The sequence below is a fragment of the Peromyscus eremicus genome, chromosome 5 (assembly GCF_949786415.1).
Source record: "Peromyscus eremicus chromosome 5, PerEre_H2_v1, whole genome shotgun sequence".
In the NCBI taxonomy this organism is placed as follows: Eukaryota; Metazoa; Chordata; class Mammalia; order Rodentia; family Cricetidae; genus Peromyscus; species Peromyscus eremicus.
The window spans coordinates 84,625,426-84,732,736 of record NC_081420.1 but is presented as its reverse complement, the minus strand read 5'-3'; the positions used below and the strand labels follow the sequence as shown (position 1 = coordinate 84,732,736).

The window sequence follows — 107,311 nt, the reverse complement described above, 5'->3', positions numbered from 1 at the left end:
ACATCAGGCAGCAGCTCACACTGTGACTCAGGTGGGCATTTAAAATCCTCTCTGCTCATTTGCTCCTGAACGTGTGTGGTGGGAGCATTTGGAACTTAGTAAATGGCATGCCCCCAGATCTGGGGGAAAAGCCAGTCTGAGAACTAACTGTTACGTTCAAGCGCAGAGAGGCCTCAGGGCTGGTGGGATCCTAGCTTGGCTGTCTGTATTAAAGACTCAAAAGAATGTGGCGTGTCCTTGATCTGAGGAGGGCAGCAGGGCACTTAGGACTTTTGTTGTACCTGTTTCTCGAAACCCCCAGAGACCAACAAGAAGCCAGTTTCCAAAGCCAGCACATAAGGGTCCTTTTATTCAGGTTCAACCTGGGCCACCGGTCCTTTTATTCAGGTTCAACCTGGGCCACCGCACGGCAGATGGAAGGAAATGTGGCGGTAGCCACGAGCCCAGGTGTAGAGAGTTTTTATAGGGAGAAACCACAGGCCAGGAATTGACAACTTGGGACTGGGTAGAAGGGATATGGGACAAGGCGATTTTCTGAAACTATTGGTCTTTGGGCGCGAAACCACATTTGAAATCATTGAGTTAGAAATTTGGCGGGGGAACAACCTGCTGAACATGATTATCTGGACTGCTCAGCAGGATTACCTAGATATCTCCAAGGGCCATAAACCACAGACAGGATGTCTGCAGGAGCATACTGCTCTGTATCTGTTCGAGTTGTCATGGCACATTCCTGAGGTCCTTCCCGGAACTGAGTACAGCAGGTGGTCTGAGATGGTGGCCCTTTCCCTAAGATGGAGACTGTAAAGTCAGGTCTAGACATTCACATTTTGACAATAGCCTAGGAATACTGTCTTGTTTTCTGGCCCGTGGATGAAGGGTCTATGGAGAAGGCCACTAGGAGTGCCAATATGCTGCCATAAGACATCTTTGCAGCTGACTCCGCCTTCACTAGCAAACTTCAAATCAGATTGGATGTTGAAAGAATACCCTTCCCAGCCTCGTTTCTCACATGTGGTCTAGTAGCAGTCTATTTTTTTCATTAATTGCCATATTGGTTGACCTCTGTGGGCTAACAAAACCAGAGACACTAGTATCCCCACTGGGATCACAAACACAACCTTCTCCTGTACTAGGGTGAGGGGATCTGTTGCCTATAACACATGTCAACAGTTGCTTTTTTTTTAAACTTTATTTCATGTGCATTGGTATGAAGGTATCAGATCCCCTGGAACTGGAATTACAGGCAGTTGTGAGCTGCCATGTGGGTGCTGGGAAATGAACCTGAGTCCTCTGGAAGAGCAGCAAGTGCTCTTAACTGCTGAGCCATCTGTCCAACCCCAGTTTCTAATATATACAGGAGGCCAGCTAGTATATAAAGTATGTATTATACTATCTAGTACATCCTTTCAGGCCTGACGATATATATGTTCATATACAGAACCTAAATGAATTTGAAAAATGATTTGTGTATGTGATGCTGCTGAGTAGTGAGCCTAGGAATTCACACAATGCTAGGCAGATAGATGCTGTATCACTGAGTTGTATTTTCAGATTATTTTTTGAGACAGGGATAGGGTCTCTCATCCAATCCAGTCTGGACTAGAACTCACTCTGTAGCCCAGTCAGCCTTGAACACACAGCAATCCTCTCTTGACTACTGGGATTACAGGTGTGTGACAACATACCCAGAGAAAAACAATTTTCCAAGTGGAAAAAAATATGTAAAAGGGCAAACAATCTGACAGAAATCTTACTTTAAAAAAATTACGTTAGGGGCTGGAGAGATGGCTCAGCAATTAAGAGCACTGACTGCTCTTCCAGAGGACCTGGGTTCAAGTCCCAGCACCCACATGGCAGCTCACAACTGTCTGTAACTCAAGATCTGACATCCTCACACAGTCATACATGCACCAAAACACCAATACAAATAAAAAATAAATTATATTTTAAAAAAATTATGTTAGAGCTGGGCGGTGGTGTCCCACGCCTTTAATCCCAGCACTCGGGAGGGAGGCAGAGCCAGGCGGATCTCTGTGAGTTTGAGGCCAGCCTGGGCTACAGAGTGAGTTCCAGGAGAAACCCTGTCTCAAAAAACAAAAAACAAAACAAAAATTATGTTAAAGACTTGCTACTGAAAGTCTTCTTTTGTTTTGAGATAGCCAGGCTATGCATCCTGTTCTGGCTTGGAACTCAGAATCTTCTGGCCTCAGCCTACAGAGTGGTCAGATTACAGGATTACAGGCATATGCTACCATGTCCAAACACCAACTACAGCATTGACGTAAGTATAGTGCCCACATGGGCCCAGGCTCTGGGCACTTAGAGGCCCGAACATTCACTTTCCTAATCTATATAAACCTTCCACCAAGGATTAGAGACCAATGGTGTTCTGAGTTCCATTACACAGTTCAAGAGCTGAGTCAGCCTCACAGAACCTCCGGGGCTAGAGTTGGCCTCCAGTGGCCAGCGCATTAATTCCTTCCCAGCGGTCTCCCAAACCAGGAAGACAAATGTGGAGTAGAAAGGAAGAACAGGAAAGCATCTCTTTATTTCCTTGTGCACTATGTACACCCTTTCTGTACAAGGCTTCTGTCTTGTCCTTGACTAGTGATGGGAAAAGGTTGGCCTCAGGAATGACTGGGTTCCCAGAGAGCCAGTTTTCCGAGAATGTACCCAACCACTATCAAAAAGCACTGTTCTTTTGCAGTAGTCTCCTTGAAGAGCAGAAAGCGTTGCTGATGTGCTGGAATTGGTCTCACTTAAATGGGAGATAGGAAAGGGAAGCATTTTCTTCTAGCTGATCAGAACCAGAGTCCTCTGCAGGTTTAGCCAGGGATGGTACTTAAAGCAACTTTGTGGGGTTGTGTCTGCACCTAACGCTGAAAAGGGACCGAAACCTCCGCGAATGAGCAGATCCGGAGTGGCGACCCTCCAGTGAATGCTTAGGTGATGTTCCCAGTGTTGGCAAAGTCCAGAACAAACCGGAAGTACGTTGTGCGCCTGCGCTAAGGGGCGGTTTACGCCTGCGCGCTGGAAGTGGGTGGCGGGGCGGCACCGGCTTCGGCATGGCGGAGGTGGACCTAGAGTCAGATCAGATTCGACTGAAGTGTATCCGTAAGGAAGGTTTCTTCACTGTGCCTCCAGAACACAGGGTGCGACGGGGTGCCACGTGGGCGGCGCTGTGGCTGGGCCAGACGCAAGCGCTCTGGGGCTCTCATTGTCGCGTTAAAGTTTGAGGTTCCGGCATCAGAGGGATGTCAGTCCGAGTTTGCTGCGGCGTGTACAGAAATCCGCAGCCAAGCGGCTGTGGGCGCGGGGCACTCGGGGCACGCGGGTGGGATCCGACCCAGTGCGAACTCGGGTGAGGCGGCGGGGTGGGGCGTGGAGTTTTTGCGGGTGAGAAGAATGGGACGTTCCCGGTGGCACCTACAGCTGGAAGTTCTCACCTTGCTGACCGATCTGCTTTACCCACATTCTTGTATTGTCCCTTTTGTGTGATGGGGAAGGTGAACCTTAGGGGCGCTGATTTGTGCTCAAGTAGACAGTTGGTGGAAAGGGGGTTGCAGCAGCCCACATATGCTTATGTTATAAGTCACACTTCTTGTTTATGGTTTGTAAGGCCAAGGCACGTTAACCTCAGTTTACTAACTGGGAGCTTCGGAGCACTGCTGGAAGCTGAGGTAGCAAAATCCGCTCTTAAAGGGGGAGCATATGCACAGTAGTGTACAATAGTTGGCTCCTCAAGACAAAATGTCAAGTATGCGTGCTGGCCTGTACTTGTAACCCCAGTATTCAGGAGGCTGAGTCAGGATGATCACCCCAAGTTGGAGGGCAGCTTGGGCTACAGAGTGAGACCCCAAAAACAAGCAAAGATAAAAAAAATGGAGATTTTGGAGAAAAGAAGTATAGTCTGTAAGAGATATGTAGAAGAGTTGACATTTGTTTTGGACCAGGAAATGTAGCCAGGATTTGAACAGATGTGACAAGGAATGGCTTGCCAAATTCAGGTGGCAGCACAGAGTCATGGTGAAGGGAAATGCAGAGTAAACAAGAAGTCTAAAGGGAGAGGAGTGTGAGAAGCTACATTGAAGAGTGGATCATGGGGGCTGGAGAGATGGCTCAGAGGTTAAGAGTACTGGCTGTTCTTCCAGAGGTCCTGAGTTCAATTCCCAGCAACCACATGGTGGCTCACAACCATCTATAATTAAATCTGATGCCCTCTCCTGGTGTGCAGGCATACACTGTATACATAGTGTATATATACAGAGTATACATAGTATATATACTGTATACATAGTAAATAAATAGATCTTTAAAAAAAAAAGTGGATCATTAAAAGCATCAGGAATTAACAAAACCCAGGGAAGCCAGGCTGGGTGGTGATGGCGCATGCCTTTAATCCCAGCACTTGGGAGGCTGAAGCAAGCGGATCTCTGTGAGTTTGAGGCCAGCCTGGTCTACAGAGGGAGTTCCAGGACAGCCAGGACTACACAGAGAAACAGAAACCCTGTCTCAAAAAAACCAAGGCGGGGGGGGGGGGGGGAGGGAGAGAAGAGACAGACAGACAAGCAAAGCCAGTTGGGAACTGGCATAATAGAATCCTAACATTGCTGAGGTCCCTCTATATCCAAGAAGTGCTTATTTAATCCACCTACAAAGGCACTGCACTGAAGATGTATTAGGTTACAGAGTCCCCAGTAAGACCCCAGAATACTGTGGCTCAAGCAATCTCTGACCCCTAAAATTCTAGAGGCTACCAGTTCTGTTCTGTTGCTCCACCTGACCTTCATCTTCATCCCAGCCTGCAAAAGGAAGTGGACCTGCTAGCTTCCATTGATCTGGAAGTCCCTTCTCAGATCTCATAAATGATATCCCCGGATAGGTTTCCTCACAAGTAAGAAGTTGTGACTGCATGTTAGAGGCAGGATCCTTCTCCACAGAGGTGTTTGTATACATGCCCATTTGTTACTAGACAGCAGACATCTGGAACACCGAATTGGAGGGAGTAATTAGGTCTCTTTCAATACTTCAGAGTGGTTCCAGTGTCTTTCTTCCCCTCTGCTCATCAGGAAATTCCAAGTACGTAGTTGCTTTTCTGTTTGGTGAGCAAGATGTAAGCAAGCTTCTTAGTGCCAGATGTGGGTAAGATCCGTCATCACTTGTGCTGTTAGCTTCCGTATCCCCACACTGGCTACTCTTTGTCTTTCAGCTTGGAAGATGCCGGAGCGTTAAGGAGTTTGAGAAGCTGAACCGAATTGGCGAGGGCACTTATGGCATTGTGTGTGAGTGGTCAAGGCAGGAGTCTTGTAGCTACAGCTGTGTGGGAATGGAAGGCTCATACTCTGTACTCCAGGCTAACACTTGCTCCCAAACTTTTAATTCCTGGTGTGATTTCCACAAAATTTACACCATGACTGGATAAGCGTAAGCGTCAGGTTGCTGATGTCAGCAATCCAAATACGTAACTGTGGAGTGGAGATAAGTGATCAATAAAATGTACCACTTCTAAAGGCCCCTTGCAGCTCGTGGGTGTTGTGAGTCATTTTGCCAAGTATTTGGAAGTTTCATAAGTAAACAAAATGTTTTATAAGCCTTTATCCTATAAAATAAGTCCGTGTCCGACCCCCACTCCCCTACCCCCCGAGATAGAGTACTTTTCTTGCTATTAGAGTGTAGCACAAGTGTACACAAAGCAGTGGGCGCGTGTGAAGAGAATACTCAAGGAGAGCTCCTTACCACGTGAAATGCTGCTGGCCAGGTTTCCGCTCAGCACGGAACTGGAAGCTCCCAGCCCAGCTCCAGTGAGGATCCCCAAGCTCAAATCTTGAAAATGAAGGAAGGACTGAGTGCTGCTGGGTATTAGGTTGTCAGAGAGGAAAAACCCAAGAAACTCATAAAAGAGGCTCTGTGTGGCAAGATGGGGCTGTGACAGTATGAGGTGGACTCCATTACATCTGTGCTTCTGTTTCAGATCGGGCCCGGGATACCCAGACAGATGAAATTGTTGCCCTGAAGAAGGTGCGGATGGACAAAGAAAAAGATGGTGAGCTGGGAACAGGGTGCCGGACCACCCTGCTGGGGGCATCAAAGCAGGAGGGTAGAAAAGCACAAGCTACCTCAGTTTCTCAGGACTGCTCCTGAGGGTGTGTGTGTGGTGGTTAAGGGGCTAACCCAGCCTGTCACTGCAGCCAGAGCTTAAGCTCCCTGGGCCCTGCCAGACTTTCCCTACCTTGGCTAACTGTGAAACTGTACACTCTCTCCAAACCCTTTTGCCCCTATCCTCTGGCGAGTTCACCGTCACTCTCCACACACACCAGTACCCCGCCCACTCACCTGGCATCCCTAATGAGTGCTGAAGTAAGAGCGGTGTTGGTATCCCTCATTTCCCCGATGAGGGGACAGTGTTTATGGGGTCCCAGGTGTAGTGGAGTAGAGTTCATTGACCCCTTTGGTTACAGGCATTCCCATCAGCAGCCTGCGTGAGATCACATTGCTCTTGCGTCTCCGCCATCCAAACATTGTGGAGCTGAAGGAGGTGGTTGTGGGCAACCACTTGGAGAGGTGTGTGGTTTCCTGAGGCTATCCTACTCAAAAGGGCCCCTCTCCCGGGGTTAACCTTTCTACGGCAGGCACAGACCTCTTTACCTACTAGGGAGAAAATAGAAGGTGGCCTGTGTTTTCTCTTTTTTCCTTCTAGCATCTTCCTGGTGATGGGTTACTGTGAACAAGATCTGGCCAGCCTATTGGAAAATATGCCAACACCCTTCTCTGAGGCCCAGGTGTGTCAGGGAGGTGCTTCACCTGGTTGGTGGGCAGCTGTATTGAACGTGATGGCTGGAAATGGATGGTGTTACCCACAGCCTTTTTCTAGGGCCTTAATGAGTTGAATTATTACCTGTGGGGTACTGTGGGAGCTTGGGGACCCTGACCTGGGAGTTGGGAGTTGGCCCCAGGTCTTCTCAGTCCATGTATCAGGCTACTGGAAAGAAAGGGACTGGAAAAATGGCTCAGAGGGTAAAGTGCATGTGTGCATACAAGTATGAGTATCAAAGACTACTGGGGTCCAGCCCCTAATAGCCTTTTTCCCAGGGTCCATGGAAGAATCTAACAAGCAGCTAAGGCATCTAATCTTAAGGATATCAAATGAATCTACGTACACGAAGCTCTTTAGTCCATTCACTTTATTCTGAGTCAGTTCTCTCTACACAGCTTCTTTTCTGTTCTCATACTTAGCTCCTTCTTGCCTGATTCTCTCTACATTTTTCTGCTGTTTTCTCTTAGCTCTATCTTACTTCTCCCATCTTAGTCCCCCCAGTCTCTGAGGTTTCCAGTTATAGACCCATACAATCAGCAAGTCTCTGGCCAAAGCAAGGTCACAAGGCTGGAATTTTTTCAGGGTCATAAAGGCAGATAAGAGTTTTTCATCAGGCAGTGACTGTCAGGGTTTCTATTACAACCCAAAAGGGGAGTGATTGGTACAGGAGAGTTTAAGCTTAATTTGCACAAGAAACAAAGCTTTGTACTTAACATCCACCTGGCTTTGGTAGTTGTCACAGTAAGATATTTACCTTATTTCATGAGACTAGCAGGTGGTCTGGATGCTTATCTACCTGCAGTCTGTCCTTGGATGTTTGAGAATATCTCATATAAAATCCTTTTGTCCAGAGATGACCCTGGCCAGATATTTGCTAATGGAGATAATTACAGAAAGGCACACAGTTGGAGGATGTTATCCAAATACCCCAACAGTATAGGGGAAATTGGGCCCAATGAATGATCAACCACATTGTTAGAAGTTCTTAGAAAAGAATCAAATGGGAAAGCTACAGTAGTACACAAGAGATTCACTGCTGGAAACAGCTAATATTCAAAAGCCAGTATCACCAATGCTCCTTGAGTTTTGGCTTTATCCTCTGGAAGAGTTCTTAACTCTTCCAGGTAATAGCTTTTACCATTGCCAGCTGAATTCCTACTTCATATTTCTGTGGCTCACAGCACGTAAGGACCAGAGTTCAGCTCCCTAACACCCATATAAATGTTAGGTGAGTTTGGTAGCTTGACCCTAGTCCCTGTATAAGGGAGGTAGTAGAGACAGGATTTCTAGGCAAGCTGGCTAGCTAGACCAGCTAAGTTTGGCCAGCCCTGGGTTCAAATGAGAGATGCTGCCTCAATATATAAGGTAGAAAGCAATTGATGAAGACACTTGATGTCAGCCTCTTATCTTCACACACATGCACACACACCCACACATATATTGTGCACCCACATATATATAAAGATGTGTACCACATGCTCATATATACAATAAATAAATAAGTCCATTGCAGTACTGTCTTAGCTATGCAGGACGTGGCAACAGCCACGCTCCGGCGGCTGCTGGTGACTGCCGGGCAGTGTGTCAAAGCTCTCCAGCCTATGCTTCTGAACCTCTTCCTAGGTTAAATGCATCATGCTACAGGTGCTTCGTGGCCTTCAGTACCTGCACAGGAACTTCATCATCCACAGGTGGGCAGGAACAACCAGGAGGAAGATGTGTTGGGGGTGTCTGAGGAGTGGGAGGGAGAGGGCCAGGAATAGTTTTGGCTTCCTACAGTGCCTCATTCTGAATATCTTCAGGAGAGGAGCCAACACCCAATAGAAATTCTCTTGACTGCTCCCAGGCAAGGATCTTGGATCAAACAAGCCTGAGCAGCCCTCATATTTCTGGGAAATAGAAGGTGGGTGGGTAGATGAGAGAACAGCACCCAGAAGCCTTCAGTAGAGAGAGCGCGCGTGCGCCTACCTACAGTGAGTTAGCCAGGAGCTGGCTGGCAGTAGAGAGGCCTGTGAGCCCATTTGTTTGGCTGTTGTGCTGGGGCTGCTGGAACAGCACATGGAGGAGAAGAAGCAGAGAAGAAGAAGCAGGCTTGCAGACCTGGCCTCTACTTCTTGCTCAGTTACCGAGATTGCTGACTTTCTAGCAGCCGGTTCCATACTACTGCCTGCCCTCTTGATTTTAGAAGACCTCAGTTAAATGCCAGGAGAGTGTTGGACTGTGGTGACAGCCTGGCTGCCCTTTGGAACTTAGAAAACCAATGCTTTCTTTCTGACCCAGGGATCTGAAGGTGTCCAACTTGCTCATGACAGATAAGGGCTGTGTAAAGACAGGTGGGTGCTGGGTGCTGACCCACATATGTGGGGGTGGGTTGCTTTGAGCATGCCCTTAGGGGTAGGGGATGTCAGTGTAGCCTCGAAAGCCAGAGAGATGGCATGTCTGTCTTCCAGGCCCCAGGCCATATTAGTCCAGCTCTTTCCAGCTAGCAGCTTGTCTGTTCTCATTGAGGATATTTTCTCTCCACTCTCTACTTCTACAGCGGATTTTGGCCTGGCTCGGGCCTATGGTGTTCCAGTAAAGCCAATGACTCCCAAGGTTGTTACCCTCTGGTGAGTTCCTTAGAATTGTGGTGGCCCATAGGAATGGGTAGCCTTTCACAGGACCTTTGCATTTGAGACAGATGCTGCAAAAAGGCCTGAGACATGGTTAATCCCAGCACTGGGGAGGCAGAGGCAGGCAGATCTCTGAGTTCGAGGTCAGCCTGGTCTACAGAGTGAGTTCCAGGACAGCCTGGGTTACAAAGAGAAACCCTGTCTTCAAAAACAAAAACAACAAAAAACCCAAAGAAAGAAATGCTGTCCTGCACTGGAATAGGTATGAACAGCCTCGCTGTCTCAGGAAGGGAAGGGTAGCTTTCTGTGTTGTTTTTAGGGCAGAATGAGGCTGTGGCAAAGGGCAGGACATTGATATCCCTCACATTCTCATCTGGATCCTTATATGGCCTTAGCTGCAAGTCTTTGTTTGTTTGTTTTTGTTTTTGTTTTCGAGACAGAGTTTCTTTGTGTAACAGTCTTGACTATCCTGGAACTCCCTTTGTAGACCAGAGTGGCCTCGAACTCACAGAGATCCGCCTGCCTCTGCCTCCTGAGTGCTGGGATTAAAGGCGTGCATCACTGCCGCTTGGCCAGCTGCATGTCTTTCAACCTCCCCCTGAAAGCAAGCTAATGATTCCCTTGGTTCCCGTAATTTAGACATGGGGGCTCTCTCAGGCTTAGGGTAGAGAGTACCCCAGGCTGTGAGTACTGACCCTGTTTCTCAGGCCACTGGGGATCCTGAGGGAGCTCAGGCTGAAGAAGAGGAGCTGACCAGAGGTAAATTGGGGCCTTTTTCTACAGGTACCGAGCCCCAGAGTTGCTGCTTGGAACTACTACCCAGACTACCAGCATTGACATGTGGTAGGAGTGGTTTCTGCTCCTGGGGCCTCAAGTGACCTGGCCCTGGAGGTCAGCCCTGGGACAGGGGGAGCAGGATTGGTGCTGTGGTGGTGAGCCTACCTTGGAACCTAAGGGGAAGCGTGAGAACATAGCTAGAATACTCCCTGGCCTCTGGCGCTGAGGCTCTCCCAAGGCAGCATTTGCAGACCTGGTGGGAGAGCCTCATGGCCACTTGCCTACTTCTTCATGAGTACGTTGACATGGGGCTAAGCAGAGATTGGCTGCTTCTGCAGGGCTGTTGGCTGCATCCTGGCAGAGCTGCTGGCCCATAAACCCCTTCTCCCTGGCACTTCCGAGATCCACCAGATCGACTTGATTGTACAGCTGCTGGGGACACCGAGTGAGAATATCTGGCCGGTGGGTATTATGGACCACCCTCAATCCCCGTCTGTGCCTGGTGGCCCTGTAGCACTAGCCCCTGTCTCCTACAGGGGTTTTCCAAGCTGCCGCTGGCTGGCCAGTACAGCTTGAGGAAGCAGCCCTACAACAATCTCAAGCACAAGTTCCCGTGGCTCTCAGAGGCTGGACTTCGTCTGCTCAATTTTCTCTTCATGTATGACCCTAAGAAAAGGTACAGACCCTTCCTACAGGCAGCTCCATGGGCCGTTCCCCTTAGGAGGAGAGGGCCCTGACTTCAGGGTGGAAGGACAACCTTAAACCCAGATCCTTCATTTACTTTTTGTGGTGTGGAGTATGGGAAACTCTGGCCTTGTACATGCTAGGCAATCACTCCAGCACGGAGCCATTTCAATTCAACAAACCTCTTTTTTTGGTTTTTCGAGACAAGGTTTCTCTGTGTAGCTTTGGAGCCTTTCCTAGAACTCGCTCTGTAGCCCAGGCTGGCCTCGAACTCACAAAGATCCGCCTGCCTCTGCCTCCCGAGTGCTGGGATTAAAGGCATGTGCCGCTGCCACCACCACCCGGCCAAACCTTTTATAGATGGTTTCTCACAACATAGACTGCAGATGCCTTCCCATAAGTGCCAGGTGTCCGTTCTGAGCTGTCTGTCAGTTCCTAGGCCTCCAGCCCCCATTTGTTGGAGGTTGAATTGGGCTGTTGAGCCTGGCTGTGCTTTGAGTGAAATGGGCCTCTTTGAAGCCAAAGGTCACTGTCATTCTCTAGGGCAACTGCGGGGGACTGTCTGGAGAGCTCCTACTTCAAAGAGAAGCCCCTACGTGAGTTCTGCAGATCTCCTTGGGTTCTCCTCTCTGGGGGCTTGACAGAAAGCCCTGTTTGTCCATATTGGGTGGGTTCCCAATGCAGGTTTGTGTGGGTGGAATGTGGGCAGACTCCACCGGGGAGAAGAAAGGGAGCAGATGAGGGTCAGGGCTAGCTGAAGTGAGGAGTCCCATCTAGACCTGGAGCATGCCCCACCAGGAACCCCTTCTCTGAGCCAGCACTGAAGCTCTCCTTCTCCTGCAGCCTGCGAACCGGAACTTATGCCCACCTTCCCCCACCACCGCAATAAGCGTGCTGCCCCAGCTGCCACTGAGGGGCAGAGCAAACGATGCAAGCCCTGATGGTGGGTCCAGCCCATCCCTACACATCCTCATGGAGCAGTCGGCAGACTGGGAGGGCCCTCCAGGCCAAGATGCCTTTGGCCCCTCCAGCTAACATCTTCAGATGACTCCTCCCCGCTACCCTCTGTGCCCAGATACAAGTAGATTATGGACAGGGGTGTTGCCGAGTGGGGACACACAGCTTAGACCGGACTGTTGTAGCGCCATCTGGTGGGCGGCTACTCGTGGCAGCCTTGTCTGTCAGTGAAGCTGTGCTTCTGGTGAGGCAGGGCTAGTGCTGAGAGGCCTTTAGGTCCACATCAGTGGAGTGCTGGAACTGGAGCTAGGCATTAGCCTGGAGTGAGCAGGCCCAGGGGAGTGTGCTGTTCCTGCTTGGTCACTAGGAGCTGCCCGGGACAGACAGGCTATAGTGACCCTGGGCAGGGATGGTGGGCTTCAGGTGGGAGGGAGGCAGTAAGTGTTGGTTGGGGCCATGATAGGATGCTTTTAAGACTGTCAGAATGAGAGCCCTTGGTGGATGTGGCTGGCACTGATACCCACAGAAAGAATTGGTGGGCCCCTTTTCCAGGGTGGAGAGATAAAAAGCCTTTCCAATAGACAGTTTCACAATCCTTTAATGTTCTCTGGGGTTTTGATCCATGCAACATGGACAGTGTCTTCCGAGGGGCTGGGAGTGAGGATGGGAACAGGCATGGCCGAGGGGGTGCCGGGAGAGGGAGTGTTGAAGGTCAGCAATGGCTGTACCTGGGCCTCCATGTGGTTGATGAAAACCCAGGCCTTCATTATCACTGGCCTGTGGGTTACTGGTTTAGGGACCCCAGTGAGGGGCCCTGGGCTACCCCAAGGGAAAAGAGGGTGTAACTTGGATCTTCCTGGTTATCTGTGCCTCCAAGGACTTACATGGGGCAGTGAGCTGCTTTTTGGCAGTAGCCCAAGGGGTGGCCTGTGTATGCTCACCCCCTCTTTGGCTGGTAGGCAGCTGGTTGTTGAGAACCATTTCTTCTGGATTTGGGGGTAACAGATCCTCTCACTGCCTGTTTTTGGCAGGGTTCCTTACCAACAGCAGGGGTTAGCAAGGTGCTCCACAGTTAAGTGAGCTGGGCCCTGTCAGACCCTCTCACATGGTCCAAATCTAACCCAGGTGTCTGCAGGCCCTTGAGCAAGCGCCTGGGTGAAGATTTCTCAACACACGGAGAGGGGGACATATCCTGAACCACAGACTGCAGGGAGCGGGTAGGGAGGTTCAGACAGTTCACAGAGTGGGGTCCTTCCTGGAGTGAGTTTGGGTACTGTAACATGGACAACCTGGACTTCCTTACCCAACACATCTGGGCGTAAAGATAGGGACATGAGGGAAGGATCTTGTTGATTCATCACAGGTTCTGCTCTAGACAGGACTGAGACATGGGGTGTCAGTGAGGAGGGCCAGAGGCCCCGGGCAAGAGCACTCCATGAAGGCTCTACCCTCTTCCAACTGCAGGTACTGGACTCCCCTGGGGACTAGGAGGGCCAGGGCAGCCAGTGGCCTAGGCCCTTTCCCAAAAGAAGCACCATGGAAACTATCTCCCCAGACTCTTGTCTTGGGGGTCCATCTGGGCCTAGGGATGGGCTCCAGGACTGTCATAGATTAGGGTATCCACCTGTGCCCGTTGCAGCCACAGGCGTCTCTGGTTGTCACCAAGAAGTATGCGCAATGAATGACTTGGGCGGCAGGCTGATAGGGCAGTGCAGTGGGTAGCATGTAACTGGTGGCAGGTGTCACAGCAGAGGGTGGGCAGGTTACCAGGGCTCAAGCAGCTGTGTGCCTGGTAGCCCAGAGGCTCAACAACAGGCCCATAGCCTGAGGCTGGTGTTCCTTCTGCCTGCCTGTGACGGGGGCTGGCCTGCCCAGAGCTCCCGGGACCTTCAGGGGTAGCTAAGTCCCCTGACCGACTCAGCTCACGGCGCAGAGAGAGGAAGGAGAAAGCACAGGGTTCTGGCTCCAGCTCCTCTTCCAGAGCCCCATATGGTGGGCTGCTGGCCCGATGGAGATCATCAGCTGGGGGTTCCCAGGGCTGGCCCCCAGAGCCCCAGAGTTTGGCACTCTGCTCCCAGAGTGGTGGCCTATATGCCAGTTCCACAGGGGGTGAGTCCAGCCCTGGAGAGGGCTCACCGTACAGACTGGCCTCTGAGCTCTCATCCTCCTGCAGGTCCTGATACAGGTCCACGGGGGCCCCATAAGCAGCAGGTGTGCCCCGGGGGGGCAGGGGTGGTGGCTCCTCATCCTGGGCCAGTCTCTGCTGCAGCCAGGCCACACAGGAGGCAACATCCCCGCTAGCCCGGCGTGCTCGGAGCAGCTCCTCAGCTGGTAGCACACTTGTGCCCAGCTGGGTCAGCACCTCGCTTAGGATCTCACACTCCAGCCGAAGAGCAAAGCAGCCCAGGGCCACCTGAACCAGCTGGCAGGCAGGGGGTGGGGTGGTCACCATTAGGCGGTGGTTGTCCCTGCGCACGTAGCCCATCTTCTGGAAGCTTCTAGTCAGGAGCTCCTCCGAGAGTACGCCCTTCAACACATGCACATAGCCCCCTGAGAAGGTCTGCAAGGAAGGGGCCTGGTCAGGGATGCTCCTCCGTGGAGGTTCCCGGGTGCAGCCTATGTGGACTCAGGATTGCCATGACCTTGGTCCGCTTCTGAAGTTTGTGTTCACCCCAGAGATTGTTTTCATCTGTCTGGAGTGAGCCTGGGTCTTTTTCCCCCTAGAGGAGAACCTAAAGCCTTGTCTATGCTAAGCAAGCATTGTACCACTGAGCCATATCCCCTAGCCCTTTAGGTCCCCACCCCCCACCCCAAGATGGGGTTTCTCTGTGTAGCCCTGACTGTCCTGGAACTTGTTCTGTAGACCAGGCTGGGCTGGAACTCGGAGATTCGCCTGCCTCTGCCTCCCAGGTGCTAGGATTAACGGCCTGTGCCATCACTGCCAGGCTCTTTAGGTCTTTTATTTTGAAACAGCTTGACCCTAAACTCATCGTTCTGCCTCAGCCGACAGGAATATTCCACTGCACCCGGTTGTCGGGTAGCCTCTTAAAGTCTATTCTGCTCTTTGTTTCTGTCACCTCCTCCCCCGTGAATCCTGGAGATCTATAACTATCAGACCAGGCGTTTTGGTTTCACTGCCCCTTGCTGTGGAGTATTCCAGAGTCTAATGTGCAGCTGCGTGAGAGGACCACACTAACAGATGGGAATGTGCTTTCTAGATCAAAGCTACATGTGGAGTCAAAGCTTCGGGGTAATTTTGAGTCTTTCCCAAATGGGAAAGAAAGTCTACAGCTCTAGGCATCCTCGGGGCACTTCCCCGCATAGAACCTTTAGGAAGAGGTCATGGACAATAGACACTGGCCACAGCACCCTTCTTAGGGCTTTGTACCTTGACTGATCTCATGGCCTCTTAGGAGGAAAGGGCGTAAAGGGAGTAGGTAAGTTATCTAAAACCCACAACTAGGAGACTACCCGCACAAGCTCCATCCCGACACTATCCCAGAACTAGCCTATTTCAAGACCGAGCCTGTCTGCCTTTGTCCTCTGGGGCTGGTGGGCGGGCCTCTAGCCTGAAAGGATGAATGAAAGTTCCAGGATCTCAGGTGTCCCCATGGAGCAGCCGGCTAGTGGGTTGGGGAGAGAAAGGGGTGTGGAGGGGGAGACGCTGCCATGACAACCAGTGGAGGTTTACCTCGCCCACGTGCACACTGACGTCATTGCCTTCCCACTCAAAATTAGCTCAGAGCGGCCCTGCCCCCCCTTGGTGGTCCGTCAGCTGACCGAAGGACCAGGCCAGGCCTGGACCTAGCCACCCAACCTAGACCCAGGCAGGAACAAGGTCTGTGCTCCAGTCCCCGGCCTGCTGTTTTCTTCCTAGTCTTAGTGGCCTCCTTTTACAGATGGGACCAGTCCACATCCTGGGGGAGTTAGGATGACCATAGGACATCAAGTACCTCCCTCACCCTCCCTCCCACGTCTATCCTAGGATTCCCATAGCAACTAGGGCAGTGAGACTACTTTGAGGATAGCAATGTAAGTTTTAGGTGAATGACTTAGGCATGCAGCCCAACACGCCCACGACCCTTAAAACACGGAACTCTTTCCCCACAAGAGGACCGGCAGCCCCCAACAGCCTGGACAAGGAAGGGAGTGGAGGAACATCACCAAACCATACCTTGATGGTGGTGAACTCCTTTCTCCAGGGCAGCAGGTACAGGTGCACAGCGGCCAGCTCCAGGAGTTCGAAGGCGCGGGCTAGATCGTGTAGGGCAGGCGCCAGGTCAGCACGGCCCCACAGGCCGTCAGTGAACAGCGCCAGCGCGTCGTCCTGTAGCGCCCCGTGCAGGTCAAAGTCCTCCACCAGAATCTGCCAGAGCACCGCGCGCAGCGAGGGGTCGCCGCAGACGCCCGCGCGGCCCCGCCGCAGCTCGCGCTCCAGGCACAGGCGATAGTCCTCTGACAGCGAGCTGCTGCCCATCCTGACCGAGCGCGGGACGAGGTGTCAAACTAGAGACCATGTCGCCTCAGCTGTGCGACTCCCGAGCCCGCACCCAGCAACCCAGGGCCCCCTCCAACCTAGAAACAGAGACCTTGCCAGCTTAGCGAGTCTCGGGATCTAAGGTCCCCTTCAGCCAGGAGATGTGGACGCCGACAGCTGGGTGACCAGGGTATCTATAGCTTCCCCTCCCCAGGAGACCTCCAAACCCGCTTGCTGAGCGCCCTCGTATCAACAGCACCCTCCTCCAGCAGATACCCGCTCCCGCCAGCTGAGCCTCTGGCAACCAGCGCCCCTTTCCCACTGACCGACCATACTGTAGACCCCGCGGGCGGCGGTGCTACCTGCTAGTCCCCAGCGGTCCCAGAGAGCTGCGCTTGGGCCTGGGTCTAGCCTCTCGCTTCCGCAGAGAGTCAAGCCCGCCCCTTGGCCTTGGACGTGACGTCGGGGGGCGAGGCTGGAATCGGGTGCCACCCTTTCAGCTAAGTGGGAGGGTGGCGGTGTGGGCGTGGCCTGGCCCAGGCAGAGGGTGGCCCGCCTTGAGGTCCTCTGAAATTCAGTAGTCAAGTCCCCAGTCTTTCGACTAGTCTAAGGTCGTTAATCACCTAGTTCGGGGCCAGAGAGTGGGCGTGCACAGCGGGTGTGTAATACAGGTCACTGAGACGTAACTAGTGAAATCTCACTGGGTTGAGGAGCAGGCTGGACTCCGGCTCCTCCAGCCAACCCGCAGGATAGCCAAATACCGGCAAGGCGGGGCCCAACTTGGCTGGGGGATCATGGACCAAAGGAGCTCAAATATATGTATTTAAGTGCAATTTAGAACGGGTGGGGGTGGAGGATTACTCAGTGGGTAAGAGCAACTTACATGGCAGCTCACAACCGTCTGCAACTCCCAACACCCACTTCTGGCCTGTGCACCTGGCACACATTTGATGTACGTATACAAACAGGCAAAACGTTCATAAACATAAATAGCAAAACAACAAAACAGGGCTGGCCTCGGAGTCTGCTGCTGCAGACTTCCTTTCCCAGTCCCTGAGAAAGTCGGTTAGGGGGTATTTGAAGTAGGATGAAGGTGTTCACCCGCTAGGACAAGGTGCTTCCTTAAGTGTGTGACCTACAGGTCTTCAAAACTACCCTGGATTGTGAATTCACCTGGCCTGTAAGACTTCAGGGGAACTGTCCTCTGACTTGCTGTGGTTTCTTGTGCTTCACTCAGGCACCGTCTCCCTAATCCTAAGACCTAAGCTTCGTGCAAACAATGTCTTTTGTTAGATCCCTTCCTGGACAGGCTGTACCCCTCATTTCTCCAGGTCACCAAACCTAGGCCAAGTTTGATGAAATAGACACCCAGCATAGGGAAGGTGTCTGCTTTCTTGTAGAATTCCTCAGATTTGCAGGACTTAAAATAGTGAAACTAAGTAGGCAGTTCTCTTCAGGCATCCTGCTGGCTATCAATGAGCTTTTTGCTGTGAGCCCACACCAGTCCAAAGGGGACATTGGTTGACTTTTGAGGTTGCTTCAACTCATGGTGACATTGTTTAAAACTTCCTTGGCCAAAGCATAAAGTTTCCATGCCTGTCTTGTCTCAAGACACTCCTGGATCCCAGTGCTGTATAATGAGGGAGCTAACATCAAAATGAAGAGGCTTGGGGCCTTCGGCTGGGTTCAGAGGTAGAGCAATTGCCCAGTATGTGCAAGGCCCTATGTTCAGCCTCTAACATTGAAAAAAAAAAACAAAAAACAAACAGAAACTCTGTTATAATGGTGAGGCCTTGTAGTGGGCTAATGTTTTGTTTTGTTTTGTTTACCATTTGTAACTAAGAGGTTAGTCTGGATTAGAATGATGAGTCTGGATGAGCCTTAAACATGGAGCCAAAGATGGGATATAGCTCCAAAGCCAAGGAATTGTGAAAGCCTCTAGGAGCTGGCGGAGGCAGGAAGGATCCTCCACTAGTGTGTTTATGGGAAGTGCAGCCCTGACGATTTTAGATTTGTGGCCTTCAGAGTTGTAAAGGTCCATTTCTGTTGTTTTAAGACACCCCCCCCATTTTGTGGTGGTTTGTTAGAGCAGTTATAGAAACTCATACAAGTCTTATGTAGTTCTGACAGCTTTAGCTGAGGTCCCTGTTAACCATCAGCACTGATTTAAGACAGATCTTCCGACAGACTCAGCCTCTTATCATCAATTCCAACCTGGAAATTGCCATAGCTGATGACAGGAGGTGGGTAGAGACAAGCTCTCCTCATGGACCTGATCTAAATTGGAAGGTGCATGAACAATATAAACGGCCTGTGCATTTGAGCCAGTAAGTTAGGGTAATTTGTTCTGCTTCTGTTACTACTTACCGTTCTTGCTCTCCCAGGGTGGGCAATATGTCATTGCATGTCCTTGGTGCTCTGCACATCCTCTGTGGACCTTGGTTTTACCGAGGCAGATTTGCAAGATCAAGGCCATTCATACTTATCCTGCCTAGGCCTGTAAACTGGCTTCCACTAGGTTCATCCACAGCTGTGTCCTCCTTACGCCATCACGTGCAGCACTGGCCAGTCTCCTGAGGTTTTCCTCAATCCAGTGCATGGAGCTGTTACTGCTTTGACTTTCATCTCTTGATTGTGGTTGTGATTTTTAACTTCTTTTAAACTCCTTAGTATTTTTTCCCTCTTTAAAGAGTTTTGCTGTGTAGCTCAGCTGGCCTAGAGCTTGAGAGCCTTTGGAATTATAGGTATGAGCCACCTACTAGGTCTGGTTATTGGTAAGTACCTGAGCTTACTTACTGGGCCAAGGTCACCTGATGTGGCCACAAGGAACTAAATCTGGCTGGTTGGGAGGGCCATAGCAAACTGAGGCTGTGACAATTTTAGTTTAGTTTAGTTAGAGCAATCAGACTTTTTATACCTTTATCGGAGACAATATAACGGCAATTGCCAGGATCAATACAGGTGTAGTTGCCAGGATACAATGAAGTTTCCAAGCTATACAGGGTACGCAAGATTAATGTCTCAGACCAATTGTTCTGTCAAGCTTCCATCCTTCCTTGACTGCTAAGGGAACATACAGCGATACAAACACAAAACGACCTGAACACTTCACTGCCTGGGTGGGTGCTTCAGTCTCCCAGGAACTGGAAGGCACCTTGTGTCCCAGGAGCCATGGACTCTCACCTGAAAAAAACCTATGACAAATGCCTCTCAAGGTAGCTAGGCTAAGCCAGCTCCATGGTTCCCTGCAATTCCTGCTTTTTTATTTTTTAAATTTAGGGTATGCAAGTCAATTTTTAAAGCAGACATGAAGTAGCAAATAAATTTTAAGGCAGTATAGCTAGCAAAAAGCTTCCCAGCAACATTCCTATGGACCATAGTTTGGAAGTCCAATTAGAGACAGAAAAATAATAACCAAAAATCTTTTCCAGGTTTTGTGCAGCAATGGAAGAGGGTAATTTATCTACGTTTGAATGTTGAATGGTTAATAATTCATCATACAAGGTGTGAACATCAATACTTAAATTACCATATGACTGTCTCTGCTTGGGGAACAACATGATTAGCAGTGTGTGTGTGGGGCGCCCAAATCTCAGAGTCATTGACATAAACAGGCATGTTAGTCTCTTCCCAGTTAACAAAGTGAAGCACAGGAGGATCCAGTAGGTACATACGCCCAATGTGTCTCAGCAGTAACAGATGTAGTCAACAGAGGCAGCATAGCAAGGAACAGCAATTCTGCAGTCACACCCTTCCCCTAAGATGTCACCAAGTCTCCTCCCTCAGTCACTGATCTCTTCATCTGAGTCACTGTTGGTAGGCAGCCTCGGTTCTTCACTGCTTGACAATTCTGTCGCCCTGTCCTTTTCTTCAGGTGTAGCCTCTGCAGATGCTTTGGAACCTCTTCGTCCACCTTCCATAGGTCGAGTCTTTCGGGTATCCACAGGAGGCATCTCTCTATCAACCATCAGGCGATTGGCTGCCTGCAAAAAAACCAAAAAAAACAAATCTGTGTAGCCCTGGCTGTCCTGGAACTCACTCTGTAGCCCAGGCTGGCCTCAGATTCACAGAGGTCTGCCTGTCCCTGTCTCCTGAGTGCTGGGATCAAAGGTGTGCACCACCACCACCCCGTGAGAAACAAAATCTTGATATGGCTTTTCAGACCCCTGTCCAATTTTAGAAAGTTCCTCTGTCTTTTTTTCCCAGAATCTGGTAACTTATGCATTGATTTGTCCATAAGCCTCAGGGGGATATGTGATCTGTTATTGAGCATCACTATACATGCGTTCTCCTGTTAACATTTTAAAAGTTATGGGCACATTATTTTGTTGATTTCTAATAGCTTGGTCCTGACATCTTTCTGAACAGTCAGTCTTCCACTGTAAATATTCACTCTCAGTAAGACAAGCCTTTGCTAAGATCCTCCAGTCAGAGGGAAGAAAAGCTTCCCCAGAAATAGACTCAAGGAGAGACGGTGGGGAAGGAGCCGTTCATACTGAGCACAAGCCTGCTTAAGATCTTAAGAGCCTTAAATGAAATGGGTATATCATTTCTATATTAGGTTATTGGGATTGAGCGTTTCACTCACCTGTGAAAGAGAAAATCCTCCCATGTCTTTTCCCATCTCTTTGGCTAATACGAAGTCTCTTGGCTGGGAGACCTTGACTCAAAAGGAGTTAATTCTCTTATGGGGGTAAGAAGCCTTCCCAACAACCTCAGAAGGAAACGAGGCAAAGCAGCGGGGAAAGGTTCCATGCTATCAGAAGTGCACTTGATGGCCAGGTTTTAGGAGCAGAGGAAACCGGAGCTGTAGGTGGGGGAGCAAAATCAGCACAAGGAGGAGGAAACCCTCAACCTCTTTGCAGAGAGAGACATTAGATAATCTGTCTTTCTGTTTGTTTTCTCCCGAGACAGGGTTTCTCAGTGGAACAGCCCTGACTGTCCTGGAACTCTCTCTGTAGACCAGGCTGGGATTAAAGGCATGCGTCACCACCACCACCCAGCTAGATAATATATCTTTAGGTTCTAATTTTTCTTCTATTGCCATATTAGTTCTGCTTTTTTCTGATCACTTTCATTATTAATTTTAACTATTATGTTTATCTATTACTGATTTTATTTCTTTCCAAAGCTGAAAAGCATTACTAGAAATTTTTTCTGGTCTTCTTGCATCTAATCCTCCCTAAATTGCTCTTCCTAATGGGGACCAAGTTCTGGGATCCAGAGTTCCCTCTTCAGGGAAAGAAGCTGAAGTTACTAATGAACTCCAGGAATTTCATCAACTAATCATGTCCCACTTTAACTCTTCCCACTAGCAACCAGGTGTGCAGAACTTCTGCAAACCAACGCTGCTCCATGGACCCTTCCTGTCCATCTTCTTACCTCCAATGCATGCTTCTGCCCTTTTATACCTCTGTGCACACTATTCCCACAAGTCCCTTGCCTTTAATTTTTTTCCTTTTTTAAAAAACTTTTTTTATTTTTCTTAAATCCCCATATTTCAGGTCCCTGTTCCTGGTGCCACATGGAGGCACCTGCACTTACAGGTATTATTATTTTTTCCTTTATATATAGCCCAATAGTAGTTGTTACTGTTTTTGCAGTTAGTTTGGGCTATTTCTTGTTAGAATTTTCAGGAGCAGAATTGCCATTCACCCCTGCTCTATGGAGGAACAATGGCTTAGAAATGCTGAAGGACTAACCCAAAGATACACCTTGTTTTTCCTTCAGCCAACACAACACAAGCTCTATCGAGAGCTGGGCCTCTTTCTAAGCTGGTAGTCTACAAGGACAAATCCATGTTTAGTCAAATAATGAAGCCCAATGGTAGGAAGTGTGAGGAATTCAAGGTGTTCCAGTCAGACACCTCCCACACACTGCTGATGCAAGAAAAGAGGTTGGACTTCAAGGTCCAGCTATGGAGCCCAACACCATGCCAAGGAAATCAAAATGGTGGGAAATGTATGACAATTTTTGTTCCAGTTCAACTGGAATCTTTCCAGAAAATCCAGGCCAGCTGGTGTGTGAGCTAGAGGGAAAACTCAGTGGGAAGCTTCATTGCTGAGAGAACTCAGCCTAAACCAACCTGAGAGAGCTGTGCCTAGAATAAGCAAATGCCTCAGAAGGCACAAGGTGATCCTGGAAGACTTGTCTTCCCAGTGACATTGTGGGCAGCAGAAACTGGATGACAACTGGCTCATTAAGGTCATGTGGGAGGCTGGGGCTGTGGATTAGTTGTGAGCGGGCTTGCCTAGCACATACAAAGCCCTGGCTTCCACTTACATTACATAAAACCCACATGGTAGCAAAGCCCTGAAGTCTCATCAATTGGGAGGCAGAGGCAGGAGAATGAGAAATTTAAGGTTGTCCATGCTATAAAGCAAGCTAGAGGCTATCCTAGGATACATGAGACTCTGTCTTAAAAACAAAACAAAAAAAAAGGTTTGTTTGTACAAAGACTATCAGAACAATAGAAAATTGGCTGAAATGTTTTCTGATTTGTCTGTAAGAAATTTAAGGGCAGCCAGGCAGTGGTGGCGCACACCTTTGATCCCAGCGCTCAGGAGGCAGAGGCGGGTGGATCTCTGTGAGTTTGAGGCCAGCCTGGTCTACAGAATGAGTTGCAGGACAGGCTCCAAAGCTACACAGAGAAACCCTGTCTCAAAAAAAAAAAATCAAAAAAATAAAAAAAGAAAGAAATTTAAGAGCAAAATGAATTTTGAATTCTGAGTTTCGGTTGTAAACAAAAATGACTCATAACACACACACACACACAAACTGTCACCTGAACACAAATCTGCCTCCCCTTAGTGCCATGGTCGGCTGAACAGCACTGTCTAGTTCTCCCAGGGTTGTGCTGTGATACAGTCTGATGTGATCCCAGCCCAACAGGTACGCTCAGCACCAGGACGTACTTAACACAACCCATTGTCCAGACTGGTCCCTGTTAAAGCCAAGGCCTGTGGCAGGTACATTAACACAAGGCTCCATAGTTCCCTGGCACTCATGTCCAAGGTCTATATACTTCACAGGAGCATGGGCCTCTAGGAGATTGCAGTGCCAAGAACCCAAGTCAGCCACGACACAAGGTTTTGTTTGTTTGAACCTTTATTTTTATGCGTATGGGTGTTCTGTCTGCGTGTAGGAAGTGCTGATGGGGGCCAAAAGAGGGCATCTGATCCCCTAAAAACTGGAGTTACAGATGGTTGTGAACTGCCATGTGGGTGCTGGGAATTGAAACCTGGTCCTTGGCAAGAGCAAGTGCTCTTAACTGCTGAGTACCTCCCCAGCCTAGCTGAGACAAGTTTGTGGCTCACTAGCAGCTGGACATGGGGTTGAAATCTCCAGTGTGAGACAGTGAAAGCTGGCACCAGCCTGTCCATTCCTGATGCTGGTGGGAAGAAACTGCTATGGCCCATTCCTACTCCAGAGGTTTCTTTCATAGGTCAAGTGCCCCAGGAACTGGGTTGCCCTGCCCAGGCCAACCTGGGCCCACCATCTGCTTCTGGTGTCATGGTCCCAGGTTTCTATTCACCATTTGCAGACTAGACTCTGGAATCAGCCCACCAGGCTCAAAGAGGCATGTTATCTATTTCTTTGTGGGGTCAAAAAAGTCATTACCTGCAGGTTTAGAACACAAGTGTTCGATAAATGCCCAATAATTTACATACAGCCTTACCCCAAGAATCTCCAACAGTCCCACTACCACTTCTGGTGGTCTGGGACTGGAATGCCACCTACCTCCTTACAGCAACCCCAGTTGCCATGGATATTTCCTTTCCTGGGTGGGGCAGCTTGACTCCCTGGAAGATGCTGCCTGTGCTTGGATGCTCTTAGGGCCCCACAGGGCATCACTATATGTCCCTACATGTGGAAGTATAACCACTGCAGGGCATTCCTATGTGTTTGAGTAGGATAAAGATTCCTGAGACACCTTCAGGAGACTGTTCTAGGCTCAGAACTACAGTAGTGACTTAATCCTAGCCTCCTAATGATACTCTGCAGACCTTTGCTCTCCTAGAGTGATGTCCACACTTTCCTTGATGCGAAGAGCCCTAGGAAGACCCTTCTGTGCAGAGGGTCTGGGGGTGGGCTGTGGCCCCTCATTACCCTGTCATCTGTGATATCTGGGAGACTGGCAGAGAAAGGGTGTCTGTGTTGCCTGAGTTCTGCCTGCCCAGTGGGTCAATGAGCAAGTCACATGGACTTAGATGGAGTCACTTCTTTTATTTTAGGCTGAGTTGGTGGAAACTTGGGGGCATATAACAGTCAGGGCACTGACCCTTGGACTCTGAAACTGGAGAGGCTGTACAGCTGTATGTGTTGGCCAGTGTCCTGAATGTTCACTGTCCCCAACCACGGTAACTCCAGAGCTGGATGTCCTGGACCTCGGTAGGAGAGAGGCTCATATCCCAGGCATGGGCAGCAAAATGATACCTGGGTCAGCAAAAGCGAGCAAGGCAGTTGCTGCCTGATAAATAAGCAACACAGCTTTACACTACCTACACCCAGTCCTCTGGGGTAAGGGTAAAGCTCTTGTTATGGACTAACAAGACTGGCTCACACAAACTTTGGCTGTCTCAGGAGATTGGAGGGGTACAAAACCAGACTGCCATGGCAAGGCTCCCAGGAGCCATTTCTGTGTTGATGCCCCAGCAGGGCTGTGTAGTGTCCATGAGAACAGGCCAGGGCCATCCAGGTTTACCGGAGACCCATCAGTGTTGCAGGCTCCCCAAGGAACAGAAGCTACAGATTTCTCCTATTCCGTCTGAGAGGCAGGCCCAGGACAAAAACAGGCCTGACTCAGCCAGCCATGTCCTGCTGAAGAAGAGGCACTACCCTAGGCCTCCAGGACAGATGTGTGGTTAGGAAGGTGGGCGAGAGCTACAGAGTGCCACCACAGCAGGCTGGCGCCAAACCAGATATACAGTACAGTGTGGAGGTCCTGTGGCTCCTTTGGTCTGTGAGGTCCAGCCACCACTACTTGTCCAGCCGTCCCTGGGACAGAAGTTCCACATAGCTCAGGGCACTCTGCAGTGATGTCAGGCAGTACCCTTCTTCTCCAATTAAATACCTATGTGCAAGTGGGAAAAGAGAGGTGTCACCTGGAGGCGACAGATGTACAGCCTAGTCCTCTGGAAGGCAACATATTCCCTGCTTGCTTGGACAATGATGTGGCTACAGCTAAGGTTAGGGAGCTGGGTTGGAAGAGGCATTTCCCCCATGTCAGTCCTGGCCCTGTTATGCCCTGCAGTGCTCTTCCCCAGGCAGATGCTGCTCAGGGGATACCCTTTACCTCTGGTCTAGGGTCTTCTGAAGGCTATGGAGCATGCTAACCTGAGTGCCTTGTGCACAGGTGGATCTCAGAGAGCTGTCCAAAGGTGATGGTGGGGTTACAGGCCTCCCTCGCAGCTCCCACAGCCTATCACAGCCACTGCTTTAGGTCTGGGGGGGAGGTTCCCTTGTCCCTCTTGCCACAGTTGCTCTGTTTCCAGCTCTTCCCACACCTGGGGAAGCCCTTGCCCACTCTGGGGAGTGCATGTCAGTCTCCTAATCACCTACTAGCCTGGGGCTCCTTCCTACCCTTCATGAATGAATTCCTCCAGGGCTGCACACTCTGACACCAGTTGGGGGAGGCCACTCCTCAGCACCACGAAGGACAGGATGGGCAGCAGGTCATCAGCACCACTGCTGGGCAAAGGCAAAGCGGTCAGTGGGCCTAGGGCCACAAGGGACATTGGCTTTCTGGAGCCATCTTGACTACAATTCCTGTACTCCCACCCCCAAACAGCACAGGAGACCTCCTGGCCATGTTAAAATTGGGCCCAAATAGCAATACCAAAGACAGGATACACCACAGCCTCTTCTGAGTTTCTAGTTGGCTGTGGTCTCACACACTTTTGGGAACTTAGGAGCACATGGCTGAGACTGGAAGACAATCATCTCTGCAGCAGGCCCTTTGGGCCCACCCCAGGAGAGGTCTAGGCACACTAGTTAGGGTACACATGAAGAGCTTCTTAGAAGAGCATGGGGACCAAGAAGCAAGGAGGCAGCTGGAACCCGAGGCTATGGCTTGGGTCTGACCGTTTTCCCATGGGCCAGGGAGGCTCCACACACCAGCTGTACCTGCTCAGTGTCCTGCCACCTACAGGGACATGGCTGCCCCCTTTTGGGGGTGGCTTGGGTCGAAGCTGTGATTTGCAAACATTTAGCCTGGGAACTCTTTTATAAAATGGGTAAAGAGGGCAGGGGAGGCATGCTCTGTGATGAGGATGAAATAGCAACCCAATCTTAGAGTGAGTGAGAAGTTTCTGCCCCTCTCTCCCTTGGGTTGAGCTCCTCGTGGGTGACCTCGTACTTGATTCTGACATTTACTTGGGGGACTCGAGGTGCAGGCCAGGGTAACAGCCCCCTGGTCTGCAATGACTGGTGTCAAAGCTGATCCTGGTCCCTTGGGACAAGGTGGCAGGGTCAGAGTTCATGCAAGAGCTGTGGGGGACATTGACTCACGGTCAGAGGATGCAGTTACAGCTGAGTTGAGGAGAGTTGGAGGTAAGCTCAAGCATCCCAGAGCCCAAGGCTGTGTGGCTTGGGTGGGAAGAACCTGCCCCATCTTGGATGTGCAGGGAGCCCCAGTGCTCCATCAGTACAGGAAAGGGGCCTCGCTTTGGAAGTGCTCCTTTCCTGCTTCTAGGTATGCACCCGGGGTCCAAGCAGGCCTTTCTCAAAGAGCAGTTCTTGGTCTTACCAGGTTAACCAGGACCCAGGATCCCAAGGAGCCCTCAGCCTAGTCAGAGGGTACTGCAACAACAGCTCGTCCAGAGGGACGGGAGCACATGGCTGAGGGGTGGGAGCCCTTCTCCCTGCCCTGTCTCAGTCCAGGGTCTCGGTAGGAATGAGCTGTTCTCTGCAGTGATGTAATCTGGGGCTGCTAAGTGAAGCAGGGCCACCAGGGTCCTCTTTGGCCAGGCACAGGGCAGGAACGTATACTAGGATACCTCCAGGTAGTATCCTCATTCTGGACTCACATGGCGGCAGCAGGCGGCTGGGATCCAGCCTCAGGCCTGGCCTCGTGGGCACGGCAGTAGTCTTCTGCACAGATGCAGATGACCCGAAGGGTTCGCACTGTGGTACAGAAAAACGACTTCAGTGGAGTGTGAGGTGCTGGTGAAAGGGGAGGCCTGGTGTCAGGGAGACCATGCTGTTTCCTATACCAGGGGGTCTCCTGGTATTGCCCACTCTCTCCTGATAATGCAGGACGGGAGAAAACTGAAAGGCACTGCCCCATATTTGCCCAGTGACAGGCCTGTAGGCTAGCAGGGAAGGCACATCCTCATCTCCCACCTCTCAAACCTCTGGGCCCCTCACACCCCCACACCTATGCACTCCAGCTTCTTCTGGGGGCAGCTCTCCAAGACCAGCAGCCCCAGTTCCTGGGCCGCAGTGCAGTAGGGGTAGGTGGAGGCTTGAGCCTCAGGGACACGTGGAAGGAGCTTGGCAGGGATGCCAAGGGCTGTAGGGGGTGCATTCCTGTACAGCTCCATGCTCCTGCTCACAGCAGCCTCCTGGGTACGGTGCACACTCCTAAAGCAGAGAGGCCAGGCTCAGCCACCATAGAGACACTGTTCCAGAGACAAGCAGAGTTGTGGCTGGGGATCTCTGGAGCTCAGTCCTATGAGAACTGCTCAGGTATTTGAGCAAACAGCCCGACCCTCCCTAACTAGGGAGGTGGGCACAGCCACCTACAAACTTTTAATACCCGAGGATAGCCTTAGGATCAGACAATCCACTGGGAGACTGGGGACGGTGAGCTAGGCTGGAGGCAGTACCTGTAAAGGGCTAGCAGCAGGGGCCACAGCGGGGAGAAGAACGGCTCCTCAATGCAAGCCAGACAGCGGTCTTTGGAGGTGGCTGTATTCAGGCTTTCGAAGGCCAAAAGAGTCAGCGAGAGCAGTCTATCTGCCAGAAGCAGAGGTGGGGATGTCGAAATGTGCTGTTACCTGCCCCCGCCTCTCTAGAAGCCCTAAGTTCAGAGTCAAGGGGCCCTGTTCCCCAGATCGAGCTTCTGTGCAAATGAACTACAGGGAGCATCTAGGCCTGGGGGTAGGGGTGTTGTTCTACTTAGTTATTTTACTTGTTCAACCTCCCACACCTATCCCTTGCCTATCCTGTGTCACATGACCTGGGGCCAGGTCTTAGCTCTTCTTCGCTGGGGCTGACCTGGTCATGCACTGCTCCCATGTAGCCAAAGGGCCTGCTGAAGAGAGGGGACAATGGCCCTTTTCTGAAAAAGTCTGGCTCTTAAGTCTACAGAAACCCCAGGAACTTTAGAATAGTAAGGTCCCAGGCTGTTGAACCTTAGTCACTGATTCACAGAATGTCTAAAAGCCTTGGGGTAGGCACAGCCAGACCACCCTATGATCAAAGGCTGTGCCAGGCACCACATCCCTGACCCCAGCTTCACCCGGGGACTGGAATGGGCTAGGGCCTGCTCTGCTGGCCTTAAATGCTTGCTCCTATGGGTGGAGTGGACAAAGGTCTTTGCTGTCCAGGGCAGTAGGTTGCACTTGAGGGTTGGCAGATACAACTGGTGCAGCTCCTGGGTTGGTGCCCAGCAGGCTCACCGATGGCATTGTGAATGTCCTTCACTGTGCTCTTCAGACATTCCAGCGAGGGCTCCCTCTTTGCTCCTGGGGTCTGTGGCTCAGACAGAGCCACAAACTGTTCCAGGTCCTCAAAGGAGCTGTCCTTGTCTGGCAAGTGGGATGAAGCCTCGACCAGGGGTGAGGAAGGCCCTGCCAGGCTGCTGTCTGCCTCTCTGTCCAGGGGGCCTGAGTGAAGTGTGGGAATAGAAGGTGTGGAAGGAGGTCCATCCAGAGATCGTGGGGCTGCACTGGGTTCTGAAGGGGAGAGCATGCAGTAGAGGCTCTGGGAGGATCGGAGTCGCCGGCTCCCAGGAGCCAGGAGGCCATTGGCTTCTGGGGGCAGGGAGCAGCAGCCTGGTGCAGGCACAGCACTGATGGCAGCCCGGCTCACAACAGGGTACAGAGCACTGTAGACTGCACACTGCAGCTTCTTCAGGAGCTGGGAGATCGGGTGATCGGGGAGGCTGCAAGCAGAAGAGCAGGCAAGATGCATTTGGGCCCTGAAGAGTCTCCCCAGGTGGGCACTTGCTATACCCACCCATTTTTCTCATCTCCAGCAAACGGTGAGCACCACAGCAGCCACCCTAAGGCCAGGCAGGGCCTCAATCTACTTTTTACCCTTAAGCTTAGAAATGTGAGTTCAATTTCTATTAACTGACCTCAGTCACCTGGGCCTTATGCCCTCATCTGTGATATTACTTGTACAAAAATTACCACGCTATGAACAATTTCACAGAGATAACTTCTCTGCCATTTCCCATTAGAGAATATCATAATTAAAGTGTGACCTATCCAATCTAGAGAAGCTAATGGGAGCCAATGAAAACCTATCAGCACAAAAGGCCCTTCTGCAGGAGCTCCTTCCCCCACAGGTCTCTGTAGCCTAGCCTTTGTAATTAATCTCCTTTCTTTCTCACTCCTTCCCCATCATCTAGCAAGGAGAACCCCAGGCTGGGGGATGGGCTCTATGAATACCTGAGCAAGTGGGAGACCAGGCTGGTCACTACTGACAGGTCCCCTGGGCTCCGCTTCAGCTTGGCTCTCCAGTGCTTTGGCCAGTCCTGCAGGACAGAGGACCTTGGAGGAAAGCACAGTCGGATCTCCACAATGGGATGCCCTGCAAGGACTGTGTGAGGTTGCCCTTGGGTGTGGGAAGGAACCAAGTCCTCTGGGCCCATGTGACCCCCATTCTGCTACTCCCCTGAGTGGACCAGTAGTACTCACATGGTCTTGCTCATACTCCAGGATGGCAGCATAGAGGGCCCGCTGCTCCCGCTCCTCTGGGGTCAGAGCAACTTGACTGCAGAACCTCCTGAGAAGGAAGACAAGCTGGGAACAGGGACAGACCTATGGGCTCAGGAAGCCTTTTCCAGGCCTCCCAGCATGCCTATGAGACAGGGAAGAGACGCACCTGTTGGCGGCCTCCTGAAGGCGCAGGCGGCGCTCCTCCATCTTCCTCTGGAGCTGGGGTAACAGAGTCAAGGGGCCAGAAGTGTCTGACCTGAGAGGACATGCACCCTTGCCCCATGCCTCATCTGCTCCATACTCCTCTAATACCATTGATGTCCCAAGAGTCTAGGTAAGCAAGGCTGTTTCTGCCCTCTAGAGATGAGTCTGGTACTGAACAAGGTCAGGAGAACAGCCATTAGTTCAGGAAGGGGCTGTTCCCAGGAAGACAGACGAGCCTAAGGAGAGCCTCGGGAACCGTGTAAGGGTTAATCTCCGCTTCACTGCTGGGAAGGCTTACAGTCCCACACTTACCTGGCACCTGGTCCCTTCTCCCTATTCTGCCCCTTCTCCACCCCCAGCTCAAGACCTCACTCTCGTCACTCCCTAAGGATGCCGTCTCTTCTCTTGCTTTGGCGATCACCAGATTCTCCATCATCTGCCGCTGTAGAGACAGCGTCTAAGGAAAGAAGGAAGAAGTAAGGCCCAATTCCCCAATGCCCTGTTCCTTCCCTGACCAGTCCAGTTCCTCTCTGGGCCTTGCTCACCAGTGATGTCTTCTGCATGGCCTGGCTGGGGTCCAGACGAGCCATCCGGGCCTCATATGTGGCCCTCAGCTTCTGGTTCTGTAAGGAGGCCTTCTCCAGTGGTGTTAGCTCTCTAAAAATAGGGACAAGCTGCTGTCCATGCACAGGAAGTCCAGGAATGTTCTAGTGACCTGAGCAACCATCCTTACACCCCTCTTGACCTCGTTATAAGACCAAGATGAAAGAAGATGGCAATGAAGCAGGAAGAAATGTAGAAGAGTGGGGGAGGGCAAGCTAGAGGTCTGTTGCCAAAACATGGGTGTTAGTAATGCTAGAACTCGGGGCTTATCAAGAGAAGCAGGAACTCCTGGAAGTTACTACAGGGTTCCAAACAGTAAGATTCATTTGCAACCCACTAAAGGGAGAGATATGTCTATTTAGTAAAAAAAAAAAACAAACAAAAAAAAAACAAAAAACAAAAAACTGCACCGTGCCATACACCTCCCTGCTTTCATTCAGAGTTAGCAGACAAAAGGGTATGGAGAAGCCTGAGGAGGACAGACTCCGTCCTGAAGTTGATGTCTGTATCCGCCCCAGTGCTGAAGCTGCACACACAGACAGGTGGGGCCTGAGGAACCTGGCGGGTAAAGGTACCTTTGGGATATATGATAAGAAGGGCCTGATTCATCCACGTTGGGTTCACTGAGTTTCCTACATCTGTGTCTTGGTATTTTTTCATTAGTGTGGAAAATTCTCTGCTGTTATATATCTTCAAACAATGCCCCCTCCCAATATCATTCTTCTCTTTCTAGAACTTAAAAAAACATGCTACGCCTTCTGTCTTTCCTATTTTATGTCTTGTTTCTGTGACGTCTGAATTTTAGCTTTGCCTATTTTTTTCTCTTTCCATCTGTGTCTCTACTCTGTTATTATAAACCTGTACACATTTATTTATTTATTTGTTTGTTTTGGATTTTAGAGACAGGGTTTTTCTGTGTAGTCCTGGCTGTTCTGGAACTTGCTCTGTAGGTCAGGCTGTCCTAGAACACATAGAGATCCACATGCCTCTGCCTCTCAAGTGCTGGGATTAAAGGCATGCACCACCATGCCTGGCCTCCCTAACTAGTTTTAAAAAACAAATTTCAGCATTGTATTTTGATTTAATTTCTACTTTATTTTATATTTGCTGGCTCTGACTTTAGAGTTTCTTGTTCAGGTGTTTTCAAACTTAGTTTTGTAAATACTAAACAAAGCTCCGTGTTGTTTGACCTGTGCCTGATAACTACCTGAAATCTTCACTGGTCTGTTCTGTAACCATTACCTCATCATTTCTATTTCTATATGGGTATCTTTGTTTGCCACTAACTTCTTGAAGGATGAAGGTACTTTCTTCCTAACAGAATTTGCATCTGCTTCTGTCAGGCAAGGGGTGTGTCTACTCTGGGAGCCACTTTAATTAACTACCCAAAGGAAGCTCACTTTTGCTCAGCCTCCAACAACATCCACAGCTTAGCACACCTCCCATCTTGTCCATCTTACTTCTTAGAGTTTTGTGATTCCACCACCTGCAGCTTCTGGAAGATCTCAGGAGGCAGGAAAGGGGAGAGTTTCCCTCCTTCGTCCGAACACACTCGGCGGTGACGGCTGGTGGGCAAGGGGATGGGAGGAGCCACAGGTACAGCGGGCTTCAGGCATATTTTCCCTGCAAGCCACGGAGAGCACCCTGGTCAGCAGGCTAGGGATCATCCCACAAAGCAGGTACCAAGAGCCCCCTTCTTGGGGTACCCACCAAGTTTGGTAGCTGTAGACTGGGCCCGTTCCAGACACTGTTCAGCCAGCTTCAGCATCTTTGAGGTCTCAGGGGGTACAGTTTCCCCAGCTTCTAGGGAAGGAACATTTGGGGCTGTTTACAGTCCTTCCACCACGACTCACATTCTTACTAAGAACAAGGAACTGTAAGTCAGGCCAGCTTACCCTTTTTCATTTCACCATGGCTCAAAACAATGTACACACATGACGGGCAGCCAAGCATCCCACTGACTCTTGCCATGCAGCCCCCCTGGCTACTGCACAGAGACACGGGCACTACCGACTCTCCGGGCCCGCCACCTCCTCGCTGCCTGCACCACGGACTTGCCCTTGCAAGCGTTGCAGCGAGCACTTCCCCCCTTCCACCCCTGACCACACACAGCTGTCTGTGCTGCTTTCTTCTCTCCATGGGCCTGCTTTATCAGTAGACACATCTTCTCCTTGTACTTTGCCAAGTCCACCCAGCTCCTGGACCCACTCTCCTGTTCCCCTTACAGCAAACGCCTCATAAACTCCATCTTCTCTTCATTCCACCTCCATTTTAGCATCCAAATTCCCCTACATTGTCCTTGCCCAGCCCTACTTTTCCAAAGATGGCAAGTCATTCAAATTTTTTTTATCCTCTAGGATATTACTTCCCATAGCAAGGTTCCTCCTGCTAGTCCTGACACCTCGTCAGGACTCAGCTGAGCTTACTTGCTCCTCATTAGCTCTCCCTAACTATGTTCCTATGTCCAGATAGTTGCTTGTATCTCAGACTTTATATGTTTACAGTGGAATTCTCTAATTTTTTTAAAATTCGAGACAGGGTCTCATGTAGCCCAGGCTGGCCTCAAACTCACTATGTAGCTGAGGATGATCTTGAACATTTTTATTCGAGACAGAGTTTCTCTATGTAGCTTTGGAGCCTGTCCTGGAACTCAAAATTCGAGACAGAGATCTGCCTGCCTCTGTCTCCCGAGTACTGGGATTAAACGCATGCAACACCACCGCCTGGCGATCTTGAACTTTTGATTCTCCTAAATGCTAAGATTTCAGACTTGTGCTATCACATTAGTTTATGCAATGCCAGGGACCAAATCCGGGGCTTTATGTATGCTAGGAAAGCACTCTCTACCAACTGAACTACATCCCTAGCCCCACAGTGGAGTTCAGTTTCTCTCCTTACACATAGAGTTGTCCATCATCTGCTTGTAACATCCTCTGATGCTAGCAACTCACCATTAACGCTAGCAAGTCTGCTTGGTTTCTGCTTCAAGATACATCCAAGGCCTTTGCTCCTCCCAATGCTGGGTGGAGCTTTGGCAGGTTCCCCAAATTCCTTTCCAATTCCACCCAAGATGTACAGAGCACAGCTATAACTACTTCCTCCTCTCGGCCTTTAAATATCCTTCTGCTGGCAATGCCTCACATTGTGCAGCTCCCTCTTCACCGCCTTGAGGCAGCGTCTTGATCCGATCTGTGATCTATCCCCTAGCCCATAATGCTGCCCTTCAACGCCACCATGTTACATTATGACATTCTATACTAATGCTTTGGGGACCATCAAATTTGGGGTCCACAAATTTGCCATCCTGAGAGAAGAAGCAAGTCTGAAGGCATACCTGTAGTGTGTTCCACATCTTCCAGTAACGCCTGGGAGATGTAGTGAATGCTCCTCAGGTATTCCATGTATGCCTCCTGTATGCAGGGAAGAGAATGGCAGGGGTCAGGCCAGTAGATGGAAGTGCCTACATCATGCCTGCCAAGTGGATGTGGAAAACACAGGATCAACAGTGTCGGCTCATTTTTGAGAGACTTCTAGACTTCAGTGATGGTCCATCTAGGACAGGGGCTATCCTCACTGTCTAGACTTGAAGGAAAAAGTGTTTGTCTCTGAGAACAAAATCAGGCAATTTCTTCCCACTTTGCACCAGGGAGTTCCTAGCTGGACACATCCCTCCTTTCACTGCCTTACTCTCCAGCAAGTGAAGGAGCTGCACTTCAGTCAGGAGGCTTGGTAAGGCAGCCTCAGCAGTGACACCATTTTCCACTCTGTATAGCAGAGTCCCCTTCCTGTGCAACTCAAAGATCAGCAGTCTTTCCATGTCTTACGAAAAATACTTCCTGAAAGTTTAAGGAGAGAATAAGGGCTCATCTCTCAATCTCACTTCCTGGCTCAGAGTAGAGCATCTCGTTACAGGTTTCAACTGTGTGACCCCTCTGCCCTGAGCTCTGTGACAGCTCAGGACAGAATGCACTCTGGTATGTATGTGTTTTGTTTTATCTATTGTCAAATTACCCGACTTTAATTAACACTTCAGAGATTAGGATAGAATGGATTTCAGGTAGGATTTTCATCTTGTGAGGAGAACCTGATGTCCTAGAAAACCAACTCGAGGAACTGGACAAATACTGATTCTTCCTCTCTAAGGGTAGCTCAGGGTGGCCTGGCCGGCTCTTCCACCTAGTTGCCATCCTTTTAATTAGCATTCATCCTTAGTGACAGGCCACACCCCTTCTGTGCCGGTGTTTCTTTACAAATGACCTTTGAAGGCAAGTGCAAACAGCAGCATCATGAATGAGCCGACAGCCAGTCTTTTCTGGATCAAGTCTGCACAGTGTCTGTCAAGAATACAGACACAGACACAGACACAGACACAGACACAAACACACACACGTCTGTCATCTACATCTTGGAGGGCTGCTTCACAGGTCCTGTGCAAACAGAACCACGGCTCTATTTGCTCTATTTCACCGACTCATTGAACAGATAAACCAGAGACCAGGTGCTGGTTGAGCTGTCCGAGGTCCCCGCAGAGCGCCCACAGCCGCCCGGCCGAGAGCCTCCGGGCGGGGTCCCAGAGCTGTCGCGCGCGTCGGAAGCGCGGATCCCCTCACACGCCCGCCCTCGCCCACCACGGGCCAGGTGCCTCCCGGACCTGCTGCCGCGCCCCTCCCAGCCTCACCCGGGGCCGGTTGCCGGTGTCTAGCTCGATGGCCCTGTTGGCCAGTTTCATGGCGCTTTGCAGTGGCTTCGCCGCGCCGTCCCCGGCCGCAGCGGCCATGGCGCCGGGCGGGGGAGGCCGCGGCGACAGGGGCGGGGCCGGCGCCTCCGAACCGGAACGTGGAGTGTGCAGCAGAGGGAGCTGCGGGAAGCGCACACTGCCGGAAGGGACCCAGACACACTTCCGCCTGCCCCGCCCCGCCGCGCAGATCTAGGTTTAGAGATTAGAAGGGGCCGGGTGGGTCTTGTCAGCTATCCGGAGCGTACTTGCTCCGAGTCTCGACGAGAAGACTGGTGGGAAGAACCTCGTTGTGCGGTTTTCTGTTAAGTGCCACAGCTCGTGCCTCAGTCCGGGGTAGTTTACCCTCCCAGCTGCCCCTCCTTCATGGGCCTGTCGAGAGTTCTGAGCGACCCTAGGAACTCTGGGCTCTCGACACAACAGCGGCCACTGTCGCTCCCGGGCCGCTCCTCACTTCGCTCCACCCCTCGCTTCGGCGCTCTCAGATCGCGGTGAAGCGAGCGGAGCCGAGGAGCCGGGCGGAGTGCAGCCGAACCGTACTGAGTAAGAGGAGTCAAGTCCAGTCAAGCAGAACCCGGTGGGCCGAGCCACACCGAAGAGCACAGAGCAGGGATCAGGCGGCCGCCACCATGAAGCGGGACCGGCTCGGCCGCTTCCTGTCGCCTGGGACGGCTCGGCAGCGCGGGAGTTCGGGCGGCAGCTGTGGAAGCGGTCGCACTCGGGGCCGCCCTTCTCGCACCCGCGGAGCGAGCGCTGACGGGGCGGCGGCGCCACTCAGCTGGGGCTCGACGCGCACTTGCGCGGACACAGGCGAGGACGGTACAGACGAGGCAGGTGGGTTCCGGGCGTCCTCTGGCCCTGATGGGAGCCTAGCGATTCTGAGAGCAAACCAAGCCTTCTAGTTCCGGAGGGCCTGGGTTCTCTCACTTCAACTGCAGTGACTTTTGGCCAGACAGCGGATCTTTTCCTGCCCTGTGTCGCTGCTGTTTAGTACTTAAGATTTGAAGTCACACAGGTGTGATTTTCAGGTCAGTTCTTCGTGCTATGTACTCTTAGGGTAATTGCTTAACTTCTCTGAATCCCAGTTTCTTGTTGGTTAAAACAGACCCACAACCTGCGATAGAACTAAGCTCCCTGTCTGGCTGAGAGTTCGTATATATGCAGCAGCGGTTAGGGCAACAGCATCAGTGTGCATCACATTTGTGTAGTGCTCTTCAACCATTCGAGAGTGACTTTTCTGTGCATGCTGTCCTTAGTCCTAGGGGCAGGCAATGAGGTGGTGGCATTGTCCATATTCTGCAGACAGGACGCCTATGGAAGGACAGTCAGTTTCTTGCGGCACAGCTGGGGCACATTTTCAGGATCAGGGTGTGTGAGCAAAAGTTACGTTTCATCTTCACTGGAGGCACCTGGGGTTCGTTGAAAGGAGCTGGGCACAGTGGCATATGCCTGGCATCCCAGCCCTTAAAAGGCTGAGGGAGAGGATTATGAGCCTTAGCCTGGGCTACACAGTGAGACCTCAGCTCAAAAAAAAATTTGAAAGATTTCTTGACAGTATCCCTTCAAAAGTTGAATGTTCAGTGAGGAAGGCCAGCTCCTGAGCCCTGCTGTTAGTGTGTTTGGGAAGCCCAGGGAGGGCATTGCTCTGCTTTAGGTGCCGGGAGGCTAGTGGGAGGTGTGGTCCTCACGTTGGGAGTTCCTTACTTACTGTGACGTTTGCTTCTTTGCTCAGGAGCAGGCCGAACTTTTGCCATGGGGCACTGTCGCCTCTGCCATGGGAAGTTTTCCTCACGGAGCCTCCGCAGTATCTCTGACAGAGTGCCTGGGGAGACCTCAGAGAGACTGTCCCCAGGGGAGCGTGTCTTCATTAGGGACTTCCAGCGTCTGCTGGGTGTTGCTGTGCACCAGGACCCAGCCCTGCCTCCGTTTGTCTGCAAGAACTGCTACACCCAATTCTATCAGTGCCACAGCCTCCTCAGGTCCTTCTTACAGAGAGTCAATGTCTCCCCAGCTGGCCAGCGGAAGCCTTGTGCAAAGTAGGCCCTTGTTGGATTTCTTGGGACATTCAGGGGTCATCACCATGTGTCCTGGGTGTTGATTTAGGGCAGTGACTTGTGGGGGGGACAAAAGCCAGTATAAGCCTCTCATGGTGCTACAGTGAGGTGCTGTGGTGGCAAGGTTTGCAGAGGTTTGAGGGTGAAGAGCTATCAATAGAAGAGAGGGGACAGGGCTGCTAGTGGAGGGTTCCTGGGGAGGTTTGTGACCTTGGAAGGCTCCTAAACTGTGGCCACACTGATGCTTTGCAGGGTTGGTGTTCAGTCTCCCACAGTGGCCGAGGAGGGAACATGTATGGGTGAGTGCTGTTCATGGCAGGGTGGGCATTCCAGGTTGGGCCTAGTGTTGGCCACCATGAGACTGACATCTCTGTTGATTCTCCTCAGCTGATCTGATCACCTCAAGCCCTCGGTGTCTGCACAGCTTGGTGGGCTGGGTACATGAACATGCAGCCAACTGTGGGTCTCTGCCCAGCCTTCAGAGGACACTGTCCTCTGAGTACTGTGGCATCATCCAGGCTGTGTGGGGCTGCGACCGGGGCCATGACTTCACCATGGACACAGACTCCAGCTGCAGAGCTCTCTTTTTGGACAGTGCATTAGCAGTGAAATGGGCATGGGGCAAGGAGATATCACCACGGCTGGCCCAGAACTCAGAGTTAAACCCCACTGGAGCTGCCTCTCAGCTCTGCCAGACCAGAGAAACCCAAGTTGGATCTGAGACCAAGACACTACCCAATGTGGATGTGGCCCTGTTGCACTCACATGGAGACTCTGTGGGACCTGGGATAGGCCCCTATACTCAGCCAAACCTGGCTCCCAGTGAGGCCCCAGGTAAGCAGTACCTGTGGCTTATGCTAGAACAGGATTCAGTATCCTGTCCAAGGTTGTCTTCCGCAGAAAGTGGGTGTCTGTACTGTTTGGGAGTAGGCCAGGGTATAGCAGAAGAAGCTGGTAGGAGAAGATGGGAGTCCAGCCTCAGTGCTTTCCCGTAGGAACTGTGGCTGTTTCAGTACTTAAGAATAGGATGGTCCTACCAGCCTGTCTTGACTTCTTGTTCCTTCACAAGCAGGCCTCTGATTCAACAGTTTCTGTAATGACACGCTCATCTGGCATCCGGTCTTCCTCTAAGCCTGTCCTTAGACCACAGGGTACTGGTTGTTCTTGTAGGCTGAGGGGACTGAGGGGGAGAGAAGAATGGGGTTATTGTCTGCAGGACATGGAGGCAGACAATGAGGCTGCTACTTTACCATAGTGTGGGCCAGTGTGGTAGCCTCTTCTGTTGACTGGCCCCTCTGTGGGGCTTGGACCCCACCCACACGTGCTGTGGGTTGGGTGCAGCTATTCCTAGGCATCGTGTTGGGAGAGTTGGAGCCAGCTTCCTGCCTGCCTCTTGCCTTCATATATTGGTTTTTATGTCCACTTTCGGGTGCTTAGCTGGTTCCCACCTACAAATCCACATTGGGGCTCTTTGAAAACGCAGGAAAGAGGATTGCCGAGCATAGTGGCACACACCTTTAATCCCAGCGCTTGGGAAGGCACAGGCAAGCAGATTTCTGTGAGTTTGAGGCCCGCCAGGTCTACATAGAGTTCCAGGACAGAGCCAAGGCTACATAGAGAGACCCTGTCTCAAAAAAGCCAGGAGGGTTGAAGAGATGGCTTAGCAGTTAAGAGCACTTGTTGCTCTTGCAAAAGACCTGGGTTCAATTCCCAGCACCAACATAACTCCAGTTCCAGGGGTCTGAGGCCCTCTTCTGGCCTCTGCTGGCACCAGGCATATACACAGGCAAAACAGTCTTATACATTAAAAAAAAAAAAAAAAATGCAGGTACCCCTGTGGTTCAGCTAGAAACAAAACAGAGATGAACTCCAAGCAAGGCCCTAGGAGGACGTCACAGACATCTTAGAATGTGATCTTAGAATGTTTGGCTTTATAAGGTGTATGTACACCTCTTTTGATAACAGTAGCCTTTAAACTGTCATAAACTCTCCAGAGTGGGCTTATTTTCACCTAGAACAATAACCTGAATCCGAGAAGGGTCGGCTTGCTGATATGGAGCCTCCTGTTCCTTTGGACAGAGACTGGCATAGTGAGTGTGGGGGTGAGAATGGAGGAAACTGAGGGCACAGGCCTTCTGGCCCTCATAAGGAAGGCTGTGTCCTTAGACAGGGACAGTGCCTCCTTACAGGTGAGGCCCCCTTCTGTGCTCAGTGGTAGTAACCAGAGCCTGTTCTTTGTTTCCCAGGGCAACTGGGTGAGAAGCAGGTTCCATCTTCAACCTCGGATGATCGGGTAAAAGACGAGTTCAGTGACCTTTCTGAGGGGTGAGAGAAGAGTGGGTTTAAAAAGCCTAAAATTTCTCCTTCAGAAATAGACTCAGCCTCCCTAGAGCGGCTACCCTTGGCTGGCATGTTTGCCTGCCCTCCTCAGAGGTGGGGAGGAGAGGAGTGGCCCGGGGAGTTCTGAGGCCTCTGGCTCCTGACTTGGCTTTCTGGTCCCAGAGGCACCCAGATGAAGAGTACTGCAGGGAAACAAAGTTCCTATTCTAACCCAAGGCGTTCTGGAATTGCCTCCTTTAAGTTGCTCCAGGGTTGGTCCTTTCCGGTTACCTGTCTGCTGCTGCTTTAAAGGCCTTAGCTTGTGCCAGCTCCAGGTGTCACTAGAACAGAGGATGCTAGATTCAGGCCCTTTGGATAGTGATGTTGAGACTTGGAGTCGAAGCCCTGTGTAGGGTGAGGAGAGGATGGGCCTCCCTAGGAAGAGGCATACCAGGGTCTGTTAGCTCTGGGCTGAGATCCACTCAGTTGGTGTTTACCTCTTCTGTCCTGCTCCGTGGCTTAGACTGGGGTGCAGATGCACCATCATCCAAATATGGAGGGGCAAACTAAATTTTGGTTCAACTCTTGTGAGGACCAGGTGTATCTCTGGGCTGTTAGACTGCCTGTAGCCTCAGGCCTAACCCCATCCAGATAGCTGGTGGCCTGTGGAGAACACCGTGGGCTGGTTGGTCTGCCTGTTTGCTGCTCAACACAGGCCAGTGATTCATGGTTTAGGGTGAAGGTCATAACCATTTGTTGTTCTTGTTGTGAACTTTGAAATGGCTAACAGCTTGCCTGTGTTCACAGTTGATGGGTGAAACAGTTCCTTTCTGAATCTGCCTTTAAGTCTTCACACTCGCAGGCTGTAAATAAATAAGCTGTTTTAGAGTTTGGGGTGCTGGTATTAGCAAAGAGTGGCTTACAGGGAGGGAGGATTGCTAGCTTGTTTGGTTGGAGGGAGTCCGGCTCGTCCTTCCTGTCAGGACATAGACTAGAGTTGGGGATTTTAGATTTCTTAAGACATGTTCAGAAGCAAAGCCTGGGCTATGGGGGCTGTAGCACCTAAAGACAGGAGGTCATGTTGGGTTGTTGTTCACCCGGGTCAGTGCTTTGCTGACAGCTCTCTCACTTTCCTAGAGACTTCCTGAGTGAAGATGAGAATGAGAAGAAGCAAAACCCACAGTCCTCGGATGAGTCCTTTGAGCCTTACCCAGAAAAGAAGTAAGAATATAGCCCTGTCTAAGCATATGACGTCTAGAGTGATGTTGTACAGGTTAGCCTGGGTGCAAATGGGAGTCATGAGTGTTTAAAAATGGGATATGGAGGCCCATACTGGCCTCAGTCCTTTCCTTTGGCCCCATCTCCCAAGTCCAGTGAACATGGCAGCTCCTTTTTTTCTTTTTATTACACTTAATATATTTATTCGTGTGTGTGTGTGTGTGTGTGTGTGTGTGTGTGTGTGTGTGTGTGTGCGCGCACGCGCGTTGCACATGGGGAAGTCCAAGGACCACTTCCACTGGTTCTAGGTATCAAACTCAGGTCGTTAGGCTCTGTGGCAGGTGCCTTTCATCTGTGGAGCCAGCTCATGGCTTCTAAATGAACCAGGAGGTCTGTTTGAAAGGCCAGGTGAGCAACTGAATATGATAGGATTCCCCTTGACCTTTGGCCACTTTTTTTGGTGGGTTGGGGACCTGGTGTATCACAAATGTGTATCACAAGGCAGCAGGTAGCCCTGTTGGTAAGACACAGCCCCACTGTAGGGAGTACCTTAGTGGTTCTTTTTTTTTTTTTTTTTGGTTTTTCGAGACAGGGTTTCTCTGTGCAGCTTTGCGCCTTTTCCTGGAACTCACTCGGTAGCCCAGGCTGGCCTCGAACTCACAGAGATCCACCTGGCTCTGCCTCCCGAGTGCTGGGATTAAAGGCGTGCGCCACCACCGCCCGGCACCTTAGTGGTTCTTTTCCAGTCCTGTTCCTAGTGTGTCCCTTAGCATCTTGCTGGCCCTGCTCTAACTGTTCCTTTTGATCCAGGATCAGGCCTCTTCTCAAGTCCAGGAACTTAGCCTTGTGACCATTTTCAAGTCAGCCCTTGGCTCTGATTTCTTTGTCTATTCTTTGTTAAGCCTCTTGTGTGGCTTTCCCCTTTCTTTCTCCAAGCAAACATAGGATTCTAACAAGGAGAGACAGAGCTAGTTTTTACATAGGTCTCTTTCTTCTTAGCCCTGTGCCAAGAAAACCCGCACACCCAATAACTAGTTAGTGACTGCCTCATTGTCACAGTGCTCTGAGAATTTCACAGTTCAGAGTGGAAATCCTAAGAGCAGCTCTGGGCGCCACACTATCAGCTAAGAACACCCTACAAAAAGACTGAGAATTTCTTGGTTTCTTTTTCTTTTCTTTCTTTTTTTTAATGTAAGTTCTAATATTCCTTATGGGAAGAGAAAGAGAAACAAAAGGAGAGCAGAGATCAGAATGGGGAGATCGGAATCAGAATACACTACCAAGCCACATGGCCTCAGCAAGCCTCACAGGACAGAGAGCTGCCTGGGGACCAACAGGGAATAGCCCCAGGAAAGCACGGCCAGAGTGCAGGCTCTGCTGCCACCGGAAGCCCTGTTCTCTTTCCATTGACCTCCACCTCCAGCCACTTTTGTAGGTAGTTCGGAGGGTTAGTGGGTTTCATTTTCAGAAGATGGGGCAAGTGGTTGTTCTGCTGAGCCCCTGCTGCTGAGATGTGAACAGCGTGCTCTACTGTGTACTTGTCTCACTAAGACTTGAAGTGAAGATAATATGCTTTGGGTGGGACACATGAGATACATTTGAAGACACCTTTAGTAAAATGAACTATTTTAGTGAGAACTGTACTTTGCCTGAACGCTTCTTTGTTTTCAGACATTATAGTGAGGCACAGCTGAGGATTTTTTTTTTTCCTCCAAAACAGGGTTTCTTTTTTTTTCTTTTTTGGTGAAAGGGTTTCTCTGTATAACCTGGACCAGGCTGGCCTTGAACTCACTGAAATCTGCCTATCCCTGCCTCCCAAGTGCTGGGATTAAAGGCATGCGCTACCACTGCCTGGCCGAGGCAGGGTTTCTCTGTATAGTCCCAACTATCCTGGAACTTGCAGTGTAGACCAGGATAGCCTCGAACTCAGAGATTCACCTGCCTCTGGGAATAAATACATGTACTACTTCTGCCTGGCTTCAGCTGGGGGTTTTAAAAATAGTTTTTATGTGTATATGTGTGTGCCTGAGTATGTGTACCAAGTGCATGCAGAGCCCTTGGAGGTCAGAAGAGGGCATCAGATCTCCTGGAACTGGAATTATAGATAGTAGTGAGCTGCCACGTAGGTAGGTACTAGGAACTAAACCTGGGTCCTTTACAAGAGCATCAAGTACTCAGCAACCTCTAAACCATCTCTCCAGCCCCACAGCTGAGGACTTTTGAAAACAGGGCATCAAGAAACCCTTGGTCTCTGTGCCTACTCACATATTCGCCTCTTCAGCCTTTTCTTTTAGCCTGGAGTTCTGGCTGGCTGGGTAATCATCCTGAGTGAGTAACAGCTTCAGGAATGGACTGGTCAGAACACTGTGATTCAAAGCAGAGAGCACCTCAGCTTAAGCAGGGCAGTCAGATAGGATTGGAAGTATTTACCTATGGCACATATGGTACAGACTCTAAACACAAATAGTCTAGTGTGCAAGGGACTCACTGACTGAAAAGGCTATCTCACTCAGCCAGGAGATAGGTGTGGAGGGGACATTGGACAGTTATCAGACAGGGAGAGGCAGAATAGCCTATATGTTGCAGGCTAGTGATTTTTTATTTTATTTTATTTTTTTGGTGTTTGAGATCCTATCATACTATATATAGCTCCGGCTGATCTAGAATTCCCTATGTAACTCAAGCAGGACTTGAAATTCTGATCCTTTCTACCCCAGCTTCCTGAGAGCTATGGTGTGTGCCACCATAGGGGGGCCTGCCCCCACTTTTTCCCCCAGGGTACTCTTGAGCAGGGAGAAATGAGGAATATGTAGATAGAAGTATAGAGTAGAGACAGTTAGAAACATAGGATAGCCTCAGGAGAGTCTGGGTCAAAACCCACCAGCTCCTTTTGTCTCTACTAAAGGGCTTTTAAAGGAATGCCAAGGGGTGGAGCAAAAGACCTCTCCCCAGCACAGCCAAGTGCAGACCATCCCAAACACCTGGTGACCATACACATGGTCAAGCCATCCCTAATGCAGCCCTGCTATGTAAAGCAAGCTCAGCTCTAACTAGGAAACCTTTGTGGGCCCCCACATCTGTGTAGCTGACAGTGACCTTGAACCTGACCCCCCAGGTGCTAAGGTGGAGTCTGTGTAGCCCTGGCTGGCCCATAACTTTTTGTGTAGATCAGGATGGCCTAAAACTCAGAGCCATCTGCCTTTGTTTTCTGAGTGTTGAGATTAAAGTGTGTACCATTATGCCTGGCCTTAATTTTTAAAAATTAACCATTTGTTTTAATTATTTTTTTAAAGGTTTATTTAGTTTTATGTATGTGGGTGTTTTGCATGCATGAGTATCTGTATGCCACGTGAATGCAGTGCCCTAAGAGATCCAAAGAGGGTGTTGGATCCCTGGAACTGGACTTACTGATAGTTGTTAGGTGCCATGTGGGTACTGGGAATTGAACCTGGGTCCTTTGCAAGAGCAACAGCAAGTATCTTAACCACCGAGCCATCTTTAGTATCAGGACAGCTTAGACTACATGAGATCCTGCCACAAGCCCCAACAAAAACCTTGTTTGGTTTGTCACTGTCTCCAAAAGTTCTATGTTGAATTTTAGTTGGGTCTTTCTATTTCTGCTTCCCAAAAAAATGTCACTTGCATTTTTATTTATTTATTTATTTTTTGTCATCCTGGAAATTGAACCCAGGGCCTTGCATATGCTCAGTAAACAATGAGCTGTACTTCCCAGCCTTCTGTTTTTATTTTTTATTTTTTTTTTTAGTTTTTGAGATAGGGTCTTGCTTTTTTGTTGGTTTGTTTTTCAAAACAAGGTTTCTCTGTGTAATATCCCAGGCTGTCCTGGAACTCAGTCTGTAGATCTGCCTGCCTCTGCCTCCTGAGTTCTGGGATTAAAGGTGTGTGCTTCTTTGCTTAGGCAGGTTTGAACTTGTAATCGTCCTGCCTCATCCTCCCATACTGGAATTATGAGCATGTGTTACCACAACCAGCTTCCATTCTAATTTTGACAGAGATTTCAGTGAATCTGTAGATTGCTTGGGTGGACTGTATTGGAATTGTTTGGCCATTGTATTATAGTTCTGTAAAGGAACAGATGAATATATACTAAAAGGAGATAGATTAGATTGGCTTACATGATACAGTCTGAGTAGTCTAACAATGGCTGTCTTATACTGGAGAGGCCGAGAACTGAGCAGTTGCCCAGTCCTAACCTGGTGTTGAAGGCCTGGAGGATTCCTGGATAGCCACTAGTCTTCAGTTCATGTTGGAAGCCTGAAGAAGCTGGGTTCTGGTATCAGCAAAGGAATGCAGCAGCAACAGTAGACTAGATGAACTTGCTACCTACATTTAGGGTGGGTGTTCCCACTTCAGATAACCCCATCTGGAAAATCCCTCACAGATGTGCCCAAGGGTTTACTTTTTTTTTTTTTCCAGAGCTGAGGACCGAACCCAGGGCCTTGCGCTTGCTAGGCAAGCGCTCTACCACTGAGCTAAATCCCCAACCCCAGGGTTTACTTTTTGATTTCAGATCTAAGCAGGCTGACAGCCAAGCACCCCCCTCAAACCCCCCCCCCCCCCCCCTGCACCCTGAGACAGGGTTCCTGTGTAGCCCTAGCTGGCCTGGAACTTGCACTGTAGACCAGGTTGGCCTCTGCCTCCTGAGTGCTGGGATTAAAGGTGTGTGCCACCACCGCTGGACAGTCAGCCATCTTTTATTATTAGGAGTGTATAGGAGAGGGAGAGGGAGAGAAAGCATCTTGATTATGTATCTCCGGCTGGCCTTGAGCTCATGATTCTTTTGTTTCTATCTCCTGGGATGCTGTGATTATAGGTAAGTGACACCACATCCCATATATATTAGTTCTTTTTGTTTTGTTTTTCTTTTTGGTTTCTTGAAACAGGGTTTCTCTGTGTAGCCCCAGCTGTCCTGGAACTCACTCTGTAGACCAGGCTGGCACTCAAATTAGTTCTTATCCATAAACACAAAATTGTCTTTCCAGTTACTGTCTATAAGAGTTATATGGGGTTGGGGATTTAGCTCAGTGGTAGAATGCTTGCCCTGGGTTCGGTCCTCAGCTATCAAGTCTGTAATTCTAATTCCAGAGGATCTGACACCCTCTTCTGGCCTCCACAGGCAATGTAGAGCATAGACGTACATGCATGTAAAATACCCATACATATAAAATAAAAATAAATCTAAAAAATACATTTGAGGGTGGATGAAATCTAGGACCTTGTGCAAACTGGACAGCTGCTTTACAGTTGAGCTACACTTCCCACTCAGAAATTGGTGAGTTTTTTAATGGTGGCTTGTTTTGAGAAGAGGTCTTGGTGTGTTGTCTGGGCTATAATCCAGTTTGCGGCTCAAGCCATGCTTATGTCATCCCTGAGCAGCTGGGATGTCGGGTATGCACCATCATGCTGGCCTTTTAGCTTCTGTTGGTTTGTTTTTTGGGACAGCGTTTCTCTGTGTAGCCCTGGCTTCCTGGAACTCACTCTGTAGACCTGGCTGGCCTGGAACCCACAGAGATCTGCCTGCCTCTGCCTCCTGAGTGCTGAGATTAAAGGTGTATGCCACCACCACCTGGCCTATCCTTTTTGATGCTATTGAACATGAATTGTTTTCTTACTTTTCTTTTTGAACTACTTGTTGTTAGTGTATGAAATATAACTACATTTGGGACTAAAGATAGGCCCCAGGCTGCTGGTTGCCTGACAGAATCTCAAATCCAGTGGTCGGGAATGCTGAACCCCTTTCTAACATTTGATCATCTGGTAACATGACTGACACTTAGAATTCTCTACCATTTTCCATATCTCGATTTGGGTTCTTAGCACACAACTTGAATTCTGAAACTGCATTATGTGATAGTATGTGTGCTCCATGCTACCATCTGTTCTGCACGCCCTCCCAAGGGTTGTCCCGACTGGTGACTAATGGTAGATGAGACCTTGAAGAAAACGACATGCAGGAAGAGACAAGAATCATTTGCAGACAGAGATAAACATGACTAGATTGTTTTCTTTACCCCTTCTAGGGTCTCTGGTAAGAAGAGCGAAAGCAAAGAAGCCAAGAAGGCTGAAGAGCCCAAAGTCAGGAAGAAGCCTGGGCCCAAGCCTGGCTGGAAGAAAAAGCTCCGATGTGAGAGGTAAGCAGGCTGCAGTGTGGGGCATTTGCATATTGGGTCAGCATCTCCATGTGTGCTTTGCCTTACAGGGAGGAGCTGCCCACCATCTATAAGTGTCCTTACCAGGGCTGCACAGCTGTATACCGTGGGGCTGATGGCATGAAGGTAAGGAATGGGCATCACCTTCAGTAAGGGTTGCTTTCAGGTCTGGGTTGTGCTTGACTGAGTTGTCCTGGGTGTTAGCATGAACCTGCTGAAGCAACAGGTATTTGTGTAAAGCCAAGTACAAACTTCTCAAGGGCTCATAGGATCCTGGTGGATGTGGAGTCAGCCCCTTGCTCTAGAACCAGTGGTACAGGGTAGGAAGTAGTTGTCTCTTTCCAGTAGTCAGTTGTTTCGTGCTGAGACCACTACACAGCATCTCCTGGGAGGCAGGATGTGCCCAGATTAAACACCAGGGTCTCTTATCCCTTCTTCCTCTAGAAGCACATTAAGGAGCACCATGAGGAGGTCCGGGAGAGGCCCTGCCCACATCCTGGCTGCAACAAGGTATTCATGATCGACCGATACCTGCAGCGACATGTGAAGCTCATCCACACAGGTATCTGCCTCAGGCTGTGCCTTGTGAGCTCTGGTTTGGCTGTCAGTGGATCTCAGGTGCACAGAGGGACACACATCCCCTAGAAGCAGGTAGTGCCCAAGTGGCTCACAAAGCTTGATATCAGCTACTTCTATGTCACATGGGTATTCTGAATCGTCTGTTGCATTCCTGAGGGAGGCAATTTTTTTCCCCCCTGCAAGGTTTGAGCAACTTCTCAGAATTGATAGCATAGAAACTCTGGTACTTCTGTGAACTCACCACCTTTAAAAATTAACACTAGAGGGCTGAAGAGATGGCTCAGTTGTTAAGTGCACTGGCTGCCCTTCCAGATAGACCTGGGTTCAATTCCTAACAACCACATGGCAGATCACCTGTCTGTAACACAGTTCCAGGGAATCTGACATGCTCACACCAATGTACATAAAATAAAAACTAAGTAAATTAAAAAAAATTAACACTAGAGTACCAGGTGGTGGTGGTGCATGCCTTTAATCCCAGCACTCAGGAGGCAGAGGCAGGCAGATCTCTGGGATTGAGGGCAGCCTGTTCTACAAAGTGAGTTTCAGGACAGCCAGGGCTACATAGAGAAACCCCGTCTCAAAAAAACCCAAACCAAACCACAAAAACTAGAGCTGACTGGAGTTTATCTCCTTAGGACCCACATGGTGGAAGAACTGACTCTTGCAGCCTGCCTTCTGACCTCTGTACACCTGCTACGGCATGTGCACACCACCCCAAATTTTAAAATGTAGAAAAAACTAACTTATTCGGGTAGATTTGTTACATTTTTCTGAGGTTTACTAATGACAGATCTTTTTATATCAGCATTTGTGCATTTTATTGTTGGGTTATATATTTAGTTTTATGATGAAACCCAGCTGTATGTCCACTTTCTAATCTCTACTACTTGGTAAGCATTTGGGCATGTGTCTCCTGGTAGAATAACTTCCTTTGTTCTAGATCTTCAAGCTCTCTAGCTAGGCACTAGTGGACACAGGAGCAGCTTTCTAAAGAGGTGAAACACTATAGACTCATATAGTTCAGCTTACAAGTCACAGGTAGTTTATGGCTGTGTAGGCAGCATGGGTGGGAACAAGTAGAACTAGCACATAGTATCGTTATGTTGAAAAAAGGAAAAAAAGTACTTGTGCACACGGCATACACGTGGAGGTCAGAAGACAGTTTGTAGAAATAGGTTCTCTCCTACCATGTGGGATCTGGGATTGAATTCAGGTCATCAGTCTTGGTGGCAAGAGACTTTACCTGCTGAGCCTTCTCAATGGTCCTTGGTTTTTTTGTTTGTTTGTTTGTGAGTTTCATGTAGTTCAGGCTGGCCTCACATTTGATATACAGCAGAGGATGATCTTGTTGAGCACTGAGATTGTGATGTACATGTGATGTGGCTAAGTTTCCAAGTGTATTGAACCATTTTACTTCCACCAGTGATCTTATCTCCATTGTTTAGATCTCTACTTTGGAATGACTTCTAGAGAGTACTTTCTCTAGAGGTCTGTGCCCCCAAAGGCCATTTCTTTTATTTTGGAAAAGGAGCTTTCAGGCTGGACATGGTAGTGCACATATTTCTTTATGAATCCTCTATGTGGGCCACCAGGGCTACATAGTGAAATGATCTCTCTAAAACAAACAAGCCTGGCAGTGGTGGTGCACACCTATAATCCCAACACTTGGGAGGCAGAGTCAGGTGGATCTTTGTGAGTTCAAGGCCAACCTGGTCTACAGAACAAGTTTCAGGACAGCCAAGGCTACACAGAGAAACCCTGTCTTGAAAAACCAAAAAAACAAACAAGCTTCAAATGCACACAATTTCTGTGGCAAAAACCTAGCCATATAACAGTGCTTTAAGGAATTTATAAATCTTTATTAACAAACTGCTTGGTATTAGAAACATTTATTAGTGAAGTTCTTTGTATCAGAATTATCTTTCATTTTAAATAATAATGGGTTCTCAAAGATCCTTGCTTGGGCACATCCTTGTGTTATATAAAGCAGTAATAACTGTCACCCATCTTGGAGCAGATTTGAGATTGGTGCTCACAATCCCTCTGGTCTTGCAGAGGTACGCAATTACATCTGTGATGAATGTGGGCAGACCTTCAAGCAGCGGAAGCACCTTCTTGTCCACCAGATGCGTCACTCAGGAGCCAAGCCACTGCAGTAAGTGTGGGCTGGGCACTTCCTATGACTGGGACAAGGCACAGCTTACTTCACCTGCCTCTGCCCCCCAGGTGTGAGGTCTGTGGGTTCCAGTGCAGGCAACGAGCATCCCTCAAGTACCACATGACCAAACACAAAGCAGAGACTGAGCTGGACTTCGCCTGTGACCAGTGCGGCCGGCGGTTTGAAAAGGCCCACAATCTCAACGTGCATATGTCCATGGTACATCCTCTGACTCAGACCCAGGACAAAGCCCTGCCTTTGGAAGCAGAGCCCCCACCTGGGCCCCTGAGCCTCTCTGGGACCATGGAGGGTCAAGCTGTGAAGCCTGAGCCTACCTGAGAACTGCAGGTGGAACACTGGGCATGTTGAGCCGATTGAACTCAGCAGGTGTGATGTGAGGTTTAAAGACATTCATGTTCCTCACTGCCCTACTGGCATAGTTCTGCCTGCTCTGTGAACCCCATGCTGCACTCCACCTCACATATCCAGCAGCCTTATGTTGGAGGGCGCCTCTCTCAGGGTGAGGGAGGTGGGCTTGGTGTGTACTTCAACCTGCTGTGGTTCCAGCAGTTTATTTTCCTATGGACAGTGAGCAATTTAAAGCCAGACACAAATTATGAATAATTAATTTTTTTCCTAACTAGAGCAATCAAGGAGATTTGTAATCTACTTTCTAGTGTAACAAGAGCTCCATGTTATGCTTGCAATAAATTATTCACAAAGGTGCCGGCCGGCTGGTGCACTGAGGTGGGTATGGTCAGAACAGATGAGGCTCCTGGTAGAGATCAAAGCTGGGGCCAGCCTGCTGCCTTTGCAGGAGGACGTTGCTCATCTCAGGGTCATAGTCTCCTCGACCAGCCAGCAGCTACGAGAAAAATACACTGCTTAGTGCCCACAGCCTCTCAGGAGAGCCGAGTAAGTTGTGTGCAGATCAAGAACTAGTGGACACTTGAGTTGTGCTGCCAGTCTGATGGGTGGGTGGGTGTGTGTGTGCGCGCGTGTGCACAATACCATCTCAAGTGTCACGGGCTATGACTTCTCGTTGTACCTAAGTTGTGAAGTCAGCCCGAGGATCTCTCTGGGTTTGTTACCTCTGTCATGTTGGAGAGGCTCTGTTTTGGGCACTGAGGTATTAGCTGCAGCAGAAAAATACGTGCTTCCGTTATCAGTTGTACAGGGCTACCCTAGAACAGAAACAGGAAGTCGTGGGTCAGGCACACTGAACTGGTACTAGCATATCTCGCCGGCTGTTCTAAGGAATGGTTGCCTCACAGGCTGAGGGGAGCTTACCTGGAGCAAGGAGTGGCCTTGGAACTTTAAGCTTTTGCTGGCCTGAGGTAACACAGCCCTGGTTTCCCCATCGACAAAGAGCTGCATCATCTTGAGGTACATGTCAACAGCCACATACAGGAAAGTCTCTTCCTTGATGATGGCATCTTTACTGAAGTAGGAGAGGAGACTGCAGGTGAAGACAAAATGGTAAAGGATGTGATGATCCTGAGAGGTAAGTAGCAGTCAGCACAGAAACTACACACTTTACTTGTGGAACAAACTGACAAGCAACTTTTCCCACCTGGTGGGAGGCCTGGGGAAACAAATGCCTTTTCCTTTTTGACCTTGCCGGGCACCACAAGGCTGGGCTTACTCACCACTGACTAGCAGGTAGTTACCTGTAGAAAGCAAGTGGTAGCAGCTTGGTGTACTGATCTGGGGCCAAGTGGAGGAGGTGCCCCAGCTCGGCATCTGCAAAATCGAGGCATTCAATCAGTTCTCTAGGTTCTTGAACCCTTGTCGGTGCTGTGGGATGACTCCAAGATGTCATGTGCTCTGGGAGGGGTTTCTGACTAGCTGTGGTCACATCCAGGGGCTTGTGGTCTACACTGAGGACATCTGTTAAGAGCTGCTAGGAAAGAGGGTCCCTTTTCCCTTGGTCTGGGAAAATGGGGGTGATATGCTTACACGGGAGAACAGAGACTAGGGGTTGAACAAGTACCCCCTCCCACTGCTCCCTACAGTGTGCCTCTGGGTAGACCATTCCAAACCAGCAACATTGTGGACCTTTGAGTGTCCCAGTCGACTCTCCTGTTGCTTTAAATGGGTACATCCTGAATTAGTACCCAAATGAAGTAAGGTTTAACTCAGTAAGTTAAACCCATACAAGTTGACCCCAAGGCTTGCTTGTAACTGCGTGAAAGTTGTTCTGAAGAATGTCGTGGTTCTCATCCATCTACCTCTGTCTCATCGTGGGTAGAGGCAGCTTTCTCACACTACTCCAGGGACACATGGCTTCTCACCTGTCTCTGTTAACTGGAAGAGCACCAGCCAGGAAACCTTCCTTCTTTCCAAGCACATGAGGACCTCGGCACAGATGTCCATGGCTTTCAGATACTCAGCTGTGTCCTGTGGTCCACAGGAGAACCCTCAGAAGAGCTGAGTAGGGGAGAGCTAACCTTTGTGCAGGGTGGACAGGAGCCACTGTGTTCATGTGGATTCGGGGTTCAACCCTCACCATGAATGAGGCAGGTTTTTTTTTTAAACTCTCTCCAAGGTCTGAAACTTGTGACACAACCTTAATAAAGGCGCTGCCTTGGGCTTTCTAGATGGATATGTCCACACATACCACATGGCTGCACTAAGCTCTGGAGCAAGACAGCAAGAGGAAGCCCAAACTAGAAACAGCCCGACACCCAGAGATCTGAACTGAAGGCTGCGTGGACCTGCAGCCTACCTTGTGAGCACGTCTACCCAGCCCAGGGTTGGGGAAAGTGCCTCCTCGGCGAAAAGTCTGACTTACCTGTTGGGTCAGGTAGGACGAGAGTAGGCTCATCAGGGAGAAGAAGAGGAGGGAGAGGAGTAGCTAGGGGGGAAACAGTTACCACATGAAAGTCACACACTGCCCCTCTAGGCTGAGGGAGCCCGCGGCTGCAGCTCAAGGTCTGTAAGTGGATCTCAGGAGGGGAAAATTCTAATGCACTGTTTTTGTAGAGACAGGGTCTCACTGTAGTCCAGGGTGGCCTCAAATTCATTCCAACAGTCTTCCTGTCTCAGTCTTCCAAGTATGGTTGCTAGTATGAACCTCCATTCCAGGCTTTCTATCATTTAGGAGCTTATGTCGGAATAGATTATGGCTTATAGGGCCATTTAAAACAATTTTTATAACATTTTATTTTGTTGGTGCATGTATGCATGCAGAGGTCAGAGGACAACCTATGGGAGTCAGTTCTCTCCTACTATATGGCTCTGAAGCCACTAACATTACTTCTAATAATTCAAAAGCAATAGAAAAATGGGCTTGGAAGAATCCTTCTAGGGTTTTTATATTATAATGAAACATTTGGCTCTACAATTGATCTGGATTAGTTATGAGGGCATAACATTATGAGCCAGGAGAACTTCTGCGTTTAGGAGTGATGGGGTCTACAACATGGCCTACTTCCCAGCTTCCTCCTCAGATGCTGGTTCCTGTTTTCTCTGAATCCCCAAGAAATCTTGGCCTACACATGCCCTTAGTTCCCTTGGAGGTCGTGTGAGTTCTGATTAGAGGGCACTAGGTAGTTAGAGCTCTCTCTCTCTAGGGCCCAATGCCGAAGTCCTGACTGTCCCTCCACTGAGAAGTTGGAACGGTTCCTCCTTGTACCTGTGCAGAGCATAGCTACAGCCAGTCATCTTTAAGTTCCCCGCAGCACAAAAGTCACAGTTATGGCCACAGAAATGTGGGAGGTGCAGACGCTGGCTGGTGGCTGTAGTGCAGCAAAAACAAGCCCAACCAAAACACTTGCAAAAGAAATGTAAAGCACTTTACCAGTAAACTTGAGAGGCCGACTGGAAAACTTAGCTAGTTTTACTCTGAAATAGCAACAACTCCCCCTTTAATGTTTTTCTTGGGGAAGGAAAGCCATGGCATGCCTCACTAAAGAAATGACCGAAAACTCGATCTCACCTCCTTTCTCTCGCCGTCTAGCCTGTTCAGATGGGTCTTGACATTTCCCCTGCTACCTTCTCTAGTTGCAAAGTGCAGTGCAGCAGCTGAGATCCAGGCCGGGCTGGGCGCCGGGGGAGCTGAGTCAGACAGGAAACTGACACACACACACACACAGAAACATCACCTATCTGTCATGCCCCTGGCCACCGAACAGCTTTATGTCCAGCAAAGGGCCCCAGAGTCACTACAAATGAAGCTGTGTCAACCTTTTGTCTACTCAGAGAGGACCTAGGAGGTTGGGGCCAGCGTTGTACATAAGGCAGATGATAGAGCATTCTGAGGGGTACCGTCTTAGTCCTGTCCACCTCACAATGAGATACTGGGGCCTGAGAGCTTTGAAGGAAGAGGCCATAGTACCACTGAGCTCTCGGTATTTCTTGGTTGTCCGTGTGGGCCTGTGACTGGGCTAGCCCAATCAAGTCTAACTTTATTACTAATGTGATACCTTAGTTTCTCTGTCAGGGTAAGTGTGGCAGATGCACTAATGCCATATAGTGTAGGAGTCAAAGGAGTAATGTGATGTCTAGAGTTAGGGTTGGTAGCAAGGCCTGCATTGTTTGCTGAGCAGGTTTTGGAGTACTCCTGACAGGGGAGGACACAGGCAGCATGGATTCAAAACTAGCTACCAGAAGGAAGTCGAGAAAGATTAATGTCTTGCTGAAGCCCTCTAAGAACTCCCTAGATGCCACGGGAACTTGGTCCTCATGAAGGCAGGCCAGTCAGGACTGCTAGAAATCTGACAGGGCTCTTGGGTGAGGGAAGCCCTGAGAATCTGCTCCCTGCCCCGTCCTGTTCCCCAATGCTGCCTGCTGTGGGCCTCTGGGGCACCTGAACAGCTAAATAAACATAAGAACAGAGTCCAGGGCCAGGATGTAGGAGAGCTGAGCTGGAATGAGACCTGAGGAAAGCAGTCTTCATGAACACCTGAGCAGCTTCCACTCAGAGGCAGTACCCCAGTCCTCAGGATGGCCATGACACAGCCTAGTCCCAGGAGCAGCTGGGCTCCCGCTTGACACGGCTTCAACTTACTTGCTAGCGAACTCGCGGGCCTCCTGTAGCCTCTGTAGCTCTCGAGGAAGTGTGCTCTGATGACATTTCCACCGACTACACAGCACTGGCTCTAGGCTTGACCACCAGAACTATGGGAAGTGAAAGATCACCAAAAAACAGATTAAGGAAGTTGTCTTCGGACTGTTATGAGAGATGCTGTCAACATCCAGACACTTAATAGCTGACTAGCTAGGAACTCCGGAGAGCTCCACACAGCTCATGTTGTACTGCTGTGTAACTTCTATCTTTTTGGTTTTTTTTTGAGACAGGGATTCTCTGTGTAGCCCTGGCTGCCCTGGAACTCACTATGTAGACCAGGCTGGCCTGGAACTCACGGAGATTCACCTGCCTCTGCCTCCCAAGTGCTGGGATTAAAGGCGTGGGCCATCATACCCAGTTCATGAGGCATTCTTATTCTCAGGGACAAGGCTTGAAGGGAGAGGACTGTATGAGGAAATACCCTGTAACGTTGGAATTGAGCTGGTTGACTCCTCAGATGTGCCATGCTGAGAGCTACTGTAAACTCCACTCAATGAGCTACAAACTGAAACGAAGCTGGCCATCGCGTGACCTGCCCATCTTCCCTCTGGTTAGAATAATGAACCAGATGGAGGCACCAGGGTACCTGGGACACCAATCATTAACATCTGCAGATGGCGGCTGTGCTTTGGTGCACAGCAGCCAACACGGAGCCTCCAGTGTGTGGTAGTTGGTACAGGACTTCGTGAGAGGAGGAATAGTGGGTGGTGACAGCATGAAGAACCGACAATGTCTCCTCCTAGGAGCCCGTGTGCTCCACCCATTTTCTAGTATTGAGATTTTTCTATTCATTTTACATACCAACCACAGATTCCCCTCTCCTCCTGCTACCCTTATTTTTTAAATATATTTTTATATTACGAATGTTTGGCCTGCATGTATGTATATGTATCATATATGGGCACAATCTTTGTTCCTGTAGAGGTCAGAAGGATCCTTGATATATGAATGGTGAGCTACCATGTGGATGCTGGGAATTCAGCCTGAGTCCTCTGGAAGAGCAAACAATGCTTTTAACTGCTGAGTCATTGCTCCAGCCCCTCTAGCTACTTTCTTTCTCCTTAAACATCTTGGGAATCCTAACAACCTGGGAGGGACATTGAACAGTGAATCCCAACTCTTGGAAAAATATCAAGACAAGGGTCTGTGAGGTGTCTCAATTGGAAAAGGAGCTTCTTGCCAATGATGACCTGAGTGATTCAATCCTAGGGTCTCATACTGTGGGAAGAAAGAACTGACTCCCACAGGTTGCTCTCTGACCACTGTGCATGCATACACATACAGAGAGATTGGTGTGGGGGAAGGAGATAAATAAATGTAATTTTAAAAATCCAGCATGCCAGACCTACCAGTGCTGAGGTCAAAATCATGGGACATTTGGTCTGGCACTCTGTTAGGATCAGGTTGGCCACCAATGCTGGGTCTTGACTTCGAAAACACACATTAAGGAGTCCCTGTAGCAAGAATACACTGAAGCTCAGCAGTTTGCCAACGCAGGTGCCCATGGGAACCCTGGCCCTGAGGGGCACTACCTAGACAACCAAAGAGAGTTACAAAAGGGGCACTGGATTACCCTGAAGAAGTGGATGGTGATGTCACAGGTCAGGACACTGCCATGGCAACAGAAGTTTCTCTGTAAAACAGTTCAAAGTCAGCATAAAACCAACACAGAGAGGAGAAAGGCCAGCCCAGAGCACTTGCACATACCAGCTCAGAGTTGACCAGGCTAAAGAACTCCTCACAGTTGGGGGAGACAGGTTGTCTGGCCTGGGGACTGCCCATAAGAACAGATGGAGGCAGGCGGAGCAGAAGCCTTGGGAAGAAGGGGGTGCATCATGGTGAAGACAGTGAAGACATACAGACAACACACAGGCTGCCCTTTCCCTGGCTGCCCTTTCCCTGGCTCAAACTTGGTTGCACAGTACTTTCCAGATGGAGCGATGCTACTTGAACCACAGCCCTGGCTTCCTTATGTGTTCTACACACAAAGCTGTCTTTGTCCCCAGCTTTTAATTCCCACTTAGTCACTGCAGATACCCCAAATATGCTTCAAAAAATATAAATAAATAAAATTTCAACAACCATGTAGATGGATGCACCACTGTCTAAGGGAGCAATCCTTAACTGGAGGATTCTATTATGAAAAAATGCACTTTAAAAAAAAAATGTGTTCTTAAAACAACCAAGTGTTCTTTCTAGCACATCCTTCAGCAGAGGGACTCTTGAGTCTGAGTAGAAAGACTTGAATCCAAAGCATCTTTTGCACTGTCACACCTGTTCCTATGGGAGCCACCAGGATGCTCAAACCTTTCTAAGGTTGCGGCAGACATCATACAAGCCATTAGTAGTGGAAGCTAAAGGCAGACACTGGCACGTGAGAGACACGGTGATGTCTGTTACCGTTTGCTCAGGAGCAGCTCTCGCTGTCTCCGAAGGCTAGTAGCCATGCTGTCCCCGCTTGCCAAAGCTTGGAGTCGGCTTTTGAACACCCGGAAGAGAATGTGAGTCTGAGAAGTTGGACAGCCATAGGAGACAGAAGAGCCTTGATCCAGCTCCAGGTCCACAGCCATCTCCTGGAAAAGAGCAGACCCGGACACACGTCCACCCTCTATCTCTGAGCTGTCCCCAAACATGAACCAGGGCAGGAAAGTTCTCAGGGCTCACTGTGGACCTCAGTTGGGGACCCTGAGAGATGAGCTTCGAGGGTTGTCTCCACAGGGATGGGGAGTGAGGAGGGGCAAGAACACAGGCTTTCCCATGGGAAAACCATTTTTAGCCAGATCTGGCAGCTCAACTACTGGGAAACTAAGCCAGAGGATTGCACATTCAGGGCCTGCCTGGGGGAGACCACTTGCCTGGGGTGTACACAGGCTCTGGGTTCAAGCCCCCAACACCAGAGAAACAAAACAATTTTTTATCTTTTTTTTTTTTTTCCAGAGCTGAGGACTGAACCCAGGGTCTTGCGCTTGCTAGGCAAGTGCTCTACCACTGAGCTAAATCCCCAACCCCACAAAACAATTTTTAAATTGCAAAAATAAGAGTGCAAGGAATCCCGATCACACTTCACAGAGTCACCCGTGGCTGCCCTCTGCCTTGTCATTACTCCGCTGTGCAGACAGGCAGACACACATGCAGGAATGAGCTGAAGGTGAATTTTTGTGCCCCCCTCCCCAGGCCTTTGTATGCATTCTTTAAGGCTGGAGTCAGTCTCTCATGGTCCATCACCACCCCCACTAGCATAGCACAGCTATACTTCTGTCTGCCCCCAGTGCAGAGTCTAGGCTGGTGTCAGGCCAACGTTTTGCTGTCACAGCTCCTGAGACCCCTGTATTTAATTGCCACATTTCTGAATTCAGGCCCTTGAAGAATGGTTTGGATCTGAAATGTCCTCTAAAGGCCAGGTGTTGAAAGCATGACACTCCCCTGCCCCCAAAGCACAGTGTTCAGGAGTGAGTGGCTCATGAGGGCTCTGACCCATCTACTGTTGGAGACATACCTAAATGGCCTACTAGGAAGTGCTTGGATATGTAAGAGGTAGGGCCTGGTTAGAGGAACCTACTGAAGAATCTACTGTGTCCCCAGTCGCTTGCTCGCTGCTTCTTGGATGCTAGGAGATAAACAGCTTTGGTGTACCACACTCTCCCTGATGAGATGTGCTGACCACAGGCCCATGGCAATGAGGGCAAGGGATTGAAATCAGGAGGCAAAACTTTGCTCCTTTTTCTCAGTTATCATGCCATAGTGACAGAAGACAGCTCCCAAGGGCAGTCAGCCATGGAGGACTTGGAAATAGGCTACCTTAGAAGATATGAACTGAGAGACACATTGTGTGGAGCATTCTCCCATTCATTCTGGGACACCATGAAAACTCCACGTGCTCTTTCCCTCCACTAAAGAAGCAGTAATGAAGCAGCAGAAGGGTGTGCAGCAACAGCAGCTTTGCTGTCTAAGTTTGTGTGTTCCAAAGCCTGCCGACAGTTTTGACATCGCAGCGGTGTGTCTGGGTTTTGTGATGCTCACCCGTGGAATAGATTCAGGACACTGTTGCTCTAGGTCTTAGTCATGGTGTGGATAATGCAAGTTTCCCCTCTGTCCTGTTGAGTTAGTCACCATTATGCAAACTGGTCATAAATACCTCAGCCAAGAGCAGGCTTGCTACTACAAACACACAGAGTCCTGTTGTCTTCTAACTCACCTGTAGCCTCAAAAGAATATCCTCATTTCCCGTGCGGCCACCAAGAACCAAATCAGAGTCCTGTGAGTGGTTATAACTCCTTGAACTGAAAATAAAACAAAAGCCTGCTCAGTACCGCCTGACGGTACCTCCTGTGGTGCTCATCCCTCGCCTGCCTCCCCAGCGGAGCGTCTGCACATAACTGACAACGTGAAACAATCAACAAAAACTCAACAACACCAAAGTAACAGCCGTCAAAAACAGCAAGAATAAAGAATGGCAGGCACATGATGTCATTCCAGCACTCAAGAGGCAGAGACAGGAGGACCACTGCAAGTGTGATGCCAGTTTGGTTGACACAGCAAGTTCCAGGCTATCCAGGGCTAAATTATAAGAGCTTATCTAAAGAAAGGGGAGGGGTGTCTGGAGAGACAGTTCGGTGGTTAAGAACGTTTGTTGAGCAGTCATACGGACCGAAGTTTGGATCCTAGCACCCATGTAACATGCTGGAAGTCGTGCAAACAGCTCCAAGGGACTAACCCCTCTTCTGGCTTCTGCATTTGCGTGTGCGCGCACACACACATTCCTAACTTTTTAAAAATTTTTATTACTATTTAATTAATTAATTTTACATCCTGACTTCAGTTTCCCCTCCCTCCTTTCCTCTCCTTCCGTTCCCCCCCACCTCCACCTCCCATCGCCCCCATCCCAATCTACTCCTCCTCTGTTTTTTTTAAGGGAAGAAAAATAGACCAAAACCAGGTGTAATTTATATTAGGAGGTTTAACATCCAAAAAATAATTTATACACTTAATAATGGCACAAAAACAAAAACATATGATCACATCAATAGATACAGAAAAGGTATTTGACAAAATTTATACCCTATAATGAAAAGAATGAGTCAATAATCTAGAAACAAAATGGCATTTCCTCAACTTGACACAGGACATCTGTGAGAAACCTAAAGCTAATGTCACACTCAACACTGAAAGACTAAAAGCTTTTCCCTTAAGATCAGAAATAAGAATTGGGCAGTGTTGGTACACACCTTTAATCTCGGCACTCAGGAGGAAGAAGTAGGCGGAGCTCTGTGAGTTTGAAGCCAGCCTGGTCTACAGAGCGAGTTCCAGGACAGTCAGGACTGTTACAGAGAGACCATTTCTTGAAAAACCAAGAGATCAGAAATAAGACAAAGATGTCCTCTTTACCACCTCTCTTTAACTGCATTCCACATACTAGCTAGAACAACTGAGTAAGAAAAGAAATACGAGGCTTCTAAACTAGACGGGGAAAGGTGAATGATGTGCATTCACAAATGGTATGACTTCACACACAGTAAAGCCTGAATAACTCACTCAAAAAGAACCTCTGCAGATGCCGGGCAGTGGTGGCACACGCCTTTAATCCCAGCACTGGGGAGGCAGAGGCAGGTGAATCTCTGTGAGTTTGAGGCCAGCCTGGTTTACAGAGTGAGTTCCAGGACAACCAGGGCTACACTGAGAGACCCTGTCTTGAAAAACAAAAATAAAAGAAGCTCTGCAGCAAATAACTGAGTTTGCTGAATCAATGTACAGAACTCAGTTGTATTTCTATACATTATCCATGAATAACTTAAAAAAAATAAAAAGGCAATAATTCTACTTTTAGTCACATTGAAAAGAACAAAATACCATGGCAGGTGGAGTTTTGGGAGTTCGATGTCAGCCTGGACTACAATATCAAGATCCAGGCCAAACAGAGCTACTTAGTGAGACCCTGTCTCAAGACAAACAAACAAAAACAAATTACTTAGTAATAAATTTAACAAATATAAAACTTGTACCATGAAAATCTAAAATACTGTTAAAAGAAGTTAAAACCTGGGGCTGGAGAGATGACTCAGAGGTTAAGAGCACTGACTGTTCTTCCAGAGGTCCTGAGTTCGATTCCCAGCAACCACATGGTGGCTCACAACCATCTGTAATGAGATCTGGTGCCCTCTTCTGGCCAGCAGTCATACATGCTGTATACGTAATAAATAAATAAATAAATAAATAAATAAATAAATAAATAAATAAATAAATAAATCTTTAAAAAAAATGCAAGTGCATGTGGTAGCACACACTTTAAAAAAAAAAAAGTTAAAACCTAAATAAAAGAAATGCCATCCTATGACCATCGACAGGAAAACTTAAGTACTTGTAAGATGGCATTATTACCCAAAGTGGTAGAGAGATCCAATGGAGTTCCTATCAGGATCCCAGATGGTTTTGTAAAAACCAAAATATTGATGCTAAAGTTCAAATGAAATCACAAAGGACCCAGAATGGCCCAAGCAATCTTTAAAAAGAGCAATGTTGGAAGACTCACACTTCCAAATTTCAAGACTCCAGTTCAGAACAACCCACTGAGACAGCAGACAGAAGCAGGGGCCAGAAATAAACTCTTGGGTGAGTGGCCAGCTGACCTGTGACAAGGACATCAAGGACATCCCATGGGGAAAGTACAGTCTCTTCAACAAAGACATGCCAAAGAAAGGCAGCCCCACCTCTCACATGAAGTAAGTGAAAACCGAAGTATAAGAGCTAAGAGTGAAACAAACGACTCAGACGTCACCAAGTTCACTTTTGAGGATCAGTGAACATTATCAAGGGGGTGAAAAGGATTCAGGGATCAGGAGAAAATACGCATAAGTCATCTATGTGCTAAGCCGCTAGGGTATATAAAGAACTCCTACAACTCAGTAAGACAGCCCAACTTAGAAGGAATTGGGTGTGTACTCAGAGGCAGGGCACTTTTCTAGCCTGTGTGGGGCCCTGGGTTTGAACTCTAGTGGCACAAAAGATAGGGTGGAGGGATGGGCAGGAAAAGGAGTCTAGTAGATATTTCTCTAAATGATCCATGATCATGTAAAAAAAAAACCTCAAATGAAAGCCACAGTTAAACAGCACTCATACCCCTAGAACGGCTGTTACCAAAGTCAGAAGTAACAGTGTTCGTGATGGTGCAGGACACCTCAAATCCTCTCTACTGCAGGTAGATGTAAAACGGCAGAACCAGTTTGTGAAAACATTTTGAAAGAAAGAAAAGAAGTATTGCTGGGCCGTGGTGGCGCACGCCTTTAATCCCAGCACTCGGGAGGCAGAGCCAGGCAGATCTCTGTGAGTTCGAGGCCAGCCTGGGCTACCAAGTGAGTTCCAGGAAAGGTGCAAAGCTACACAGAGAAACCCTGTCTTGAAAAACCAAAAAAAAAAAAAAAAAAAAAAAAAAAAAGAAAAGAAAGAAAGAAAGAAAAAGAAAAAGAAAAGAAAAAAACTATTATTATCCCTCAAGTCCACTCCAAGAAATACAGTAACTTAGGGCTCTACAAAAACCTGTACACAGGGGTTGGGGATTTAGCTCAGTGGGAGAGCTAGGCAAGTGCAAGGCCCTGGGTTCGGTCCTCAGCTCCAGGAAAAAAAAAAAAGCCTGTACACAAATGTTCGTAGCAATGTTATTCACAATAGCCAAACAACAGAAACAACCCAATGTCCAACAATGGAAGAACGGATTAAAAAGATGATATATACTGTTCAATGGCATTATTCAGCCATAAAGAAATGAAATACTATTACATGGATGAACCTTGCCAACGTTTGCTCAGTGAAATAAGCCAGGAACAGAAGACCACACGTGATTCTGTTTGGGTTTTTTTTTTTTTTTCTTTTTCTTTTGGTTTTTCGAGACAGGGTTTCTCTGTGTAGCTTTGCACCTTTCCTGGAACTCACTCTGTAGTCCAGGCTGGCCTAGAACTCACAGAGATCCGCCTGGCTCTGCCTCCCGAGTGCTGGGATTAAAGGCGTGCGCCACCACCGCCCAACATGATTCTGTTTCTTAACCCCGACCCTAACCAGGGGCTGGAGAGTGTAAGCAGCACACTCACTGGCGCGGGCCTGCGACAACGTCTGCCCACCGCGGAGTGGATCTCAAGAACGGAAGGGGACACTGAGATCAAGTCCACTTTCACTCTGCTGTGCCGCCACTACAACTATCACCCCAACCCTCAGGAAGCTGAGGCAGGAGGATTGAGTTCTAGGTCAGCTGGGCTACTGAGTGAGACCCTGTCTCAAAACAAAGAACTTCCTATAGTGATGTCGCACTGACACACGAACACATGCAGAAGAGGACATATTGTGAATTCATATGATGTGCTGTCGCACTGACATGTGAACACACACAGAAGAGGACACACTGTGAACCTGTATGATGTGCTGTCGCACTGACGTGTGAACACACGCAGAAGAGGACACACTGTGAGCTTATACGAGTTGTACTGGTCTGTGCTGTTACTAGCACAGAGCAGGAGGTTTGAGTACTATGTGGCTGACCTTTGGTAGAAGTCCATCAGCTCACTGACAAGGACTGTGCACGCTGCTTCCAGGTCTCCATCACAGCCTCCCAAAGCAGACGGTGCTGGGAAGAAGTGCTCATAGATGGCCCACTGGTGGAAGTCATGTCTGCAACAGTTGAACACCGAGGTCAGTTCTGAGGAAGACTTTATAACCAGGGGTCCAAGGGTCCTTAACATCCTGAAGTGGTCTCCATAAGAGGAACATAGGACAGGGCATGTGGCACACACCTTTATTCCCACCACTTGGGATTGTAATTCCAGCAGAGGCAGGAGGATTGCTAAATTTGAGGCCAGCCTGGTCTACAAATCGAGTTCCAGGATAGCTAAGGCTGCTATACAAAGAAACTCTATCTCAAAAAAAAAAAAAAAAAGAGGAACACCCAGTTCCAGTGACTGGGCAAAGTGGCAGCTAGCATCAGCAGCCTGAGAATTCAGAGTGGAGTGAGGCTTCATTGTCTACAAGAAAAGGGACCAGTGCCGTGAGAAAAGCCACTGTCAGGGGCAATCCTGTGACCAAAGCCCAGGCAGTGTTAATCCTGCAGGGTGACGGCTGACTACCTCAGTGAACCCAGTCAATGGAGCAGGCGGCCACGCCGATGTGGACTGAGTTATCCGGTGGTCAGCACCACATACACCCCAATAGGGAAATAGCTGAGAATCCAGACTGTGGATTACAGGTCAGTGGTCAAGGAGAGCCGTACCATCTATGCTGTAGGGAAGGGTCTCAAGGATGTGGTGACTGTGGTCCACTAAGTGGAAACAGCCAAATACAAGTGAGATATCCCACACCACAAAGAGTGGGTGAGGGAGACGGAGGGCAGCACTCTGCCCATGAGGGCTGAGATCTGCACAGAATCTATTCAAGTATCAGGTGTGCAATTACAGCAGGAAGGGTGGCTGGGAGTGACTTGTCAGTGGGGTTTTTGCTGTGCGTGTGAAAGGCCTGCAAAAGGGGGCGGGGGAGAATCCCTAAAACACGCCTAAATACCATCTGAAGGTACCAGTGGCCCAAGGGGTTAAAAAGTGAGGTTGTAGCCGGGCGGTGGTGGCGCACGCCTTTAATCCCAGCACTCGGGAGACAGAGCCAGGCGGATCTCTGTGAGTTCGAGGCCAGCCTGGGCTACCAAGTGAGTTCCAGGAGAGGCACAAAGCTACACAGAGAAACCCTGTCTCGAAAAAGCAAAAAAAAAAAAAGCAAAAAAAAAAAAAAAAAAAAAAAAAAAAGTGAGGTTGTAGAGGCTGGTGCGATGGCTCAGCTGTTAAGAGCACTGGCTGCTCTCGCAAAGGATCCAGGTTCACTTCCCAGCACTGACATGGCAGCTAACATCTGCCTGTAACTTCAGTTCCGAGGGATCTGCCACCTTCTGGCCTGGCCTCTGTAGGTACCAGACACACACATGGCACATCCATAAGCATACATAAGTTATTTTTTTTAAAGCGAGGTTATAATGAGGCCTCAAACAAACAAAACCCATCAAGATGTACCCGGTTTCTGGGGCCCATCAAGGCCCTTCTGGGAGCCGGCTCTCCATGCACCCTATTGCCTCACAGCAAGTAGCCTGATCTACTGTCCCAGTGTGGCCACTGGCTCTTCCAGGGCCTGTCTTGTAGCCTCAGACCATTCATCGTGTCTACCTGTGCTTTTACCAAAGTGCACCGAATACACATTCTTTCTCAACTTGGGCTCTGGTGTGTAGGGTGCCTTATAGGTAGGTGTGTCTCAGTTACTTTGTAACCCCAGCTTCTGGGACATTCTAGAAGTGTCTGGCACGCGGTGGAAACCCAGTGTTTTTTCAATAAAGAAATGAATGACTGAAGTGCTCAGACATGACCCAGTTAACCTGAACGTAAGATGGCTGTATGAAACAGACTGTGACGATGTTTTAGGGGCCAGCTCCCCTGAGCGCTTACCTGTCTGTATCTGAGAGAACATCAGCTTCAGGTTGAATTTCCAATTCTAGCTGTACCCAATCTCTGTAAGTTAACTGAGGGATGGAGACATTCAGGGTAGGGCGGATGAAACACAAAACTCACACGGCTTATAAGCATTTGTCATTTTATCTGAAAAACAGAGATCTGTGCTCTGCTGTAATGAAATGGAGAACTGATGCATTATGGAAACATATTGTGTACAGGCTCTGAATATGAAATTAAAACTAGTGAACCAGTCCAGTTTTGCTTGTTTGTTTGAGGCAGGGTCTTACTCTGTACCTAGGGCAGGCCTTGAACTTACTATGGATGGCCACAAATCTGTGGTCATCTTCTTGCTTCAATTCCTCTCTGAGTTTGAGGTCAGCCTGGGCTACAGAGTGAGTTCCAGAACAGTCAGGGCTACAATGAGACCCTGCCTAAAACAAACAAACAAACAAACAACCCCCCCTAACCCTTGATGTACAATCTGCTTCAAATATTCCTGGCATCTTTTTTTCTTCCCCGAGACAGGGTTTCTCTGTATTCCAGGCATCTTATATCTCGTTTTTTCTTATGGAAATTCTTAGAGTGCTCTCCACATACCATTGTGCCCTAATCAAAAATCTCACTTTGTGTAAAAAACCCACATGACAGACCATCCCTCCACACAGTCCCACCTGGACAAAGTTCAAGGCAGACAGATACGATGTAACCAGGAAGCAAAACTGCAGATGTCCGAAGACATGACAGGGCTCTGAAGAGCTGATGAGCTCCTGGCTGCTGCTCCACCTTTCCTCACACCGCTCACAGCACCACACCCACCCTTATATAGCCAAACCACAAAGACGTGATAAAACGATTTTCCCCAAACTAGACAAACACGTTAGGAAATAAAGGACATGGTCTGTTTGTGCAAATCGTGCCAGGTTCCAGTTGATGGGCATAAGCTAGAGGCATGGAGACACCAAGGCCCCATGATAGGGCTGCTGTGAAGAGTGATTGCGGGGAGAAACCGAGCCCAGCAAGGTCTTCTGGAGTGTCCCTTCACAGTGACCACAGTGAAAGTTTCAATTCAACCAAGTATTGCTCTGGCCTCTCAGGAGACACAGAACCCTCTTACACCCAGGTTTCTTCCACCCCCCTCCAACCCCAACACACACACACACACACACACACACACACACACACACACACACACACACACAGAAGCAGCCAGGACATGTGACATGGTGGAAAACATGGAGACTTACATAAAACTCCTTTTCCTTCAGCAGCTCTTGGAAGCTGCTCCATCTCCACAGAGAGAGTGCAGCACTCTGCCAGTCTGCAGAAGGAAGGTACAAGGGTCTCCAGGAGACGGAAGCTGTGTGTTCTGGAGGACAAGGTGCTCTGGCCTCTGAGAACACCCTTAACATAATAAACTGAAACTGAAAGTGATAAGTTCACAGTGAGACAGGGGAACAGTCACAGACACACCCAGAGAACCCACCAGAAGATCTGTCTGTCACCCTCTAGGGGACCCAAACCAGCCCTGACATACACAGCATTTCAGTGAGCAGGGGAGGAGGCAAGGAGGAAGAGGGGAGGAGGCAAGGCACTTCTCCTTGGGGTCTTCCTAAAACCTGGCCTTTCTGGTGAAATTTGGGGTGGGTGTTTTGAGAGGCCTGTAACTCCAGCTCAAGAAGTTCTGAAGCCCTCTTCTGGCCTAACCTGTACTCCCTGCCCTCATACAATTAAAAAAAAAACAAATGAAGAAAAAACTTTCACAAATCCTCCTGCTTCAGCATCTCAAAGATGTTTTCTCTTTTATTCCTAATGTGAAGCCTACAGTCAAAATCCAATGGTTATACACAAGAGGCGCCCATCAGAATTCTAGGAGTCTGAAGTAATAACTTGGTGGTAGGGCACTTGCTTAGTACATGTGAGACCCGAAGTTTGATCTCAGAACTTAAAAAAACAAAACAAAAACAAAAACCAAAACCGAACCAACCAGCCAAACAAACCAACCTCCCAAAACCAAACCATACAGAAGGATAACTGTGGTTTAAGGGGGAAGAGTATTTTTTTTTAATGACTTCTTAACTTTTAACTTACCTGTGTTATAAACATCAGTATCTATTCAAAGGAGTAGCATATACTTAACAACTGACATCTTAGCCCCAACTTAATCTGAGAAAGAGATACAGCAGCAGTATTCAGCATGAAAAACTCCCCAAGCAGACAGCCAGGTTGTCCCAGAGACAGCCTGATGTATCGTGCACCCATAAACTGAGGTAAACACAAGAAAGCTGCAGAACCCAGAGACCTTCAGGTCAAAAAGCAGGAATCTGAAACACATACCCTTTTGATCAGGCCTGGAGATAAACAGCTGTGCAAGGCAGCCAGGGGCTGTGCAGAGAACTTGCATAAACAGTAAGAAATTGCTGCTGTACAGAATCTGCAATGAGGGAAAAGTAAACTGAATTTACCCAACCGTCTTCGGTGTATTCTGAACTAGATGATTTAAAGAACTGTTGGACCACCTTGGTTTCAGGCTCAGTGTCTCCTGAGAGGGAGATGCTGCCTCCAAAAGCTCACATCCACACTGAAGGCAGGGAATGACAGGCACACAACAGCATGTGTGAGCAAAGGCACACTCACTGGATAGGTGTGAAGAGCCATACCAAGACACAAAAGGAACGAAGCATACACTGCCCTGCTCTTGGGTCATTCGGTGGAGGGCACAGACAGGAAGGCTGGTACAGGCACCTCTAGCTCAGTGAGCATCACTTGTGTTCTTTTGTGAGAGTCTCAAGAACTCACACGCTCCACGTCTTGGGAGAACACAGTATCTGTGAGCACAGCTCAGCCTCATGTGCCTTTGGCCACTAGGAGACATGACTGGTCACAACACTGTGTGCAGAAGCAAAAGATGACATGGAACCGAGAATAGAGGCCTTTGTCCCAACGCCTGACCTTGGGAAAAGGACTTTCTTGGGGGATCAGACAATTATAGAATATTGCAGTTTTCTATATGGCTTAGTTTATACAAATAGCTAAAGCTTAAAAGTGAGCAAAGATGAGGCTAGACAAATATCACTGTGAACCTGAGTAGACCTTAGGAATTTATTAATTTGTTTTGAAATTAATTAATTTCATTTTATTTTATGTGCATTAATGTCTTGCCTGCATGCATATCCGTGTGAGGGTGTCAGATCCCCCGGAACTGGAGTTACAGATAGCTGTGAGCTGCCATGTGGCTGCTGGGAATTGAACCTAGGTCCTCTGTTAGGGCAGCCAGTGTTCTTAACCACTGAGCCATCTCTGCAGCCCTGGAATTTATAGATCTTGATTATCAAATATACCTCATTTATCAAGCATATGTTACTTATCTAAATTTTCTAGCAGCTTGGTGTTAACTTATGTGGGAGTAGGCACTTATCAAGATATAATGGTTCCACAGTGGCGGGGATTTTTTCCCAAAGAATTATTTTGTTTAGCGAGGCTGCCATTTTATACATTTCCATCCTTCACAGCACACACAAAATTTCCCAAAACAGCCAAACAACCTCCACCATAGGACAGCAAGGATGTCCTTTGCCAAGGATGTTTATAGTAGTGGGGTTTTTTGTTTGGTTTGGTTTTTCGAGACAGGGTTTCTCTGTGTAGCTGTGCGCCTTTCCTGGGACTCACTTGGTAGCCCAGGCTGGCCTCGAACTCACAGAGATCCTCCTGGCTCTGCCTCCCGAGTGCTGGGATTACAGGCGTGCGCCACCACCGCCCGGCCACAGCAGTGTTAATGTCAGTGACAACTTTCAACTTCATCGGCTCCCTAAGGCACGAACAAACGTAAACACCTATTAAATAAATAAAAACCTAAAATATTAAGGGATGACTCTTGGGCGACTCATTTTCTGCACCGCTCTCTCTAATTTGGTACCAGGAATTGAACCCAGGGCCTTATTCAAGCTGAGCACAGATGCTATCACTGACCATGTATGCCCCATCCCTGGGCTCGCTCTCTCTTTATTTTTTTTAATTTTTGGTGATTTCATTTTTCTTTTATGTGTATAAATGTTTTGCCTGCATAGATGGCTGTGCACCAGGCATGCGCAGTGCCCATAGAGGCCAGACGAGGGAGTCAGAGTCTCTAGAACTGGAGCTAGAAATGGTGAGCTGCCATGTGGGTGCTGGAATAGAACCTGGATCCTCTGGAAGAGCAGCCAGTGTTTTTAACCACTGAGCCGTCTCTCCAGCCACATGGTCTCTCAATTTTATTTGCTGAGTATTTCTCACTTTTCAAGAGGGGGAAATACTGCTGAGGAACTCAGGAATGACTTACTTCATGCAGAAGAGCAGAGATTCCCTTGTGCGGAAGGTCAGGAGGCTGTTCAAAAACTCAGGAACACAAAGGCTGCCGGTGGAGGCAAGAACACCAGGATCCACCTCTGGAAGTATGGACTTGGACTCGCCCAGATGGACGGCAAGGGCAGCCAACCCCAGCACATGAGGGGCGCTCAGGCTTGGGCCCTGAAATAAGGACAGAGTTAACGATAGTCTGTTCCCTAGCTAGAAGACTCGAAAATCACTGAAAAGTGGAAGGTGGCATCAGTGGAGGCTCACAGCAGCTGGAGAAGTGACCTGCAGGATGCAGGAACCTACCTGGTGATGGAGCAGCTGGCAGAGCCGAGTGAGCACTGCAGGGAAAAGCATGTGTCCACAAAGGGTCCTCACAAAAAGGACAGCCCAGGGGCTCTGCCTGCAAAGACAGAACAAGTCACTGGCTGGTCGTAGCCCTGTCCACTCCTTCCACGACCAGTCTAGGCACAAGAGCCTATACAAGGCTTCCAAACGGTGGCCTTTATGTAACACAGACTATCAGTCTTCAATGCGGTCCCTACCCGACAAAACAGCCTAGTCATCCACTCTTGGAACAGAGCTTCCCCTGCTTGGTCTCAGCACCCTAGGAAAGATGGAAATCACCCTTACCTCTCCGGGGGCACAAAACTAGAGGCTGCCATTTGGTTCTGACAGAAGGCTGTGAGCAGGAGATCCACAACCTGGGAAGAGAGACATCACTGTGAGGCTTTGGCCTCCTACATCTGGGAGTGACCTGTACCAAAAGAACCAGAGTAAAGGCTGCACTTAATTTTTTATTTATTTTATGCATGCAGCGGCCAGAGGGCAACTCTCAGGAGTCAGTTCTCTGCTACCACCTCACAGGAAGTGGGGAGCAAATTCAAGCTGTCAGGTTTGCATTTGGAAAGGAAGCTGCAATGCAACTTAGCACCAAGTCCCTGGACTGCACCAGGATACTCGTTACCACACAGGCAGAAACTTGAAGGTGCCCAGTGGGAAGACAGGTAAACCTTGATTTGTCAAAGGTAAAAGAGTAAATATGAGCTTTGGGGTTAAAACCAGCCTTCGGGGGCTGGAGAGATGGCTCAGCGGTTAAGAGCACTGGCTGTTCTTTCAGAGGTCCTGAGTTCAATTCCCAGCAGATCTGGTGCCCTCTTCTGGCATGCAGGCAGAACACTGTATACATAATAAATAAATCTTAAAAAAAAAAAAACAAAAACAAAAAAACCCACAAAAAAAAGCCCAGCCTTCGCCACATAGGCTTCTTTAAAATGCAAAAACAAGCTGGTGGAACACACCTGTAACCCCGACACTTGGGACGTGGAGACAGGAAGAGCAGGAATTCAGGTCCAGCCTCAGCTACACAGTAAGAGTAAGGCCAGCTGGGCTACAGGAGACCCTGTCTCAAAAAAACTTCTAAAAAGGTAAGAACACCTTTAGCCACAAACAGGCAAGGGAGGCTGGCCACCTGTGGCGTGGCCAGTGCCTGCATGCTCAACATCTGACCTTTTACATAACCTAAGAAGGGTCATAGCTGAGTCCTAAGGCCTCACAGACATACCTCCTGGTCCTGTGTCCGGAGTGTGGGAGTAAGGATGCTGAGCTGGATCTTTGCTCTCCGGAGGCTGCCATCATCGTTACTGTGACCCAAAACAGCATTTAGTCTTTCAGAAACCACAGCCACCTGAGCAGATATAACTGCAAACGGAGAAGTCAGATACGTTCAGAGCAAGCCTGGGAAGGAGCAACATGAAGAAGTGCTGGCAGGGCCTTGTAGGATACTAAGTAGCACTGGCCACGCTGTTACACCCCAGCGTGGAGCCGCCTCTGAATGGAGGGAAGGGGGGCCACCCTGCAGCAGCCACAGCCCCTCTAAGGGGAGACTCCTCTATCTGTCTAAGCACAAAGCCCGGTTAACCGAAGGTACCCGGCGCCACTGCAAAGGCCTCAGTAACTCACTAGAGCATGCAAACCTCTGTGGCTTTGTCAGAGCTGACCTGGCACCCATTGGTCTTTCGCTTAAGCCCTGGAACTCTTCCTAATGTTCCACAAATGCTACATTCTGAGCTGGATGTAGTGGTGAAGGCCGACAAATCCCAGCACTTGGGAGGCTGAAGCAGGAAGAACATTTGAGCTCTGAGATTAAGGTCAGCCTGAGCAAGGGAGCGGAGCCCATATGCACATGCACACACAAAGCCACACACAGCACCACGCTTTACACAAGCAGCCTAGGCAGTTGTGCTTTGACATCTGTATACCTGGCCCGAGGAATTGTGTCAAGGATCCACAGCCTCAGCAAAGCTGTGGCAATGCACAAGTTGGTGAACGCCTCCCTGTGAGGCTAAGCTTGGCTTCTATAAACATCAATCCACAGTAAAGTAAAATCTATTATGCATAAAAATAGATTTTGGGTCTGGATGTGGGTCGTCACACAATAAAGGATTCATGTGCATGTGAGTGATGGTGCCTGGAATCCAGAAGAGAATGTTGGATCACCTGAAGCTGGAGTTACAGGTAAGTTACCTGATATGGATGCTGGGAACCAAAGCCAGATCCTCTGCTTAACTGCTGAGCCACCTGTCCAGCTCCAACTCAAAAGTCTGTGCTTTGTTGTTTGTTTGATTTGTTATGTTTTGTTTGTTTGTTTTGTTTTGAGGAAGGGTTTCTCTGTGTAACCCTGACTGTCCTGGAACTCGCTCTGTAGCCCAGGCTGGCCTCGAACTCACAGAGATCTGCCTGGTTCTGCCTCCTGAGTGCTGGGATTAAAGTTGTGCGCCACCACTGCCCAGTCGTTTTTTTGTTTTTAACAACAGAAACTAGACGAGCACATCCAGTCAAAACTGTGGTGAATTTACTTTAAATTGTACATTCACTAAAATAAAACCCTGGAAGCAGTGCCAGTCAGTTACTGAGGTCATGGACCGCTGCACAAGTCAGAGCTTCGAAGTCCCACAGACAGATGCTCTGAACTCAGTGCTTCATAAATGCTCAGAAGCAGAAACAAAAAGGAGGGAGAAGCCCAAGGCGCTTGATGTTGGATCTACTTGGACAGTCAATAAGAACCTGTGCTCACGGACTTCAGTCTCCTTCCTCTCCAGCATCCGTCCTATCAGGACACAAGAAAGACAACCCCCTCCTGTCTAGGGAGTGTGACAGTAAGTGAGGCTATCCCCATCATTCCGACTCTTCACTTAGTCTAGTCTGTGGGCACGATCATCCGGCAAATGCTGAGCTACAGGCATGACAGGCCAGCCTCTGCCACTATGGCTACATGCATGCACACAGCACAAACACTCTCCCACACACAGCCCCATCCCCCTTTCTTACCATCATATTGGGTGGGGTCTGTCATTAAAGCTCTGAGCTCTTCAAGTGCTGCTGTGAGCAGTCCCAGGGGCTGTTCAGCACAGTCGGGCTCAGTCCTTTTTCCTGGGGTGGCATCTGAACCGGGGAAGGACATTTTAAAAATCAGGTCAAATGGTAATAACACTCACTGGGATTCTCTATTATAAATAGAAAAACCTCATATACTTGGGAAATGCTGATGTGTACTGCTTTTGTGTGGATAGCACTCAGTTTCTGGGAGCTTTTCTCTTTGACTCTGGATATTACATATAATATCAAAAGTAAAAATATTGAGACTGGAGACCGTCTAATATCAAAAGTAAAAAAATTGAGACTCCATAGCAGAACATGTGTCTGTAATGTACTAGGTTTAATTCCTAGCAACATATTTTTTGTTGTTGTTGTTGTTGTTTTTGTTTTGTTTTATCATTTTTGGTTTTTGGAGACAAGGTTTCTTTGTGTAACCACCTTGGCTGTCCTGGAACTTGTTTTGTAGACTAGGCTGGCCTCAAACTCAGAGATCCACCTGCCTCTGCCTCCTGAGTGCTGGGATTAAAGGTGTGCACCACCACTGCCCAGCACAACATATATTTTTTTAATATGTGCATTGGTGTTCTGCCTGTATGCACGTCTGTGTGAGGGTGTCAGATCCTGTAGTTACAGACAGTTGTGAGCTGCCATGTGGGTGCTGGGAATTGAACTCATGACCTCTGAAAGAGCAGTCAGTGCTCTTAACCACTGAGACATGTCTCCAACATACATTTAAAAAAAAAAAAAAGTTTATAAACAAGTTTAAGCAAAGAAAAGAGGAAGCCTGAAGAGATAGCTGAAGGGTTAAGAGCACCACCTACTCTTCCAGAGAACCCAGATTTAAGTCCCAGCAACCATGCTGTGGCTCACAACCATCTGTAACAAATATCACATTTTCTTTCATATGCAGCATCTAGATTTAAAAAAAAAATGCACGAAAGTAAAAAGAAGGATATTTGGGGGGTTGGGGACTTAGCTCAGTGGTAGAGCTCTTGCCTATAGCAAGGCCCTGGGTTAGGCCCTCAGCTCTAGAAAAAAAAAAAAAGACTATTTGGGAAGAGGAAGGGGACCAATGGGAGATGGGTGGACATGAGAGTAACTAGTGTGATATGTGACCGAAGTACATAATATATGTATGAGAAAGTCATAATGAAATCCAGCATTTTGTATAATTGATATAGATTAATTAAAAAATGTAAACAGAGCACTTGTGATGTGACTGAGTTATTCAGTTGGTAGATTCCTGCCCAACATGCACAAAGCCCTGGGTCCAATACCAGCACTACACATAGAACTGGGCATGGCTGCACATGCCTGTAATCCCAGCACTTGGGAGGTGGAGGCGGGAGGTTCAAAGGTTCAAGGTCCTTCTCAGCTACACAGAGAGTTCAAGGCTAGCCAAGGATATGAGACCCTGTTTAAGTAAATCAATAACTAATGGAAAACTCAAAGACAAAACGAGCGACTCCGTCTGATGCCCCCTCTTACTGTCGTCACGCTGGCCGTCAGAGGCACACGGCCTTGAAGAATGGGGTGGAGAGAACATGCTAGCCACACACTGCAGGGACGGCGGCTCACTGACCAGCTTCCCAGAGCCAACAAGATCTATCGCTGTTCTCAGACATGCAAAGATCCCCAGCACAGGGTTGGACAGATGGCTCAATGGTTAAGAGCTCCAGCTGCTGGGTTTGATTCCTAGAACCCACACGGTGGCTCACAACTGTCCGCAACTCCAGTTCCAGGAGATCTAACCCCTCTTCTGGCCTCTGCAGACACCAGGCAAACACATGATGTACAAACATACACACAGGCAAGAACACCCACACACATAAAATAAAACTAAAAAACAAAACAAAAAACCCCTGCAACCTGCTACAAACCAAATTGTCCAGTTAGAAAATAATTATACCTGACTGCAGCACTATGCTGTGGGCCTTGAGCTACGTGTGAAGACACCAAATACAGAGGTGGGCTTCTACCTCACGCTTCCCAGGAGGTGGGAAGGCGGCTGACTGTCAAGGCCGCCACGACAACAACCATGAGCTGCTAACACACTGTTTGGTCCCCAGGTGCCGTGGTCAGGCAGTCACGGCCTCCTGAAGCCGGCTGACCACTGAGGATGCCGATGCGGGTGCTGGTGACAGACACATGACGGAAATGGAAAGCACAGGGACAGAAGGTGACCAAGAGCCTTACCTTCGGGCTGCTTCTCCTTAGCAGTGGCACAGGCTTGGCGGTAGGCACCGTATAAGGACGAGGGAATCTTATCTGCTCTAGATAAAAAGCAAGCAGTGCCCACGTCACCCATGACAGTGTTCAGGTTTCTGATTCCAAGGCCATTACACCAGTGTATATTGTATTGTTCTGTGTTTTATCTCTTTTTTTTCAGTGCTGGGGATTAAACCCACTAGGCAAACACTTTACCATAGAGCTACACCTCTAGCCATTTATTAGTTTTACAAGAAAACAAATCCCATTTATGATTTTAAAAGTATATATATAGAGAGAGATTTCAGTGGTACCTACGATTTTTATAACATATCATGTATTAGTAATAAATATTGAGTGCTAATTTTAAAAGATCACTAGACTATTCAGGTGACACCCAGCAGTCTGTGGGATCCATCTCCAGATTGCCTCTCTTGTGATGATTCTGGCCTGTCGGCTGGGTTTTTGCTTTGGAGCAAAGGCTTCAGTCTGAATTTTGCCAATTTCAGATGGTCGGGTCTGAGGTAGCCTCACGGCACTATGAGGATATTTGTGCTGAACTCTCCCGAGTCCATTTCCAGGGCCATTCCAGAGCCGTGTGTTATACAGAGGGCAGTCCGGGTAGGTGTGACAGCCCTGCCCATGCCACCAGGTGGCTGTTGCCAATGCCACTGCAAACACATGGACAGCCCCAGTTCCTATCAGCACCTCCACCTCACTATGAGAAATACCGTCAGTGAATTCGGCTCAGACAGGACTAGGAGTGCAGCTCAGTGGGAGAGTCGCCCGGTGTGTGCAGGGCCCTGGGTTCGACTCCCAGCACCACAAGAAAAGAATTTAAAACAACTAGATGAAATAAATTTTTTCGGTTGTTTTGTTTTGATCAGAAAATGTCTCACTGTGTAGCTCTGGTTGACCTGGAACCTGTTATTTAGACCCAGCTGTCCTTAAACTCAGAAGAGAACGGTCAGCCACTACTACCAAGGATTGGATGCACCTCCAGGCCCAGCTTAAAGTAAAAGTTACATGGAAACCTAAAAATGAAAAGATGGAAGGAAGGAAGGATGGATGGAAGGAAGGAAGGAAGGAAGGAAAGAAGGGAGGGAGGGAGGGAGGGAGGGAGGGAGGGAGGGAGGGAGGGAGAAAAGGCATAAAGCAGCTGACGAACAGTCGTTTACAAAACGGAGTCCATAGCCAAGTCCATGACTGCAAATGTCAGCAGACAAACGTTTTTATAACACATTCTGCCAAACCTTCAACAGAGCAGAATCTTTGATTCAACAAATAGTTCCAGCAAACAGAAAGAAGTTACCCAGTTCATTTTACAAGATGCTAAAAGCTGCCAAGATACATAAGTGAGAACCACAGACATAGGCATAAAGCCCACTCTGTGTATAACGACATTAAATACAGTTCAAGCCAGACATGGTGGTACATGCCTGTAATCCCAGTTCTTAGGAGGCAGATGGAGGGAGGTTAGCCTGGGTAAGACCTGTATCAAAATAATACATAAACCAAGTATAGTAGTGCATACCTGTAATCTCAGCACTTGGGAGGGGGAAGCAGGAGAATTGGGAGTCCAGGGTCAACCTGAGCTCTAACAAGGTCAAGTGCGGGCTACATGAGGCTGTTTCAAACAGCAGCAGACGTGGCTTGAGGGCTTCATTAAAAACATAGAACTTGATACATTTGCATGTTATCTTTCCACAGAGCTCATGCTAATCTTTTCCGTAACATTCCAACTTTAGTATACGGCCAACTGAAGTAAATAATCATGGATACTATGTAAGTGTTTTAAAGTGATCTGGATACTAGGTAAGTGTTTTAAAGCGATCTCCACTTTTCTATGTATTTGAAATTTTTTCCATTATTTAAACATGTTATTTGACAATTTCACACATGTACATAATGTATACTGAATGCTCTCAACCCCCAGCTCTCCATCTCCCTATTATCCTGTCTACAAATCCCTTTCTCCTGTTGGGTCTCTTTGTATAGTTTTATGACCCGCTGAGTTTAACCAGTGATGTCATGGATTTGGAGCACTCTCTCAGAGCTTTGTGGGCTCAGCAGAGGGTGCACAGCTGGAGACAATGTTTATCCATCTTCCAGAAACCATCAAGAACCAGTAGTTCAGCAGTAAGAAATACACTCCATGCCCCCTCCCTCTCTGACTAATTGTTGACAGGGCCTGTTTTGTCTTATGTGGGCTGCTGCAGGTAACCACACTTGTTAGTTCCTGACTGCTATGGTTAGACAGAGTATAAGCGATGGCACTTCACAGCCCTTTACCTTATTTTCTGGCTTTTACCTAGTCTAAGGCTCAGGAAACATTGTAGAAGAAAGGGAAGCAAGCATATGGAATATCTTATATAAAAAATAAAGGCCAGGCTGGGCAGTGGTGGCACACGCCTTTAATCAGAGGCAGGTGAATCTCTGAGTTCAAGGTCACCCTGGTCTACAGAATGAGTTCCAGGACAGCCAGGGCTATATAAACACTGCCCTGAAAAATAAATAAATAAATAAATAAATAAATAGATAAATAAATGACTAAATAAATAAATAAAGGCCAGTGTGATGGCACATGCTTTAAGTTCCAGGACAGCCAGGGCTATACAGAGAAACCCTGCCCCGAAAATAAATAAATAAATGAATAAATAAATAAATAAATAGGCCAGTGTGATGGCACATGCTTTAATCCCAGCACATAAAAGACAGAGACAGGAGTAGGTCTGAGTTCCAGAGCCACTTGGTGATACCCTATTTCAAATAAATAAATAAAAAGATGATAATACATAAATAAAGAATCTCAGCGATAATTTTTTTGGTTTGTTTGGGGTTTTTTGTTGTTGTTGTTTTTTAAGACAAGGCTTCTCTGTGTAGACCTGGCTGTCCTGGAACTTGCTCTGTAGACCAGGCCAGCCTCAAATGCAGAGATCCACCTGCCTCTACCTGAGTGCTTAGATCAAAGGCATGCGCCACCACTACCGCTCACCTGGAGCCAATATCTTATGAATAAAACACACGTGTGGTAAATTTCTCTACAAAAGAACTCAAACTCTTTGCCCTATTAAAACCCATTGGAAAAAAAAATAAAACAAGGAAAACCCACTGGCCACAGAGCAGCCTCTGGCAAGCTCCTGCTTACCTCCTCAGGGTCTCTATAAAGGTCACCCGGGAGTCAGGAACCTCTGGGAGCTGTGAAAAGAGCAAGCATGTGAGCAGCAGGCAGGGAACGTGTCTCCCAGAGGTGTGGGTAGAAGATGAGCGTGCACTCACCACTCTCGGTGTGAGCAGGGCAGGGAGGAAGTGTGACAGGTAGTAGGACCTCCTGAATATGCTGTAGTACAGAAAGACAGACACACTATGATGAACGCGGGAGAAAGGCTTCTTCCACCAACTCCCTCCCAGCCTAGAAGGGCGGTTCTCGGTCCAGCCTTTCATTTTTGTTCTCTTTCATTTCATTTCTAAGACAGAGTCTGATGCAGCCCCAGTTGGTCTCAAACTCACTATGTGGCAAAATCCCGAACTCCTGCTCTGCCTGCCTCTGTCTCCCAGGCACTGAGACACAGGTGGGTGCACCAGGCCTGGCTAGCCTCTAATAGCGATCATGTGGTTTGTTTTGTTTTGTTTTGTTTAGGCAACATCTCACTGTGTATCCCTGACTGGCCTGAAACTTGTTATGTAGCCCAGGCTGGCCTGAAACTCACAGAGATCTGCTCACCTATGTCTCCAAAGTACTGGGATTAAGGTGTGAACTACCATGCCTGGGCTTGACCGTGTTTTTAAGTCTTTTTTTCCCTCACTGTTTTAGGATGAGTCTTACAAAGACTCCCTGCGTTATCAACAAGCCTATGGTCCATGATATCTGGACCATGTTTACTCTCCTGAGGACTGGCCATGGAACCCATGTTAATCTAAGGCTATGAGGGTTGCAATGAGGCCACCATGAGCTTTCTGCTTGGAAGCGATCTCAAAACCCCATGAGTTGGGCTCAGCTGGGCTAGACAATGAAACTGTCTCAAAGCAAAACAAAAATGACAAAAAAAAGTAGACACCACAGACCCTCCCTCACTCTATGCCACCTCAAGACCTCACCTTGGGCACAGCATCCACACTGGCTCCTGGCTCCCATGATAGAAAGAGACCTCCGTCCCCATGTGACTTTGGGATCACAGTGGGACAGACTTCAGAGCCCCAGCATACCAATGGCAGCACGGCCATGTCTGGATGGGCTGTAGCCAGCAGATGCTCTACAGCAGCCTCTTCCTACCTGGCCTCCATGACAGCCATCGGGACTTTCCCTGTTTGTTCAAACACCACGACGGCCTTCTCGACATCCTGGATCGCTTGGCTCTTAGGCTAGCTCGGCACAGGGAGGGAGAGAGAAAGAAGGAAGACTTGAAAGCGAGTAAGCAAGCCTAGAAACCTGGCAGCCACCTGCTGCTCCTTGTTGCCCTGAGTTTCTGGACATGTGAGAGGTGAGATGGGCCCTGTACAACCTGGGAGAGTCACAAATCCCCCAGGTCCTGCTTTCTGGACTCACGTGGGCCCTAGGTCAGCTCAGCTCCAAAGGCCAGTGCCTTCTCCTAACTGCTCTGCCGGCGGTGAGACGTTTCTCCACCTCTCCTCCCGGCCTCCACCTCTCCTCCCGGCCTCCACCTCTCCTCTCGGCCTCCACCTCTCCTCTCGGCCGCTCTTCCAGGTGACTCAGAATAGAGACTGAGCTTTGAGATTTCAAAACGATCAGGAAATGTCAGAGCTAGGAGTGGTGGCAAATGTCTGTGATCCAAGTGCACAGGAGGCTGAAGAGTGTACAGACAGCCTGAGCTACATGAGCCGTCACAAAGAAAATAGGGATGGGAGAAACAGAGAGAGGCAAATGTCTCCGGGATAACGCCTGCCATGCAAGCCTGGGAAACCTGAATTAGAGCCCCTGGGCCCTCACGAAGGAGAAAACACTCCACAGGTTGCCCTCTGACCTCCACACATACTCTGCATACCTCATCTCTGTGAGTTCAAGGCCAGCCTGGTCTACAGAGTGAGATCCAGGACAGGCACCAAAGCTACACAGAGAAACTCTGTCTCGGAAAAAAAAAAAAAAAAATCAAAAAATAAAATAAAATAAAAATGGGCCAGCAAGATGGTCCAGTAGGTAAAGGTGCTTGCCACAAAGCTGCCAACTGAAGTTCAATCTTTGGGACCTACAAGGTGAAAAGAGAGAGCTAATTCCCTCAAGTTATCCTCTACTGCACATGTACCACACCATGTGCATGTGCACACACAAACAAGTATAGTAAAAATTAGATAAATTAAAATTAATGAAAAAACACGTAAACTAAAACATCCTAAGGAGAGTCCACTGTGGCACTGACCTGTCTTTGAACATGGCCACTCTGCTCAGCGAGTGTTGTCATACAAAGACTCCAAGGGACAGTACAGGGAAATCACTTTCAGGAAAACAGGTGACCTAGCTTCACTGGAGATGAACTAAGCAGAGGTTTCTGAGAGCCAAATTACTCACGTCAAAAGACAAGCAACCCAAGACTGTGGTCGACCAAAAGCAGTGCTCATCACTGTTGTGGAATGTTATTTTAACTGGGCAAAGATATGTTAAATGTGTTCATGCTGTGGAATATTGCTTTAGCTGTGCAAAGGTGTGTTACATTTGTTTACGCTGCATTTGTTTAACGATGCAAAGACGGGTTGCATTTGTTTCCCCTTGCCTGCCTAAGGCACCTGCTGACCTAATGAAGAGCTGAACGGCCAATAGCTGGGCTGACAAAGAACAGGTGGGGCTGGTGGGCGGAGAGAATAAACAGGAGGAGAAATCTAGGCTCGAAAGGAATGAGAGAGATGGGAAAGAGAGAAGAGGATGAGGGAGGTGCCCGAGGCCAGACACGCAGCCTCCAGCAGACATGAAGAGCAGGGTAAGTAAGATACACAGAGGGAAAGAAAAGTAAAAAGTTCCAAGTCAAAAGAAAGATAAAGAGAAACAAGTTAATTTAAGTTAAAAGAGCTAGTCAGAAATGAGCCTAAGTTAGGCCGAGCATTCAAAACTAGTAAGTCTCTGGGTCATGATTTGGAAGCTGGTTGGTGGCCTAAAAGAAAAAGCCTGATACACATTACCTCAGCAATGTCCCCAGAGGAGGACAAGTTCTCATAGAGTCCCATATTCTCCAGAGAAACCTTCAGAGGGGAAAAACAAGCATGTGAATACAGACAGCGACAGGAAATGGTTACTGCCAGGCAGGGCTAGAGCAGTGGCCTGACTTGCCTTGAGGTCCGCAAGCCTTGTCTTGGCCAACGAGATGTAGTCTGTGAGGAGGGAGTGGTACTTGCTTGGGACCAGTGGGGGGTGGAAAATATGAACCTACAAGAAAACACAGTACAGCAGTGTTAGCCACAGGATACCACGGCACTCTTCACTGGGACATTAGTAGCCCACGGCAGTGAGGACAGTGACTATAAGAGATGGCCACCAGCAGGCATGAGACACGTAACTTTTGAACAAAAGTTGAGCGTGGTGATGATGCACACCTGTGATCCCAGCACTCAGGAAGCAGTAGCAAAGATCAGGACAAGTTCAAGGCTAGCCTGGTCTACCTAGCAGGTTCCAGGCTAGCTAGAGGTGTACAGTGATACTCTGTCTCAAACAGACCCACAAGAGAAGGCTGCCCTTCCTTCCAGGGAGAAAATTAAGAAAAATGTACTGTGGCTGGTTCTCTGAGTAGGAAGGAAGCCAAGGGTAGGAAGCAGCAGCTCCACACCACCGGCTCTGGAGACTTCATTGTCTGGAGACACAAGACCCAGCACCTGCACAGCCTGTCAGGGTCCAGACTGAGTCCAGGTCTGTGATTAGAGGACCTGCTTCAGATTTGTGGCTGAATTTACAGAAAACTGCCCATGGGTGCCAGGTTTAAGGAACAGTGAGTCCAGGGAGAGCCAGATTGCCGTGCTCCACAGTAAATGCAAGTTCCAAGGGCAGGAAGGAAGAAACTTGTCAAAGAACAGGAAACATCCGTAGAATTTGCCTGCGGGTCTGCACAAACGACCTCACGTTCCTCATGTCTCCAAGTGTGAGTTAGAGTCAGAGAGTGAAAGGAAAGGCTCTCAGTGTCCAGCCTTCTCACTTCTCAGGGCTGGAGGCTGAGACACTCGGAGAAGCTCAGGACAGGATACTTCAACAGCTGGTGTGTGTGTCACAGAGCAATTATCTATCCTGCACCTGCCAGTCTTAAAGCTTGACCACAAACAACAGTGCATAAAAAAGACAGGGGTCCAGGCTTGGGGCAAGCGGACAGGTTCAGTTCTAGTTCCCCGTGCTGACTGGAGTCTGTTATTCCTTTGCTCACATATCCCCGTTCAGTTTGGAATGTAAATCAAACTTTCTAATAAAAACAGCATGAGAGCCTCAGGGCCCCAGCCCCAAAGTAAGTGGGGGGATGGGGCTAGCTGATAAAAGGAAAAATCATACTGCCAAGCCTTCCTTCCTTCCTTCCTTCCTCCTTTGAGACAGTGTTTCACTGTTCCTCAAGAAGGATTTGAACTCCTGGGGGCCTGTAGTCTCATGCCCAGGCTCTTGAGTAGCTAAGACTGTGCTCAGCTTCAGACGTTTTGGGAGTTTCAGACAGGGTCTTGCTGTGCGGCCCTGACTGGCTTGGCTTAGAACTTACAACCCTCCTGCCTTAGCCTCCCAAATGCTGGGACCACCGGACTGTGCCACTACCTGCCTTCAAGACTTGTTTGTCTTCTTGTTTTGAGACAGACAAAGCAGTCCTGGCTGTCCCAGAACCTCCGTTGAGCAGACCTCCCTCAAACTTACAGTGACCCTACTTCTGCCTCCCAAATGCTGGGATTAGAGTGTACCACACCACAACTTGTTACAAATATTCCATCAGTAGACTTACATAAAGCCTTTTTTAAAAAACAAAACAAAAAATCTGGAAGAAATGATCATGATAAGTTTGGAGATATCTCTGTCTAGTTTTTGTCTTGTTCTGTTTTTAAGTAAACTTAGTATGTATGGGTGTTTTGTCTGCATGTATGTTAGCCCATCATGTGTATGTCTGGTGCCTGCACAAGCCAGAACACAGCATTAGATCCCCTAAGAACTGGAGTTACAGCCAGTTGTGAGCAGCTATGTGGGTGCTAGGAATTGAACCCAGGTCCTCTGGAAGGACAGTGAGTGTTCTTAACTGCGAGCCAGCTCTCCAGCACCCAGAAATTTGAATATCATAAAACCATATCATTTTACTAAAGCAAAAAATAGACCCTCCTACACCCACTTCCTCCATTGTATCTTTCTAGACCCGACCTGGACCGGCTCGTACTTCTGAGAGCCTATGTGGAGGCACTTTATCGCACACTGACAGAATACATTCTCTTCTCCTGAGGAGGATGTGTGGGTGCTTCCTGCACACCTGAACTGTCTGTCAAAGGGCAGAGACCAGTCCTGGCTCAGTGTGATCTTCCATATAGGACACCATGAGCAGACAGCCTCAGGATGCGGCTGTTGGCTCCTTACCTGCATGTACCGAGCGGGTTCCCAGGGCACCAGGTCAGACAGGAACTTGAAGAGGAAGACCAGTGTCTTCTTGCTGCAGCTGTGGTAGCCAAGGGAGCTCCCAAAGGACTCCTGCAGAGAGAGATCACATCGGGTACTGCTCAGAAGTACCCACTTTATGGGCCGTGCTGTCTAACAAGAGCTCGGTAGCCATGGTCTGCCCCAACCGAAAACTGCTGCTGAAAAAAAGAAAAAGTAATTTTGGTTCAGAGACTTAAATATGTGATAGATGGACCAGTTTATTAAAGGAGAAGCTACAACTGCTGTGAAAATAGTATCTCTGGACAGAATGTGGTGGCTCGGACCTGTGATTCCAGAACTCTGGAGGCTGAGACAGGAGGAATGCTACCAGGATACACGGCAGGCCAGACAGGACTAAGAACGAGGCCCCGTCTCAAGACGACAACCGACAAGAACAAAAAAGAGGCGTAGATATAGCTCAGCTGGTAGAGCGTTTGTCTAGCATGCATAGTGCCCCGAGTTCAATTCCCAGCAACCCTTTAAAAACCAGGTAAGGCAGTGCAAGCCTGTACTCCAGCACTCTGGAGGTGGAGGCAGGTGGATCAAGGATGAAGTTTATCTTCAACAATGAGTTTGAGGCCAGCCTGGGTTACATGAGACCCTGTCTCAAAAACAGTAACAAAACAAGCAAAGTAAAACAACAAAAATACTAAGAATGGGTCCCTGTGACTATCAGGAACACAACCTGTCCACCTGGCTAAGGCTCTTAACATCAGCTGAGACTCTCTTGAACACATTTTTTGTCTCCAAACTCACCAAAATCGGAAATGACATTACACACTGGGCAGCCAAGGAAAAAGGCTCAAAGTGCTGCCTCCTGACCCCAACCAGACATTATATATTTTATTGTGGAAGAATGCATCTTGTCAAGATCAGCCAATTCTTTTGCATGTTAGTCTGCAGATACTAAGCACCATTCAGCCAGGCGGTGGCGGTGGCGGTGGCGGTGGCGGTGGCGGTGGCGCACGCCTTTAATCCTGGCACTTGGGAAGCAGAGGCAGGCAGACCTCTGAGTGCGAGGCCAGCCTGGTCTACAGAGTGAGTTCCAGGGCAGCCAGGACTACACAGAGAAACCCTGTCTCGAAAAACAACAACAAAACTAAACAGCATTCAACAAGAAAGGAAATTGTTAATAATGCCATGCTAGTTTCTGAGTACAAGAAAGGGAACTCAGAGACATAAACTGTCTGCAAATGCAAGGAGAGCAGCTCAACACCCCTGGATCCAGACTCTGACACAGCTGAGTCTATTCAGGGGCTGCTCATAACCACCCAACTCCCACCTGTATTTTCTAACTGCTAGACTAGCTAAATGGAGCCAAAGGGACACACATTCAGGCCGGGGGTCACAGAAGTCACTGACATCCTGGGACAAAGGTAGTTCTTTTCTGGGGCTAAAGAGATGGATCAGCTGTTGAGAGCACTGGCTTCTCTTGCAGATGACCTGGGTTCAGTTCCCAGCATCCTCATGGTGGCTCATAATTACCTGTAACTCCAGTTCTAGGGGATCCAATGACTTCTTCTGGCCTCTGTGGGCTCCTGGGAGCATGTGTACACATAAAACTCATGCAGACACACACACACACACACACACACACACACACACACAAATAAATACCTTTAAAAGAAATCACAGTATTTCACAATGCAGAGATATACATGCAAGCAAAACACCCATATACATAATAAAATTATTTTTTTAAAAACTAAATAAAATTACATTTAACTATAAAGGATGACATGGTACAATGACACTGTCAGCAACCATATACACACACATTAATAGGGTTTTGTTGTTTTTTTTGTTTTGTTGTGTGTGTATATGTGGGTGACAAGGTCTCACTCCTGGCTAACCTGGAATTCACTATGTGGTCTCAAACTCAGAGATCCACCTACCTCTGTCATCTGGGTGCTGGGATTAAAGGTATATGCCATCACACCCTGGCTTACATTAATTCTTTTGTTGCTTTATTTTTTTAAAGATTTATTTATTTATTTATTTTATGTATGTGGGTGCTTGGCCTGCGTGCATGTCTACACACCAGAATGGCATCAGATCCCACTACAGATTATGAGCCACTCTGTGGGTGCTGGACTTGAATTCAGGGTCTCTGGAGGCGCCCTCAGCATTCTTAATGACTGAGCCATTTCTCCAGCCCCACATTAACAGTTTTAAAAAATATATGGATTAAGAGCCAAGCAACATAGTTGACTCCAATTTAGAAAACAACAGACTAGGACAGGTGAGATGGCCCCCTGGGTAAGGGCACTTGTACACAGGCCTGACAACCTGAGTTCAAGTCTCAGATCACACAATGTGGCAGGAAAGTGTTGGAACTGAGTCCAAGAATGGATTCGTGTGAGAATTCTGAGCGCTTATGAGAAAACTCCAAGAAAACAAGATGAGAGCCCTGTGATCTGTTTCTTCAAAAAACATGGAATTGTTCTTGGAATGTGCTCTCATGCCCCTCCCAGGTGTAGCAGATACGGGCGAGTTGACTTTAAATTATTCATTATGACTGGCTATTGTTATTTGCTTATATACCTCGATGGAAAAACATGTTTTTGCCCTGTCCATGTTTTGCGGCTTGTCCTTGTGATTATGTACAGCTTGAACTCATGAGAACTTTACTCAGAAGACTCTTCTTAACCCTCAGGGTATAAATTGTCTGATGCTCTGAATAAAGTTGGCTATTGCATAAGACTTTACTCCAACTCATTTTTAGGCTCCACTCTCTTAGGTCTAACTGCCTCAAGAGTGGTAAACAGACTCCAGAGAGCTGTTCTCTGACTTCCACATGCCTACCATTTACGTGCATATATATGCATACACAGACAGACACATATAACACACACACACCACAAATTAAATATATTAAAACTGGAATTCAAATACTAAACCTACAAATATCGTCAACTAAAATGCAACCAGCCATACAGGTAAGTTGGGTCCATTTTAAATTATATCTCCTCCTTAATGAACCAGTGAAATAGTTCAGTTTGATGATCTGAGTTCAACCCCTGGATCCCGCATGGCAGGAGAAAACTGAATCCCATGAGCTGTCCTTTGGCTACCACACGTATGCTATGCCGTATGTGTACCCATTGGCCCAAAATAAATAAAACTGAAGTGAAAATAAGTAAGTTATTTTTCCTTTTCTGTTTTCTTTTTCTTTTATTTTGAGACAGGGTCTCACTATATATCCCTAGCTGGCCTGGAACTCACTATATAGACCATACTGGTCTTGAACTTAAGAGATCTACCTGCCTCTGCCTCCTGAGTGCTGGGATTAAAGGCGTGCGCCACCATGCCTGGCTTATAAATTATATCTTTAAAAGATATTTTGTTCATAGGTGCCATCTTCTACTTTGAGACAGTCTCTCTTGCTGTTCACTATTGCATATGCTGGGCAAGCTATCCTGTGAGCATCTGGGGATCTCCCATCTCACTGTAAAGGTGCTGCACTAGAGATGCATGCTACTGTTTCTGACTTTAGGTAGGTTCTGGGGATTTGAACTCAGGGTCCTCATGTTTGCATAGCAGGTGTTTTACCCACTGAGCAATCTCCCCAGCCCTAAATTATATCACTTTTTAAAATTTATTTATTATGTATATAGTGTTCTGCCTGCATGTATGCCTGCACACCAGAAGAGGGCACCAGATCTTATTACAGATGGTTGTGAACCACCATGTGGTTGCCGGGAATTGAACTCAGGCCCTCTGGAAGAGCAGCTAGTGCTCTTAACCTCTGAGCCATCTCTCCAGTCCCCTCTCCTCATTTTACCTTTTAAAATCAGCTTTATCAAGATATAATTTAGGGGGCTGAAGGGATGGCTCAGAGGTTAAGAGCACTGGCTGCTCCTCTAGAGGATCCAGGTTCGATTCTCAGAACCCACATGGCAGCTCACAACCAGCTATAACTCCAGTTCTGAATCCTTGTTGCCTCGTGGGTACCAAGCACACATAGGTACATCGACATACATGCAACCAAACACTCAAACACATAAAGAAATGAAATGAAAATGGAATCAAAAGGTTAAAAGGAGGGCTGAGGAGATGGCTCAGCAGTTAGGGGCATTTGCCACTCCTCCAGAGGACCTGAGTTGGGTTCCCAGCACCCACACCAGGTGGTTTACAGCCACCTGGAACTCCAGCCCCAGGAATCTGATGCCCTCTGACCTCCTTGACAAGCCTGTTGACCAGAGTTTGATCCCCAGAAGCCATAGTGGAAAGAGAGAAGTGGCATAATAAAAGCTGTCTTCTGACCTCCATGCATACACACACCATGGCAAAGGTCGCCCCCCCCACCCCCCCCCACAAAAAAAAGGTACATGCCTTTAATCCCAGCACTCAGGAGGCAGATAGAGGCAGATCTCTGAGAGTCTGATCTACATAGTGAGCTCCAGGCCAGTCAAAGCTAAAAAGAGAGACCCTGTCTCAAAATAATAATTAATGTTCTTATCTATTAATAAATAATAGTTAAACAAATGGTTAATTTAGGGCTGGCAAGATGTCTCAGCGGCTGTTTGCTGTGCAAACTTGACAACCTGAGTTGGAACCCATGGTGGAAAGCATCTGCACACACACACACACACACACACACACACACACACACTCACACACACTAACACCATACATACATACACACACCATACACACACACACATGCACACCATCCTAGCCTAAACCTGTACTCATACCAGCTGGCTAAGGATCTCCCTCCAGACTTTACCTTGGGAACACAGACTCAGCAGGCCTGGGATGACCCAAGATCTGTACTTTCCAAGTCCTCCCGAGGTAAGTCTGATGGCCCTCGGGCCCAGGAGCACTGTACAGACAAAACATGGGGACGCAGCCGAAACAAGAGGGAGGAGTGGGGGTCATGTAAGGAGGAGTGGGGGTCATGTAAGGAGGAGTGGGGGTCATGTAAGGAGGAGTGGGGGTCATGTAAGGAGGTCGCACACGTCTCAGAACTTTCAGGGAAAAAGAGGCACAGTACATTTGACACAGAGAAGCAGCCATTGCTTCTACCCTTGCAGATCAGTTTCCCATCCTAGGAAATTTCAGAAAAGGAGACTCCACCCAAGGACACAGAGGTGATCCCCCAAGGACACGGAGGTGATCCCCCAAGGACACGGAGGTGATCTCCCAAGGACACAGAGGTGATCCCCCAAGGACACAGAGGTGATCCCCCAAGGACACGGAGCCTCTGGGCTGTGAGCAGAGCACAGTAGAAGGCTTTTAGAAGTACATGTGAGGATCTGTCTTGGCCACGCTTGCCAAACCGACCCCCTTCACCACAGAGAACACAGCACAGGGTGCCCACAGTTCCTCCCCACGGCCCTCTGGACGATCAGTCTGTCATAACCTGCTTCCCCAGTAACTCACCTTGAACCAGTCTGCATAGGATGGGAACACAAAGGGGCCTTCCAGAGTGGCCTGGCGCACAATCAGGAATGCAGTGACCATGCTGTCTAGGTGGTAGCTCTCAAAGGCACGGGCCATCAGACAGGCCACCCAGTCTGTGAGATTATGACATAGTCAGAAGCCAGGTGAGGGCAGCCCAGCTCACTCACAAAATTGAGCTTTGCTGGTGACTGAGTATCTGAGCTGGGAGGATGCACACACCCAAACACAAGCTTCAGATGGCAACAGTCACCACATGCTGGATACAAACTGACCAAGACTCACAGAAGTAGCACTAACATCAATAGACAGACAGACAGGTTTCTATGAAGTTCTAAGTGAGTGAAGGGCATCACTAATGTGCTCAGCCTCTGTTGTTTGGGATTCAACTGATATCAGCATGCAAATCACACACACACACACACACACACACACACACACACACACACACACGTGCTCAAAGTCTCATGGGGTGCCCATGAACACATACCTTTAACCAGGTGCTGTGCCTCAGGAAAGCAGACGACCAGTGTAGACAAAGAGGACAGCACATGTTGCCAGTTCACCTCCTGTGTCTCCAGGACTTCCTGCAAACGGCCAACTGACTCCTCTGGACCTAGTGTCACAAAAACCTGCAATAACAGCCCCAGCTCCTTTGAACACCAAAGTGAACCACTGCCAGACAGGCACCGGCCCCTCTGCTCGCTCTAGCCCATCCACTCCAGCACCAGGGAAGTGCAGACTCGGTGAGGAGCCTCAGGGCTGCCGTACTTCTCCTCCCTGCAGTGGTCAGCACTGGCTGGAAGAATTCCCACTCTGAGAAGGAAGGACAAGGGCAGCCTCTTGATTCTGAACCGCAGTCCTGATGAGGACAGTTGTGTCCTGCTGGAGACTCCTGAACCTCCTCCCACGGGCCGTGTCTACAGGAGTCAGTCTGATCCGGTCTATAACCCTAAATCCCAAGGCATGGATGGGACCCCACACTCACCCTGCAGTACAGAGTGGTGAGCAGATGACAAGTCTTTGCAAAGCTCCACTCTTTCTGCATTTGAATAGCGTCAGACACTGCGGAGGAAACACAACAAAAGAGTTTATTAAGAAACAAAACAAACCAACAAAACCTCCTGTTCTGTAAAAGCTTCAATGTGAAAAGACAATCCTGTCTTAATTTTTTTCCCCCAAGTATCGCTGACACTCATTTCCTTTTGTTAACTGAGGTCATCCCTCAGGATCAGAGGAATTTTGGTTCCAGACAACAGGGATGTCAGACTCTGGGATAAAGTGTCGTTATCTCAAAGGGTCTTAAAGTGCTCTATTTAACCCACAAGGATCAGAGCTCAGACACCTGTAGAGGACAGAGCCTCAAATCTACCTAAGGGTCACTGGTATCTCTGTCGGAGTTCACCAGAAGGATAGGGCAAGAGACCCCAGACTGAGCAGGGGACTGCAGCCACAGCATGGGTCCTACCTTTCAGCACCGCCTTGTGAGTCAGAATCTGAGTCAGAGTGTGACTGAAGAACCTCTTCAGAGAATCCCCTGCCGACATACCACAGCATACATGTCCAGAGTAGACACTAAACCTACAAACAGCATAAGGGGGTGCACGAGGAGAAAACTGGGAAGCTCTTTCCCCACCAGGCCACAAAGCCACAGGTATCAAATGAATCCAGGGCTATGTCGTTTCAACCAGAGAGAAGTGAATTCTCGGAGGGTGTCAGGAGGCCAGAAGCAGGCAGGAGTCTAGATACAGATTAGGAAGGTTGGAGCTGCATACCAAAGCTGAAGATAGACACATGGGAGGGAGGTCACACCGGGCAAATGACAGAAAAGAGGGGCTGAAGGACCCCACACCCTAAAAATCTGCAGGCTGAACAGGAGCCTACAATAAGAAGGCATCTCTCGCCCTATCTCAGAGAAGGTTGGACAGACCTCCCATGCTTTAGCAAGAATCTTCCCCAAAGTCACCGAGCAGCAGCAGTACCCAGCTGACTACTGCTACCATCGAGGTGTTTAAGTGGCCATGTTTCCCAGCGAAGCAAGAACACATTTCACATGAGCAGCAGGCCTCACAGACGTACCAGCCCCTCACTGTCTGGGAAGCCGACGTCACCTGTGGATCAGCATCCAGAGTATCAAGTGCAACTGATAACAGAACACAGGACAAAGACCAAGGATCAGCCCCACGAACAGCCTGTCCTGTGTCACCCCAAGGTGACAACACACCCATTTCTGTCATAGGCCTCTGAAGGTCCAGAATCTCCTAGGCTGACACCAGGTCCACCAAGGCATCTAAGCGCCATCAGACACTGGGATCTGCAAGCTTTCAAGTGAAGGAGAACACACAGAATGTAAATGTTGTATTGAGCTGGTAGACACGTCACAGCTCTGGAGTCTTTGTGGTGCTAGGGATTGAACACGCTAGGTCAGTGTTCTACCACTGGGCTATACCCCAGCCATGGCTCAAGAAATCAAACGTGGGGGTAGGGAAGATGGCTCAGCAGTTAAGAGCACTGGCTGCTCTTCAGAGAACCCAGGTTCAAATCCCAGCACCCACATGGCAGCTACTAACTGTCCGTTAACTCTACTTCAGAGGAAGCAACACCCTGCTCTGGCCTCTGTAAGCCCTGGGAACACATGCTGCTTAGAGATGTGTGCAGGCAAAATACCCATGTATATAAAAAGTAAAAATAATAATAATAATTTAAAAAGTTAGCGGGGCATGGTGGTGCATGCCTTTAATCCTAGCACTCAGGAAGTAGATGCAGATTGAGCTCTATGAGTTCAAGTCAGACCCTGTCTCAAAATAAGTAAACAAACAAATAAATATTTAAAAAATAAATTAAATGTGGAGTCCTGAGGAGGAACTGAGAGCCAGAGCAAAAGAAAGAAGTGAGCACACACCACACATATGCCATAAACAGGGCCTCCAGAAGCAGTGAAGCAGAGGTGTGTTGCTTCAAATGTAAAGGCTGGGACCTGCTAGAGTAGTTAGTAAACAAACTAGTCATTTATAGTCTGGGGCTTGGCGCAAGCCACTTACAAATCAGCATTCTCTGCAGGACATCTGCAGCAACCTGCCAACAGAAATAAATTCACTCAGTAATTCTCAAGTAGTCACATGCTGGCAATACACAAGAGAATGTCTTGTTTTGTTGAAGCAAAATAAGAAACTAACTGCCTGTAAAGGTGTTCTTCCCTTGGCACCCTCCCACTCTTGGGAAGTCTTTCTCATTTCCTTAATAAATCCAGGTCAGTTCTGCTCATGAGTGAGTGATGTGTGTGTGTGTGTGTGTGTGTGTGTGTGTGTGTGTGTGTGTGTGTCTGAGAGAGAGAGAGAGAGAGAGAGAGAGAGAGAGAGAGAGAGAGAGAGAGAGAGAGAGAGAGATGAAGGCAAGCAGGCAGATAGGCAAATTAACTTTACAGAGAGGAAAGCCCTTGATTTGGTCCCCAGCCCATCATAAAACTGAGTGGTGGTGAAGTCATAATCCGTCCAAACACATTGGGAAGTGGAATCAGGAAGCTCGGAAGTTCAAGATTAAGGTGGGTGTGGTGGTACAGTCTTTGAGCCCAGACAGAAGGCAGAGACAGAAGGATCACTGAGTTTGAGGCCAGCCTGGACATAGCGAGTTCAAAGATAGCCAGGCTATGCCGAGAAACCCTGTCTTGATAAAACAACTCCCCCACCCCCACCCCCAAAAAAGCCCAATTCTCCTTTCTAACTTTTCCTTCCTACCTGAGGCATCTTTTCAGGCTCCACAGGCCTTGGATCCGAGCTTTCCTGAAAGCCCCTTGAAACTAATAGTTGCACAAAACCTGAGAAAGAAAAAAGAACTCAAAGTAATTTATAAGCATTATGGTCTCCAAACAGCAATGACTCATAGACAAGCCACCTCCAGGGAGTACATGTGTGCAGATCGGGAAACTGCTCTTAAGTAGAGCACTGAGCCCCGGGTGAACTCCTACAGCTGCCACTGTCCACGTGACTGAGGCCCAAGCATTTATCCAACTACTCAGAGTCAAGTTTATGATAAGGACTTCTTTTCTAAGATTTCATTTCTATTGTATGTGTTTCAGTGTTTTGCCTACACCGACAGAGGTACACCAGGTGAGTTCAATGCCCATAGAGGCCAGAAGAAGAGGGTGTTGGGTACCCTGGACTGAACTTACTGATGGTCGTGAACTGCCATATGGGGGCTGGGAATCAAACCCAGGTTCTCTGGAAGAACAGCTCTTCACCACTGAGCCCTCTCTCCAGCCCAGGACTGTGAGTTTCGGGCCAGTCTAGCTGTCCACCATTAAGTCAACGACTTGAAAAACCACATAATATTTTTTTTTTTTTTGCTTTGAGACTGGAGTCTTGAAGCTAAATTGCCTATATCACCTTCAATCGCAGTCCTACCAATCCAATCAGGGTAGCTGTAATTAAACTCTAAACCACTATCCCACAGAAGCATCCCATTCTGAGGAATGAGAAAAACAAACTGATTCATAATTTTATATTTGGGGTAGGGCTGAGATAGAGTCTGGCTAAGTAGCCTCAGCTGGCCTGAAGCTCCCTATATGCACTAGGCTGGCTTTGAACTCATAAAGATCTGCCTGCCTCTGCTTCTGGAGTGCTGGAACTAAATGAATGAGCCACCATACCTGGCTGAGCCATAATTTTAAAGATCAGAACAAGGAAGCCTGGAATTGAGGTTTTCTGTCTTATATTTGATTAAACTTTACCTATCTAGGGCAGATTACAGGAAATATGAGCAGTTCATAACACTGGAAAAGTATCCTGGCAAACAAAGAAACATACAAACTTGCCAGACATGATGGTTAAATGCCTATAATCCCAGCTTTTTTGGGGGGCGAGGGGTGGGTGGGTGAGCTGAGGCAGGATTGCTGTGAATATGAGAGGTCAGCCTGGGTCACAGAGTAAGACCCTTCTCAAAAAACAAGAGAAGAGCAAGTGTGGAGGAACACCCCTTTAATCCAGGCATTCAAGAGGCAGAGGCAGGCAGATGCCTTAGTTTGAGTCCAGCCTGGTCTACATAACAAGTTCCAGCTAGAGCTACACAGTAAGACCCTGTCTCAAAAGACAAAGAAGAGAAAAGAAACCTACAAGCTGCCTGTACAGAGCACATGCTTCTCCTTTTCGAGCTGGGGTTACGTCTCTGGGACCGCTGGCAGTACAGTCTAGACAGCAAAAGGAGCTGGGGCTACCCAAGAGAACACCCAACTCCTGCCACTCAAGACAACAGAAGCCCATGGTTGACCTGGGGAGTCCATTTCACGCTAGGCCCTAGGCCCACAGGAATGGAGAGACTGCTCTAGTCCCCAGGAACCCGCCTGCTATGAACATACCAGAAAGCATGGCTTTAGTAGCATCAGAGGATGGGCAGGCTGCTTCCATCTGCTCACACAGAATGCATAGGTTCCTGAAGAGCCACATGGTCATGGCCTGCACGTCAGGGTGGCTGAGGACACAAAGAATCAAAGTTGGAAACGTTGGCTGATAAGAACGAGGTAGCAACTGCCAAATCCTGTCTCAAGGACCCCGGTGGACAGGGGCAAAGCACCGGCCCGGCTGCTGCTAATCCAAGAAAAACACCGTTTTTAAAAGTTTTCTAACAAGCGGGCATGGTGGCACACGCCTTTAATCCCAGCACTGGGGAGGCAGGGGCAGGTGGATCTCTGTGAGCTTGGGGCCAGTCTAGTCTAAACTGTCAGTTCCAGGACAGCCAGGGCTGCACAGTGGAACGCTATCATTAAAAAACATTTGGGGGAGCGGGGGGCTGGAGAGATGGCTCAGAGGTTAAGAGCATAGACTGCTCTTCTAGAGGACCCGGGTTCAATTCCCAGCACCCTCACACCTGCTCACAGTCACCTGTAACTCCAATTTCAAGATCTGATACCCTCTTCTGGCACTGCATACATACACCCAAGCACACACATACACAGAAAAATAAATAAGCCTTGAAAGATCTCCTGGAACTGGAGATACAAATGGTTATGAGCTACCATTTTGATGCTAGGTCCTCTGCAAGAGCAACAAGTGCTCTTAACCCCTGAGCTATCTCTCCGGCCTGGACCTTGATCTTTTGATTCTCTTTCCCTCCCAACTGCTAGGATTATAGGACTGTGCACAATGCCCGGGCTATGAAATACTGGGGCTGCACTCAGGGATCTGTGCACTCAGTGCACACACTCTACAGCCATCCATCTTCTTTTCTCTTTTTGTTACTGTTGTTTGCTTTTTATTTTGTTTTCAGACAGTCTATGTAGCCTTGGGTATCCTAAATCTATGCAGTGCAGGCTAGCCTTGAACTCACAGAGATCTACTTGCCTCTGCCTCCCAAGCGGTCTTTTTTCATAGTTTTTTTTTTTTTTTTTTTTTTTTTTTTTTTAATAATTATCATTAGAAGGGCTGAGGAAATGGCTCAGTCAGTGACTTGCCCCCTGTGCCCAGTGCTGGGGAGACAGACAAGATCCCTGGGGTTTACTGGCTAGCAGGTCTAGCCAAGTTGGCAAGCTCCCAGTTCAGTGAGACCCTGGGTCAAAGAGTAAAGTGAAGAGTGACTGTGGAAGGCACCAACATTGACCTCTGACCTCTACAAGCATGTGTATACATATGCACATACAAGCACGTACATTTACAAATATACACAAAAATCATCATCACAAGGCATGGACAAAGAAAGCACGCATAAGTACACTTTAATCCCAATACATTCTCTCAACAAAAGGTCATATCAGGGGCTGGAGAGATGGCGCAGTGGTTAAGAGCACTGGCTGCCTTTCTAGAGGTCCCAAGTTCAATTCCCAATAACCATATGGTAGTTCACAACCATCTATAATAGGATCTGATGCCCTCTTCTGGCATGTAGGTATACACGCAGAGCACTCACACATAAAAAATATGAATTAAAAACAAAACAAAAGGGCTGAAGAGATGGCTCAGAGGTTAAGAGCACTGACTGCTCTTCCAGAGGTCCTGAGTTCAATTCCCAGCAACCACATGGTAGCTCACAACCATCTGTAATGAGCCTCTTCTGGCCTGCAGTCATACATGCTGTATACATAGTAAATAAATAAATCTTAAAAAAAAAAAAAAAAAGAACACCATTTCCCCCTTCCCTAGTTCTAAAAAAAAAAAAGGACATGTAATCAGGCTAGTCGGCTTAGCCGGTGAAGGCACTTACCACTAAAATTTGACACCCCTCCCCCACCCGAAACCCACATGGTAGAAGAAGAAACTGACTCCTCCTCCTTTGACCTCCACTCACACGCCATGGTACATGCACCTCCCACCCAACAATAAATAAATTTTTTTTTTTTTTTTTTTTTTTTTTGGTTTTTCAAGACAGGGTTTCTCTGTGTAACTTTGCGCCTTTCCTGGATCTCGCTCTGTAGACCAGGCTAGCCTCAAACTCACAAAGATCCGCCTGTCTCTGCCTCCCAAGTGCTGGGATTAAAGGTATGCACCACCACCGCCCAGCAAATAAATTAATTTTTAAAACAGCTTAAAAATACAACTATTTTATAAAAGAAAGGCCACGTGATATTACGTAATGCAGAATGACTAGTGAATTACTGTTGTCGGACTTTCTTTGGGGACTGCCAGCTCTCAAATAATGACACGGAGACTTATTAATTGTGAAATCTTGGCCTTAGCTCAGTCGCGTTCCCAACTAGCTCTTCTAACTTAAATTAACCCGTTTATATTCATCTATGTTCTGCCACGTGGCTTGTTACCTCTCCTCCATAATATACATCCGACTTCCTATGTGTCCCACTGGTGAATCCTCCACAGTCAGATTCTAACCCTGAGTTCCCCTCTCTCACCAGAAGACCCGCCCATCTTTCCTGCCTAGCTATTGGCCATTCGGCTCTTTATTAAACCAACCAGGTGCCTTAGGCAGGCAAGGTGGAACAGCAACACATCTTTACACAGTTTGCTCAAACATCCCACAACAAACTCACCTTTGCAGCAGCTCTTGTAGGCTCACAACGTTGTGCGTGTGAAGACACCACACAGCTTCAAGCAACAAAGAGTTCTGAAAACCACAACAACATTATCCTACCATGTGCATCTCCCTACAGAATGTTCAGCTTGGGTTATGCTCCTATGCCCACTGGAAAAATAAACAGTATCACAGCACGGCCTAAAGCGCCCATGTCACAGGTTCCCATTTGCACAGCATTCACATCCCTTATTGTCCTGCATGGCTTCTCCTCTGCCATCTAGGACAGCTCTGACCTCCTCCCAGCAGTCTCCAGTAAGTCACTGCACACTGTGCCCTCTGCATTCTAAATTACTACCTGGAAACTGTCATCTGATCTCTACTCACATGCCATGGCTCGAGAGCATACTCATACATACATACATACATGCACAATAAAGATTAAAAAAAATTTTAATGTTTCAAATAGAGCTTACTAGTATCATTTATTTTGTTTTTTGAAATAGGGTCTCATGTAGTCCAGGCTGGTCTGGAACTTACTATGCTGCCAAGGATGACCTCAAACTCCTGATCCTCTGGCTCTAACTCCCAAGCGCTAGGATGACAGGTGTGCACCACTATGCCCAGTGTATGAGGAGCTGGGGGTCTAATCCAGCGCCTCATGAATGCTAGATGAGCACACTATCATCTGAGCTACATGTCTAGCTCTTATTACTATAGTTTTAAAAGTATATGTTCTCTGGAAGAGCCTTCCGAATAGTATACCCAAGAAGTCAGAGGATCACGCTTCTGATATGTTATGTTCTATCTTTTTGGTGGGAGACAGGGTCTCACTATGTGGCTCTGGGTGTCCTGGAACTCTCTAAGTAGACCAGGCTGGCTTTGGAACTCAGAGATCCTCCTGCCTGTATCTTTCAAATGCCTGGATTACAGGTGGCTATGTACCCTATGCTAATAAATACGACTAATGGTGGGTAGAAACTGACATACAATACTGAAGCACTCTCCCACTCTCAGGAGGACCTGATGAACCCTTCTTTCAAGCTCTTTAATTAGTGAGATATTTGGCCAAATTCCTAAGAAAACTCATAGACCCAAACCAACATAGTACCGCTTTAAAAACATCCCAAGTGGAAGAACTTCAAATTTACCTGGGCTTTCCACAGTTCTTGACAGAAGGTGAGACGGGAGAACATATTACGTGCCAACAAATGCTGAGAAACCTCTAACAAGGAAGATAGTTTCTTCTAAAAAACAGATACAATTTTGTTTTTTTAAAAAAAGATGAATTATCTGAAAACAGTATTAAAGAAATACCTTATTTTCCCAAACAGCTTAAAAGGACATGTCCTCATTTATGGGGCTGGCCACTCACTCTTTGCTCCGAGCTGAGCAGCACAGGGTGGCTGGGCTCCATGCAGACCTGCTGCACACTGTGAGCAAACACTCTGGCAGATAGTATGCCCACAGGAACTCCCAGAGCCGAGGCTTGATCCCGAAAAGCAGAGGCTGAAAAACAAAACAAAGCTATGGTTTTCCCTGAAAACCGAGAAAAACTTGAAGAAGGCTTCAGTAGAAAAATGCTCATTAGGTTGTAACATCACACTAAACTGCATGTAAGGGGGAAGAATAGATAAAAAGGGAAAAACAAGAGACACAAAATGAAGAGAATTTCAGGGCCAAACTGGCAGCTCTCTGTAGCCAGAAGGTTTCTTGGGCCCCGCACGTTTATAAAATCATCATTCAGAGGCTTATATTAATTACCAATTGTATGGCCTATGGCAGGCTTCTTGCTAGCTAGCTCTTATAACTTCACCCATTTCTATAAAGCTATAAGTTGCCACATGGCCGTGGCATTACCGGTCTGCTGGCATCTTGCTGTTCCTTTGGCAGCAGCTGGCCTCTCTCCCGCTCTCCTTTCTTCTCTCTGTATATCTGCTTGGATTTCCCACCTGACTCTAAGCTGCCTTGCCAATGCAGCTTTATTTATCAACCAGTACTCACAACACATATTCACAGCATACAGAAAGACATCCCACAGTAGCTCTCAGTACAATTAGAGGCAACCTCAGAACCCAAAGTCACAAACATGTGTATACATCATGTACCACAACAGATACACTCCATTGCAACATGGAGAGAAAACTTTATCATCTTCCTTATAAAGGAGCACCATAAGCAGAACTCATCAATCTCTTCTGTGTTTTGCTGTGATAGGGATGAAACCCAAGGCCTCAGACACAGTGATAAGTGCTATATCACCCTCAGTCCCTATATTACTTTAGCCTTACACATGAGTTTACTCCCAGTGACTTACAAACAGTAAGTCCAAACTGGATAGGACTTCCAGACACTCTCACCTGTACCTGATGGGCAGCACAGAATCACAGGTATACTCAGTCCTCTGGGATACCTGGCAGAGGCTGGACAGCTGGCCCTATGGCCGTCACCAGGCTCCTGACCCAGTCTGTGGCCTGCAACCCCTAAAGTGAAATGTTCTGGACAACCTAGAAAAAGTAGTGCTTACAAGAAAATCATTTTCTCATTTGTTTGACTTCCAAAACTAATTGTCAAGAAAGAAAAAAAAAAAGTAAGAAGAGCTGGAGAGCTGGCTCAGCAGTTAAAAGCACCTGTTCTTCCAAAGGACCCAGGTTCAATTCTCACTATCTACATGGTGGCTTTATAACCACCCATAACTCCAGTTCCAGGGGATCCAACCCCCTCTTCTGGCCTCCATGGGCACCAAGCATGCATGTGGCACACAGACATATATACAGGCAAAACACCCATACACATAACAATCTAAAAAAAAGAAAGAACACATATATATTTATCATATATATGGTATTTTTATTTTTATCATGCACGCCCATTACCAAGGCTCTAAAAACATGTATCAATGTATAAGTAAAGCCACATGCAGCAGTTACAGAGGCTTCAAATTACAAGTGTTAGAAATCAGAGGTGGGGCTGGTGACAAAAGCCTGTAATCCCAGCTACTGGAGGGCTGCGGGAGGACTAACTTAGACAGATCCTGTCTTTTTTAAAAGTGTTTCAAGAGCTAGTGAAATATACAACATCCCAGGTTCAATCCCCAGAACTTCAAATAACAATAAACTTTACAAAACAAATGTGAGGGACTGAGAGAGAGCTCTGTGGTCAAGATCACCGGCTGCTCTTGACCTAAATTCACAGAACCTAAATTCTCTGTGAACTACTCACAACTACCTAGAATTCCAACTCCAGGGCATCCAACACTTTCTTCTGGCCTCTGTGCATACCCACGCACATGTGACAAGTACTCACAGATACTCATAAATTTACTAAAAGTACCGAGGGTCGAGATGTCTCCGTGTGTAAAGCTGCCTGCTGTCAAGGCTGACGATCTGAGTGTGGCCCCCAGGAACCACATGGTTGAAGGAGAAAACTGATTCACACAGTTGACCTCTGACCTCCACATGGTCACCTTGGCACACAAGCTCTCAATGAATGAATAAATAAATGCAAAAAATAAGCAGGGCAGTGGTGGCGCACGCCTTTGCTGCACTCTGGAGGCAGAGGCAGGTGGATTGCTATGAGTCAAGGTCAGCCTGATCTACAGAGTAAGTTCCAGGACAGCCAGGGCTACACAGAAAAACCCTGCCTCAAAAAACCAAAATAAATAAATAAATGTAAAAAATAGATGAAAAACAGCCTTTAGTCCCAACACTTGGGAGGCAGAGGCAGGTGGATCTCTATGAGTTCAAGGCCAACCTGGTCTACAGAGCGAGATCCAGGACACGCTCCAAAGCTACACAGATAAACCCTGGCTCGAAAACAAACAAACAAACAAACAAACAAAAGATGAAAAACAAATGAATAATGACGTTAGTATCACTTTTGAAAAAAATCATTGTAGAATAAAAAATGTGAGGTGCAAAAAAAAATTTACCTCTTGCTCCCCCATCTCCCCACCCCCCCAGCCCCACACCCCCGCTTTCTCAGACTCTTGGAACTGGGAGGGAGTAACACGTAGGAGCATGTTTCCAGTTTCACGCCTGCTCACTGCAGTCATCACTGCTATGAAGGAAGTGCACACCAAATGATTTTCCCAAGGGTAACATGGGTTCCTTATAACCTGCGCCTTAAGCTGAGTGCATTTTCTTTTTTTTAAGATTTATTTATTTATTACATATACAGTGTGTTCTGCCTGCATGTGTGCCTGCAGGCCAGAACAGAGTACCATATCTCATTATAGATGGTTGTGAGCCACCATCTGGTTGCTGGAAATTGAACTCAGGACCTCTAGAAGAGCAGTCAGTGTTCTTAACCTCTGAGCCATCTCTCCAGCTCAAGCTGAGTACATTTTTTTTTTTTTTTTTTTTTTTCGGTTTTTCGAGACAGGGTTTCTCTGTGTAGCTTTGCGCCTTTCCTGGAACTCACTTGGTAGCCCAGGCTGGCCTCGAACTCACAGAGATCCGCCTGGCTCTGCCTCCCGAGTGCTGGGATTAAAGGCGTGCGCCACCACCGCCCGGCGCTGAGTACATTTTCAAACCAGCAGTAGGAGTTGAGAATGTTGATAAAATGCTTGCCTAAGCCGGGCGGTGGTGGCGCACGCCTTTAATCCCAGCACTCGGGAGGCAGAGCCAGGAGGATCTCTGTGAGTTCGAGGCCAGCCTGGACTACCAAGTGAGTTCCAGGAAAGGCACAAAGCTACACAGAGAAACCCTGTCTCGAGAAAAAAAAAAACAAAAAAAAACCCCAAAAAACAAAGAAAATGCTTGCCTAGCAGGAGTGAAGACCTAAGTTTGATCCCCAGTATAATCTCAGCACTCGGGAAGTAGAAACAGGAAGGTCAGAAGTTCAAGATCATCTTCAGCTACATGGCAAGGTCTAAGACAGCCTGGGATACAGATCCTGTCTCAATAAAGGAAAAAAAAAGTGTGTGTATGTGGGGCTGGGGGGCAGTGAGACGGCTCAGAGTTAGGTAAAGGTGCTTTTACAAAACCTGGAAGCCTGGGTTTGATTTTTGGAACCCATGTAAAGACAGAAGGGAGAACCAACTCCTCAAGGCTGTCCTCTGACTTCCACATGTGCCCTTCCCACACACATCATAAACACACACACACAGAGAGAGAGACAGAGAAGAGAGAACAAGACAATAAATACATTAAAAAAAAATCAGCAACCAAGCAACTCCAAAACAAGCCATAAAACCTGTGTAACCTAGTGATAATACATAAGAGGAAAGGCATTATTTGGTGGAATTTAAATTTCTACTTATTATAAACAGACCAAGACTTTTTCCTTAAACGTTCTCTAACTCAATGAATTGAAAAAAATCAGTGACAACTTACAGATAAAGGAACTGGACCGGTCAGAGTAGGCTGATGCACTGTCATGATCAATCAGTTTGCTGAGACACAATTTTTTACACTGTGGATCTTCTACCTACAAACCAAAACATGAAGAACTCCACTGTCAAAGTCCGACTGTGTGTAGTGGGCATAGTGGGGCTCTCAAGTGGTGTTTTCTTTTGTTTGGTTGGGTTGGTTTTGGGTTTTGTTTTGTTTTTTAATTCATCTTTGTATGTACATGTTTCTGTGTGTCTTAGAATTTCTATTGTTGTGATAAAAAAAAAAAAAAAAAAACCCACCATGACCAAAAGCAACTTGGGAAGAAAAGGGCTTATTTCAGTTTAAAATTTGTAGTCCAGTCCATCTTTCTGGGCAGTGGTGGCACACACCTTTAATCCCAGCACTCAGGAGGTAGAGGCAGGTGGATCTCAGAGTTCAAGGCCAGCCTGGTCTACAGAGTTCCAGGACAGCCAGGGCTACACAGGGAAGCCCTGTTTCCTCCCCCACCCCCACCCCCACCCCCCAAAAAAAAACAAAAAGGAAAAGAAAAAAAGAAAGAAACATGCATATAAAACAACTTGTAGTCCATCATCCAGGGAAGTCAGGACAGGAACTGAAGGCAGGAACTGATGGAGTTATGGAGTCCTGCTTACAGTCTTACTCACCATGGCTGGCTCAGCCTGCCTGCTTTCTTTTTTGTTGTTGTTGTTGTTTTTGTTTTTTTTTTCAAGACAGGGTTTCTCTGTGTAGTTTTGGTGCCTGTCCTGAATCTCTCTCTGTAGACCAGGCTGGCCTTGAACTCACAGAGATCCGCCTGGCTCTGCCTTCTCAGCACTGGAATTAAAAGCCTACGCCAGGACCGCCCTACCTCAGCCTGTTTTCTTATAGATCCCAGGACCACCAGTTCAGGACCCTCCCACATCAATCATTAGTCAAGAAAATGTAGCACAGGCTTGCCCACAGGCCTAGCGGGGCGCGGTTCCTTAATTGAGATAACTCTTCCCAAATGATTCTCGCTTGTGTTGAGCTGACATAAAGCTAGCCTGCTTGTGTATCAGTTTGTGCAGTGTCTTCAGAAGAGGGTGTCAGAACCCCTGGAACTAGAGTTACAGATGGCTCTGAGCCACCTGACATGGGTTCTGAGAACTGAACTCAGATCCTTTGTAAGAACAGCACGATGTGTTAGAGCTGGAGACATGGCTCAATGGTTAAGAGCATTTGTTGTGCTTGCAAAGGTTTGATTCTTAGCACAGACGTGGTGGCTCTCAGCCATCTATAACTCCAGTTCCAGGGAGTCTGATGCCTTCTTTTAACTTCTGTAGGCACACATGTGCTTCGTACATACATGCAAGTGAAACACTGATACACATAAAACAAAAACAAAAAACCAGTATGTACTGGGCCATCTTTCCAGCCGGCTCCTCAAGTTCTTTTTTTTTTTTCAAGAAGGAATTACTAAAGTCTTTCGAGAATTATTAAATTTACTACCCAACTGCTTTAATCTCCAAAGGCAGAAAATACATTCAGCTTTCTGCTCACCTGGTTTGCAGTTACCAGTTATTCACCAGGTACACAGGCTTACAAGGATATTATCAAGATTATGATCTGGCTGGGCTCGGAACACCCAACCTGCCAGCCATGTCAACTTCCTCTTACCTCTAGTAAAAGGTCATTCATGTTTTGGTGGTATCTCAGGAGTTGCAGAGCGGAATCCTTTAATTTCTGTTCCCTTTCAGGATTATATTTTTGCTTCTTGACTCTGCCCGCTAAGGAGATTTAAAAAAACATTTATTTTTATTATTATTATTATTTGCAAAAAATTACAGCGCAACGTACACCAGGTGATACCCTGCGCGGAGGTCCAGGGAGAGCTGCCCAAGATCAGGACGGTCATCTGCCTCTGCCGCTGCCGCAAGCAAGCAGCTGGGACCAGAAAGCCGGAAGCCCACCGCTGCTCTAGACCAGCAGGTAGCAGGGATGCACCACATTGGGACCTGAAGGGGCGGACCGTGGAGAATGGCCCCAGGAGAACGGAAGGACTGCACCGGGCGCTCACAAGTGGAGGTCCGAAGGTAGTGGTGGCGAGACCTACCCATCAGTTCGGCCCATGTTTTTCGGAGGCCCAGGGGCCCACCGCGTACCGCAGCACCCCTGGCCGGGGAGCCCGACATAGTGACTGGAACACCCGCGCTGGAGCCCGCGCTGCCTTCCGATTGGCGGCGGCCAGGCGCTAGCGCTCATTGGCTAGGAGCACGCTTGACCACACCCCTCGCGGGCTGAGCCTCGCTCCGCAGCCATCTTTGTTGTGGCGCAGGTCGCAGAGTCTGGCAACGTTCGTGTAGCGGAGTAGGCAGAGTCCTGCGGCTGCCTTGGTGCAATACTCCGGCGCATGACAACTAGGGGGGAAGTGTCGCAGAATTTGGAGCTGGAGTGGGCAGTGCGAATTGACCGCAGCTGATCGCGTGGTTTCAGACGCGATTTTGGTGAAAATAATGGCCCAGACCCAGGCCTGGGAAGATGCTAAAAACCTCTTACCTTCTTTGCTCAAAAATACGCCGAGTCGACCCCCAATACCGATTTGAATCTGGTTGCAGGAAAACTAACCAAAGGAGTTTTGGTGCTGGGATGTGACTTTCAAAAGTTGGAGAAGAATTGAGCTATTACCCCTCCCGCGAAGCACTCAGGAAGAAAAACCAGCCATGGAATGCTCTCGTTTCTGTTTCTCTCTTTGTAAAACCCACCTGACATGCTTAGGGGTTTCCTTGGGAAGGATGAGGGGTTCTACTTTGTGTGTGCACTTGGAGTGTGCGTGGAAGTACCGAGTACTTGAACCAGAGCTGGAGCCACCAAGACCCACTGAAAAAGAGCAGCCCTTTTGCCCCAGATACACATCCCTTGATGGATACCGGCTGGTCTAGACGCCTCAGTTCTCCGAATGGGGTAAAAGCACCTAGGACTGATCACCAAGAATTGAGGTGGGCAGATTCCCACCACTCATAACGGCTTTTAGAGGCCTCGTTGCTCCAGATTCCTTGAGGACAACTGACCATAAGGGAGGGAGGGGGACAAGGCAAAGAAGAAACTGAGAATCTGAAGGGAAGACATTTCAGTTCTAGCTGCCACTCGTCCTGACTAGAATAAGCACACACACACTGCACAAAGTCAGTGCATTTTCACACACATACTTCCAATTAAGTCTTACCACTTACTAATTCTTCCTCCTCCAGCAAAACTATTAATGGGTGGCAGCATAAAAACAGAGTGGGCGTTATCTGCACTGCAGTAACGTAACCGTGCTGGATTTTCAGCACTATCGCAGGCACGCACTCACACTCCTAAATGGAAGACAGGAGACTGGAGACAAGTTCGAAATGGCCATGATCGCCAGGTTGTGACTAAAATTCTCCCAGCTGGAAGTGAGTCAGCAGAGGGAGGAGGCATTATCAGAGCCAGAGTGGAGGGGGACAAAGACTGACCGAAGTGTTCCAAGGATCAGATTTATCTGCCTTCATGGCCAGAAGATGGTACAGTTGTCCTGGTTGCCAAAGAGCCACTTTACAGGTCAAAGAGAACATTTAACTCGAAAGATATAAAATTGAAGAGCCCCAATGCAGAAAAAAAAAAAATTCAACAAAAACTCATCCCTACGGCCAGGCCTCCTTGCAGTTCAGGATCAAATGGTTTGAGTGTGGGGGAGCTCCACATTGCATCTCGCATCAGAAGTGCCTTACTTAGATTCTTCCGCTCTCTCCGGCTTCAGAAGATGTGGCTGTACTTCCATCAATGGCCACAAGGTGGACTCTCCTCCAACACAAATCTAGTCCACCCCACACTCATGGTCCCTGCCTGCATCTTCACAGGGAAGTGCTGTCTTTTATTGCAACACAAAAAGGGCCATTCTCCTCCATTACGAAAGAGATCATCTGCTTGACCAGACCAGGAGTACAAAAAAGTAATAGCTTGCCCCAAATCATACCAACAGACCACTAATATTTACTATGTGTTTTCAAGCTTTCGTTGCAGAGATTTTTCTTTTAATTGCTGCTTTATAATCTGACTTCCGACAAGTACAGTGGCACAAGTTAGGGATCCCAACTGCTCTGGAAACTGAGGCAAGAGGATCATTTCCACCTAGGAGTTTGGGGCAGTCTAGGCAATATAGCAAGACTCTCATCTCAAAAATAGAGCTGGAGAGCAGCTGAGGTGGACACTGACTGGGAAGACACCCAATGTGGACTTCTGGACTCTATCCACACGTGCACAAATGTTCACACATACACAAGCAGGAATACACACATACACAAATAAATAACCTGCATGTTCCATC

General features: G+C 48.3%; 5 protein-coding genes across 8 annotated transcripts; 2 read left to right on the top strand and 3 right to left on the bottom strand.

Annotated features, from left to right (window-relative positions):
- The first annotated feature begins 3,001 nt into the window (after positions 1-3,001).
- Positions 3,002-12,427, top strand: Cdk10 (cyclin dependent kinase 10). 4 transcript variants are annotated; one of them, XM_059263856.1, is made up of 13 exons: positions 3,002-3,117; positions 5,213-5,285; positions 5,975-6,046; positions 6,462-6,564; positions 6,701-6,782; positions 8,441-8,508; positions 9,098-9,150; positions 9,357-9,426; positions 10,213-10,272; positions 10,545-10,668; positions 10,743-10,882; positions 11,434-11,486; positions 11,734-12,427. In XM_059263856.1, exons 3-13 carry the CDS (start codon positions 6,028-6,030, stop codon positions 11,829-11,831), a joined length of 870 nt encoding a protein of 289 aa, XP_059119839.1. In that variant the 5' UTR covers positions 3,002-3,117; positions 5,213-5,285; positions 5,975-6,027; the 3' UTR covers positions 11,832-12,427. The 4 variants fall into 4 exon arrangements, 3 of the variants coding, with proteins under 3 accessions (XP_059119839.1, XP_059119838.1, XP_059119840.1); XR_009379407.1 differs by having other exon boundaries at positions 3,022-3,155; positions 10,545-10,651; positions 11,734-11,793; XM_059263855.1 differs by having other exon boundaries at positions 3,022-3,155.
- Spata2l (spermatogenesis associated 2 like) lies at positions 12,428-16,771 on the bottom strand. Its single transcript, XM_059263854.1, has 2 exons — positions 16,022-16,771; positions 12,428-14,407 (listed from the first exon to the last, which is right to left on the bottom strand). The coding sequence occupies exons 1-2, from the start codon at positions 16,322-16,324 to the stop codon at positions 13,430-13,432; spliced, it is 1,281 nt and encodes a 426-aa protein (XP_059119837.1). The 5' UTR covers positions 16,325-16,771; the 3' UTR covers positions 12,428-13,429.
- Positions 16,772-24,535: 7,764 nt separating this feature from the next.
- Vps9d1 (VPS9 domain containing 1) lies at positions 24,536-35,835 on the bottom strand. Its single transcript, XM_059263852.1, has 15 exons — positions 35,699-35,835; positions 34,355-34,430; positions 32,731-32,823; positions 32,481-32,643; positions 30,963-31,074; positions 30,812-30,874; positions 30,380-30,432; positions 30,193-30,280; positions 29,944-30,029; positions 28,948-29,432; positions 28,153-28,282; positions 27,702-27,907; positions 27,352-27,448; positions 25,907-26,011; positions 24,536-25,397 (listed from the first exon to the last, which is right to left on the bottom strand). Exons 1-15 carry the CDS (start codon positions 35,795-35,797, stop codon positions 25,304-25,306), a joined length of 1,950 nt encoding a protein of 649 aa, XP_059119835.1. The 5' UTR covers positions 35,798-35,835; the 3' UTR covers positions 24,536-25,303.
- Positions 35,836-35,915: 80 nt separating this feature from the next.
- Znf276 (zinc finger protein 276) lies at positions 35,916-50,982 on the top strand. Its single transcript, XM_059263853.1, has 11 exons — positions 35,916-36,589; positions 37,488-37,791; positions 38,062-38,108; positions 38,197-38,643; positions 40,056-40,134; positions 41,266-41,349; positions 47,388-47,498; positions 47,567-47,642; positions 47,961-48,078; positions 50,154-50,253; positions 50,325-50,982. The coding sequence occupies exons 1-11, from the start codon at positions 36,385-36,387 to the stop codon at positions 50,593-50,595; spliced, it is 1,842 nt and encodes a 613-aa protein (XP_059119836.1). The 5' UTR covers positions 35,916-36,384; the 3' UTR covers positions 50,596-50,982.
- Positions 49,937-105,564, bottom strand: Fanca (FA complementation group A). Its single transcript, XM_059263851.1, has 43 exons — positions 105,077-105,564; positions 104,641-104,750; positions 102,985-103,078; positions 99,024-99,157; positions 98,800-98,895; positions 97,668-97,741; positions 95,049-95,161; positions 93,433-93,512; positions 92,740-92,773; positions 91,778-91,841; positions 91,167-91,279; positions 90,687-90,763; positions 90,189-90,330; positions 89,681-89,814; positions 84,233-84,343; positions 81,983-82,078; positions 81,835-81,894; positions 79,979-80,067; positions 78,985-79,045; positions 78,854-78,903; positions 75,694-75,770; positions 73,450-73,563; positions 71,684-71,820; positions 70,753-70,823; positions 70,426-70,522; positions 70,106-70,293; positions 68,125-68,221; positions 67,035-67,211; positions 65,785-65,858; positions 63,851-63,979; positions 59,523-59,607; positions 57,728-57,900; positions 57,035-57,140; positions 56,901-56,960; positions 56,677-56,781; positions 55,268-55,377; positions 54,197-54,332; positions 53,051-53,113; positions 52,551-52,656; positions 51,927-51,999; positions 51,547-51,715; positions 51,348-51,440; positions 49,937-51,121 (listed from the first exon to the last, which is right to left on the bottom strand). The coding sequence occupies exons 1-43, from the start codon at positions 105,153-105,155 to the stop codon at positions 51,014-51,016; spliced, it is 4,359 nt and encodes a 1,452-aa protein (XP_059119834.1). The 5' UTR covers positions 105,156-105,564; the 3' UTR covers positions 49,937-51,013.
- Positions 105,565-107,311: the final 1,747 nt, after the last annotated feature.

Excerpts from the sequence above, each read along its gene's own strand:
- Znf276 (XM_059263853.1), top strand. The coding sequence starts at position 36,385 with ATGAAGCGGGACCGGCTCGGCCGCTTCCTGTCGCCTGGGACGGCTCGG. Across the intron at positions 38,644-40,055 it reads GGCTCCCAGTGAGGCCCCAG|GGCAACTGGGTGAGAAGCAG; the intron begins GTAAGCAGTACC and ends TTTGTTTCCCAG. Across the intron at positions 41,350-47,387 it reads GAGCCTTACCCAGAAAAGAA|GGTCTCTGGTAAGAAGAGCG; the intron begins GTAAGAATATAG and ends TACCCCTTCTAG.
- Vps9d1 (XM_059263852.1), bottom strand. The coding sequence starts at position 35,797 with ATGGCCGCTGCGGCCGGGGACGGCGCGGCGAAGCCACTGCAAAGCGCC. Across the intron at positions 30,433-30,811 it reads CCAAAGCAAGAGAAGAGACG|CTCCAGAGGAAGATGGAGGA; the intron begins GCATCCTTAGGG and ends CTGTTACCCCAG. Across the intron at positions 30,030-30,192 it reads TGGAGTATGAGCAAGACCAT|GACTGGCCAAAGCACTGGAG; the intron begins GTGAGTACTACT and ends TCTGTCCTGCAG.
- Cdk10 (XM_059263855.1), top strand. The coding sequence starts at position 3,069 with ATGGCGGAGGTGGACCTAGAGTCAGATCAGATTCGACTGAAGTGTATC. Across the intron at positions 9,151-9,356 it reads TAAGGGCTGTGTAAAGACAG|CGGATTTTGGCCTGGCTCGG; the intron begins GTGGGTGCTGGG and ends CTACTTCTACAG. Across the intron at positions 10,669-10,742 it reads CGAGTGAGAATATCTGGCCG|GGGTTTTCCAAGCTGCCGCT; the intron begins GTGGGTATTATG and ends TGTCTCCTACAG.
- Spata2l (XM_059263854.1), bottom strand. The coding sequence starts at position 16,324 with ATGGGCAGCAGCTCGCTGTCAGAGGACTATCGCCTGTGCCTGGAGCGC. Across the intron at positions 14,408-16,021 it reads AGGAGTTCACCACCATCAAG|ACCTTCTCAGGGGGCTATGT; the intron begins GTATGGTTTGGT and ends CCTTCCTTGCAG.
- Fanca (XM_059263851.1), bottom strand. The coding sequence starts at position 105,155 with ATGTCGGGCTCCCCGGCCAGGGGTGCTGCGGTACGCGGTGGGCCCCTG. Across the intron at positions 80,068-81,834 it reads CCTCTGGGGACATTGCTGAG|CCTAAGAGCCAAGCGATCCA; the intron begins GTAATGTGTATC and ends GTGCCGAGCTAG. Across the intron at positions 51,716-51,926 it reads CTACCACTTGCTTTCTACAG|TCTCCTCTCCTACTTCAGTA; the intron begins GTAACTACCTGC and ends CTTCACCTGCAG.